The 122,772-nt window shown below is 38.4% G+C and overlaps 4 protein-coding genes and 1 pseudogene across 9 annotated transcripts in view; 1 reads left to right on the forward strand and 4 right to left on the reverse strand.

Annotated features, from left to right (window-relative positions):
• LOC311171250 (UDP-glucuronosyltransferase 3A1-like) overlaps positions 1-10,643 on the reverse strand; it is a gene marked incomplete at both ends in the record, with an annotated part of 17,441 nt that extends 6,798 nt beyond the window's left edge. The window contains 4 exons of the mRNA XM_084233901.1: positions 1,759-2,290; positions 5,517-5,604; positions 8,196-8,294; positions 10,550-10,643. Coding sequence (XP_084090027.1) covers positions 1,759-2,290; positions 5,517-5,604; positions 8,196-8,294; positions 10,550-10,643 — 813 coding nt within the window. The remainder of the gene's footprint in view (positions 1-1,758; positions 2,291-5,516; positions 5,605-8,195; positions 8,295-10,549) is intronic.
• Positions 10,644-22,345: 11,702 nt separating this feature from the next.
• LMBRD2 (LMBR1 domain containing 2) lies at positions 22,346-47,693 on the reverse strand (the record flags this gene model as incomplete). Of its 2 annotated transcripts, none has more annotated exons than XM_084233395.1 (17): positions 22,346-22,406; positions 23,296-23,422; positions 25,830-25,935; positions 32,637-32,683; positions 34,613-34,716; positions 35,538-35,635; positions 36,229-36,334; positions 37,912-38,045; positions 38,533-38,714; positions 39,874-40,057; positions 40,354-40,467; positions 41,478-41,552; positions 42,914-43,124; positions 44,009-44,176; positions 45,786-45,881; positions 47,184-47,278; positions 47,520-47,693. In XM_084233395.1, the coding sequence occupies 17 exons, from the start codon at positions 47,691-47,693 to the stop codon at positions 22,346-22,348; spliced, it is 2,082 nt and encodes a 693-aa protein (XP_084089521.1). The 2 variants fall into 2 exon arrangements, with proteins under 2 accessions (XP_084089521.1, XP_084089520.1); XM_084233394.1 differs by having other exon boundaries at positions 23,296-23,425.
• Positions 47,694-51,726: 4,033 nt separating this feature from the next.
• On the forward strand, positions 51,727-81,012 carry SKP2 (S-phase kinase associated protein 2; the record flags this gene model as incomplete). Its single annotated transcript, XM_084232865.1, has 9 exons — positions 51,727-52,003; positions 60,539-60,650; positions 62,586-62,729; positions 64,203-64,337; positions 65,709-65,807; positions 68,355-68,485; positions 73,349-73,400; positions 73,574-73,681; positions 80,949-81,012. Exons 1-9 carry the CDS (start codon positions 51,829-51,831, stop codon positions 81,010-81,012), a joined length of 1,020 nt encoding a protein of 339 aa, XP_084088991.1. The 5' UTR covers positions 51,727-51,828.
• On the reverse strand, positions 76,813-78,017 carry LOC311171373 (small ribosomal subunit protein uS15-like; annotated as a pseudogene). The gene has a single exon. The product of its transcript is annotated as a small ribosomal subunit protein uS15-like (transcript).
• A 6,114-nt stretch (positions 81,013-87,126) lies between the features above and the next one.
• NADK2 (NAD kinase 2, mitochondrial) lies at positions 87,127-117,154 on the reverse strand (the record flags this gene model as incomplete). Of its 4 annotated transcripts, XM_084233162.1 has the most annotated exons (13): positions 87,127-87,265; positions 87,816-87,939; positions 89,422-89,475; positions 89,607-89,662; positions 94,462-94,557; positions 95,741-95,806; positions 98,243-98,321; positions 100,585-100,721; positions 102,059-102,142; positions 105,263-105,344; positions 106,740-106,828; positions 107,706-107,794; positions 116,849-117,154. In XM_084233162.1, the coding sequence occupies 13 exons, from the start codon at positions 117,152-117,154 to the stop codon at positions 87,127-87,129; spliced, it is 1,401 nt and encodes a 466-aa protein (XP_084089288.1). The 4 variants fall into 4 exon arrangements, with proteins under 4 accessions (XP_084089288.1, XP_084089289.1, XP_084089290.1 ...); XM_084233163.1 differs by lacking the exon at positions 95,741-95,806; XM_084233164.1 differs by lacking the exons at positions 95,741-95,806; positions 102,059-102,142.
• Positions 117,155-122,772: the final 5,618 nt, after the last annotated feature.

Genomic DNA, 122,772 nt, shown 5'->3' on the forward strand with positions numbered 1-122,772 from the left:
CATATGATCCAGCCATCCCCTTTTGGTGTATATACTCAAAAGAATGGAAATCAGAATCTCAAAGAGATAGCTGCACTCCCATGTTCACTGAAGCACTATTCACAATAGCTGAGATGTAGCAATAACATCGGTACAAATGAGAAGATACATGGATAAAGAAAGTACGGTACATATATACAGTAAAATAGTACTTATCCTTAAAAAGATGGAAATTCGGGGCCTCCCTGGTGGCACAAGGGGTTAAGCACCGCACTATGAAGCAATCGGAAGCCTCTGCAGCACAGGGAGCCATCTACATAGCACCATAGACCTCTCCTGTCTCTCCCGCTGCTCCCCTCAGCAGTATATTCCAGTCAGTCTGCCTGTTCTGTTCCCCACTCTGCCTCTGGTGAATCCTCTCTCTCTCTCTCTCTCTCTCTCTCTCTCTCTCTCTCTCTCTCTCTCTCTCTCACACACACACACACACACACACACACACACACACCCCTCATCTCTGGCCTGTACCCCAGCTCTTGAATGCATAAATAAATCAATCTTAAAAAAAAAAAAAAGATGGAAATCCTATGAAAGCTGAAAACATGGATGAACACTGAGACATTATGCTAAGTGAAATGAGCCAATCACAGGGCGGAAAACACTGCATGATTTCATTTACATGAAGTTTCTAAAATAATCAAATTCACAGAATCCAAAAAACTGAAATTGGGTTCTAAGAGTTAGAAGAAGGAGTAAAAGGCAGTCACTATTCAACTAGGAAGAGTTTCAGTTAAACAAGATGAATCAGGTCTTGAGATCTTTGTAAAACACTAAGGTCAACAATAGTGTATCACACTGTTAAGAATTGTTTAGAAATTAGATATCATATTAAGTGTTCTTACCACAATAAAATAAAATAAAAAATAGATTATTTACACTAGTATATAAAATTAAATAAGCATGCTCAATGAAATAAGCCAGAAAGAAAAAGAAAAATACTGGATGGTCTCATTCTTAGCAGGAATTTAGAAAAGCTAAATAAGGGACCAGGAAAAAGACTAATTATAATAAAGTACAAATCAAAATCAATAAGCGGGCCTCCCCGGTGGCGCAGCGGTTGAGCACTGGGTTGCGAAGCTGCCCGCGGCCTCTGGGGCGCCGGTTCGATCCCCGGCTGCTCCCCGGCCACCGGAGGAGGGTCCCACATGGCGCGCAGACCTCTCCTGCCGCCCGCTGCTCCCCTCAGCAGTGTACTTCGGTCCTTCTGCCTGCTCTGCTCCCCGCTCTGGCTCTGGTGAATTCTCTCACCCTCCCGCGCTTCTGACTGTACCCAGTGCATGTATAAACAAAAAACAAAAACAAACAAATAAATAAAAAAACATGCCTCTATTAAAAAAAAAAACAAAAAACAAAAAAAAACAAAATCAATAAGCAACTATAAACCAGAGACACACTATGGGGGGTGCCAGGGGGAGGGAGGGAGTAGGATCAAAACAAGGGGGGTGGGAATTGCGTGGGGAATATAACCAAGATGAAAATGCATACATTGTGCAAAAATGAAAAATGATATAAAAAATATATAAATTAAAAAAAATTTAAATGAAATTGAAATCAACTGAAATGAAATATAAAACAAAACAAAACAAAACACAATGGTATATACCCTGAGGGTTTTCTTGTTTCATTCTACTTCACTCTCAGAAGCCCCCTGGAAGGGGCAGCCACAAACTCTGTACTGAGACTCTGGATGAAGTCCATAGTGAGTGCTAAGGCTTAACTTACCCGAGGTACTGGTTTTGTAGGCCCGGCCATTAAGCCTCCAACATACACAGTGTTGGGGAGTAGGGGCCGAGCAAATTCAAGGGCAAAGTCAGAGTTTATAAACCACAGCTCGGCTTTCTTTAGAAGATGAGACAAAACTGGTCTAGAGCCTTCTGGAAAATTCCTCTTGATAGTGTCGTCAAAAGTAGAGTAGAATTTCCGTTGAAACATGTACGAGTTCAAGAACATCAGAAAATTCTTTACACGGCCCCAGAAGTCCATGTGGTCAGTTAACAAGGAATTGTATACTGGCACATAAGATATGGGACTTGGTAGGCCAATGTCTAAAGTGCCAAAGGAACATGCATTCAAGGCCACAAATGGTTTTCCAAGCTTCTCAGCAACCAGGAAAGAACAGAAGTCAAATCCATCAACAAATACTAAATCAAAGTTCTCATTCTTTAAGTAATTTATGATATTTCTTCTCCTTAGCAGATGGTTACATCGAACGCCATATAGTTCCATTAAACGCATATGGTTTTCAAATGTGTCTCTGTAAGAAAAAAATAATAATGATGATAAATAGTCATTGGAGGTGTGAAATTATTTGCAATAATTAGGATAATCTTGGGCTCAAAAACACTGTTCAAGGTAAGGGACACCCAATCTAGCTCCTGTCCACCAATTGCATCAACTGCTCAACAAATGCTTTCCGCTCTGGTGATGCTGGTCCAGGTGTTTATGCCCCAGAATGTTTTCATTTGCTCCCTGCCCCCCTCTCTGGCTGATGTAGAGAGGCAGGTATTCCTACAATCCAAGGTTCTTCTGTTCTGGGAGCTGTCTGCTGTAGCAGATCTCATAGTTCCATGTCTGCTTGAGACAGACTCATTCTCATCTCTAAATTGTCTCTGTGAGAAACAATCCTATTTCCCAGCCAAACTATGTAAGTAACTCCACATAGTCCATCAATATTCATGATACTGCATTTAAATTAAGAAAAATCTTCTGTGTCCTCCATTTAACCGAATGCCTCACCAAGGGAGCTTTCTAATGATAATTTTAGAATCCATCTTCTAAGCGGACCATGAGATATATGTCCTTTAAGTCTCAGGATTAAGCAATTAAAAACAAAGAAAAATAAAAGCATGTTTGAGGCTAGTGATTAGCCTTGCCAATTCATGCTTGCTGGAGTGCTCAGAGAAGTTAATGCTAAAATTTTACTGATAACCTCATTTAACTCATATTTATGTCACTATACTTGTTTCCCTACCACTGCCTGCAAAGAAAATAAACTTTTGGGGTCTTCCCTGGTGGCGCAAGGGGTTAAGTGTCAGCACTAGGACATTATCAGCAGCTGATGGGCTCCCATTCTGCTGGGACCTGCAAGGTGAAAAGCCCCCAGGTGAAGCGGTGTGGGGAGGGCTGTGGCCAATACAGGGTAAGAGGCTGCCCAGGAATCAAATATTGTCTCTGTGTATTTGAACTGGAAGCCTTTCCGGTGGCCAAATGCTCCCTTTTAGAATGTTCACCTTTCTCTGGGTTAACACCCACATCCTCTTTAAAGTTTAAAGATGCTATAGTGTTGCCTCCTTTTCTTTCCCTCTGTTTCCCTTGTCCTAATTCTTTCCTCAACCTCTCAATAGTCTCTTCATTTCATTTCATTCAACCCCTTCTTTCATGGTGTCCTTGTGATTATGTTTGAGAGACCTCGTTAAACATGTCTCAGGCTCATCAGTGTCCAAGGAACCATAACCCTCTGAGATGAAGTCTGTCTCAAACCAGGATGATGCTGAACCCAGGAGACCACCAATGGGCCTGACAGCCTGATTCTGAGCACAGCATGAGTTCGATCCCGAGCCAGGGAGCTACCCACATGGCACAGCAGACCTCTACTGTCTCACCCGCTGCTCCCCTCAGCAGTGTATTTCAGTCAGTCTGCCCGTTCTGTTCCCCACTCTGTCTCTGGTGAATCCTCTCACTCCCCGCACCTCTGGCCTACACCCCAGTTCTTGCTTGCATAAATATATAAATCTTTTTTAAAAAAGAAAAGAAAAATCAATGTAAGTATTTTTTCATTCTTGAATTTGTGTGACGAGGAGGAAAACAGTATAAAATGTGGACTCTATTTGGGCCTCCCTGGTGGCGCAAGGGATTAAGCACCGCACTATGAAGCAATCCGCAGCCTCTGCAGCATGAGTTCGATCCCCGGCCCACCAGGGAGCAGCCCACATGGCGCAGCAGACCTCTCCTGACTCGCCCACTGCTCCCCTCAGCAGTGCATTTCAGTCAGTCTGCCTGTTCTGTTCCCCACTCTGTCTCTGGTGGATCCTCTCACCCTCCATATCTCTGGCCTGTACCCCAGCTCTTGCATGCATAAATAAATAAATCTAAAAAAAAATGTGGACTCTAATTTGCCTACTGACAGTGAGAAATTGAGTTGTTATGCCTCCTTCTGTGCTGGGGAAATATGGACAAGTATCAGAGCTTGACTTGCTGCCAGAAAGTACTAGGAGTTGCGATCATACTATACAGAAATACATTCAGGCTTACAGTGGGAGAGGGACAGTTTGTAGTGCGATGACCGAGCTTATGAATCTCATCTACTCAATCCTTCCATCCATCACCTCCTCTTAGTCTCTCCCTCCCTCCATCTATCCATGACATCATCTGTTCCTCTTAAAGTCACTCCAAGTGTTCACACTCATTCATTTGTACAATTGAGTCATCCAAAGAATACAAGAAAATTACCTTCCAAGAAAACCTTCTGTCAACATGAAAGCAATAAATTTTCCAAATTCTTTTTCAAAATGTTCAGTTGCAGTCCAGCTGATTTCTTTGTATGATACTTTTCTCTTTTTGAAATCTAAAAAATATCCAGAGAAATATCATAATAATTTTATATCTATTTGAACACTTGCCTTTTGAAGTTTGCTGTCTTTCTCAGTTCTTCAATCAGAGCAGCTGATAATTTTTATTGGAATGTTACAATAATCCAGTCACTTTTACTTAATGTTAAGTACCAGAAGTTTCCACTTAAAGTTTTCTTTAAAAATATGGCTAGTAGACCTCAGTGTTTCTGCCCGTTCTGCTCCCCACTCTGTCTCTGGTGAATCCTCCCACACACACCCCTGCACCTCTGGATTGCACCCTAGCTCTTGTATGCATAAATAAATAAATCTTTAAAAAAATACAGACTTTGCCCCTTCTAGTTCCTCAGTGTTCTCTCTTTTAGGAAAAATTCCATTTCACTACTTCAATTGATACATGCAATTTTTTTTTTACTCAGTTCCAAAGTATTTAAGCCTAAATTTAAAATAATACTCATTCTCTGATACTTGTCCATAAACAAGCCTCGTCTTTTCCCCACAACCTATTTGTAATTAAGAGTCTGACACCAGTTTTGAAGTTTGGCTGCTGACACTTTTGAAACCCCCCATGTCCTTTATTGAGAAAAAACCCCGAACATGTCCTTTTTTGATGTAATCAAAATTTTCTAGACAAGTAAGCCTGACCCAAGTAGGAGAAACTTCCCCTCCTTCACTCAGAAGTTTCAACTGAGAAACAAAAAAAATGGTTTCATTTTTCAGGACCCTGGGTCAGGTCTCACCAAGGTCTCACCTCTCTGGTGGTGTCAGTTTGGGTGGTAGTTCTTGAGTCACAAGATCTACGATTTGACAGACACTCTGAGCAGAACCGTGTGTCCTGAGCTTTTGATTCTCAGTCACCCTGACCTCATTGCAGGCAGCACTCAGTGGTAAGACTGATCCCCGGGTCCACACCTTGATGGTGTGAAGAAGGTGGTCACTAGAGGCACGCATTTAACATTTAGTGCTGTAGCAGCATTTGACTGGCAGAGAAAAGCGGTAGCTGGGAGGGATAGGATGGGAGATTAAGAGGGACATGAGAAATCTGAGGGTGACAATTATGTGTTATCGTGGTTATGTTGATGCAACCACAGGTTTGTGTGTAACTACAAAAATACACATAGCGTATTACATGTCCATATGAAGTTTATAGATACAGCTTTATATTATGCATGCAATAATATATATATATATATGCCCATATCACTTCAATAAAGTGCTTTACAATATGATTGTACTATAAAAAGAAAACAAACAGATGAACTAAAACAAACAAAAATAAACTTTGGGTCTCTGAGATCAATCAGCAGTTAGCAGAAAGGGCGGTGGGGGGTGAGGGTGGAAGCAGGGAACAGTGGGATGGTGAAGAGCAAAGTTGCATTTTTCGTGCAGAGTTTCATGGAGCACATACACATGCCAATTTTCAATCATGCACATCTGGAACTTATACAGTGTTATAATGCAATGTTACCCAACAAGAAAATCAATTAAAAAATTAAAAAAAAAAATAAACCAAGGCAAGTGAGCCACGTAACAACAAAAAAATTAATTAAAAAACAAGTAAGTGTTTTAAATATTGACTGTGAAGAATTTCAGTCTGTGGCCATGAGAAAGTGATAGTTCTATATTTGCCTTCCTTATCTACACGGCAAAAAAAAAAAATGAGACCAAATGTATGTTTCGAATGTGTTTAGAGAGTGGACACCAGACTCTACAGGATACTGATGACACAAAAGCCTACAGAAAATATCCAGGTGATGAAGGCAAGGAACCCAAAGCTGGCCTGGTCATCTCCCTAAATGGAGGAGACCCAGTTTGGAGGGGGGAAGAACATGCAACTGTTATAGAGTAGCCCCGATATTAAACGGGTTTCTGGCTGTGGGTCCTCACCCGCGCGCTTTAAAGAGACTTATGAATACTCTACTACAGACACACACAAAAGGGTTAATAAAAGGTTTATTTACAAGAGAAAAAGAAAATAAGGAAAAGGTACAACTCAGGGAGAAAATAGGGAAATAAAGTCTTTAATGCGTCCTACCCGATCCGACGACCTGGAAACCCAAAGTCACTCTCAGAGCTGACCGGACGCTGCAAGCTGGCCGCGAGCCCAAAATGGAGAGCCCCCCAAAGCCCACGTGTCTGCCTTTTGTATCCACCTGGCTGCTTAACCCCACCCTCAGGTCCCAGCCACCTTCCCTTTGGTGGTGATGGGATTTGGAGTTCCCAGTGTCTTTGGCTTTGACCTGGGGTGGGGGTGGAGTCCACAAAGCCTATATGGAATTTGCTTTGGGACATCCTTTTCCCCCTAACACAACTAGAACTCACAAAGAAGATTGCCAGAGAACAGAGAGCTGCGTAGAATGAAAGTTCTGGAGTTGGAATCTTCCTGCGAACCATGCAACATGAATCTATGAGAAAAATACCGAAAACCAGGGATGACCACTACAAAGGATGAAGCAGAACAGTATCAAAGCTTAATCTAGGCTTATGCAGGGCTCCCTTCCACGCCTCTCCTTGGCATTGATATTTAATGAAGATCTAAAGATAAATCCCCCTGTCAGTTTGATATATGGGGCATTTTGATCATCTTCTGCTAACTCTCGTAACTTTCTTTCACTTGTTTCCAAATTTGAGAAAGAAAGGTAGTTATATTTTCTTAAGTTCTGTAAATCCAATAAGAAATTGACTTCACCTTGGTGACGGCAGACGAAGCTACTTTATATTTCACTGTCAGTGCTAAGGTGAGCCCCACTTGAGTGATAAACAGAGGCGCACCCAAGTTCAATCAAAAGCCTGAATTCCAAGACAGAGCGTTCTCCTATTAACCTATGCTACTGTCCTACCTACATACCCAAAAAGGCAGAACTAGCTAAAAGATGTGGGACTTGTCTGGTCAGAAGTCGATTGCTCTGAACATAAATTGGTTTGTAAGCCAGGCCCTAAGGATACATGATGTAAATGGACTATTTCATCAAAACAAAGAGGACCTGTCACCTGGAGATTGTCTTTCCACCTGATAATTAGAGAGTTAGAGAAGTTGTCCTGGGGAAAGAGAGTCAACACTTCAGACAAATAAATCATCTCTAGGATGGCATCTTATACTTGCGATCTCAGTTCTTGATTGGAACAACACTATATTTAAGCATTACAAGCATTTGCTACCTAGACATACCTGAAGTGATTTATCTATTAGATTTGTAAATAGAACACTATTAATAAAAAGTAACCCTAGGGAATTCTCCAAGCAAATAGTTAATACACAAGTTCAGATAACAGCTGTCCTTACATAAGAGTAGTCTTCAATGTGGCTGAAAATTTCTATACAATACAAATATAACCACATTATAGAGTAGAATTTATCAAAATTACCAATAATGATGGATAGAGGCTGCCTGAATGAAGTAGCAACCAGATGAGGGGATGAAACATGGAGGTATATCATGAGGATGCCAGGTCTACAGAGAGAATAAGTTATCCAGTGTGTGCTTGTGTGTGCACACACACACACACACACAAACACTTTTCCGTTCTTTCAAAAGATATTTTCTCTCTTTGCCTGGAATACAAAAAATCAATAACTATGCAAAAACATACCTGGGATAAAGTGATTTGCAAGATGAAGCATGGTGACATTATGACCATGATCTTGAAGGATCTGAGACGCCCGGTCCATCAGTAGATAATGGCTTCCACCTTGGAACAAAACGCAGATTTGTAAAGAGGAGAATGGAAGGTCTGACACTGACATGCTGGATTAGTGAAATCAGAGTAAGGAAACAGAGTTGCTGGTGGATAGAAAGTTGATGAGGAGCTTCTTCAAGTCCCTCTAGCTCACTTCGTATACCCCAGATCAGGACCAGGACACCCTAGTCGTTGACCTCTGGGAATCCCGGTCAAGGATTCCCTTGGCGACTAGTGGTCTCTGTGACTGTGATGAGCTTCTCTGATCTGTGATGAGCTTCCTCCCTGATCTGAGGGGTGTGCTGCACCTTAGCTGGGGCCTGTTGCTATGCTGTGCCCTGAAGAAGTAACTGCATTGAGGGAAATACTGGCACTGCTGTGCAGTGGAGTGTGAGGGTTTCTGAGGATCCCAGAGCAAAATCTGGGATCCCTCATCTTGAAAATTTATACTAGTATAGAAACCAGAAATATGAAAGCATCAAGTGAGTTCAGAAATGGTCACTGGAGGGGAAGGACATGTGGCCACCACTCAGAGTTAAAATCCTGGGGATTCAAATATATCTGGCAGGCAATTTCTCAGTTGGGGCCTGCAATCTGCAATTAAGACAGTTAAGATAACCTTTGATTCCACAAGGTTGGCCTGTAGGATCCTATATGCATGGCAGATCCAGACATACCCATCCTACAGCCATCCTGGGCTCCTAAGGAAAGAAAAGCTTAATTCTCAGTGGAGGTACAAGTTCCATCATACCAATATGGCATCTTGAGGCATTTTTCTTGTATTCATAGAACACAACAGCACCAAAAGTCAGATGGAGGAGAAAAATAGAATTTACCAAAGTCAGGCAGTAAAGATTTTTGGGGGGATGAAGGTCCACAAGGGTTGGGTCAGAAGAGAGGGAGGTAGAACTACCAAAATAATTTGTACCTGTGGGAATTACTCTAGTTTTTTTTTTAATCTGTACTTGTATTGTCTGGGTGATAGAAATCACAAAATCCGATTCACCAGACTGCCTGCTCTTGCTAACATTTATCTCCTGGAAGGTGCTTGAAGAAGGCATCCCCATGCAAGCAGCAAATCATGGAGGGTCTAGGTGAGCTGAGTTCACTCGGAGACGGAGGGAGAGCTGCAGCACTAACGCACCAGCTCCCTCTGGGGGTCTGAAACAGAATAAGGTACTTTCAAGAAAGGTAGAAATTCTATGGGGACTACACCTGAGAAAAGAAAGCAAACACTGTAAGAATAAAAACTTAATTTAAAAAAAAAAGAAAGGAGGAAGTCTTTCCTGTTGCCTCTATCATCAAAAAAAAGGGGGGGGTTTAAACTGGAGCAAGGTGCTTAGGACACTGCTTGTCAGCAGCCCTCACCATGAAGAGCAGAATGAGTGGACTCTGGAAGATGGTTTTGTGAGAAGACACCAGGTCAGAGAATTTCTGGGGAGTGACAGTAGGGGGGGTCTGGTGCGCTCCTACAAAGGTGGCTCCCTTCCCTGACCCTCACGTCCCCTCTCAAGATTCTTGGAGATGACTTCAGGGGGCTCACCCGCCTTTGGGATGGCTGAATAAACCTCATGAAGAAACTCCAGCCTCAGAGAACTTTGTTCTAATCAATTTTTCCCCTGTTCATCTTCTGTTCCCTTTGGGCAAAAGTGAAGGGAATAAAACTTCGTCAACAATATGCGGATTTAACTGCTTTAATATCCTTCAAAAATTCCACCAGCACACGTGGAAGGAAGGGGGGCTCCCAAGGACTCAGCTGTCCAAGGGTCCTCTCCCTCATCACCTCAGAGTTTCCAATTAATGGCCGCTCCAAATCCGCGCTGCTCCCCCAGGAGTGACTGCCCATGACCTCCTGGAAGGAAGGACCTCAGTCTCCTGAAATGGACTTCACCACCCTCTCTCTAGTGGCAACTACCGTGCACCCTCCAGAATTTTAGGGTGAAAGTCTAACCGTTCCACTAGCACCCTGGAGAAGGAGACTGAGTCTCAAGCTCAGGACTGAACTTCTGGCCACAGCCATGATCTGTGGGAAGCACTTCGAAGGCAGAAAAGGACAGGAAAGGAAATCGCTGTTTTCTCCAGAACCAACTTCTCTACCTCAGCAGTGGAGGCCCCTCTCTGCCCACAGCCCACCCCAAGCACGTCTCCCCACTCCAGCCCTGAACACAAGCCCGGACTGGAATGCCACGCAGAGTGACCCTCCATCCTATAACTGTTTCCTCAGCTCTAGCAAGGTTACCAGGTTATGCCTGCCTGCTGGTACTCACCCAGAATGGACTGAGTCAAGATTTTGGAGGCTTCTGAGAGCAGGAGTCCAGGCAGTAGGAAGCCCACTAGAAGCAGAGCACTCTGCTCCCCCATGTTCACTGCTGTAAAAGCTTCAGAACCCAGTTGTGCTGAGCCCCAGAACCAAGCAGAGGGTCTGGTGAGCCTCCTAGGTGCACAGTGCACAGGCAGTGACGCAAAGCTGCTGGCTGCTGGCCTGCCCCTTCAGAAGAGATAAGAGACACCGCCTATCTCTCCTGCCTTTTTTGACTGTCCCTTTGCACGCTGCTGCCTGCGCCGTGGACAGTCTATACTCACGCTCCCCAACCTTGGGCCACCGGAGGGAGAGGTAGGTGAGTTTTTTTAAACCCCTCTCTGTCCACTCAATCATCACACTATCCACAAAGAAAATACTCCACCGGAAAGGGTCGGCACCAGAGCAAATCTTGTCGAAGAATATTCTACCTCCGAGTGACTTGCATTTAGGGATTGTTCCCAAAGTGATGGGCGCCTGTCTCCTCTGTATTGGCTCTACTGATGGCACGCACCCCCATGACCCATCTCTACAGGTTCCTGCCTAAACCCCTGCTAGTATCCCAAGCTCAAAATCAGAAGCTGATCCTCAAAGGAAAATGACTTGCTCTTAACTCCACTTTTCCCTTATAGTTCTCACGATAAGGAGAGACTAGAGAGAGGCCGGTGATCACATGCACACATACGGACACTTACCACCTTTTTGGATATTATATTTAGAAACAAGGACACAGTTTCTAAAAGTGCAGATCTCTGATGATGGACCATTGTTTATAATCCCATTCGGTGGACAAAGTTGCAAAATACAGCTGTAAGTATGACATGTCATTATCACTCTATATAGTATGGATGTGGTTAGTGAAAAACTTATAAATTCATATCGATACCTTCAATTCCAATAAACCTCCATAGCCACTAATCACTTTTGTACTTGCTGTTTCCAAAGACAAGAAATCTGACCCTCAATGTCTTTGCTGTCATTTACTCATTTGTTCCTTCACACTACGGGCCCAGGAAGGTTCCGATCTAGCTATCCACCAACTCAATAGCAAACCTACTCAATAGATTGCAGTTCTTTTAGATCGATAGTACACAGAATCAACATATTATATTCCAAAGTCAATTTTGTTTATTCCTTTTTTTAATGCAGTGAGGTTAAGTTATATATTTGAAAAAATACTGAGTTCTTATATTTCTGTTTATGTTCCATATTAAGATCCCCCTCCCTTATTTTTGATTCAAATATAAATTTGTTATGCAGAAGACTAAGTTGCTGCCAAAAGTAAAATTAGGTGAAAGGATGAATCCATGGAACTTACACCTACTTTACCAATCATTCTCTGCGCTATTCCAATAACCTGTACACAATCCATCACATTATCCTCTGGTTTAGTCTCTTTTGCCTCAGTTTGCAAAGGAATGCTGGTAGAAATAAATTATTTTGATTCTCCTTTTTTCTTTTTCCTGAAAAATAAAAGAGCATATGATATGTATTCTTACACTTTACTTCTTTATACTTTCAGTATGTGAACACAGTCATTTCAGTTATATTGTCTTGCTCACTGTAGTTCATAGCTGCCTATTGTTCCAAGGTGTGCACGTTTCATAGCTTCATTCTGAGTTTTATTCATTTTTCAAAATATTGGAATAGTAGTCCCTTATATATGATGTACATTATGAATATTTTTCTCCCACTGTTTATTTTGTATTTTGACTCAATTCATGGTGACTTAGCAGTGTGAAAGATTTTTATATTTATATTACAGATTAGTTAAGATGGTTGACACTATCAGTGCTGCACCAGGATTTCAGAGACATATTTGGAAAGCCTTTTCATGCACTTAGGTATTGGAGAAATTCACCTATCTTCATATCCAATATGCATCATGTTTTATGTTAAATATAACATAATTTAGAGTTTAGAGTTTACTTCAGGATACAGTGTGAAGAGTGGATCAATTATTGTCTGTCTCAGCACTGTCTGTTAAAAGCACTAGCTAAGTGCTTTAACATCAAGATAAATAGGACCTGGTTTCTGAATTTGGGGTTTTTAAAGTTTCTGAATAGAGATATACATGTTCAGAAACAATTTCAATTTAGTAAGAAATATGCTTCAAAAGAGGATGCAGTGAACTGTGTTGCAGGTGTGGTGGCCAGGCTCAGCCACACAACCTGGGAAAATAGTAACACAGTATTGAAGGACAAATAGACGCTATTTTATACTAACAAAGTGGAATGGCACTTCTGAGAGCAGAACACAGCATGGGCAAAACGCAGTTGGCCTGTCCTTAACTTACTGATACACTTTCCCAAATAATCCTGCTAACTCCTTTACAAAGAATTCTTCTACCACTCCTTTCTGATGGATCTGGTCTTCCTTTAACAAGAGTCCCCCCACTGATGATCTGATCATGTTCTGGCTAGTATTTTCCCATCGACTTACTCCTAACAAAGATTCTCTCCTTGACCAAATTCTCGTGAGGCTCCTGTGGGCTCTCCTCTGAACCAAGTCCTAATTTGGATCTGCGTTCATCTTTGCATCGTCCAAAATGAAGCAACAATCCTGCTAAGTCGGTTTAGCCACACTCCATCCTCTACATCTGATCACCTTAGGTTCCTTATCCTCTACCATCCCCCAGGTAATCCAATCACCTGGCTGCTCACAGAAAGAATCCTGTTAGATCATTTTAGCCGGATTATGCTTCTGACCCCAAAGGTTTCTGAGTACTAATTTTGCAGCCACTGATGTCCACCCTACTCTCTGGTTACATATTTAACTCCTCCTTAATGTAATCAAGGTTGAGCCAGTCTCTCTCCCACAATGCAAGACCTCACTGGAATAGCTTTGATGACTGGCTTCAGTGTAATCTTTAACAAATGTCACTGGATCGTCTTTTCTTTCATGTTCCCTCATTCTGCTTATTGCTAAATGCTACCGCAGAAATTCTGATAGTCAAGGACTTTGGAGGGAGGGGTCTCCAGTTTGTCTCTGGGGACAAAGAAAACCCACGGGGGTGTAACAAGTATTCTGTGCTACAGAATTCAATGGACCAGAGAACCTGCCATGAAGTGACTCAGCTTCAGCATCATGGGAATCCACTCTGTACAGGACTGATTTGCTCACACAATTTGTGGGGCTAATGTAAGTGGCATTATGCTTTTTTTAAATTTATTTATTTATGCATACAAGAACTGGGGTACAGGTGAGAGGATTCACCAGAGAGACAGTAGGGAATGGAATAGGCAGACTGACTGAAATACACTGACTGAAATACACCGCTGAGGGGAGCAGCAGGCGAGTCAGCAGAGAGGTCTGCTGTACCATGTGGGTAGCTCTCTGGCCGACCGGGGATTGAACTTGTGCTACAGAGGCTGTGGACAGCCCTCACAGTGCTGTGTTCAACCCCTTGTGCCACCAGGGAGGCCCTGCATTATGTTTTTAAATTCATGTTCTTTTTCTTCAGCCACCAGAGAAAGAGAATTGACTTTTGTTGACCAAACGTACATCCGGCCACATTGCTATAAGTGCTTACCTGCTTGTCCCAGCACATTCTATTCAGGGCACTGGCCAGGTGTTTTAAAATCAAGATAAATAGAACCCTGTCTCTCAATTTTGGGTTCTTAAAGTTTCTAAATACAGACATGTATGTTAAAAAATATTTTCAATATAGAAAGAAAAATCCTTCAAAGGGGATGCAGAGCTGTGTTGTAGGCGTGGTGGTCAGGCCCAGCCACACAACCTGGGAACATGATAACACTGGGTATTGAAGGACAAGTGGAAGATGTTTCATTTCACCTTGATAAGAGATTTCTAAGAACACAGCATGGCCTAGACACAAAGCACCCACGCACAATGCAACCAGGATTCCCTCCCTCACTAAATGGAGGTGCCTCTGAGTTCTCTTCTAGACAAGGCCTCCATCTTGTCCTGTTGCCCTGTCTTTGACCTGCTGAGACACGTACCCAAGGAATCTTTCTAAGCCAGCGTATAGAGAAAGCCTCTGGCCTTAATGTCGGATCACTGAACAAGACTCCCTCCACTACTGTTCTACTCAAGTTCCTGTCAGTCGTTTCTCATCAACTTATTCCTGACAAAGATTCTCTCCTTGACCAAACTCTAGTGAGGCTCATGTGAGCTCTCTTCTGAACCAGGTCCTGGTTTGGACTTTGGGTTCATATCTGGTTGTCCAATTTTAGTAAGAATCCTGCTAAGTCAGTTAAGACACATCCCACCCTCCAGATCTGATCACCCTGGAGTGTGGTAACCAGAGAGAAATCTCAGAAGCTTTGTATTCCACATAAAGGAGGACAACACGATTTTCTAAGTGGGTAGTGATGAGATCAGATTTCCATCTCATCTAGCCCACACTGATAAATTGAATTGGATGCTGGAAGGAACAAATAGAGGCATCATCTCATGACTCATCCAATGTTATTTATCAGATTTCAGGGATGGAGGTGGTAAAATAGAGCAAACCCAGGGAACCGGATTGACCTGCTTGGTAGGTACTGACTCATGCCCTTAAGAATGCAAGACAAGGGCCTCCCCGGTGGCGCAGCGGTTGAGTGCTGGGTTGCGAAGCTGCCCGCAGCCTCTGCAGTGCCGGTTCGATGCCCGGCTACTCCTCGGCCACCGGAGGAGGGTCCCACATGGCGCGCAGACCTCTCCTGCCGCCCGCTGCTCCCCTCGGCAGTGTCCTTCGGTCCTTCTGCCTACTCTGCTCCCCGCTCTGGCTCTGGTGAATTCTCTCACCCTCCCGCGCTTCTGACTGTACCCAGTGCTTGTATAAATAAATAAATAAATAAATAAATAAATCTTTAAAAAAAAAAAAAAAGAATGCAAGACAAGACCCAAAAGTAGACTCATGGGGAGAAACAACAATTATAGGACATACTTATTCAGGGAGTAAGGAAAGGAAGAGAGAGAGAAAGACAGAGAGAAGATGGAGGGAGAGCGAGTTTACAGGCTGGCACATGGCCAAATACCATTTGTCCTAGCCCAGATAGCATCTGCTGAGCAGAGACCAAGGTCCAAGCCTAAGTCACAGGTAGTGAGCTGGCAGCTTCTCAGTAGGCAAGCCTCCTCACCAGCAGTTTAATTTGACAGTCTTTCAACTGCCAGACCCAGTGCAAAAACCTCCAGCAGTGATACTGCCAAAATCCCAGCAGTTTTTTTGAGCTGACTGCAATTTTAAGGCAAGAAAGAGAATAATCCAAGAAGTCTTCTTGAATTCAATGATTGAATCAGAATAAATCTCCAACTTATACCTCGGGCAATAGCAGAGTATAAAAGTATAAAAGGCTAGTCAAGAAACACATGACTTAATACTTTGGTCCAGTATTTCAATAAATCTAGATCTTTGTCCTTAGGGAGTTTACATTTTGGCAGGGAGAGCAGATATTGAGCAAATCATTACAAATAATAAATGAAGCAACAATAAGCATGGTAAATGTTTTAAAGGAAAGAGTTAGGCCATATGAAGGTGTAGAAACAATCTAATTTATTTAGCAGTTGGTATAGTGATTCTGTGAGTGCTATTATTGAATTTAGTGGGGGTACTTGTTTTTAAATGAAACTAAAAAATTTTTTAAATAAGATGGGTTTTGAGAATTTCAAGACATGGCATAAATTTTTGAAAATTAACACATGAAAATATAATCAATGACCTTAATATCAGGGAGATAATCCTGACATCTGCACACAAAGACAATTTTATTTCTTCCTTCCAAATCTGTATCTTTCATTTCCTTTCTTTTTACTAATTTATATTTTACAATATATTATATATATTTTATACATAATTTGCATTATATTTTACATCTTTTTTTAACAATATTTGCTTTCTTTTCTCATTTCCTTTTCTTATTGCACTAAGACTAATGTAATGGTGCTGGTTTGGTTTTTTTCATTTTAAATTTCAATTGTTCTTTTTGGCATATAGGAAAGCAACTGAATTTGTTTTCTTCATCAGCCTGGACAGGACTTCATCAATTTTACTATCATTTTAAAGTTCCAGCTTTTGGTTTCATTTTCTTCATTGTTTCCTATTTTCAATTTTGATTTCTGATTTTTCTATTTTGATAAACATCACTTATTTTAATTCTAAGCATAACATAAAAGTAATATGAAACCTAAAATACATATATTTAATTGTTTAGAGCATTTCTTTTGTACTATCAGCTAACATATTTGTAAGAAGAATGCCTCAGCTTACTTAAAAGGATTTAATCTCAAAGGTGTTATGAAGAAAAACACAAATAATCAACAAAATACTTAGTAACTTGTAGAAATGTACTTTATTTCATGCAAAGCTACATCATTTCCCATATTTTAACAACTAATCAAATAAACATTTTGAAAATTTATTACATCACAATAAGTTAAAAAACTACAAAGCAATTGCAAGTCCATGAGTTTGTCAAACCAAATTGAAAAACATTATGCACAGATAAGGCCAAAGATGCTAACTCACTTAATGGTAACACTTTGCAGCTTTTTTCATATACATATTTTAAAATGTAGTGAGAATCTGAAGAGATAAATAATTAAATCTGCAACCCATTGGTCAGGTCAGATAGGAAACATTTGTTGCTACACATCAGGTAGTAATGATTGATTAAAGATAAATTTGGCATCATGCACCAAAAATGAACATTATTAATATTTTGAAAAATTAAGATGAGATGCACATTTGAAAACTTATCTTCTATTTCACCTAATCCACTGAATTAGATAAATAACAAGTACTTTATTAATGCAACACAGAAATTAGGCTTTTGGTATACTTTGGGTACTGGTATATATAAGGAGATACTGAAGAGTTGTAAGTGCATTTCAAATTCACACTGGATTTCAGAACTTTAGAATATTGCCCTGGGCAGAACTTATTTGAAAAAGATCATAAAACTGGTTAAATGCAATACTACAGTCAGTAACTTACAAAAAACATTTTATAAAAATTAAATACCAGAAAGTAACAATATCAACATTAGAGTTCATTTTTCAATGCTATAATTTATAAATATATATGAGATTACTGCAATTTAAAACACAGATCCACATATTCTCTACCTTCTAAAATGAGAAAAATCCTTCAAGTTGTTTTCAAAATATGAACAAACCCAAATCCATTGGATTACTTAAAAAAAAAATAAATACAGTCTCTCCCCTACAACTTGGTATACTAAATAGGGAAGATGCTAGCAAGTATTCTTTTGAGAAATACAGCTCTCAGTGATCAGCTAAGATTTATGTCAATAATAGCAACTCAAAATGGTGCTGTATAGTAAGATTAACAAATTATGACTTTACCCTACATATGTCTGCCATAGTAAACCATTCTTTCTACTCATTTGTACTGAATACAGTAACTTTTTGCAAAATGATTTGAGATAAAATTAACCATGAAAGATTTTCTGAGGAAAAAAATTAATTTCCCCACAGAGTGTGCTAAAAACAAATTATTTTGGGATAGCAAATGAGAAGAGGAACATACCAATATTCTTGCTTTAACAAATTTAAAATTATACCAAGGCTTTGATTAACCTCAATGGACAAATTTCTTTTGAAAATGGAAGTGAAATTTCAGGAAAACCAGGCTGAGCACGGTGAGGGCATGTTCCAATTGTGGTGGGATTGAGGATGGACAGAGGGGTTGGTGCCCACTCTGCTGGGAAAGAGCTCACAGAGCCTCCAGAAGTTGGCCAGAGGCTAACCACTGCCTGGTTTTCTAGGTCTTTGAGCAAAAAGAGTCTCTGTACCGAAGGAACTGGTATTTTAGTACCCAAACAGAAGGAACTGGTATTTTAGGCCTGCTGTGGCCCCCTTAATATTGTTTCAACCTCTCCTAATGAAAACATTGGCCATGATGTATGTAATTTGTGAATTTATTTTCACAAAAAGTGTTCTCAAGGTTCTTAATGTTCTGCTTTTGGAAGTCTATTTTTATGCCAAACATTACATTTGAGAGTAACTCATTAACTGAACTGCCCTCCTGAACAACTTACAACACAACACAATAGGTCAGCATACATCACATTTACATGCAGATATTGTTCAGTTCTCTACCAAAATCTGTTTCAGTATGTTAGTGTTGCAATATTGCTATTCAAGTAGTAGGATTTATAGCCAGACCTAGCTCCTTTTTAGTGTACTGATGCTCAAAAATAACTGTAGACAAAACAAGTAGAAGGAAAATCTGTCAGTACATTGAAAATCACACAATAGAGACCTCAGAAAAGAAGGAAGGTATGAAAGGAGGAAAAAAACAAAGATAAAATTCTAAATCCATTTACTTCTTAACATTTAGAATTTAATACAGTATATGATTCATTATACTTTGGAGATTCAAGTAAGTTAAGATTTTTCAGGGACATATTTTCCTCTTAATGCAAATATACATATCCTTGTAATTTTCAGGCATGGTCCACTCAAATCACAAGTACAAAACTCGTATTAGTGACCAGTGTAAATTATAATTATGGAGAGCATAGTTTTTCTTTAAAATGGTAAGTAACATATCATCAAGAACATCCCCTAAATCTATTAGAGGTATAAAAAAATGAGGTTTTTTTATTGTACAGAAATGAAATTCCTTCCTTAATATGCTAAAATATACTTAAGAAAAAGCACACTGCCTTTCCGATCTGTATTTAATTTCATTTGGATACAGATATGTTTTAGGACTGATTATCTAATCAAATCAATTGCCAGCTCTTTTGAGGTGGGGAGATTTGGACTGTCAGGTTCTCTGATCGATTCTTCGATAAGTGGAAAACTCTTAAATGTTTTGGTTTACTTCTTATCATTCTTGAAAATGAAAAAATTATTCCAAAGCCCTGTATCATTTTTTTTAAGGGAGCAAATTCTAATAATAGCCTTATACCTTATTTCTTACTGTAATTTTTTTTTTTACAAAAATGTACTACAGATTATAACAAATTATTGATGCAGAAAGAAAAGTTAATTAGTAACGTATAGGTGCTTCACAAATTAACATATTTTTATCACTTTCTGCTGTAAATTACTACATCTTGAATTTCTGGCTCACTGAATAGATTTACCTAACAAATATTTAGAAAAATAATTTAGAAAATTTGATCAGATATCTATTATTATGTAAGAAAGACATCAAAAGGTAATTGTCAGAATTAACTCTTCAAGAAATGTGTTCTGCATGCGAAATATATGAATTTAGTAGTAGTGTTCTGTAGTAGATATGATTACATTTTAATAAGTTTCTCAACACAGAAATCTTTCCTCAGACTACAGTTTTTTGACACAAGTGACTTCATCAATATTACCTCAGTTCCCCAGCAATAAACTCTACATATTTAGGGATTAAATTGTTACTTCTGAACTCAAATATTGGATTTTATAAAAAATTCCGTTAAGACATACTCTGCTTAAAAAGTTGAATACTTCAGATAACTTAAATAACCAAAAATTATTTTGGAAATACCTCAAAAGTCACAAATGGATTTATACTCTTTGTGAATTATTATATATACATCAATTACTATAATCATAAAAAATTAATAATAAAAGAAAATAGTACATTCTCTTATACATTTCTATCAATTTATCTGAAGGCGTTATAAAATTAATTGGATAATTTCTTCCTTCTCTGCTTCTATCAACAATAGCATCTGAGTTTCATGGCAAAACTTGATGAGAAACAACATTATACTTAAGGAAAATATTCTAAAGCAAACCTGAAGACTAAGTAAAAAAACAACACTTTTTTCACAGGCCTTTTGATGAATTATTCCAAAAAGAGTTTTTGCTTTGGGGACTTGCAAGCTTCACTATAGTAGTAAAAAACCAGATCCCATTCTGAGGCAATCATTTCCCCATCCAATACCTTTTAAATTTCAGTATATAAACTCAATACCCTCACAATAGCTTTGTGAGGTAGATCAGTAGGTAAATAGAGCATCATCTCTCTTCATTTCACAAATGAAGAATTGAGGCACTGAAAGGTTACAAGATTTGCCTAAGGTATTCAAAGAGTCAATCATGAAATTACCAAAAATAAGTAATTATCTCTGTTCCTGGCCTATTCTCTAACCACAACTCCCAATAAAAGACTGCACATATGTGTTTGCTCTCAAATGGGCACTCTATATGACCTTTGACTGTGAGTAAAATCTATCCATTAACAACTTTTTAAAGGAGAGCCAATCTTAAAGTTATAAAAAGTGAAGAAAATCAGATAATTAGGATGATACACTATTCTTTCAGTACCTGCATAAAACTGTCTTTAAAAAATTTACATGATAACACTTAAGAGGGAAAAAAATTTAAATTATGATTCGGAGGAAAGATTATCTTCAAGAAACATAGTCATATTGTCAGGTACATTCTATAACTCATCTTAAATAGACACCTAAGAATGAAAGTGAGTGCTATTAAAAATTATGCAGGAAAAAGGTGTTAAACTTAGACTGGTATAGTCAGCATTAGGTGAATCCACAGCATGGATTCTGCAAGCTACAAACATTTCAGGGACAAAAAATAATTTGCAAGCACGTTGTACTCAAGCATATTCACTTATGCAATAAAACACTGATGCTTTAGAATATACCACCTTCGGTTCAAATACAAAGGTTAAAAAGTCAATTTAAAATAATAATCATGTTTAACCAACAAGTTTTTATATATAGCCAATCTAGTATCATTTTGCTTTCTATAAACCACAATTTTAAAGTACTAGCAGTAACAGTAAATGGATTAGCTTTTTACCTTTGAATAACCAGATGTTCTTTTTCGAAAAGCATAAACAAGCACCTTTAAAAATTAGATAATTTTGTGGGACCCTTCAGATATTAACAAAAATTTTACTATTTAATATTAATGCTTAGGGTTCACCTTGAATGGAATGATCAACACATAAACACAGTAAAGATAAACATTTCACTCTAAAATGAAAATCCTTTACAAAGCAGTACCAAAAGCACAAAACAACTCCTAGTTACTACTAAAGACTGAAAGAATAATATATCACCTGATTATAGTATAAAGATCCTAGTACTATCAGTAGAGATATAACCTTAATTATGCAGGCAAAAACTAATTTGCATACAATGTTGAAAAAGCGCTTTCTACATTCAGTTGTGTCTGCTAAGTAAGCCTTGTTTTAAGACATGGGTTTTGTAAATATGGTTATTTGAGGTCTCCATCTCTTTGGAAATATTAAAATTTTCTTTAGAAACAACTAAAATGTAAATCATAAATAACGCATGAATAATGAATGTAAGCAATAAATTGTATAATATTTTCCAGTTATGACTATGGCTTTCCTTGAACCTTTAAAGCAACTTTCCTGAAAAAAAAAAAAAAAAAAATCTGAAACAAGCAACTATATGTTCTCAACATATACTGATTTTTAGCATGAATTCTTTGTCATGAATTAAATCCTTCTACTGTAACTGGACTTCTAAGGCAGACACTTCAGTATTGATATGTAATAAATCCTATTAGAAAAGATAGTATTCTTGGGGTCAGAATGGGGGGGGCTGCAATTGTATGGGGAATATAAAAATAAAATTTATAAAAAAAAAATAAAAAAAATGTATTTCATCAGAAAAAAAAAAAAAGAAAAGATAGTATTCTTTCCAATGAACAATAAACTATTACTACTAAGATGTGATTAATTTTCAGTGTTGTTTTTAGCCTAACACTTTTCATTGGGCACAGAAATGTTCTTAATCACTGAACTGATATATTGGGTGTTGGTTAGCTGTTCCATAAATTCTTTCCAAATTTAAACATCATCAAATATTCTGCTGCGAGACATTGAAAGGTATCGTCCACCAGGTTGATATCTGAAAGGTGGATAAAGAAATGATCTAAGGCATCAAAAATAATAAAGGAGAGAAAAACAAGGACACATTAAGAAGAAATGGCTATACAATTTCTAAGCATTGTAAAATCTATTCATCAGCTGAAAGCAGAAACTTATTCTCCAGGAATATTATCCTAAGAAGGAGCTACTTAATTATAAATCATCCAACTGTTTTAAAGCCTAGAATACACATGTGACAGGGCAAGAAATGTAAAAAGAAAGGGGTGAGACAATGTAAAACACATCATGGAACTTAAGAGATTTAATAACACTCCCAAATGTTGAATATATTTTTTTTTTTTTGCTATTTTTAGGCAAAACTATATAGCAAATATATTCATGCATATGATATTTTGCTTTTGTTTAATCATTTCCATATAGCATGGTGGCTAAAAGCACAGATTCTATAGCTGTATTCCTGTGGTCTAAATGCCTGACTTTGCCATTTACAAGATATATGACTCTGGGTAAGTTATCGAGACTGTTTGGATTCAAATCCAATTGTTTTTATAACCATAAAATATATCACTGTTACAATGCTTAGAATACTGTCTGATACCCAGTCATAGCTACACAGCAGTTGCTAAATAATTTTCATAATAGGATTGTCAGAAATAGGCATTTGTTAAGATTCTTATTATTGATTTCAATGCTTTTTTATTTATAATACCACTAGCAGTTTATGACAATACCAATTTTAATTACCAATACCAGCAGATCCTATAATTTTTTTCAATATAAAAGCATTAGAAGGTATAAAATGCATCAAAGCCTCCTTAATATGCTTTTTTCTTATGCTTACATGCCAAGTCAGTAAATTATTAAATTCAGAGGAATGCTGGAGTCAGAACGACATAGCCGGAACTTACCTTCCTGATTCAGATTCAAGAGGATCATCAGTGAATGTTTCTGCATTAAAATCCAAAGGTTCTGCATCTTGGAGAAGTTCTATACGGTCCCTTTCAGTCCTGTTATTAGCTCTGGTATATTTGGATGCTGCTGCAAAGGAAGAAAAAAAAAAGTCGACTTTCCCACTGTCTTTTAATTTATGAGTCACAGTCTATGGATTTATAGGAAGAAAAATCAAGTTTATGAAGGATCTGAATTTTGATTGTTAAGACAATATTAATGGCCCTCTGTGATGGTGCAAGGAGTTGAGATGCAACCTATGAAGCTGTCCACAGCCTCTGTAGCACGAGTTCAATTCCCCGGCCAAGGAGCTACCCACATGGCGCAGCAGACCTCTCCTGACTCACCTGCTGCTCCCCTCAGCAGTGTATTTCAGTCAGTCTGCCTGTTCTGTTCCCCACTCTGTCTTTGGTGAATCCCCTCTGCCCCCACACCTCTGACCTATACCCCAGCTCTTGTATGCATAAATAAATAAATCTTTAAAAAAAAAGACAATATTAAGAAAAGATTACTTTATGGGGTTCTTCAAAATCAGATTAAAATGCTAAACAGTATGACAGAAAATATCAAGGAAGAATTCTCCCTTGTAATTAGTCTACGCTCAAAAGCACACAGTACAAAGACTTAATATGAATCAGAATTAATATTTAACAATGTTATTGTAAAAATGAAATTGTTTATCATCAAATCAAGTTTCAGTTGGTTTCATAGTCAATCCAGCTCCTACACCTCGTTCTTGCCTAAGATTTTCTGTATGATGTAATTAATTCAAGCTCTTCAACAAGTCAAAATCTTTTTCTAATGAAGCAAGAGCTTAGACAGCAACGACCAACAGACATGAAGTGCAAGTCCCATATTTTAAATTGCCTAGTAGATACACTAAAAAAGTAAAAAGACATATTTAAAATTAATTTTAATGTATTTAATTCAACCCAATGTATCCAAAATATTATCACTTCAACATGGGGCACCACCACACTGCAAATGCTCAACAGCCACATGTGGCTAATGGTTACCATACTGGTCGGCACTGATTTAGAGAACTAACTTGCCCTTTTCTACATGGAAGGGCTTTTCTTCACTAACAACCAAAATTTCCATAATGTTGTTTTGAGCTGTGTAGTAGCTTTAAAAGAACTTTATTATATAGTTCTTTCTGAAAATGAGACAAACCAATTCTATCTTACATTTTTGTCATCTTGGACTCTGCCCATCTTCTTTTTTCTTTCAGTCGGCAAATATTGATTGCCTAATACAGGCCATGTTCTTTCTATCTTATCATATTAGGCTTGTCTTTTCTTCTCTGACAATTCTTCCCTAAACTCAGATATTTCCCTTCTGCAAAGATGGAAACTCCTATGTCAGTGTAAGCAAACTTTCAAATCTCTTTATTGAACCCTCCCTCTAGTCCCAGGTCTAATTAAAACTTCAGCTCTCTTCTACTTCTTCTACCCTAAATTTCATTCAAATGCATCACTTCTGCTTCCGCTCTAGGATCACGGCTTATTTTAGGCCCTAGAAGTCATGTTTTATATTGTCACCAAAGTTATCTTTTTATACCTGAACTCAGTCGAGCACAATCCTTTCCAGATTGAAATCTTATTTTGGAAGTAAAATCTAAACTTCTGAGCTCAGTAACTTGTGTTTTCCAACTATCTTTGTAGTCACCTCTTACCAGGAACCTCATACTTTTTAGTTATGGTCACGGAAAAAAAACTTGCATTTCCCCAAGTTTCTCTCATGTCACTCATTCTTTCTTCTGCCAAACACTCATTTTGACTAAGTATAATTCATAGCTACATGCTCAGTTAAGTACTGAAATCCTTTCCCATAAAAGCTGCCTCTTCTAAGCCCTGAGCTGAGTTCCCTCAACATCAGGTGTATACTCCTCTATTCTCTCTCCAAAACAAAAAAACTCTGCCTTCTACTTAGTACAATGGTTTAAGCAAAAACAGGTTTCTTGTCACCTCTCCAGAGGCAGAGGACAGGATTCAAAGATGTGAGGAGGTTCCCTAACCCAACTCACTGGGATTTGTCTACTGTCTGGTATCTGCCCTCACTAAATTTTAAGCATTCCAAGGACAGGAATTTATCTTCTCTGTTTCCCTGGGAAGGCACCTGGCATATGTGGGTTAGTCAGTAAATAATGAAATGACAGAATAGGCTGTATCTACCAATAAAAAAGTAAAAAAAATAAAATAAAATTCTAGGTAATAAGTACCTATCCAGAACATGCCTGGGCTAAGTACTAGCATTATTTAGGGTAGTACAACTACAACTACTCATTTATTGTCTCAGTTTCTCCTTCTACCATAAAGCACATTTGACTTTCCTCTCCTTTCTATATTGAGGGATGAAAAAGGAAAGTCACTGCAGAGTCACATTTCCAAAACTTAAAGGTATTTCTGGGTGATATCCTAGTTCTCAGTCTATGCAAGCAAGCAAATCTAAGGAAAAAATAATTTCTAAAAGAGCTAAAAAATAAACTACTTACAGCGGTTGGTACTAATGTCTGAGAAGTTTAACTCTTTTGGGTCACTATGAACATTTCTGTTTCTAGTGGAATCCTCTCTATTATGTCCATAACGTTCCTTCCATTCCTAGGAAAGCAATACAAATGAATATATAACAAAAGAACTCACAAGCAGAAAATAAATCAACAGTGTAAACAGATTTTAAGCAGATTATAATTTAATTCTTTTCCACTTGAAATTCATCAAATAATATCATTCGCATATTGCCTTCAAAAATCATAGGCCCATAATTTTATTATCTCTGCATGATTTTAATAGACACTCCAAACTTAACTTTTATAAATAAAGACATATATAGACATTTTTCTTTCTGTAATTATTTTGTTACTTTCGTCATCTTTCTAAATATAAGAGAAATATTACAACTACAAGTAGTTGTAAGTTATGAGAATCTTATGAGATGTTAACAAAATTTCTTCAATCCAAATAAACTATAAATACTAAAGACCTGCAAAGTAATTTTTGACAGCAGAGTTAAAGTTGTAAACATAAGATCATGATTCAGATGGCACTGTGTACCACGTGTCAGGTGCAGAAAAACCCTATTAATGGGGATTCTACTCTAAATTCTTAGAGTAGTAGGGGACAATAGAGGTTATCTAATTTAACAGTGCAGGGTTTCTTTCTAAAATAGCCATGTCAGATGATTTTGGTTTCTCTTAGTCAATGACATGGAAATTTCTGTGGGTGAGCAGTCCACTGCAATTTTGGTAAAATGTAGAAGTTAGAAATTTTTAGAGAGGTGAAATCTACCTCCAGTAAATTCCACTCCTTGGTTCTGGTTATATGCAATCTGAAATAAGAACAACTCTCCCTTCACACAATACATTAAAATACATGAAGACAACAATCATCTCTCTTCTGAATCTTCATATCTGCAATGTAAATACACTTAGGTGTTGAAAATTTGCGGTAACTGTGACTAGATTTCTCTCTCTCTCTCTCTCTCTACCTTTTCACTCTCTACAACGGGGGTCATTTGCCTCAGCAAATAGAGGATTAAAAGAAAAATTTGAGAAATACAATAAATGTCATGTTACAGAAAAAAAAAAGAGTAGCAATTTCAAAGCAATCAAATCCACTTCAGTAGCAAGGTTGTACAAATTTATTCATTTATTCCACAAATATTTATTGAACACCTGCCTTAGGCAAGAAACTACTAGACACTATAATTGACAACTTAATGCTAATGACTCCATAAAACAGGTCTGAGGAGACACCTAGGCACATACAACTGAAAAGTATTAAAATTACCTTTCTAGGAAAAATACAGCAAGACACATAATAGTAAAGCTCCCAAGAATCCAGGACAAGGAAAAAATAATGAAGCTAACAAGAGGGAAGAAACAGGTAACATTCAAAGGTAAACCAATCAGGCTGACATCAGACTTCTCCGAAAAAACACTACGGGCAAGAAGAGAGTGGAGGGACATAGTCAACAGACTCCAAGAAAACAGATGCCAACCAAAAATACTCTATCCCGCAAAGCTCTCCTTCCTCTATGAAGAAAGAATAAGGACCTTCCCAGACAAACAGAAACTCTGGAATTTCATTACGACTAAACCCCCACTCCAAAAAATACTACAAGGAATCCTAAAGCCAGAACCTCAGAGGGACGAATAACAACGAAAGAAGGCCAAAAAAAAAAAAAAAAAAAAAAAAGTTATTAAATGAATAAATAAATAAAATCAAAGGAAAGACAAACACAATGGCAAATACAGATGCTAACATATCAATATTAACTCTAAATGTAAATGGACTAAACTCTTCAATAAAAAGACAGTTGCAGCCTGGATTAAGAAACAAAACCCAACCTTTTGCTGTCTCCAGGAAACACATTTAGCTACAAAAGATAAAAATAGACTCAAAGTTAAAGGATGGAAAACAATCCTACAAGCAAATGGACCAAAAAAGAAAGCAGGAACAGCTATACTTATATCAGATAAAACAGGCTTCAAACTCAAAAAGATAAAAAGAGACCCCAATGGTCACTACATTATGATCAAGGGGACAATACTTCAAGAAGAAATAACACTCATTAACATATACTCACCAAACGAAGGAGCACCAAAATATATCAGACAACTGTTGTCATCTCTGAAAACAGACATCAGAGAAAACACATACGTAGTGGGAGACTTCAAAACACCACTATCAACAATGGATAGATCAACAAGACAAAAAATAAGTAAAGAAACTAAAGCTCTAAATAAGGACCTAGAGCATTTGGGCTTAACAGACATCTATAGAACACTAAACCCCAAAAAAACGTAGTACACATTTTTCTCAAGCGCACACGGATCATTCTCCAGGATCAATCACATACTGGGGCACAAGACAAACATCAACAGATACACCAAGATTGAAATCATACCAACCATCTTTTCTGACCATGAAGGCATCAAACTAGAAATAAACCATAAAAAGAAGGCAAGGAACTCTCCTACCTCATGGAGATTAAAAACCACACTACTGGAAAACCACTGGACTAATGAGGACATCAAAGAAGAAATTAAAAAATTCTTTGAATTGAATGACAAGGAAGACACCAATATCCTAAATGTATGGAATGCAGCAAAAGCAGTAGTAAGAGGAAAAAATATAGCAATAGAAGCTCACATCAAGAAACAAGAAAGAACTCAAAGAAACAACCTAATCTCGAAGCTCAAAGATCTAAAAAAAGAACAACAAAAAAAACCCAAAACCAGTAGAAGAAAAGAAATTATAAAAACCAAAGCAGAAATAAATGAAATTGAAACTAAAAAAACAATCCAAAAGATCAATGAAACCAAGAGCTGGTTCTTTGAAAAAATCAATAAAATAGACAAACCCCTAGCCAGGCTCACAAAGGAAAAAAGGGAGAAAGCACAAATAAACAGGATCATCAATGAAAGAGGAGAAATCACAAAGGAGACAGCAGAAATCAAAAGAATAATCCGTAACTACTATGAACAGTTATATGGAAACAAGTTCAACAATCTAGAGGAGATGGACAAATTCCTACAACTCTACAATCACCCAAAGCTAGATAAAGAAGAAATAGAACACCTAAACAGACCAATTACAAGCAGTGAAATTGAAATGGTAATCAAAAGCCTCCCCAAAAACAAAAGCCCAGGACCTGATGGATTTACAAATGAATTCTACCAAACATTCAGAGATGAATTAGTGCCTATCCTTCACAAACTCTTCCAAAAAATTGAGAAGGAAGGGACAATACCAAACACGTTCTATGAAGCCAACATTACACTAATACCAAAACAGAACAAGGACAACACAAAAAAGGAAAACTACAGGCCAATCTCCCTAATGAACACTGATGCAAAAATCCTCAATAAAATTTTAGCTATCAGAATCCAACAATGTATCCATAAGATAATTCACCACGACCAAGTAGGATTCATTCCAGGGACACAAGGATGGTTTAACATCCGAAAATCAATCAACGTTATCCAACACATCAACAAAAAGAAATATAAAAACCATATGATAATATCAATAGATGCTGAGAAAGCTTTCGACAAAGTGCAACACCCATTCATGATAAAAGCCCTTGAAATTGTTGGGATACAAGGAACATACCTCAACATCACAAAGGCCATCTATGACAAGCCAACAGCCAGTATCATTCCCAATGGTGAAAAGCTGAAAGCAATTCCATTAAGATCTGGAACAAGACAAGGATATCCACTCTCACCACTGCTTTTCAATATAATACTGGAAGTCCTAGCCAGAGCAATTAGACAAGAGAAAGACATCCAAGGAATCCAAATAGGAAAAGAAGAAGTCAAACTATCACTATTTGCAGATGATATGATAATATACATAGAGAACCCCAAAAACTCCACAGAAAAACTAATTCAATTAATCAATCAGTTCAGCAAAGTGGCAGGATACAAAATCAACACGCAAAAGTCAGTAGCCTTCCTATACACAAACAATAAATCTGAAGAAGAAGAAATCAAAAAAACCATCCCTTTTATTATTGAAACAAAAAAAATTAAATATTTGGGAATAAATCTAACAAAAGAGGTAAAGGACCAATACAAAGAAAACTATAAAACACTGTTAAAAGAAATAGAAGAAGACACAAAGAAATGGAAAGACATCCCCTGCTCATGGATTTGAGGAATAAACATTATTAAAATGGCCATCCTCACATATTAAAAAAACTAGCAACAACAAATGTTGGCGAGGGTGTGGAGAAAAAGGAACTCTTCTGCACTGTTGGTGGGAGTGCAAACTGGTCCAACCACTATGGAGAGCTGTGTGGAGATTTCTGGACCTACTAAACATAGAGCTTCCATATGATCCAGCAATTCCACTCCTAGGTATTTACCCAAAGGACACAGAAATATCAATTCCAAAGAACACCTGCACCCCTATGTTTATAGCAGCACTATTTACAATAGCTAAGCTTTGGAAACAGCCCAAATGCCCAAAAACAGATGACTGGATCAAAAAGATGTGGTACATATATACCATGGAATATTACTCAGCATTCAAAAAAGATAAACACATGCAATTTGCAGCAACATGGATGGCGCTGGAAGGGATCATGCTCAGCGAAATAAGCCAGAAAGAAAAAGAAAAATACCAGATGGTCTTACTCATAGCAGGAATCTAGAAAACTTAAATAAGGGACCAGGAAAATGAATAACTATAAGAAAGTGAAAATCAAAATCAACAAAAATCTATGAACCAGAGACACTTTTGGGGGGTGGGTGGAGAGAGGGGAGGGATTGGGGTCAAAATGGGGGGGTTGAAATTGTATGGGGAATATAAAAATAAAATTTATTATAAAAAAAAAAATGGCCATCCTACCAAAAGCAATATACAGATTCAATGCTATTCCAATCAAAATTTCAATGTCATTCTTCAAAGAAATAGAATAATTATTGATGAAATTCATATGGAATCACAAAAAACCCCGAACAGCCAAAGCTCTCCTGAAAAAAAAAAAAAGAAGGGAATGGAGGCATCACACTCCCAGACTTCAAACTATACTACAAAGCCATAATCATCAAAACCGCATGGTATTGGAACAAGAACAGACATACAGACCAATGGAATCGAATAGAAAATCCAGAAATAAACCCACAGATTTATGGTCAACTAATCTTTGACAAAGGAGCAAAGACTATGCATTGGAGCAAAGAAAGTTTGTTCAATAAATGGTGCTGGGAAAACTGGGTCGCTACATGCAAAAGAATGAAACTTGACCACTACCTCACACCATACACAAAAATCAACTCAAAATGGATTAAAGAACTAGACATAAGACCTGAAACCATAAAATACATAGAAGGAAATATAGGCGAAACACTACGTGATATTCACATCAAAGACATCTTTACAGACACATCACCCAAAGCAGTGATAGTGAAAGCAAAGATAAACAGCTGGGACTACATCAAATTAAAGAGCTTCTGCACAGCAAAAGAGACAATATCAAAAACAAAGAGAAACCCCACCAACTGGGAGAACATTTTTGCACCCAACACTAATGATAAAGGACTGATCACAAAAATCTGCAAAGAGCTGATGAGTCTCAACAACAACAAAGAAAATAATCCAGTCAAAAAATGGGCAGAAGAGCTAAAAAGAAACTTCTCTGAAGAGGAAATGCAAATGGCCAACAGGCATATGAAAAAATGTTCAACATCACTTGTAATCAGAGAAATGCAAATAAAAACTACCATGAGATACCATCTTACACCAGTGAGAATGGCACATATTAAAAAAACTAGCAACAACAAATGTTGGCGAGGGTGTGGAGAAAAAGGAACTCTTCTGCACTGTTGGTGGGAGAGCAAACTGGTCCAACCACTATGGAGAGCTGTGTGGAGATTTCTGGACCTACTAAACATAGAGCTTCCATATGATCCAGCAATTCCACTCCTAGGTATTTACCCAAAGGACACAGAAACATCAATTCCAAAGAACACCTGCACCCCTATGTTTATAGCAGCACTATTTACAATAGCTAAGCTTTGGAAACAGCCCAAATGCCCAAAAACAGATGACTGGATCAAAAAGATGTGGTACATATATACCATGGAATATTACTCAGCATTCAAAAAAGATAAACACATGCAATTTGCAGCAACATGGATGGCGCTGGAAGGGATCATGCTCAGCGAAATAAGCCAGAAAGAAAAAGAAAAATACCGGATGGTCTCACTCATAGCAGGAATCTAGAAAACTTAAATAAGGGACCAGGAAAATGAATAACTATAAGAAAGTGAAAATCAAAATCAACAAACAACTATGAACCAGAGACACTCTATGGGGGGTAGGGGGCGGGAGGGGAGGGACTGGGGTCAAAATGGGGGGGTTGCAATTGTATGGGGAATATAAAAATAAAATTTATTATTAAAAAAATAAATAAATAAAAATAAAGACAGATATACACCAAAAAAAAAAAAAAAAGAATGACAGGACATTAAAAAAAAATGATGGAATGATGGGGAGTGGGTGCAAGCATTTGGCATGATACAAATAATTCTTCAACAAAGCATGCTTCAAAATTAGTCAGGGTGAGGTAATAGTGGGCACTTGAAGATGCCAATGTTATCTGAGAATGGACTTCATAAATGACAAAGCACCATGCAAAAAAAAATAAAATAAAATTACCTTTCTGTAAAAATATGTCCTATGTAATTTCCCACTATTTTTCAGTTTTTAATCATTACTCTAGATCCGTAAGATTCTTATATTTAATATTAGCCTTTAGGTGATAACAATTTAATAAGTTCTGTACTTACTCTTCTTCGATTTTCACCTTCTTCTTGCCTTTGCCTTTTTCTCTTCTCTAAAGACAGAAAAGTTGTCTCAAATTTGGTATTACATTGTTTCATCAGATACAGATTCACTGAAGTAAAGGGATCAGGTCTGGCCAATTTTCTTTAAATTACCACAAAGTCAAAGGTAACAAACAATTGTTGGAAAGGACCTTAGAGGCCACCGAGGTCCTTAGAGAAAACCTTCTTATTGTAGATAGCTTTTAGGCTTTGTCTAAATGATTTTAGTGAGGCGAAAGTTCTCCTTTAGTGTGACTTGAAATTTGCTTTTCTGTAACTTTTCTTTATCATGTAAATTAAGTATCTTATAAATTCTTTGTCTCTTCATATATACTGAGTGACTTTTTTCCAAAAGATTCATGACTGTAGCTGGCCAGATTCATAATTTGGCTGTCCTCTAAATACCTTCTGGCTTATCAATCTCACTCTCGGAAATCTTACACAGGACTGGATATGATTCTTCTAGATGAGGTCTAATTAATGCTAAAAATAGCAGAATTACTACATCAACTAGACACTACTGCTGCACCTCCCCCTGCAGTGACCTTCAGGGCTAATGGCTGTTGCCATGGTCCCTGAGGTCCGGCGTGGGCAAGGAACCATGCGCGCAGGGGGAGAACAGCAAACTCCCTAAGATGCAGAGAAGCCGAATGCCTGCCAAGAGATAACAACTACCAGAAGCCGCCACAAAGATGGTTAAAAGAAATGCTGACCACCTGGAACCTTATCTCGCTTTCTCAAGGCCCACAAACTTTATTCTACTACAACTGTCTTTCTAAAATCTTTCCTTTTTCTGGTCATTGGTTGCTAATTAAAAAACATACGTAATTTAATAATTAGGCTAATCCAAATGAAACATTACTAAACACTGTGTTACAACAGAATTGTTGGTTTAATAATCTTTCTATTATGTGCTTGACTTTAGTACCTTTGATATTAACTGCATTATAAAAAATATTCACCCATGACAATTAATTATGAGTAAAAATGAGTAGGTAGTAGTAGTAGTTAGTACAACAAGAATATAATTATATAGAACAAAAGAAAGAGTTAATAGCCTGTCTACTTAGGAATGCGGCTAGGTCCAGATGTATTTCGGACATAGATCACTGCCCTGTCAATGATAAGCTAAACCTATGAGCAAGCTGATTTCATTGATGTTCACTGCCTATGCTTTTAGAAAACATATATATACTGGTCACAAACTCAAATTAAATTACACTGATTTACACTCTCTCTTGAAGTGTGTCTGTTTGTCATTTCTTTCACCGAATCCCTGACCACCCTGCGCAGTCTCTCAACCCTGAGACGGCCTCATCGTTCACTGCTGTGCTGGTATGCAGCACACTACCTTGCTATGAGGGCATTTAAAGGTCACATCATCTTATTTTGGAGTTTTACCACATTTTGGCTTACATTTAATTAACGATCACAAAAAGCCCCAGACCCACAGTAGGGAGACTATGTCCAAGAAACAATGTCTCCAAGTTCAAATTCTGTTTTTCTTTTTTGCTATCCTACCACCTGACCATTAGGAAATTTGATACATTTAGTTATAAGATTAGATTTGAATAGAGTGCCATGTATTCTAACAGCTGTTAAATGATCATCTTATTCCTATATACTGTTACAGTGTTATTTCTTACTTAAATGAGTTTTTTATAGTTGAATTGAACTTGGCAAATCTGTTTGACTCCAATACCATACAAGGGCATTATTTAGTTATAGATATACTAATACTTTCTGCTGCAGAATTTCTTAAAGATAGATGAAACATTTTATTTTCAGATTATTTTTGCTATGAAGACTGCATAGAGATTTTTAGCTAAAACCATTAATTTATAATTTAAGATAGATTAGAATTTACAAATTATAGGCAGTAACTTTACATTTTGAGTCCTAGCCCTATTCCTTCATTTATTTTAAAAGACAAACCTTACCTTGTCTGATTAATTCTTTTCCTTCATCAACTAAATCTGATGTCATATCATCATCTCCCATGAACTGTTGGAAACCAAGTAGATTCAAACATCGAGTTCCCAAACTAATAAAAGCAGATTTACAAAAAGACAACCATTACTTCACATAACATAAATGTTTACACTGTTCTAATTGCTCTTTAGCATGGTCACTTCCTAAAACACATACGTTTGACTAGTAGTGATCGTGGCAACTTACATAGAGCTACATTTTTCTTCAAGAAGTATTTACTTTTCTAAATTTATATGCTGAATACTCTACTGCCCAAAGTATGCACCATATTCTTACAGAAATAAATTAAGTCAGGCTATTAGCATACCTTCAAAAAACTTTTACATAAGGATGCTATAATCCAAAAGCAGTTTTAATCTTTTCTTATATTTGAACAGTAATTTTAATATTGACAATATACACACACAACCAAAATTTCCAAGTACAAAATGTTCAGATTAGTGTATTTTCCAGTTTACAGGTACTGCCTGATTACAGCTGTCCATCATCAACCCTTTGTGCTGACTACAGTCTGAAACACCTAAAAACTCCACAATGATGGGTGGGGAAAGTCCATACAGCAATTTCAGTTGCTGGATAAAAGCAACATTGGCTGGCAATGTCAAAAGGACTTAAGAGTTAACACTGTAATTAATCCTATCACTCTGCAGCCTAAATATTTATGACAAATAAATCTTCCTTTCCTTTCTTGAAAATAATCTCAGCGGATGAACCTGACATGATCACTCTGTTTAAACTATATCCCCAGGCCCCCAAATTCACAATGAGCAACCAGGGAATATTTAAAAGAACTTTCAGGAGATATCTAGAACATTAACAATATATAGATCAGGTAACAATATGGGTAAAAATGTTTAATGTTAAGTTTCTTACCTAAAATAAGTGGCAATACAGAGGATTACCACCAACATAGGATAATATATATAGAATCCATCTGCAATAAAGGATAAAACTTTCATGGAACCCATAATCTGAAGAGCAAGAAAAAAAGTTAAATCAATATAATGCTATGTTTTTTATTCTTTTCCATCATACAAAAATTCATCCATAATCAGTTACATCGATAAACTTGGACTTTCAAAAAGTTGAAATAAAATACTTTAAGAATGAGGAAAAAATTATAGAAAAAAATTCTAAGTATATGAGGTGATGGATGTTAAACTTACTGTGGAAACCATTTTGCAATTTATACACATACATCAAACATAAAGTACACTTTAAACTAATACAAATTAGCTTAGTAAGGCTGTCTCTTACAAAAATTAAAATTGTATAAATACTACTGAAAATTAAGTAAGACTAAATGTAAAAGCTATTACAGGTCAAATCTACTGATACTACTTAGCTAGATAATCTATGTGAACCAAAAACCATTTTTTTAAAAGATAGTAAAGTTACTTTTATTCAGAAATTAGTATATGCACATAAAATTTTTAAAGTTTTAGTTATTAAAAAAGATCCTAATAATGTTATAAAACTTTTCTGCCAGCATTAAAAGAAATTTCACAATAACATCTTATATAAATAGTGAATGTAAAAATCTCTGTTTTCTGGCCATACTTACAGATGTATAAGCAGTCGGTTGTGTATTTTGGTGAGAGATAGATGAATCCATATGGGTCAAACCCAAGAAATTGAGACATAAAGGAGGAGTCAAACGGCAAAATAACCTGTAATCAGGATTATGAAGAGAATGTATAAAAAAATAAAGCAGCAAATACATTTCATAATGTATTAAAAGGAATCAAAAACATTTTTTGTATCATTGCAACTATTATTTTCATCTATTTGTGTCACATATATCTCACATTATTTTTTTAAAGACATTATTCAGGTTCATGATGAGACTATTACCACATAGTCTGTCAGTGTTCTCCATTGCTCAAAATGGCTTCTCAGATTCTCACTGGTTGTTTCAAAGCTTAAACCTCCAATGAAGAGCTTCCACAGCTGTTCTGACTCCTTAGGAGACTCAAGATATGATGGCAGTGGAAGGGGAGACTTTAATGACACTTACTTGGTGGCATCCCTGGGCAGAAAGGATATTTTGAATTCTTAATGTCAACTGCCCTTACTTGGGAGACTTCTGAATATCCTATTAATCATATTCCCCTAAAATATAACACCACATGGCAGAACCCCAGCCACAAACTGCCTGTTTTGGCGGTTGCCACTGCTTTACCCCAGGAATTTGTGGAATGTCTTCACATGTTCCTCTTCAAGTCTACAATCTGTGCAATCTATCTCAGCAGAGTGACATGGGTGGAAATATCCTCAAGGTGAACTGTACTTAGTATACAAAGGATCTGAAGATGTCTTAGGAATGTCACTCTGATAAATACAGGTATATTAAAGCTCAGTTTGTCCAGAAAAAATGAGAAACTTGCAGAACTACAGAATTGGGGGAGAGGAAAATTAATGGAGGGTATAAATACAAAGGGTAATAAGAGGTGCTCATTTGTGGTGATAGAACAGTTCTTTCTATTGTGGTGGCTAAATTGAAAATGAGAAATAAATACGTTCTGTAGTAGCTGTAGTAGTTAACAATAATGTGTCCATGTCAATTTCCTGGTTTTCATATTATACAATAGCTGTATAAATCATCTCCACCGGCCGAGGCTGGGTAAAGGTAAATGGACTCTCTGTACCACTATATTTGCAGTTTCTTGAGTCTATAATCATTTGCAGGGGAAAAGGTTTAAAAAATAGTTTTGGAGATGCTTCTCTCTGAACTTCTCTAAGTCCAGCCTTTATGAATACCTCTATGACTGATTTAACAATAAGGACAAATAATAAGATTGTGCAATCTAGCCCATGCTGCAGTCACCACTATAAACTCTTGCTAAATTTCTTAGCAAAAATGACTTTTTTTGGTTTTTCCAAGTCCTACACAATTCAGTTCAAGGCCACTGAGTCTCAGAACATGCTCTATGTCTGACTTGGTCCCTAAACTTCCAAATATTTCAATTATTTTATTAATCTATTTACTGAATCTCTAATTGTGAAATCTAGCTCACTATGTCTTGACCTTCCTAACCTAGAATACTTATTTTAACCTTTAACTTCAAGCAGGACTTAGGAAGCAATCAACAAACACCTACTTAATGCTTAAACATAATAATTAGCTCATAGAAATTAGTGTTATCAGGACACCCATCAACAACAAAAAATAAGAGGTTAAGAGGGAGATTCATAAGAATACCCGCAATGGAGACATTCCCTTGCTTCTAAATACAACCCTACTTACATGCCACTGAAAAGAAGGCTGTAAGCATCAGTCTGGTGATGTGAAGCCAAGTAATAATAGTTAAATACACGAATCCTGAACACAGTAGAATAAACACAGATACTCAGGAAGAAGATGGAAAGGAAGCAAGCAATCTGGGGGGAAAAAAAAAGTTTAATAGACTTTACCACTTTGTACACTATCATAAACATTATCCTTTCTTTCCAGCTAAAATTTAAACATAGTGTCTTTTTAACTACCTAAGAAAATGAAATTATAACAAGAATCTACCTCTTATCCAGCAGCTCCACTTCCTAGCCATAAGTTTCAAATCTACCCCCAGCAAGCCTGTCCTCCTGTTCCTTTTGCATTCTCCACATGAAGACTGATATAAACAGGATCAAAGCTCATTATAGAATTTTGCACTATTTTGCACCTTTTCATCTCTCTTCAAATAAAGTTCTTAGTTTTTATAGACTGTATAAGTTGATGAGACTCATTTTTGGGTGTCTGGATAACAACACTGTGGAAAACTTCACTGCTTTCATTATTACTAGAAGAAATGTATGGAGAAGAGTTATGAAAGTTAAAGATTACACTAAGAACTGAAATATGTTCATGACAGATATAAAATAAACTGACCTCGATATAAATATAATTGTACGTTTTTTCAGCCAGCTGTATAAAGACTGCAAAGAGGGATAAGACAGGTGTAGTGCTAAAGAAAGTGCACTCTGACCACACAACAATCACAGAGAAGATGGACAACACCACAGCAAGTATCCTATAAAACCATGGTCGCAAAAGACATTCCCAGTACCACTCTGGAAAATAAAAGAAAAAAAAAATTAGGAAAATGACAAGAGTAATAGGGTATTTACAATGTTTCAAAATATCTCTATGTAGCATATATCATTGTAAAGAAAAAAATAGTAATTTTACAGTGGAGGAACCAGGAGACACCATCCTAACCAAATGTTCACCATCAATGGCACAAACTGGCATTATGTGTGCGCTGCTATGAAGCACTAACAAGAACATGACATCACTTGCTGCAGTATCCTTGCCCAAAATGCAAAACCTAAGTTCATCACAAAGAAGTATCACTTCAGGGATGCTCAATAAACAACTGCCCCATGTTCTTCAAAAACACTGATGTCAGGCCTCCCCGGTGGCGCAGCAGTTGAGCACTGGGTTGCAAAGCTGCCCGCAGCCTCTGCAGCACCAGTTCCATCCCTGGCCACCGGGCGAGGGTCCCACAAGGCGTGTAGACCTCTCCTGCCGCCTGCTGCTCCCCTCAGCAGTGTACTTCGTCAGTCTGCCTGCTCTGCTCTCCCCTCTGGCTCTGGTGAATTCTCTCACCCTCCTGCGTTTCTGACTGTACCCAGTGCTTGTATAATAAATAAATAAATCTTTAAAAAAAACACTGATGTCATAAAACAAAAACTGACACTGAGAAACTGTTCCAGATGAAGGGAGACAGGACAATGAAAGCAAAGCATGAGCTGAGATTTCTTACAAAGAATATATTGTGGTACTTGTGATACTTGTATTTCATTAAGTTCTTCACACTAAATTGATAGCATTTAAAGAGTGTCATAAGTAATTATAAAGGAGAATAAAATAATCAATACTATTGGTTTTAGGGAAATATTGTAGTATTATGTCAAGACTGAAGAAAAGACCCAATCTTGTTATATAAATTCCAAATATTATAAGTATGTATTATGTACATAAAATATGCTGGATATATTGCATATTTTTTGCATAGAATTTTGGTTAACTGTGAAATATTGGCAACAGTAGAAACATTATATGCTGTACAAAACATAAAACACTTTTAGGGGGAAGTTTATCAGATACATAATATTATTACAAGTAAATGTCAAACAGCACAAATATAATTAACTCTGCATTAGTAAAAATATACTTTTTCCTTCAGAAAAATTATCATTATCTTTGAAATCTGTATCAAATACATACCAACTGTAGGATTATAAAAATACTGGGTAAATCTATTATCTGGTTCTGGTGATTGAAAGGTGTGGACAAACTGATGAGTAGCACTAGTTTCATTTTTTGCTACATCTTCTAGATAAAATGCTTGTTCCAAAAGAACTTGCCATTGTACTTGAGTTCGACGGTGCCTCTGAACTGCATAAATCACCTAAAAAAAGAAAAGAGAGGGAATATTTGTCAGTGTTCCAACAGTCGTGTAAAGGTGCTAGTGTAGGTATATTAATATTCTATAATATATATAACAGTTATACATAGTGAATAATTCTCTCTCCCCAAATGCCAATAGTACTGTTGTAAAGAAATATTTGTTTGATGAAGTCAAAACACTTCCAAGAATAAGGATGAGATAAAATTTCAGACACACATTCACTCAAAATTCCCTTCTGTGTGCAGTAATTATAAATCTATATCAGTAAGTAAAATAGCCATAATTAATAAAATTACCTGTTTATGGAGTTTTACTAGACTTTTTTCACTTGGGTAAGTAGTATGCTTTTCATCAAAATCTTCATAATCATCCATGTTCCTACCCATTTTTTCCTGATACTCTGTAGGGCACTAAAAGGAATCAGTAAATTTTAAAAATCTTATATGCAATAAGATAAAAATTTTACTTTTATTAAGAATCTTTCATTCCTGGATATTCCTAATTTTCAAATCAAAAACATCTTCATTTTTGACATCTCTAAATAGTTGGATTTTTAGTTACTGACATTTTCTTGAAAATATTTTCAAAACTGAATTGAGATTTTTTATCTCTATTAATATGAATATTTATGCTCAAATATACTAGCCGAGGATGGATAGAGACAGGGAGCTTATTTACATGAAGCTACAGTATTTGAGAGGATCATTCTAGGGAGGCATGTGACAAAACTGTCAACTACTTTCCTAGTAAAATAATGAAGAATCACAACAAATCCAAGATGTTGAACTTTTTAAAACTATAGTACAGTGAAATAAATACACGATTTGAAGTTATTTACCCTACTATTAATCATTTATTACCTATATGAAACTGGGCAAGTTAGTTAACCTCCCTGAATAGGTCTTGAAATGTAGTAAAATTGAGGGTTATGATTATTCTTATGACTATCATCTTACCAAAAGAAATACTAACAATCTGTAAATACTTCTAAAATATGGCAAATAAATAGTTTAGTGGTTGCACAGAAGACAACTGGGGAACTCATTTTTGGAATAATTATTTTTCAGAAGCATGAATACCCTGAATTCAATACCCAAAGCATCAAAATCCTAATTGCATCGCTTATTAAATATCTGCGTTAAATATTCCATAATGTCATTCCTTTTATGATTTATAATATATGACATATTATAAGATAACATGTAAGAAACTGATTGAAGGAGATTATTAATGCCCACTTTATTTTCGTACAGGAGATCTGCCTTTACTAACCATATTCAGTGAGATTTCTACAAACCATAAAGGTCCAGTTCCATTGTTATGTCAAACAATTATTACACATTTCTTAATATAACCTCTATACCCACATTTCAACAGAAAAATACTACCAAGAAAACAGATAAGAATATGCTATCTTTACCTTTTTAAGTATTGTGTCAACACATTTTCTCAGTGGGTGGTTATACTTGATATTTTCATTCACTTTACGAACCTCCTGTAAGAACATTAAAAATAAAAATATTTCCATTTTCTAGATCAGATATTTAAAATGAGAATGCTCTATGTACTATATATATTCTTGCTAGTTTAATTTCAACCCAAATTATTTAGCATATTCGCGAAGTTCTTTTTACCAAAAAAAGTTTTTAAGAGAACAAGTTAAAAACACAAAGTTATTGAATTGTTACATCTTTATTTGCTTTCCAGATAACATTCCCAGTCATTTCCTACTTGATACACAGAGGTATAAGCATTATTAAAAAATCATGGTGGATCCGACAAATATTGCAATCCTAAAAGCAAAGGACTGTATTCCTCTTCATCAACCTCAATTTTCTCATTAGCTAAAATACAGTGAAGAAACCAGAAGAAGAACAGGCTTCATTCAATGGGGAGTCATAAAAACCACAACCTCAACAGTCTCAACTAATGATTCATTCCACATTTGCTGATTAAGAGCACTGTTTAGATGTAAGGTCACCACAATTCATATTAAGAAACTTCTCTGAAGAAAACATAGATGCCCAACAGGCTCATGAAAAAGTGCTCATCATTGTTTATCATCAGGGATGCAAATCAAAACCACAAAGTGAAGTCATCTCACACCTGTGAGACTGGCCCATATCAAAAAGACCAGAAACAACAGATGTTGGTAAGGCTATGGAATCCTTGTATACTGGTGATGGGAAAATAGTCTAATTCAGTCCTTATGCAAAACAGTATGGAGGTTTTCCAAAAGACTGAAAACAGATCTACCATAGGATGCAGCAAGTCCACTCATACGTATCTACCCAACAAATTCAAAAACACTGATTTGAAGGGATATATGCACTCCTATGTTCACTGCATATTTATAACAGTCAGGTTATAGAAGCAACCTAAATCCCCAAGGGCAGATGAGTAGATTAAGAAAATATGGTATACACACACAATGGAATACTACTCAGCTATTAAAAAAAAAAAAAAGATGAACTCTTGCCATTTGTGACAACATGAATGGTACTGGACGGAATAATGATAAGTGACAAAAGTAGAAGAAGAAAGACAAATACCAAATGGTTTACTTACATGTGAAATGTAGAAACAAAACAAAGGGTCAGACAATATCAAACCAATTAACCCTAGAAATCTGAGTGTAGAATTGAGGTCAACAGAGGGGGAGAGGGAAGAGAAGAGAGCAAGGTATGGAGGGTGTTCAATGGACTATGACGAAGTATTATGGGTGCCTCAGTTGTAGTGATGTGTTAACACACTCTTAAGGGGGTGATCCTATACCTCTCAATCATACAGTGTTGTAAACCAATGTTACCTTTATTAAAACCATTGATAAAAGGTTTAAGGCTTAAGCTTGCTTACCTCCATGACATCTTCTAAAGTCTCCTCTGCATCTGCTTTCTCTGTTATCAGTTTGGCTGCCTTAAAATAAGTTTTCATAAGTAGATAACCTCTTTTTGCTCCATTCCAGTATGACCGAGGAATCTCTACTAAGCCATACCCCAACAACAGCACAAGAAGAAACAGACCCCATGTATTTGCAGCAGCTATACCAATTGTCTGAAGCTGATTCCTAATAAAGAGAGAATATAATCAGATAGCTGTGACAGGTAAAATTTCCAACACAATGTAAAAGGTAACTAATGTTAACTGATTTTTCAGAAAACTGCTCTGAAAAGATGGTAGGATTTTTATATGAAAAATTACACCTTCAAATTCTCAGCTCTTCTTTGAGTCAAGGCAGATAATATGTGTTTTAATGGAAACTTAAGAGTGTGACTGCACAAATGGGTTTTAACACAGGAAACATTGCTTCAATTTAAGAGTAAAATCTAACTCATGGCAAAAATATATACATATTTTGCTAAAGAAAACATACTTTTCATTAGGTGATTTCTTATTCACTATTAACCAGGAAAAGTCTCATAAATTTTCAAAGCCTGAAAAAAATTACATCTTTTGTTTAAACAGACCTACACAAATTTAAGTAATGCAACAATAAGTTTCATTACTATTCTATTCCTAAATTTTTCATATCTAGCTCTTCATGTTTATGATAAAATAAAAGATTTTTAATTTTAAAGCACTATCTAAACATAATATTAAAGAGAAACATGCCTTAAAAATACAATCAGAACATAAGAAAAAACATTCACTAGTTCCAGTGAAGCAGAAACTTAGACATTTTTCATATACAAAATATGAAAGCCTATCAAATATCATAAGGATTAACAATTTTAACATATAACTACCTATTAGTAAAGCATTAGTTCTCTGCCTAATAACTGAATTTAAAGATGCAATTACCTTCCTAGCAATATAGATTATTCAGATATTCTTTTTGGAGAATCTTTAAAATATACTTTTCTCAATGGAATGTTTACCCACATATATGAGATAAAAATTAATTTTAAAAAGTGGAAACATACACTAAAACCATGTTATGAATTTTCTTACCATTCTAAGTGCAAACGTGGGTTCACAGCTACATAAATTAAAAATGCTCCAAAAATCAGCAAATAGGTACCATAGTAGATTGCATTCTCAATCAGTGCAGTTTTGATCTTTCCGGTAATGGAAAATCCTCCTGATCTTGCATATGATTGCATAAAAGGTAAAAGAATCCTAGTTGGAGAAAACATGATTAAAAAATGCTTGCTATGTTTGTATCATCTCAAGATACTAGAAATACATAAATCCTAATTTTAACGTATAATTCTTTTTATAAATAAATGATTTTGAGTAACTAAGGTAAAATATAATAAATCATTAAGATTTTTTATAATACTAAATTTTGCAGAGAGCAAAGTCTTTAAGGCAGAAGGAAGCACATACTTAGAAGTAAAGGCAGTCACAATGACCAGCAAGCAGTATAAAAGTGTAACTGACTGAAGATGAGTCAACAAAAGGCCTTTAAAGTTTGAAAATAGACAAAATTAACCCATGGTGATGGAAGTCAAAATCATAATTTTACCTTTGTGGAGAGTAAGAATGGGAGAAGAGTATGAGGGAAACTTTACAGATATCTAAAGATCTGAAATGCATCACAGGTCAATGAAACCATGTCTTTAATTAAAGCTGTACAGGCAGAGTCAGATAACAAGATAACCAGAGATGGAACCCTCGGGAAAAATAGTATTTAGGAAATGAGTCCCAAATGGAAGTCAAGAAGTAAATTCAGGGCCTCCCCGGTGGTGCAGCGGTTGAGTGCTGGGTTGCGAAGCTGCCCGCAGCCTCTGCAGCACCGGTTCGATCCCAGGCTGCTCTCCGGCCACCGGGAGAGGGTCCCACATGGCGCGCAGACCTCTCCTGCCGCCCGCTGCTCCCCTCAGCAGTATACTTCGTCAGTCTGCCTGCTCTGCTCTGCTCTGCTCTGCTCTCCGCTCTGCCTCTGGTGACCCATGCTTCTGACTGTACTCAGTGTTTGTATAAATAAATAAATATTTAAAAAAAAAAAAGGAAGTAAATTCAAAATGCTGGGTTGAGCAGATGCAAAGAAATGAATAACAAAAGCAGTTTCATGTAATAATGGGGCCTGGAAGAAGACCAAATTGAAGAGGGTTAATTAGCTAATTAATTACTGGTTAAGAGAAAAAGCAATAAATGAAGGTTAATTGTGACAAGAACATTTTTGCTTATGTTTTCTATTCTTGTCTATTTTTTCTATTTTTTTCTTTTTTTTTTTTTAAAGATTTATTTTTTATTTATACAATAGCTGGGGTACAGGCCAGAGGTACAGGAGGGTGAGAAGACTCACCAGAGACAGAGTGGGGAGCAGAACAGGCAGACAGACCAAAAGCACTGCTAAGAGGAGCAGCGGGCGAGACAGGAGAGGTCTGCCACACCATGTGGCAATCTCCCTGGCCAGCCAGGAATTGAACCCATGCTGCAGAGGCTGAAGACAGCCTCACAGCGCTGCGCTTAACCTGCTGTGCCACCAGGGAGGCCCTATTTTTTCTTATTTCAAAGTGGGAGAGACTTGACACAAGAGAAAGGAGAAGATTAATAGATTTAAGGCAGAACTCTGTCTCTGGTAAGCCCTCTCACCCCCCACATCTCTGGCCTACACCCCAGTTCTTCTATGCAAAAAATAAATAAATGTTTTAAAAAGTAGATTTAAGAGGGGAGAAAGTGAAATTTGAATAAATTCTAACATATGAAGATTTACTAAGAAACAGTGAGTTTTTTTAACTTTAGCCAAAGTTTAAAAAACTTATTCTTCATTACCACTTACCAAGTTAAAAATTGTGATGTCCAATATACTACCCTCCAGAAAATTGGCATGATTCCATCAGGAATGTAACTCCATGGTTTGAAACAAGAATGTTGGCTGTTTAATAGCAATTTAAAATCAATTAATCATAAATTATGACAACTTAAATGAGTTATACAATTAATTTGTGTGTTGTAAAGTTCATTTACAGATAAGCTGCAAATTATTGAATCAAACTTTAAAAATCCATAAAACACTTAAAAGCCAAACACTTGAAACTCAAAGCTGACTGTCAAACTAAAAACCACATATAGAAACGAAAGTTTGTTCTAAAAAGGAATGCAATTTAAATGTTCAATGTCAGTATATTTTTAGTCAATGAATAAAGAGGATGGGATGCTCACCCAATAAATAACGCAACAAATTTTCAAAGCAAATGTGTCTTTATCATCATATCTCTGATTTGATTACCTTTAAAACTGACAATTAACTTAAAAATTCACACTCACCTTATTTGTGAGGTTTTGTGTTTGGTTCTTTTTTTGGAGGGAGTGAAGACATTAGCTAATTAATTCCTGGAAATTGGAACACTACCTAAACCAGTCAGTATAGCATAGTCCCTAAGGAGATATATGCCAGCATCTATATATCATTCTGCTTCAATTTTCTAAAGATATGCTGTGTCTCTGACCATAGCTTCTTCCATTAGTAGTTTTCCTAGATTGTAAGGCTATCCTTTAGGCAGGACTTTAGCCAATCCACAATTGCTGCTGATCGATAATAGCCAATCTTTAATAGCACTTTAAAGGGGATAATATATACATCTTAAATATACCCTTAATTCAAATTATATATTTTAAATAAAAGCTGCATACAGAAACATTAAATCATTGATTATAGCTATAGCTAACATTTTCTCACTTAGAAGTTTAATATGCATCAAATATCTTTTGATAATTTGAACTTTATTCATTCTTGGTCTAAAAGGATGTGAAATATGAAAGGAATATGCCACATACACGTTAACCTTGTCCTTTAGTACAACCTTGTAAATCAGACAAAAGAGAAAATGCATGCCCTGTTTTTTTTTTTCAAATTGGAGACAGGATGAAGCGGAAAAGAGCTTTTAGAAGTCATATAACTAGTAAGGGATAGAACCAAAACTAAAACATCAGGTGTTCCTCAAGTTTCCTATTCCTATCTACTGAAAAGCCTGTGCACAATAAATATTTAACATTTATACTATTTAAATTAAACAGAATACAAAGTAATTAGTAATCTACTAGCAAAGGAGTGGGAGGGGTATAGGAGGGTTGTGGGAGGGGTGAGGAGAGAACGAATATAAACTTCTGAAAATATAAAAATCAAATGGTAAACACTAAAAAATAATTTGCCTTTCACAGTATTAAAAGAAAGTACCTTGGAGCTGGAGTAGCAGTTGCATACACTCCTGTAATGTTGTTGTCAGCGGGGCTTGAGTTTGCAGCAGCATGCTTACACCGGTTGTATATTGTCTAAAGCAAAGAATGCATGGTTTAAAGCTGGAAATCATAAGGCTGCCAAGTACTTAAGGGATCCTGGGATGAATCAACTGAGCTATTTCAAACAATCTTTCTCACTATGCCTTTTAAATGATCAAATTCATATAGTAATATTTAAATTCAATCTTCAAGTCTAACCTTATTTAGCCATCTCAAGACTCATATTTTAAACATATATGATGACAATTGCCTTTTAAACTGTTTTACTTCTTACCGTGCTAACATCCAGAGGCAGTATGAAGACAATAAGAAAGCAGAGATACCAAGCTAGCAGTGTTCCAATAATTACAAGTCTATGCTGTTTCTTAAAGTCTCCATATCGGTGAAGTAAAAATAATGCCAAAAAAAAGACAAAAACAATCTCGAGTCCCAAAGCTGCACCACTCATTATCGGATGTTCACTCTGACTAACCAAAGTAATTCACGTACAGGTATGGATCATATCTGAAAAACTGAAAAAAGAAAAAAAAATGTGGGATTAACACAGGAAATGATCATTTGGAAATTTCTTAAGTATTTGTTTATTGATGCATAGATAGAGTTGGAAAACTGTCACCCATATCTTATAGCTTTACAATAAACTATGAAAAGAGGAAAAGACTAATTTCTACTCTCAAGTATTCACATCTTATTATTTAAAGTATATCTTAATAATTTCACATATGCTTTATCTTTAGGAAAAAGTAATTTTAACAAAAATTAAACTAGCTCTAAAAATATTATAAAATAAAAACACTAGCTGTGAACATTTTCAATACAGTGTCATTTGATGTTTGCGCCTTAATTTTATGTCCTAACAGAATATGTTATACAAATACATTATTAACTAGATCCTAGGAAAATAGATATTTTGTAAAACAAACTTCTCTAAGTCATCCATAGCCCATTATTTAAGATTTTCAAAAAGAGACAGAGCATTTGAAAGTAACCTCTCCTTTGTTTCAAACAGCTAATCTTGTCTAGGAACTTTCAAGACTTGAAATTCTCATTCATTTACAGCTTTACAAAGTATTTACAGCTATACAAGATGATTTCCACTTATCTATATAAATCTTATCTTCTTTAAGGAAAATTACTATTTTATATGCAGAAAAACTTATCACTGATATTTAATAAAGTTATATATTTAAAAATACTTTTGATTATACATACTGCTATAGTTATCAGCAAATGATTTGATATCTCTTTACTTTCCCCACCCTCAGCACAGTAGTCTCCTATTGCTGTAAACAATTGCTATAAACTTCAAGGCATTATAACACTCATACCTTATAGTTTATTTAGGTCATGTATCAGTTTCTGTGGGTCCAGGCACAATATGGCTCAAATGAGTTCTCTACTTAGAACCTCACAAAATCAAAATCAAGGTGTGAGCAAGTTTGTTCTTCTCTGAAGCCTCTCGAGAAGAATCCATTGCTAACTTCATTCAGGGTATTCACAAAATTCATTTTTGGAGAATATCTGGCTATAGGACTGAGTGCCCCTTCTCCTTGCTGGCTTTCAGTAGGCATTTATTTGCCCTCCCCTCTCTCTAAGGCCTCTCTCCAGTCTTTTGATGTGATATCTCAGAGCTAGCAAAGCTTGTCAAGCCCTCTCCAAGTCCATGCTTGAATCTTTCTGACCTCCTCTTCCAGTCTCAGCTAGTAAGGGTTCATCTTATCTTATGGGTCCTTAGACAATCTAGTCATATTCACGGGTTCTAGGGATGAAGGCATAGATATCCATGGGGTCTACTATTCTGTTTACCACACAGAAATAGTATATCTATTTCTGCTCAAGCTGAGCTCCTGTAGTTCTGTTATGACACAAGACTATTATGCCTGTGAGTCCCATACAACTGAAAAATAATAAACTGAAATTTTCCTAACCTGATATGAGAAAATACTTTTAAGGTCCTCACCATTAACCTTATATTTAAACTCAAGTGAGGAAATGTCTTTTTAAAGTCCAGAATGACATAGTCATTTCCAAGTTTCCTTATAAACTCCAATAGCCTGATTTGGTTATTTCAACTAAATAATTTTCTGTCTAAACTGTGGGTGCCTTATTCTCCATTTAATACAGTTACTTGTATATTAAATGTATAGAGTAATTAACAGTTACTCTCTGGTAAAAATAAGCAATTTGGGGCAACTCGAATTCAGCTTATGGCAAAAACTTCATTGCCAGCAACCTGACAATATTTATCAAAATTCTTAAATAAAGGTACATACCCTTCGTCCTAGCAAGTCCTCTTCAAATAACTTAATCTAAAGAAAGACCAAAACGGGAACATAGATTTATCTACAATATCATAATTCACTGCAGCATTATTGAAACATTTATTTCCTCTGTCTGCCCCAGGAGGAAATCAAGGTGTAGTCTGGGTGGACTTTTTTCTGGAGACTCTGGGGTAGAAGCTGCTTCCAAATTCATCCAGGATCGGTTGAATTCAGTTCCTTGCACTTGTGGAAATAAGGAGGTGGTTACTTTTTAATCAAAGCACCAAACCTGAATCAAGCATATGCCTCAGCAAAGCTTCCATGCCAATGTAAAGTCAATCATTTCTCAAAAAAAAAAAAAAAAAAAAAGGTATGTCAAAAAGCTTTCTGAACTAATACTCTACAGTTTTTGTGATGACGCTGGCCTGCTGGCTTCTGGACTTTATGACTCCCCTCCACTTCCCCTTCCTTCTTCCACCATTCTCCCAGGTTACACGCTTAGAGAGTAGAGTTTGCACAATGCATTTCGCACGGTCATCCTCTCCGGAATGTGCCATGCTCCCTCCTCTAGCCGCCCCCAAACTCTTCTCAGCAGAGACAGGCTACGAGCAGCTCGAGCTTGCTTTTAGGGAGCGACACAAGCGGACGCAGCCAGCAGCGAGAGCAACCTAATGGCTTTGCTGGTTGCCCCTGGAGCAGCACCGTGCAGCTCTCTGCAAACACAGTCACCTTATCTATTCCCCTGGGCTCCTCCGTGAGCGTCACCGAGGCTGCAGGGGACGCCCAGGCGCACAGGCACCACTGTGGCCTCCTGCTCTTCTAACACCCAACCACCGTCTCTCCTTCCAACTGCGCTAGAATTTACAAAAGCGCGTCCCCACCCGCATCAGACCTGAGCCTCGCGGCGAGCTGGCGACGGGCGTCGCGCGGGCAGCGCCTTCCCACAGGCGGGGAACCTTTCTGGGACCAGCCCCAAGGGCCGCCCTTCCGGCAGGCGCAGGGCAGGTGAGACCCCGCGGCTCGCAGCCTCTCACCTGGCGGGCGCGCGGCCTCCAGCCTCCTCCGGGGGCGCCGGGAGTGGGCCCCGCGGCGGCGGCCGCCCGCGCTCTCCCGGGCCCCTTCGCTCCGCCCGCGCCCGGCCCCAGACCCCGCACCCCAAAACGCCTCGCGCCGCCCCCCTCCGCCTCACCGCGCGCTCGCGCCAGCGACAGCGTCTGGAAGGGCCGGGAAACGCTGCGTCCGCCACAGCTGTCCGGCGGCGGGGGCGCGCGCTCCACGGCGCCAGCGGCGGCGGCCACCAGAAGGCCTGCGGGCTCCGGGAAGGGACGGCCCGTCCCCCGTCAGGCGGCTGACATTTCCCCGTCAGCCGCAGCGCCGCCCGCTTCCGCTTCCCCGCCCCCTCCGCGGGCGGCCCCGCCCGGCCCCCGCGGAGGGTTGTGGGTATCCCGGAGGCGGGCCAAGCTGCAGAGGCCGGAAGTGTTGGAGGCCCAGCCGCATTACGAGGCGCGCAGAAACTACATTTCCCAGCAGGCAGCGGGGCAGGAGAGCCGGCCGCGGGGGAGGGCCGGGAGCAGAGGCTTGCGCGCGCGGCGGGCATGGAACGTTGGTAGAGTTCGCGGGTCTCGGGGGTCGGAGCAGCACGCCGGGAGCCGCCCTGCGCCGAAGTGGGGATCCGGGAGGCGGGCAGCTCTGAGATTAATGCACGCATTTAAAACTCCCCGAACCCGTGGACAGCATGCATAGGTAAAGCGATTGCAAAAATGGGGCAGAATATGAATAATTGCCTTAATTCTTTTAGGCCGCGATTAGTGCTGCTTGCTAATATTGTTACTAATGCAGTAATATCAGTGGTTGCTTAGCCCCTTTTGGGAAGGCGTGGGTGGATGGATGCGTTAGTGCAGCGATCAGCGTGCGGTTTTATTGGGTTTCCTTCCTTGGGCTTTGCTGCTACTGTTTTCCGTCATTGTATGATCGCTTCCCCCCCTCCCCGGTCTGTTCCCTCCACTTCAAGAAATTCTTGAGGCCTCCTGCATGATCGTAAATCAAAAAGCTTTCCGACTTGTTTTTATCTTTCATACTGGTCACAGGCACGTAAAAATGCAATCAGTTGGCTGCTGTGAAGCTTTCTACAATACATAACTTGCAGTTTTGCTTTGGCCTATTTTGGGATTTTTTTACGGATGTGTTTTGTAAAGCAAGGAGAACTGTTTTGTGCATTTCTGCAGGAAACACCTCCAGGAGATTCCAGACCAAAGTAGCAACGTTTCCACTAGTTTCACCTGGGGATGGGATTCTAGCAAGACTTCGGAACTTCTCTCAGGCATGGGCGTCTCCGCCCTGGAGAAGGAGGACGTGGACAGTGAGAACATCCCTCAGGAACTGCTCTCAAACCTCAGCCACTCGCAGAGCCCCCCACGGAAACGGCTCAAGAGCAAAGGGAATGACAAAGACTTTGTGATCGTCCGCAGACCCAAGCTGAATAAAGAGATCTCTCCAGGTAATGTATGAGGATAAAAATGTCGGTCACATAGAGGGTGAATTTTGTTGTGCAAAATGAGGATACGTTCAGGGATCTTTAGGATAGGGACCTTTTAAAATTGCCTAGTTAAGAAATTATTTTCCAAAGAAATCGGACAATTCTTTGTCTTTGAAGTCTGTAGGAACCTCAGTAGGTATTATCTTCTGGTGCCCAGGTGACTTGTAACCTATGTGAAATTCAACCCAAAAGAAGACATTCCTGCCTTTTTCCTTGGAAGGGAAACTTCCAGCTGCTCAAAGGGCAGCCTGGTTCCCTTTCCACTGATAAATGGAAATGTAAACAGTGATCCTGTGGGATTCTGTTTATATTCTGCTGCCTAGCCCTGGTTGAGCTTTTTTTGTCCTCATAATCACTCTAGTTATTTGTCAAAGAACTACTAAAGTGAATGCTTAGCCAAGTGGAAGAGGCTTACCTGCCCAGATACACTCCCAAATGGAATTCTTCTGGTATGCTCTGTCTCCATTACTACTGATATCTCATAAGTTGCACAACCCAAAATTCTGATGGCCACTCAGATTCCCACCAGCCCCCAACATCCAGTCACTGAGCTGTTCATTCTTGTTTCCTAAATATTTCTCAAACTCTACTATCTCTTGCTTGAACTATTGGAATAGACTCATCATTTCAGCCTTATCCTCCTCATATCTCCTCATAACCCAGAGCTAGAGTAGACTGGCTGAAAATGTAGAGCTCATAATATCATTCCCCTCTTAGAAGCTCCCCATTGCCAGGCTTCTCCAATACGTGAATAAGTGCCTGCCAGAGTAGATCAGAACCAGCAGCACTCAGAACTACAGGGTAAACATAGTGCATTGACCTGGGATTATCAGTTTTTCTCACTAATCACTTAAACATTAATTCATAATAAACAACCTGAGGGCACTGAGGGTTAAGGCGTGGGAGGAGGGGTGGAGAAGGACAAGGGACACAGAATGGTGATAAGAAAACAAGTCACTGCATAGTGCTCTGAGCAGAAATTGCACTTGAATTGTTTCAGGGATGTTATTTGGATGGCATATCAAGCATGTAATGATGTGTGTAATGATGCATTTAAAATTTTTAAAGCATTATTCGGGAAATACTTGCTTGAGCACAGACTATGTGCTAGGCATTTTTCTAGGTGTGGAGCTTACAGCAGTGAGCAAAATACAAACATTGCTACCATCCGGAGTGTCTATACCAAAGACTAGATGCAATAAGCATAATATATCTGCAGTATGTTAGAAGATGATAAATGCCATGGCGAACAACAAAACTACAGCAAGCCAAGAAGGTTTGGAAATCTTGGGGTGGGAAGATGGGTTGCAGTTTTAAATAGTAATTTGAGAGAAAGCCTCACTCGGACAGTAAGCTTTAAATAAGAAGCTAAAGGTGAGGGATTATGCCATAATTATCCAGAAAAGAGTATGCTGAGCAGAGGGAACCGCCAGTACAAAGACCTAAGGGCAGAAGCATTTTCATATTCAGTCAAAGAACAAGGAAGTTATATTCCATGAGTGGAATGAACAAAGGGGAGAGCAGTAGCTAATCATGCTAGAGGTGATATTATCGAGAGTTGTGATATGTAACCTTTAATAAGGACACACTGATGTGTTGAGATTAACTGTTGGGGTTGAGGATAGAAGCTTAGAGATTTGTGAAGAGGTGTAGGAGTGGCGATAACAGAGGTCAGATTTAAATGGTTTCTGACATTACATTCAGCAGAATTAGGATACAGAAATTGTAGAAGAGTGATCATAGTCTAACCTAAGTTAGGTGGGTGGTAGTGCAGAAGAACAGGCAGATGAAAGAAAGATGACATCGTACAAGGCCAAGGTAAATAAGTATATTCCTAAATCTCCCCATCTGACTCTTTTTGCAGTAGTTTTGATTGGTTGGTTGCATGCATTCCTTCAAGAGAATCTGGGTTTTTTTTTTGTTTGTTTTTTTGTTTGTTTTTTTCATTTTTAATCCTTTCTTTAGGAAAAATAACTTTCAAGTTATGGTCTGGAAATCTACATCAAGAGTTGGATTAATTAGAAAGTCAGTGAAGGATTGATAGTAAAATCACACAATTTGGCTTTGAATCCCAATTTTGCTGTTTACCAACCTTGGGAAGTTATTTAAGCTTTCTGTTTTACTTTCTACGTGAAGTGGTAATAACCCTCTAGGTGGGTAACTGTGACGATTAAATAAATTAAAGAGTATACAAAAAGCTCTTAGAAAGCTGACTGGCATACCGTACTCAGTAAGTCCACCCAGTTATTTGGTCAACAAGATGTCTGACCCCTATTTAGGAGACTACTTCACTTTTCTTTTTGTTCTTACTGTGACAGTATGATCCTTTCAGTGTACTTTTTTTCTCCTTTCATCAGAATTTAGTGTCACTGCTATATTTAGTGTCTGGAATGCAACGCTAGCAATTTGGTGATTGGCCAACCAAATCTGGTAAAAAACACTTCCTGCTGAGATGAACAGATTTGGATTTATTTTTCCAGTGAAAATAACTTCTAGCATGACACGTAGTTGCTGTATCTCCTTCCACATCCACACACAAATGTAAAGAAAAAAAGTTATTTTTTAAAGCAAAGTTTAGTGGAAGTAAGATAAGAAATACAGGGGTAGTTGGTGTCTTTGAGGAAATTGCAAGGCGAGTTGAGTTGAGAGGACCAATGACTGTGCATTAAGAGGCACTCACAACAAGATGGCGGCCAACACTAGCAGCTGCTGAGTTCAGGCCAGGGGAGGGAGCCCCTTTGTGCCAAAGTGACCCTAAGCTTTCCACATGCAGAAGGGCTTCCAAGGTGAGAGCCACCACTAAGCAAAAGTGAAAGCTCTGAGAAGCATCTGGAAATTGTCCATTCAACAAGTCTACATTGTTAAAATTAACTTAAAAAATACTTACAAAGTGAGAGAAAAAAATGGTGACTTTTTAATGTTTGTTATTACCCAAGAGAGCAGCGCAGAAGGACACTAATGGTGGAGTTTGTACGTGTGTGGGGTTACATGCAGTGTAGCTTGGGGGGAGATACAGTAACTCAGGGGAGGGACAGCTGGTATAGAGGACTCCCAGTGGGCTCTAGGAGTCTGAGCTCCAGGGTAGTCAGGCCATCATTCCAAAGAGTCTTGCCTGCAGTTGTCAGGACAGGTGGTGAGTAGCTCTGCCAGGATTAGGGAAGGAGGGCCACGCCTGCTGTACACAGCTATCTGATCACAGTGGCCCTGGACTGGGAGGTTTTTTTGGTTATTTACTCAGCAGTCTCCCTGCAGGCCCCCAGCTTGGCATACATCTGGCGACTAAATCTTATTCATCTATTTACCTTGGAAGATAAAGACTCTGTGGCCAACTCACGCCACTACAGGTCTGACTGGCCTTAGGGGTGAGTGTGCAAGGAGTTGGGAGGAAATGGTCCAGTGGTGAGCTCAGTGATGGGCAGAAAGACCATCACTGCCTTTTTAGTCACGGTCATTAAATGCCTCAACTCCCCCCTTTAAACTGGGGTTGACCATGGGAATATCGTTGAACTAATTTGTTGATCAGCTCTTCTGATTGTTAAAGACCTGAAATCAGATATTACAGTGGTTCTCAGACTGGCAACTCCATAGTTTTGGACCACAGAGATGTCCCCAAGGGAACTTGTTTAAAGTATACAATTCCTGAGATTTTGATTCCACAAGTCCTACCTTCAGCCCCCAAATCTGCTTTTTACCACCAGCAGGCAAATGTTTTTCCTCCATTTTTTTTTTAACATTTTGTTATATGATTTTGCCACTAAGATGTATATTTTACATTATCCTGGGTGTATATCTGAAACTGAGATTTCATGAAACTATGAGATTTTCTATTCTGTTCTTTTTCTAGTCTTTCAAAGCAGTGCTTATCAAACTAAATTGATTTCATGACTCACCAATGAATCTCAGCCTGCAGCTCTCAAAAGTCAGCTCCCTAAGAGCCTTTAGGATACCCTCACCACACGCCTTTGCCCATTTGCTCCCTTTCATTCATTCTTTCACCAAACATTTACTGATTACCACTCTAGAGATTGGGAAAGAATGTAACTGCCAAAGATCCTGCTCTCAGACAGCTTATATGTGGCTGTGCCTTAGTCTCCAAACCCCAGTTTCTATGGTTTCTTTGTTATTCTCTGCATACTTCAGGACTGAGCAAGTCTCAGAAATCAGTGGGGTCAGGTTCTCTACTTCTGTTTTACTTTTCTCAGTTTTACCCACCTACCCAAACTCCCCTCCCCCTGGCACACCAAGACCTAGCCTGGCCTGCTGTTTTCTCTTAATCATTTGTGGGAAGAGGACCCCACAAATGGGGTCAGAATCTATAGTTTCCCAGAATGGGAGTTTGGATTATTACTAAAAGCAAACTACCAAAGAGCAAGCATGAGATGAATGCCTCCCCCCTTAAAGAAATAAAACCCCAGTGCCAGTCAGTTGTGGGCACCAAAGCCTGCTCTTTCTCAGGTAGAATTCATCTATGCTTAGAGAGCAGCATATTTAAAAGTCAATTTTTTTTTTTATGATTAAGATTATTTTGGAGCTTTAATTTTAATCTGAGCGCAGGTGATCCAAGAAAAGGATGTGTCAAAGAAGATGAGTTAGCTAGACTGCAAGTCTTACGCATCGAAAACTCATCAGCAGGGGAGTTTAAGAGGGATGGATGGCGATGAGGTTACAGAAGGGGAAAGAGCTGGCTTGGATCGTGACGAACATGGACATGGTGATTGACAGGGGATGACAAGCAGGCTTATGAATCTGGCCAAATCTTACCTTTCTGGCCACTGAAGTTTCTCTTTCCATCCAGGGGGCTGTGTGCAGCCCCAAAGGAGTTAAAAAAGGCTAATGGAAAGAAAAGACCCGCTTTGGACTTTTCCACCCACTGTAGGCAAGCAGAGCAGGCAGCAGTGGAGTCAGGAAACAGATGGTTGATGTTTTGAAAATTAAAAATGGCAAGTAAAATTAGATTAAGCATATCCCAAGCCTGGATACCAGCCGTGCAAGCGGCTATGTGCAGCTAGACTTCTGCCTATTCTGCTTGGCTAGCAGCCCGTCTCAGGCTGTGGCATCCCCCGAAAGTACACACCTGCCCACTCAGGGGCCCTAGAAACAGCCATGTCCTGGGGTCAGTTGCTGGAAACCCAGATGCCTGCTGCTGAAGCTGTGCATTTTCTTGAGCATTGCTCCCTCCATGGGGTAGCTAACACACTGATAGCTCTCGGGCAGCTTTTAGTCCCCCTTTCTTCCTCTCCTCCCTCCTAACGCTGGTTGTTTTCTTCTTTTCGCATAGCAAGTCATTTAATTCTCACCTTTCTTAAACTTGCAGATCATTAAGACTCTTCTGGGAGAATCAACAAAAAACTATGAAACAGAGACACTTTTAGGGGGGTGGGGGGCGGGAGGGGAGGGATTGGGATCAGAATGGGGGGGTTGCAATTGTATGGGGAATATAAAAATAAAATTTATTATTAAAAAAAAAAGATGCATCTGGGAGAACACAGACTCTTAGAGCACATTTGGGAGAGAGCGTGATTTGGAGTCAGACCTGGGTTTGAATTCCTACTGTGCCACTTACGAGTTGCGTGACCTTGTGTCTTTTGTCGTAGTTACATCTTCTCCTGAGCCCCTGCCACCTCAGAGACTGTTACCTTTGTTCTGGGTTTTGTCTTTAGCTTCATCTCAGCTTCTCCAGAAGGTGCTGTCCGCCCCCTTTTCAGCCTCTGTTCCCCACCTGCAGTGCCCCCTGGTGACTCTGCCTTCACCTTGGGACAGAGGGTTTGGAAAAAGCCAACCCAAGTTTTCCTCTTGGCTCTTCTCCCTAATAGTTGATATCTCCTTGGTGAAGTTAATTGACTCACTAAGTTTCCTTATCTATAAACTGGATAATATCAACACAAGCTTGCTGCCAGGATTAGCACCAATATGCTAATTTATTTTTTATTAAAAATGCCTAAGACTTTTTAGGGCTTTTGGTAAATAGTCTTGTTTTGTATTTGTTTAAATTTGCCTCACACCCAGCTCCAAGCACTAGTGCACTAATTAGGCACCCAGGAATGTTTATTACATCGAAGCCATAGGCCAACCTGTCATTTCACAATTGAGGAAGCTGGCCTTGAGAAGCCAAAAAGGCAGAGGCAGCATTCTTCTCTCGGGTGCCAGTCATTCCTTTGTGATCTATCAGTGGAGCACTTTTATCACAGTCGTTGCCAGACTCTGTCCTAGCAAGGACATGTAGTTAATTGGTAAAGATAGATAGAGAATTAGCACCTTCCCATTTTGCATAAGGGGGTGAGTAAACAATATATGCATTTAGCAAAGATTAGTCAAAGGCCTGTTTTGTCCTAAGTGCATATATCTGGATGTGAGGGCGGTGGTGGTGACCCTGCAGGGCTCTGAAGAAGTGACATTGAATCTGAGAGCTGAAGGATGAGTAGGAGTTGAACAGGCAAAGATGGGAGTCGCCAAGCAAAGCCTTTTGGGTCCTCTGCTTAGCTTACTTGCCTGGCTTGAGTGCCCTCTGCAAACCTCTGTATTTACTGCTGAGCCAAATTCTCCTAAGCATTTAAATGACATCTCTCATATTGCTCTTGTGTTTTTGAGTTATGTCTTCCCGGCATGTTTGTTTTGAGGAACAGCAAAGTGTCAGTGCAGAACAGTGTAGAGATGGAAGGAAAAGAGGCATGGTCACAGGGCAAAATAGAAAGTTTGTTCATTTGTTTCTTTCATCTTGCACTTCACAACAAGCCTCCCTAATTTCCTTTTTCTTCCTTCCTAATTGCCATAAACACTTTGATGCCCCAGACACAATCCCTTGAAATGCATCATGCCCTTATGTGCCAAAGATTTTCTCCTGCATGCCGCTTTGACTCTGTTTGAAGGCTTTCAGTGGACAATCATGCTAGGGAGTTAACATTCCTGCCCCCCCTCCCAAGAGCCCCCAACTAGTGACTACCAGTAGTTGAGGTACGCCAGCAACCATCCCTTGTCTGGGACAGGTGCTATATGGGACATTGCTTATTAACATACTCAAATTTGCTTTCCTTCCTTTTTGTATCTCTTCACTCTTTCTCCTGCTTCCTGGAATCACTTCCCAAATAAATGACTTTCAATCAGAGCCTGTGGATCCCAAATTTAAGTAGAGGACGTGAGGTCCTCACAGGGCTGACTTCCTCTCTTTGCTCAGCAATCACTTCTCTGTTTAGACTTGATCACCTGCCCTGGACCCCTCATCCTCTCCTCACCTGCTTTTTCTGCATAGCATTAATCAATTTTCATATCATACAAGTGGCTTATTTTTTGTGGGTGTGATCATTTCTTCCCACTGGAATATGAACTCCATGAAGGTATGTTATCTGCTCTTTCCCCGACCCTAAAGCAATTCCAGGCACTCTGAGGGTGCTTAGCAAATATTATATTAAAAGATGGATAGAGGGCCTCCCCGGTGGCACAGCAGTTGAGCGCTGGGTTGCGAAGCTACTTGCAACCTCTGTAGCACTGGTTCCATCCGTGGCCGCCAGGCGAGGGTCCCACATGGCGCCCAGACCTCTCCTGCTGCCCGCTGCTTCACTCAGCAGTGTATTTCTTCAGTCTGCCTGTTCTGTTCCCTGCTCTGGCTCTGGTGAATCCTCTCACCCTCCCGCGCTTCTGACTGTACCCAGTGCTTGAATAAATAGGTAAATAAATCTTTAAAAAAAAAAAAAAAAAAGATGGGGCCTCCCCGGTGGTGCAGCGGTTGAGCGCTGGGTTGCGAAGCTGCCCACAGCCTCTGCAGCGCTGGTTCGATCCCCGGCTGCTCCCCAGCCACCAGAGGAGGGTCCCACATGGTGTGCAGACCTCTCCTGCCGCCCACTGCTCCCCTCAGCAGTGTGCTTCGGTCCTTCTGCCTGCTCTGCTCCCCGCTCTGGCTCTGGTGAATTCTCTCACCCTCCCGCGCTTCTGACTGTACCCAGTGCTTGTATAAATAAATAAATAAATAAATAAATAATAAATTGAAATATATGTTGTCTTTAAAAAAAAAAAAAAGATGGAGAGTACCTTTTTGATACTGCTTCTTCGGGTAAATTGATTTCTGGGTACTTTCTGTAAACCTAAAAGAAGTGGGAAGAAGGGTCATTTGTCTTTTCTAGAAGATCACTACCTGGTAAATCCACTACTGAATCCCCCTCAGAGAAAAAGGTGGCATCCTTAGTGATCACAAGTACCTCAGTATCTCAGACATTGATGTAGATGCCAAGGTGGGTGGGAATTTGATCTAAACCAGTAAGAGTCTCCTCACCTAAGATTGGCTGGCAGGCGCTGAAGGAGAGAGTATGGTGAAAAGTATTCTTGGGTTTCTCAATTCTTATTATGGACAAAGTGGGGTGCTCACCTCAGGGTACACAGATAGTGGACGAGCAGAAAAACAATTGCAAGGATGAGTAATTGGATGAGTGCTGCAGGTCTTCTTACCCTCTAGACCCGATGAGATGAAAAACGGTCATGGAAAACACTTATTTTTTTCCTTCAAAGGTGTTTCATGGGACTCCCTTCCAGATGAACTGCTTTTGGGAATCTTTTCCTGTCTCTGCCTCCCCGAACTCCTGAAAGTCTCCAGTGTTTGTAAGAGGTGGTATCACCTAGCGTAAGTATTCTCAAACCCCTTGGATATATGTGGAGAAGGAAGTGGTGTGAGGGTTATTCCTTCATACCTTTGGGTATGGTGAAGCTAAAAGCCAAGAAAAAATACAGCAGCACAGGTAAACCAGGTTATCTTTGTATTTCTTGTGTCTTGATTTTCCAGTGAAAGGTGGGAGTCTCCTTGCGCCACTTCTGGAAGTTCTTTTCCTTGTATTCAGTGGTGCATACACATGCCCATTGGATGCTGACCCCACTGGCTCATGTGGTGTTCCATTTGCGAAGGGAGTTCTAGGGGTGCCTAGGGGCACAGCCATGCTCACATGGGGTGAGCTAGGCAGTGTCTGCAATGGGGAGAGAGAACTCGGGGCTCTGGCATTTGAGCCCAGCCTCTGTGCCACTTTACCTCTGTGACCTGATCAAGTTACCTAACGCTCTGATTCTCACACCCCCATGTATAAAATGGGGTGCAATGGTACCCACAGGGCAGTTATGAAGTTGCAAACTAGAGCTGCTGGTGCTCCACCTGACTCCTGGAAGCATCTAGCATATGTCAGCCAACAGTTACTGGTATTTTCGTTGGTTTGGGGGGATACTTCAGGTGTGGACAGAGAGCTTCACCTGGAAAGTCTCGGTGAGCTGGGAAAGCAGTAATGGGCCATAGGATTGGAAGCAGCAGAGGAAAAAAAGGATTTGGTTTCCAGTTTGAACTTTTTCCATCTTCACCCTTTCCCATCACTACCCAACCCCAGGCCACCCTTGGCTTTGTGCTAAAGGCACCTCTTCTCCCTCCAGGGATCTAGGACTGTCATTATGAGCCAGCAGGGGCCTCTTGCCTCCCGTCCAGGGGAGTGCTGGCAATTAGATGTGTAAGTACTTACAGGAATGGGCCCTTTGCTTAGAAGAGTCAACAAGGTTTACACACATGGCCAATTTCTCACTTATTCTCACCCAAGAGACCCCATTTTGCGTCTTTTTCTGCCAAACATCTTTTTCATGCAGTCTATTAATTTTCATCTCAGTTGTCACAAAAGTACTGATATTTATTAAGCACTTAGATACCAGACATTACAGTTCTGCCTTTTTAATAAATAGAGGTCAGATAACATTGACAGCTGTATGCAGAATTATGCTGGGAAGGTCAAAGCCCTAAACACCAGTCTGCTTATTTCAAGCAGTAGTAAAAAAATAAGACTCTAGTTAGGCACTGAAATTATTCCTTCTCATGCTCAATTTTGTGTTTTTTTTTTTTTGTTGAATTGATTTAGTCTGCAAGTGGTAAAACTTCCGTTGTATGCCGTTTAGTGCTTTTGGTGCTTCCTTATTGCTTTAGAAACGCTATCCAAATCTAGTGATAATTTTCCCTTTTCCTTTCATTTGCATGTAAATATATATTGTTAAGCTTACAGGGTTTTCTCAGACAGAATTGCACGTGACTTCTTTTTCCAGTAGATGCTCAATAGCCACATCTCATCATAAAGAAGTGTAGCTTTGCTTCTTGTAGCTATATATTACTTGTTATTTAGGATAGTGGTTGGACACTATTCATGCTTAATAAAAATGGTTAGTGGAATTACTTAGGCCATTTTGAACTCTACCAATTTAATTGATAATCAATTAAAAAATTTAACAATCATTTTTAAAGTTATAAAGTTGAATTGAATGCTGGAATTTTACTCTCTGGTTCTAGATGATGGCCTTGCTAATGAAAGCATCAGGCTATCTAAACCGACAGTATGTAAAACCAGGAAGATGGAGGCTTATCCATGATATGACCCAGAAATATACATTTGTGTCTTAAAAGCATCATAGCTAATTGTAGAGTCAAATATAAGGTTCCCACAGAATTTGCTTCGAGGCAATTTAAAGGCACATCCTGGTGTTTAGGGCCCTTCTATGTCCAGTGTACCCACTTATCAATAGAGCACCTCCTCTTTCCCAGGTTTGATGAATCTCTCTGGCAGACCTTAGACCTCACAGGTAAAAACCTGCACCCAGACGTGACTGGTCGCTTGCTGTCTCGAGGGGTGATCGCCTTCCGCTGCCCACGATCATTTATGGACCAACCATTAGTTGAACATTTCAGGTAAAAAAGAGAAATCCCCTATTTCTAAATCTCGAGGTGGGAAACAGATCAAAGACTTCTTTTGAGACCCAGCCTTGTGACAGTTCACTGGTGTGAAATGCTGATTGCATGTTTTGCCGCATGGCCCTGGTGTTGACACTGGTCCAGCTCAGCAGCAGCATTCCCATTTCACTCAGGCCTATGGCAGCATTCTCAGAGTCAGGAGCACATTTAGCTTCTCTCGTCGGGCTCTCTGGAGAAGGGTTTCTTGAATCAGATGAGGCAGGGACCACGCAAACACTGACAGCCCAGGCCGCCAGCCACCTCCCTACTTTCCACCTCTGATAAAGAATCAAGTATGAGTCATCACCCGGATTTTGTAACTTGGAGTTTCTGATCTTATCCTGGACAAATTGCAACCTCAGAAGTAGGCCCTCTTCATTTGTGTTGTAGAAAAATATTTCCCTGTAACTGGTAATTCTGCAATGTGATTTTGTGCCTCATACTTGAGGAAACTGATACAGAACAGAAAAATGCACTGGGACAACAAAGCTAAGGACAAAATGTATCTCCGGCTCTAGTCCTTTTCTCCTCCTTCTCTTCCCACCGGCCTCTTTCACACATGCGCCGTACTCTGTTCACACCAGGCTGGATGTGCCTGGCTACCCTGCCTTCTCGATCCATGCACTGACCTTGGACAAGCTGGGTCTGCTCTCCACTTCCATGATGCCAGTTCTCTCAAGTCCTCGTTTCTAGCCTAGTTCAATCGAACTCCTATTTTTTTTTTTCAATTTGAACTTTTTTATTTCCTTACATTGTTGTTTATATTTATACAATATTTGATTTATCCCCTCAGGTGTGGTCTCCGTAAATTTCTTCCCACCACATCACCCGTGAACCGTCACCATAGTCCCTTATGCCCTTCTCTTCCTCCCCTCCCCCCATGCATCAGATCTATAGTTTGCCTGCTAGTTTTATCTTTTTTTTTTTTACTTTGTTCTGTCCCTTTATTCTTCCTATAAGTGAAGCCATCCAATGTTTTTCTTTTTCCTCAAACTCCTATTTCTAACACCTACAAACTTCCACACCTGAATTTCCTCCAGGTACCCCAGTGTTAGCATATCTAAGTTTAGACAGCCAACCTTTGCCCCTTGCTTAACCAGGTCTTCCCTGTTTTAGTAAATGCCCTGCACTTGACCCAGTCACCCTCACGAGGTGTCACCTCATCAGCCTCATCCAGCTCATTCTCAGGTGCCCACTAATTAACTTTGTAAGTGGAACTGCCTTGGCAGTAACCTCTTCACTTGGTAAAAATCCTCTTGAATTTGAAAATGAATGAGGATGGAAATAGCGGCTATTTGTTTTATGACCAGATCTTAGCCGATACTTGCATTGTGTCCGGAGGGCTTTGTTTGTGATTGGCTGCACATTTAGGGAGGAGGGGGGGCTGGATTTGATGTGATCTCCATGGGTGAGCCCCTCTTTCTGTGTTAGTCCTTTTCGTGTACAGCACATGGACCTGTCGAACTCAGTGATCAACGTGTCTGCCCTCCTCGGCATTCTGTCTCCCTGCTCCAAGCTCCAGAATCTGAGCCTGGAAGGTCTGCAGCTCTCGGACCCCATTGTCAAGTGAGTGCAGCCAGGAGTGGTCACAAAGGCAGCTGTTTTCACATGTGTCCTGAGTGCACCTGGGGTGCCCTTCTGTCCACAGCCAGGCGGACTCTGAACATATCACATGCTTCTTCCAGCTTATGCAGAACTTCCCTGGACTCACTGAGGCCTGCAGCCTCCGTGCCTCATGCTGGACACTAGGCAGACGGGGATGACAGGCATGGCCCCTGCCTCACACTGGGTGGGACCATAAGGACAGCGCACTGTCTTGTTAATTGCATTGGTGACTATGTGGCAACACAGGGAACCCTAATTACGGCTGGGGAGGGCAACCACCTCAGAGGAAGTGACTTTTAAGCTAAGTATTAAAGATATTCAGGTAGGAGATCTCCAAGTGCTGGGCGAAGGAAGCGTCTGGTTAGAGCTGCCTGTGTGGCTCGAAGCTCTGCAGCAGTTGGGGGGGAGCAGGGTCACAGGGCTCAGTGACAGGGTGTGTTGGGGTCAGAGCTTAGTGGACCTCTGCTGTGGGGTAAGAAGTCTATTGACTCCATGGTGAAAAGAGTGGTTCTGAGAATGGAAGGAACATCTCAGAACTGAAATTTAGACATTTTGTTCCCTTTGGCACCTTTGGGGGACAATCTGATGTGGAAGAAGCTAGACTAGTTCAGATGTCCTTGGGTTCATTCAGGTGAGAAATGATGACACCAGATGTGAAAAATACAATAACGGTAGCTATCATCTGTCGAACACTTAGTGTGGGCCGAATACCAGTTCTTTCAAAGGTGATTGCTCATTTAATTCTCACAGCAACCCCGCGAAAGAGTTCTTACTATTCCCTTATTTATCTGTGTGGCAGCCGAGGCACAGGGAGACTGAGTGACTTGTCTGAGGTCACACAGTTAGCGGGAGGAACCAAGATTTGTGACTCTTGCTCTTACTAAGTTTCTCTAACATGAGCAGTTGGGAGCGTCGAGGACCCCGGCAGGCAGGAGAGGTCTTCAAGGGCAAGAACCCAGTGACTTTCCCTGTAGAAGGTTGCCTGTCATCTAATTCTAATTATGGGTAAAATGGAAGTGTTTATTCCATTGCTTCATTATTTTTTTTAATTTCAAGAGTACCTAGATCAGTGTTTCTAGTGCACTCCTCTGTGCCAGCCACTCCATTCTTTCTTAAATTAGATCATTTCATGTTATCAGCCCTACCAAGAGGCACTGATTTTACCATTTCCTAGATCAGCAAAGCGTCCTGCTTGGTTTCACGCAGATAGTGAGATGTGTGTTTGAACTCACTTCTAACTCAAAGGCCTATATGACTTACCACTTCACTAACCTGCTTCCTCGAGTGCTCGCTGTATCCTAATGGTATTCTGACGTTTTTCTCTCTTCCCAGTCATCTTGCGCAGAATTCAAATTTAGTGCGCCTCAACCTTTCTGGGTGTTCCGGATTTTCCGATTCTGCCCTGAAGACTTTGCTGAGCAGCTGTTGCAGGTGGGTAAGATTTGAGACTTGATTGTAGAGCTGTTATTTCAAATAGACAATTATTCCTCACATCTGAACAGAATTGGGTGATTTTTGAAAGCTAGTTTTAACTTTACCAGCTCCTGATTTGGATAATGCAATATTCTTTTTTCCTCTAAACCCTGTCCAAATCCAGGAGCCAAACTGGTTAGGTTTGCAAAGGATACTTTACTTTGCAAAATGACCACTATTTTTTAAAATTACTAAAATAAGGAAAATGAAATATGTGTATCACTAGTAAAACAGTGCTCTGGAGGGGCCATGGGGACCCAACAAATTGTACCCAGTAGAGGACAGGTCACTAGGTTTTTCACCCTCATGCACAATTGCAAGACCACTCAGACTCAGGGAACAACAACAATGGGGCTTATTTAGCAAACGGGAAGAGTTTCAAAGGCCACATGTGGTCGGCTCTCTCACCCCAGATAGTGTCCACAGTGTTCAGGATATGCCAGCAAAAGGTTGCTCATTCAAGATTGCGCTGCCCCACCAGCAGAGGCCTGGAGCTCTGCATTGCTGGCAAGCAGGGGGCCAGTATCCAACTCACCACAACTGAGGTGCTCACGCGCAGGGCCACTGAGATGACACTGCAGAAGCCTACTGGACAGCACCGGACACTGGACCAGTCAGCAGTGGAGGCAGCAGCACCAGAAGGTGCTGCTCGATAATCAGAAGAAGCTAACAGTTCTCAGGTGACCTGGACAAGGAGTGCCGGTCACCCATCAACAGCACTGACCAGTAGTGCTGGTCACCAGTGGTCACTAAGAAGCAGCACTGTCAAAATCACTGTGTCAATAGCTCTTTGGAGTTGTCCCACACCAACAACAAACAGCTCTTTGGGACACCAGTCCTGGCCCCTGGGGCTCCTTTGTGGCGGTGTCAGAGGCAGGGCCTGAGGGTGGTGGCCCAGGCCTCTGGGAAGCTGTTTTCGGCTTCTCTTCTTTCTTCAGAGGTCGGCTGCTAGTCCTTCTTTCTTCTTCGGAGGTCAGGAACAGAGCCTTTTTAAGGAAGAGTACATCAGAGCCTGCCTTCCAAGCAGGCCGTTTTCAATCCTATGGCGGGTTGGACCACAGCACTAACCAGCTCACAGTGCGCACCTGATCTGTCCCTCCACGATCCAGGCACCAAATCCATGGCTCTCTACTGCCTGCAGCTGGAGGACCCACAGTGTTGGAGCTGCCCCGAGGGGCCCCGTGCTCCTCCCTGCATCCCTGAACCAAGGGCTGCTTGCCCAGGAATGGCGTGGTAGAAGAACCACTACCATCTGCCATCTCTGCTGACCTCCGCCTGCAGCCCAAGCCCCAGTGGGGCCACTGGGGCAAAATGCCCATCAGCCACTGCCGCTTGCACTGTCCGCAAGCAACTTCTGGGATCAAGCACAGAGGGAGGGGCTGCCCGCATGCAGCAACTCCTGGAGCTAGAGGAAAAGAACCAGTCTTCTCACACAACTTGTGCTATGAGGTTTCACTAGTAGCATTGAAATTAATCTGTTTGCACCTGACTGTACACAAGGTCCGGTTTTCTCCCTATAATATCTACAGACCTAGCTTAGAGGTTTTGGTTAAATTTGGTACATAGCAAACATACTCCATAAATTTGGGTGCTAGGATTAAAACCATCATAAATAAAGGATATAGTTATGGGTGTTACTAAGTGAGGGGAGACATAGTTCACAAAATACTATCAGTGAAGTAAGCGGTACAGTCCACATTACTCAGTAATGCCAGGAGGGGTATGTGGCTTAAGGACTAGACATTGTTTTTAGGCCCCTCATTTGCTGAATTAGCTCAGGCCAAATCAGATGAAGTTGCTTTTTTGCAGTGTCAGCATCTTTTATTTAGTCAAGTCCATCAACTTTTTATTTTTTAAAAGATTTGTTTGTTTGTTTATGCATGCACTGGGTACAGTCAGAAGTGCGGGAGGGTGAGAGAATTCACCAGAGCCAGAGCGGGGAGCAGAGCAGGCAGAAGGACCGAAGTACACTGCTGAGGGGAGCAGCGGGCGGCAGGAGGGGTCTGCGCGCCATGCGGGACCCTCCTCCTCCTCCGGTGGCCGGGGAGCAACCTGGGATTGAACCAGCGTCGCAGAGGCTGCAGGCAGCTTAGCAACCCAGCGCTCAACCGCTGCATCACCGGGGAGGCCCCCATCAACTTTTAAAACATCTCAAGTGATTGCTCAGTTCTGTGGTGGTTTGCTCCCAACTTGAGTTGGGAAAGAAAACAGGAAGGCTGGAATATCTACCTCTAGTTCTGGAACCAATTTTGAAGGTTGAGGCACGTGCTCCTTTCTGTTCCCACAAGGGGGCAGCATTCACTAAGGCCGTCACTCAGATCCCCTGACAACTTTCTGGGGCAAAGTTGGAGCAAAGGTAGCCGCTTAGAGAAGCAGGAGCCCTGTGAATAAAATAGTTAGGAGTCTGTGGCTTGTGTTTTCTTTTGTTTCTGCTTGAGCCAGTGCTGCTTAGAGAGCTCATTCCTATGCGAAGATTTCATGCTTTCCTTGTTGCTTTGTGTGCAGATTGGAGGAGCTGAACCTCTCCTGGTGTTTTGACTTCACTGAAAAGCATGTGCAAGTGGCTGTTGCGCATGTGTCAAATACCATCACCCAGATCAATCTTAGCGGTTACAGAAAGAATCTCCAGAGATCAGGTAAGACCTCTTGTGGTCTCTTAACCACAACAGCAGCAATAGCAGGTGCTGTTGTACATCACCTCTCTCTTGAGCCAGGAAGTGTAGTGTTGTTCCTCGTTTTTCTCAGCAGAGGGCAGCAGCTGATTAGACGGATTAGATTAAGGCCAGCAGCTAGTGGGGTAGCGTCAGAATTTGAATCCAGAGTCTAAAAGTGGAAACCTTTATCCTTTCAAATAATGTATTTCAAGCAGAAGGACTTCCTGCACAAAGTCGAATTAGTTAAGCACAGACAGCACTTCAGTCCTATTTGGTGATCTGATGTTGGCGTTAGAGCACCTGAGTGGGTTTTATTATAGTTTGGATTCCTTTTGAAAAGATTGGAATCAATCATTTGCTGAATATATCTTTAACATTTAAGTAGTAGTTGGAAACCACTTCTCAAGGACATGGGGTGGTTCTTCGCTAAGTAAGATGGGTCAGAATACAGAAAATGAACTAGTGTCTCCTCAGCAGCCAGGGGTTTGAGTCCTTTGCTCAAACTTGGGTCTATACGCCTCTGTCTTAGACAAGGGGGACATTTTTCTATAGATCTGTATAAGCAACAGTTGTGTGTCTTTTTTTTTTAAAAAAAAAAAAAGGCTTATTTTTACTTATATATGCATACAAGAACTGGGGTATAGGCCAGAGGTGGGGAGGGTTGGGGGTTGAGAGGACTCACCAAAGACAGAGTGGGGAGCAGAACAGGTGAATCTACTGAAATACACTGCTGAGGGGAGCAGCGGGTGAGACAGTAGAGGTCTGCTGCACCATGTGGGTCAGCTCCCTGGCAGGGGATTGAATTCATGCCGCAGGGACTGGCAATAGCTTGATAGCGCTGAGACTTTAACCCCGGCACCACCAGGGAGGCCCCTGTGTGTCTTTCTTAATTCCTCCCCTCCACACATAGTAATCTACTTTTTTTCCCCTTTAAGCACTAATTTATTTTAGATCTGTGTACAGTATTATATAGTCATTCTCTAGAATATGTAATATTCTTGGGGGAAAAACACAAGGGGGACAAACACAAGGATAAATTATCAGTGATCTCATTAGCACCATGCCAACTTTTTCCTGTACAAAAGTGTTTTTTCAAATGGAACATAGTGTGTGGCATACTTTCTAATAGGCTTTTTCTCAGATAACCCTGTTTCCTGTGATTGTGTGATATTCATTTATGTAGATATGGAATAATTGGTATCGACTCAACCATAATTCACTCAGTTGATCTCCTGGTAGTGGACATTTAGAATCTTTCCAGCCTTTCCCTTTATTAAAGGACAGACAAAGCTATGTGTGTACTCGCAAGGTTTCTCAAGTGGAATCGCGAGTCAAGTCTTAGGCCTCATTCTCAAGCTTTGGGCAGCTCCTGCCAAATTTCTTCTGGGCCTGTTGAATTCCCCACAGTAAGCAGCCTCTTCATGGTGAATCCCTTTGTCACTTTTTGCCTTCTTTATCTTCGGGAGACGAGAAGGGAAGAATCTCCAAAATTCCCACTTTACTGAGAATTCTCCTGAAATGAATGGAGGTTCTGGGTACAAGGTCAAGAAACTCTGCTGTAGGCAAACAGCTATTAATTTTGTCCAAGTTTGGCTTATAACACTTCTCTTTGTTCCTCTGCAAAAGAACAGATCGCCTGTTTACCGAGTTTTGGCAAAAATATTAGGTAATAAAATACCAGCTGCCATCGGGGCAAGGATAAGGATGCAGAAGAAAGGGAACATGTTCGTGTTCTCGATTATACATAAGTGGGAATCAGTGATTTAAATCGATGTCTTTCACAGTGGCACACATTATCACTACCCAGATGCTAATTGGGACTTTGTTTTAGCTCCTAGACCTGGGGCCAACTGCCTGGGTTCAAGTTCCCATTCTGCCATTTACTAGGTTGCATTCAGCAATTTATTTAACCTCCCTATTGTGCAGTTTCCTCATTAATAAAGTGAAGACTGTACTAGAACCCACTTCTATAGTAGTATTAAGGAGTAAATGGGTTGATAAAGCAATGCCAGGCTGGACCATTCTTGGCACAAAGGGGGAGTCATTGATTCCAAGCTGTGATTGCTGCTCCCTGTGGGCGATTGGTAAGCCCTGAGTGAAATCTTTAGGCCTCAGAGTTGACTTCTCTAGCTGAAGTTGCTTGTCCTCTAAAATGGTAGGTTAGATTAGGTGTGGGCATAAGTGGATCTCTAGTTTGTGATGAAATGAAGAAGGAACCTGGAGGGGGTGCTGTTTGCTAACCTCACTGAGGACCAGCTGGGCTTCAGTGAGGACTGGAGAAGAAAACTGATTGTTTTTGCCCCCAAGACTTTGTTCTTGGGAGGGTGGAGAGCAAAGTGTAGAGGGGACCCAGTGGACCGTGGTGGGTGTGGTGCCGGAACACAGGCCTGAGGGCATGTGAACCTGCACCTCTCAATCATATACAGTGTTGTAGACCAATGTTAGCACATCAAAATTTTAAAAAATTAAAATAGAATAAAAGCTGTCTTTTAAATATTAAAAAAGTAATAAAACGAGGGTGGGGCGGTGGTTTTGTTCATTCCCACTTGGTGTCTACATAAAGTCATGTCTGGTTTGGGGTTTGCTGCTGGCTCGCTGGGCGTCACTCGGGATGGCGGTGCGCTCTTGTTCACTGCGTGGCCATGCGGCAGACAGTCATCGCCTCCTGTAATGCACACAGCCCCGCACTGGGCTCAGGAGATGTGAACAAAACAGATGAAGTCACTCTTGTGATGCTGACCTTCTAGTGGGGGCACCAGACCATCAACAAGTAACTAAATGTAATGAAAGCAGGGAAATCTGAGGGAGAAAAAGAAAGCAAGCAGGCGGAGTGTGACTGCAAGGGGCTGGATGAGGCCCCTCTGAGGAAGCGACATTTGGGCAGAGACCTGAATGAGTGAAGGAGCAGCTGTATAGACATATGAGCAGAGAAGGTTCTAGAACTAGGGGCCAGCAAGAAGAAGGAAGGAGGACTGCAGTAGATGGGATAGCCAAGGGCTCTGTAATCCAAAACAAAAGCTTGATTTGGGTTTTTCTGAGATGGGAGGCCCTGGGCGTATTCTGAGCAAGGAATAATATGATCTGACTTGCTTTATTAAAAGTCTTATCCTCGTGCCTTGTTGAGGAAAGGCTGTAGCAAAGCAGGGTGGTTACATTCAAGGTGGTGACAAATGATCGCATTTGGGATCTATTTTGAAAACAGGCTCAGCAGGATTTAGGAGCAGATTGAATGTGGGATGTGAGAAAAAAACAGTCAAGTGTGACTCCCAGGGTTTTACCCAACTGGTTGGATCAGTGAAGTCACCACTTACTGAGATGGCAGAGACTTTAAGGAAGGAGCAGATTTAGGGGAGAAATCAAGTATTTGTTTTTAGGCATAAATTTGAGATGCCAGTCACATTGAAAATGCAAACCTGGGATTCAAGGAGGGCATGGGACTAAAGATACAGGAGAGAAACCTCAAACATTAATGGAGTTTGTTTTTTTTTTTTTAAATAAATGACATTGGTTGATTGATTTGCTGATTACAAAGTAGCTCATGTGACTTTGTTCCAAATTCTGAAAAATTATATAATCCCACCGAGCCTGACAACTGCAGTTAACATCAGGATATATTTCCTCCCCCATCTCCCTTTCTTTCTTTGGATGAATGGGAGTTTTTATGTGTTTGAAATACTTCATCCTCAAAAAAAAACAGAAAACAGCATGCCATCCTGAAAAACCTATCTAAAATTAAGTACCTACTTATGGACCTACCTGGGGGTGCAAGGGGTTAAGTCTCAGCATTATCGAGATATCACCAGCCATTGCCAAGAGTTCGATCCCTGGGGAAGTGACCCACATGGCCCAGCAGACCTCTCCTGTCTGCCCACTGCTCCCCTCCGGTGTATTTGAATAGATCCACCTGTTCTGCTCCCCACTTTGTCTCTGGTGAATCCCCCACACCTCTGGCCTACACCCCAGTTCTTGTATGCATAAATAAATAAAAATAAATCTTTGCAAATAAATATCTACTTATATACTAGAGGCACTTGCTTTATTACATTTTACTAATTTTGAGTATTATAATGGAATTTTTTTCATTCACTGGCTGAAAAGCAATATTTTATTTTATATTTCTTCCTCTATTTTTGCAAAGTATCTGTCATGTTCACTGCTTATCTTTATTACTCTTTATATATGACAACTGTCTGTACTTTCCAACTTTTGTGATACTTTAATTCTATTTATGTTTCATTTTGCTTTAACATGGTAAAGTTTTAAGATTTTACGTAGTGAATTATCAGTGTTTCCTTTGTTTTCTTCCATGTACAGAAACCCTTTGTCTCAAGATCCAGTCAGTAATTACCAATATTTTTGTATGTAGAACTGTTTAATATATGTGGACTTTATTTGAATATATTGCTTGAATTGAGAAATGTATTTTTCAGGTTGTGGTAGCAGTATTATCTTTTAATAATCCATGAGTGCCCCCTTTGACTTTAAATGCTATCTTTGTGGGTTTTTTTATATATAGTGGTGTTTGCTTTTGCCTTTTTTTTCTACTGTGAATGGGATTTGTTTTATTTTTATTTTTCCAGGTAGATATTGCTGATACATAATCTGTGGATTATTTGTCATTTTTATGTTTTCTTACGATGTCCAATAGTTCCTCAGGTGATTCTCTTGAATTTTCTGTATAGAAAATCTTAAATGCTAAGGTGATAATTTTGTTTTTTCTTTCTAAAGATGTTTGTCTCTAATTGCATTGTTCTAAACTTCTAGCATGATGTTAAGTAACGATACTGCTAGCAGATGCCCTTGTCTTGTTCATTATTTCATGATGACCATCATTTTTTTTTCTAGATGTCTCTACCTTAGTTGGAAGATGTCCCAATCTTGTCCACCTAGACTTAAGGTATTTTTTTAATTGATTTCAAAAATAAAAATTGGAAAGTATAATAGCTCATTGAATGAAGAAAGAATCTTCATATGTTGAATTAAAGGAACTAAGTAGTAGACTATTTCTATAGTTTTTTCCCTCTAGGGTGGATGGGTAGGTTTTGAATCTCTTCTTCTGCTCTGTTACAGTGATAGTGCTATGTTAACAAATGATTGCTTTGAGGAATTTTACCAGCTCAGCTACCTCCAACACCTGTCTCTCAGTCGGTGCTATGATATAATACCTGAGACTTTACTGTAAGTATTTTTGTTTTCTAAAAGTAGCTGAAGGCAGGGTCCAGAAGAGATGTCATGTAGTATTAAAATTATTAATAGTAGATTAAGAGTGAATATTAGTGTAAGAAAAACTGATTAGTAAAGACCAGCAAAATAGGAAATCCAAGGCAGAATTTTTTGCTTGATGTGTCTGGTAAAGTTGACTGTTATGTTCGCTAAAGATTTATTATTTAGTTGCGAATGGGTTTATGTCTTAGAACACCATATCTGTCAAGGACTTGACAAAGGTAGTAGCATATATAGCCTTTATCTCCACCCAGGGAGCTCAGAATATAATTAGGGAGACAGACCCATAGTGTATTTTTTACCCCAAATTTTTCTAATCAATTCCAGTTGATTCCAAAAGCCATCATCTTAGCATGGAGGGGAAGTTCTGATGTATTCTAGTGATGTCTGTCCTGGACAGCCAAGGGAGGAGATTAATAGGGACTTATAAGTGCTGAGTATCACAACAGTCTGATACTCTCTTTGAATAGTGGGGAGGTTGAGGTCCAAAATGTAAAGTAACTTACCCAAAACTATATATAGTGAGTTAATGACTGAGCTGAGTCTACATCCTAAGTCACCTGGACAGATATAAAATAGTCTGTATCTAATTTAGGTTTATTTTTTAGCTGATGAGCAGCTGCACAAAATAACAGAATTCAAAGAAACAAGGAATCTGGTCCACCTTTGTTATTAGGACCATGCTGTACCCAAGTCATCTAGTATCATCTTTTTACAAAATCTACCTTTCAAAGGGCTAGAAAATTCTTCATGTTAAGTATAAATGTTTATAGTAATTTTTGAAAACCCCCAAAAGTCAGTATCTCAGATATATAGTCACATGCCCTTCTTTCTTATTCCAACCAATATCGCCCAAATGAGACCATGTAGCTCACTATCCCAGCGATGGTAACTTCCCTCTGGTTCCCAGCAAAGAAGGTGAATTTGAAGGAAGAATTGATGTAGTCCTCAAATTATTGGCTTGGCTCTTAGAAGTTAGTCTCAAAATGAATGAATAAATCAGATGCTTCAGCTACACAGGGATAATTAGTAGAATTAGAAATCCAGCAATTATATTTTTAATTAATCACTTTCTGAATTAATCTTGGAGCTCAGAGCTTCTCGTTTGGAGAAGCACTGACTAAAAGGGATGCCAAAATTTACTTTCCAGGCTCTCATATGTTAAATTTACATTCACTGATGTGGAACTCTTACTAAAATTTCCAGCCCTTCTATTTTCTAGCTTCCAGAAATCCAAGGGGCCTGTACCCCACCTACCCAAAAAGGTCTCTCTGCCATTTGCTCTTGCCTGTCCTTGCCATAGTGCTGCTTTGGCTGTATAGACCCTGGGGAATACAGTGATTGTTCTATTTTGGTTGATTGTCTCAAGAGAATCTGCCCGTGTGTCATATTTTTGTTCTTTTTTGCCAGAGAGAAAGAAGCTAAGCAAGTAATCTCCAAATGTTTTTTTTGAGCAGAGACTAGGGAAAGCCTGTGAGCCTTCACATTTTGATATTTTTATCCATGAAGATAAAAGTATCATAATCCCTGCAGGGGTGTGACTTGTTCATGGGCGTAGCTAAATCACAGCCCTATCTGTGAATCCTCCCTGCATTATTATGACTTGTCAAAACCTCATCTCGAAGTAAGAGAAACGGGCATTAAGAGTTTAGTTACAAATCAGGGGCCTCCCTGGTGGCTCAAGGAGTTAAGCACTGCACTATGAAGCAATCTGCAGCCTCTGCAGAATGAGTTCAATCCCTGGCCAGCCAGGAAGCACCCACATGACGAGGCAGACCTCTCCTGTCTCACCTGCTGCTCCCCTCAGCAGTGTATTTCAGTCAGTCTGCCTGTTCTGTTCCCCAGTCTATTTCTGGTGAATCCTCTCACCCCCCTCCCCATCTCTGGCCTGTACCCCAGCTCTTATATGCATAAATAAATAAATCTTTAAAAAAAAGAGTTTAGTTACAAATCAGATCACCCAGAATAGAGTGAAAAACAGAGAAGATAGATGCGGTCTTTGCACTTTAAGGTAAAAAAAACATTATGTTGTGTTGGACATAATGTAATTATGCATTTATCTTTTCTCAAGGTAAAATGACTTACCCTCTTATTTCAGTCATTCTGGTAACTGATATATTTGACATTCATGGTTAAAATTCTAGAATCCTCAACAATAATTTCTTTTTTTTTTTTAAAGATTTATTGATTTATGCATAGAAGAGCTGGGGTACAGGCCAGAGGTGTGGGTGGTGAGAGGATTCACCAGAAACAGTGGGGAACAGAACAGGCAGATTGACCGAAATACACTGTGGAGGGGCACAGCAGGCGAGTCAGGGGAGGTCTGCTGCTCCATGTGGGCTGCTTCCCAGTCGGGGATAGAACTCATGTTGCAGGGCTGCAGACAGCCTCATAGGTTGCGCCTCAACCCCCTATACCACCAGGGAGGCCCTCAACAGTAATTTCCAGAGAGCTATATAAGAAATTTTTCTTTCTTATCTCAGAAGCGGAAAAGAAAATTTGAGAAGCTTCTGTAGTATTAATGCTTTACTTAAGAAAGTAGGTTTCTCTTGCTAAGCATATATCCTCATTATATTTACTCCCTTACTCCTTGATTGGTCTCATTTCCTACATTTAAACTGACTTCTAATTACTCTGTATTTCTCATTCAAGTAAGAAACCTAAACTGGAGATAGTAGTAACCCAATCTAAGATTAAGAGAGACTAAATAAAGACTCCTTTGGTAGATTTTATAGTAGAGGAATCTGAGACTTTATAAGGAAGACGGGGTTATGTAGATGAGGGAAATCATGAACCTGTGAAAGGGTTTAGAGATATCTTTTGTTGACTAAACAGATCTTTAAAGCATTATTTTCTTTAAAAAAAAATAAATAAATAAAGCATTATTTTCTTTTTATACTTAAATTTGAAATAATGGCTCTTAAATGATTCATTTCTATTTACTGTCTTACTTTGCTTTTCCAGTTCTCTTAGAGTTTGAAAGAGATTTATTTTTCAAGATGAGATCAAAACATTTTTTTTTGGTTGTTGTTACAAAAGTAAAATAATACAAGGAGGTAATGTAGTAAACATTTTTTTTTTATGCTTTTAGTTATTAAACAATGATTTTATTGCTTGAATACACAAATTTATGCAACAAGGGCAGAGGCTGTGGATGACTCGTATTTCCAATTGGGAGGGAGGACCCATTTGGTCTTGTAATAGCGAGCCAACCGGTGAATACGACTCTCAATCAGAATGAGACGGAATTTAGCATCCTTATCCTTCCTGTTCCTCTCAAGATGCTTCCGAACAGCAACAGCTTTCTTAAATGATACAGATCCTCAGGAAGATCAGGAGCAAGTCCCTTGGACTTGCCTGTCACAAAACGCACTTGTGCAACGCCATGTGAGTCTCTCAGGATCACACCGATCTGTGAGGGAGTCAGGCCCTTCTTGGCCAGCTTGTAGATCTGCTCCTTCACGTCGTCAGAAGTCAATTTCAGCCAGGTGGGGACGCTGCGGCGATAGGGCAGAGCCGACTGGGACAGGCCCTTCCCGGGAGCATGCATGCGACCCATGATGGCGGCGGGCAGGTGGCGAAAGAGTGTAGTAAACATTTTTTAAAGTAATCATCTTTTAAAGTATTCTGTCTGGATTCACTGTCCTAGAACATAAGGTTAAGTTCCTTCAAAACTTCTCAATGTTATGTGGTTAGCATCTTATAGATTTGCTCTGCTCTGTTATAGGGGATACACCTACTAAAAGACTGTTTTTTTTGTTTGTTTGTTTTTTGGTTTATTTGATCTCCTTAAAACTTTAAAGACTTTCTTGTTTTTTGACTTGGGAATGGTCCTTCATTCATAATCCCATTTTGTGCAGCTCACTCCCTTTTGCCTGGGGAATGTATTCCAAGTACATGATGCACCTTCCTTTCTCACCAGAGCTCTTTCCATATTGTTGCAAGGACATTTGGTCTCTTGCTATACCTCCGTTTTTTAATCCTACCTACAGTTTTTTCTTATAATACCTTTGACTGCAGAGTCCCTTACAATTTAGCTAATTTATATATCCCAGAACTAAAATCACCATGATTATTATCAGGTTTTTGTGTACTCTTAATTTTTACATAAGGGGGATTTAAGGTTGAGGCAGGATTTCCTCTTAAGTGGAAACGTAAACACCTATGTATTATGACCTTTCTTTGTTTTCCTGTTTCTATATTCCAGAAATTAGGTAACTGAAAGATCAATGGCAATTTGTTCTTCCTGATATTCTTGCAGGCTCTTGTGACTTCCAAAGCCTATCGGTTCCTTTTGAGTGCAAGTGTGTTTATTCTGTTTGGACAAAATTTTCTAAATTACCCTTCATCTTGTATTCAGCTGACATATATACTAAACATCTATGGTGTTTCAGACACTAATTGAATGCCAAATAAATAATTTAGTGGGGGAATGGGGAGGCAGACAGCAGGTTAGGCATGGGTGGTCTTAAGGCCAGCTGAAAACAGTTTGAGTTCTGTAAACACCAAGGGAACACAAAAGGTATGGAGCAGGAGAGAAACACAAGCTGAGGTAGGCTTGAGGAAAATGCATTGGCTATTGGTATATAGAATAGTTGTGATAAGGGAAGTTTGTTTTTCAAGGAATTACTGGCAGTATAAAAATACAAAGAATGTTTCTAGTTCTAGGTCACCGATGTGTTCATTGATCTGCAGTGGAATTTTGTTGAAATTCCGAAGTAAATATTCCCTTTCCTGAGACTTTGTACTGTATGTCCCAACCTGGAGCAAATACAGATCAAAGAGATGAAATTCTAAACACACAGAGCTGGGTTAAGAAGAAAGAATCACTACCAAGAAGTGCTTACTTTGGGGAAGTGGTCCTTTTTTTTTCCTGTGTACCAGAATTTCCTGTTGACAGAGATGTATTTCATCTACTGTGAGATTCCAAAGGCGATGAGAAAATGAGGCTTATCTGTGACAGAAGAAAAATGATACTGTTCAGAGAGGTTAGATGACTACTGCTTCACATAAAGGTGTGGTTGGGCATCCTTTTCTTCATCTACATAACCCAGCCTAAAACACACTGGTTGAATTCACTGCTAGGTTTTACCACTTACTATTAAAGAGTATTAAGTTGTCAACCCTCTGACATCTCCTTTTAAGAGGGGGAACCTAGTTCAAATAAAGAATAAATCCATATCCTTTAAAGACATGTAATTTGTGGTGATTCCAGGTAATGGCACAGTAAAACGTTTACTATCCCTACTTTGCTTACTTCTCACAACACAGTAAAAATTAAAAATGGAGAAAGTATAAATTAAAAATGGAGAAAGGAAGCAAATATTGTTGGATTCTAGTGATAAATGGACCTTGGAGTTTTTATGCAACAACAATGCTCACTGCTGCTGTGTTTCCTTGGGACTCATTGTCCAAGCTGTGGCCTCTGCCTTCTGGTTTGAGTCCCCCTAGTGTGTTTCAATGTTGATTACAAATTATGCTGTCACTTTGCATTTTATAAAACTATGATACAAATTGTAACAATTGGGTTGTGTAACTCTAATAGAAAAGTTTCCATAGATACCATGACTCTTAAGTTTCTCTCTCTCTTTCCAGTGAACTTGGAGAAATTCCCACACTAAAAACACTGCAAGTTTTTGGAATCGTGCCAGAGAATACCCTTCAGTTGTTAAAGGAAGCCCTTCCTCATCTACAGATTAATTGTTCCCATTTCACCACCATTGCCAGGCCGACCATTAGTAACATAAAGAACCAGGAGATATGGGGCATCAAATGCCGACTGACACTTCAAAAGCCAAGTTGTGTATGAAGTATTTATTGTCGGATGGTGTCTCCTTTGGAACAGGGAAGTAGGCAGGAAGCCCAAATGCACGCGTGCTCAGCTATTTTTATTCTTGGTTTTCCCTTTGCCTTCCTTCTGCAAGTGTATTAGAGAAATCATTTGAGAGAAAACTGTGAAGAGTTGCCGTGAGCTGTCACTGCTATACCTTTAGAGCCTAATCTGTAGGCCTTTTAATATTTTAGAAGAAACCTCTCATTTCAAGGCTCCTTAAACAGTAAAATCTGACCCACCTCTTCCAAGTATCCTTCTTATTATATCTATTTAAAATCAGGCTTATAAATCATCAGAAATCATCTACAGACTATATGGTAACTTCTCTTTTTCAGTATTGCTTTTATGACATATATTGGAAGAATAATAAGCTATTTGTGTTGAGGCAAACAAAAAGAATCATAGGACTGTAGCATTTGAAGCAGTCTCTTCTGGGGCTAGGAAAAGAAAAACATACCATTTCAACTTTGCCTAGAGATTTGAAATAAGATTCTTGGAAACAAATAGCCCTGCCTGGGTAATTCACCTTAAAACCTAATTACAAAGCAGCCAGAGGTATAGAATTGGTGGAGAATTTGAAGGCTCAAAAGGCAGTTTTGTATGACAGGTTGATGTGAAGTATCCTCTAATGCACATGAACATCCTTCAGTGTACTATGTTGCTGGAATTCTGTGGTAGCTGAGGAAATATAAGCATGGTCTTCTAACTTCATGATCAAATTATGTTAACATGGACTCTTTTAACTTTTAAAATGACTTGCTTTGTTTTAGAAAGGTGGCAGTAACCAGGCAGTCTCTATTGTTAAATGTTGGATGGAATGTTGAACTGAAGTTGCCTTTTTCCTTTACCACTGAGTTCTTGAAGCTATTTTTATATTACTCTGAAATCAGGTATTTTAAATTACCTTTTTTTAATGTCTTCTGTAATAATTTGTTTGAAACTCATTTTGTAAGGTTACTGGATCTGAAGTTCCCTAAGAAGAAATGCATGTTCCTTTCAATCAGAATGATGCTCAGTAAACATGTGTTGCACCTACATAAAAGTTCAAACTCAGGTGTTAACCTTTGAATAGAAATATTTTTTTAATGGTACAGAGAAGCAAAAGGATTAAGTTCTATTTTAAAAAAATAAAACCACAAAACACTAGCTTCATATTTAAATTGATGAGGTCCCCCTATGTTCAAAGTGGGGGAAAAAAAGCCAAATCCATCACTTCTATTAACATTCATTTTTTTAAAATCAGACCATCAAATGTTAGAAATGATGGTGCGAAGTGCCCTTACCTGCTGAGACCTAAGGAAAATACTGTAGTGTTATACAGGAAATGATAATGTTTCAATTTCATAGTAGTTAAAAGTGCTAAATACTACTTGAAATTATTGTTTACAGATTAGTGACAAGGGCTGGCGATAGAATCGGTTGGACTCTGACTTCTGGATACCCTCAAATATGACATACTTCCGAATTCAAGTACAGCCATAAGCTATTTTGCTAACATGTCAGAGTAATCTGTATTTTTGTATGTGATTTCTTTTATAGACTTTTTATAGACTTGTTTTAAAATAAAATACATTTTTATAAAAATGAGCGTGCTACTAATTTACGTTCCTTTTTTTCTCTTCTTCTTAAGTACTAGGGTTGAAATTAGAAAGCATTCGGCGTGGTATGCCATTTGTCTCGGCCCTCTAAATAAGACCCTTCAAAACAAGCCCTAAAATGCTCCTTTTTGCCCTATCTATTTCATGTTTGTTGTCAAATTTAAATGATTGTTTATAATACTTTTTGACAGGGTGCTAAAATACAGGCTTATTATCTTTAAAGTGCTTCCAAAACTAGCATATTTATAAAACATTTGAAATTCAAGTGATTAGTGTGTGACAGTCAAGTACTATCAGGAAAAGTCAGGTAGTAGCATTTTTTAAATACAGACTTGATCAGCTTATCCTGTGTATTTTACTCATTAGGAAATTATTTGAATATTTCACCCTATATTTCATCCTACCCAGAGGTGTTCAGAAATTCAGTTCTTTTTGAACCCCTCCATTCAAATGGTAGAATGATTCTTCTTAAATATTACCCAGGTTTTTTGCTCCTTTTTTAAAATAATTGCTCATATGCTTCCTTTTTCCCTTAAAATTTTGAAAAATGTTAGATATATGCAAAATGTAGTGATTATGGTAAATCTCATCTATCTACCCTCCCCCACAGTGTCACAGACTATTTGGAAGCCAAACCTAGACCTATGATTTCCTAAATATTTCAGTATCTCTCTCTAAAAGATAAGTCTCCTGAATTAATTTTGAAACATTGAACATCAAAATGGTGTTGAAACTTCCTCAGTTGTCTCAAGTGTTAACATGGTTTTTTTTTTTGGTTTTTGCTTAAAATGGGTTTGTTTTGATCAGGCTCTAAACATGGTCTGTTGTTTGTACCTGAGTGACATTCTCACATCTTAGTTTTGTCTGCAGTTTATAAATTGAAAAAATTGTTATTTGCCCCATGTGTCACATTCTGGGTTTTGCTAATGAGATCCTTATTCTGGCCTTTATTTCTCTAAACTGGTAAATCAAATAGCAAAAAGCTTAGGTCAGAGGTGGTTCCACCCCACACTGGCCCAGCCCCAGACATCTGAAGACATTTTTGGTTGTCATAAGTGGAGCAGTGCTATTGGCATCTAACAGGCAGAGGCTAAGGACCCTGCTAACTACCTTTTTAATAGGTAGGGCAGTGCCCCACAATAAAATTATCTGTTCTAAAATTTCAGTAATGTTGGTGCTGCAAAACCCTAATCTGGGGCTTCCTTTCCTTAGCAAGGAGATATTTGATAGGTAGTGAGTTATGTTCTATCAAGAAGCATGTAACACCTGGTTGTCATTTTTATGATGTAACTGTGGCCCGATTCTTCCCTCTTTTATACCCTAGTCACATGTTCCAGATATGAGGGCACTCTAACCAAGTACAGAATTTTTAGTTCTGGATAAAGTAATCTTTTTCCCTTCTACCCTGGTGAACTCAATTTCAACCCAGTATTTACTGAAGACCTACAATGAGGATACCGTGAACAGTAGCATAGGGGAGTAAAGAGACTTGGAAGCACTAAGTAGTCCAGGGGATAGGTAAGCTAGAAAGAAACGCTTTCCACTGGATACCCTAATCCTGGAACAAACAAAAAGACAATATCCTTTCATTACCACGCCTTTCCCCCTCCTTGCCTACCCAAATAATACCAAGAAGTCAGCAAATTCTCTATATCAAGAAACTATCATACAAATTGAAGCTCTAAAGCCTGTATTAACTTCATTTTACAGATTTGCTTTGCTTTAATATTTGAGTTATTTTTGATGAATTTAAATATTAAAATACTTTGGTACTTCTCAAACCAAATTCCAAAATATTTAACTTGTAATTTATAGCATTAAAATCACTGAGGTCTTAAAATAGCTGGGACTATGGTAATTTTAGAAAAGACTATAAAGCCAACTTATTCCCACACCCACTTACATTTAGTAGGCACATCAGACTGTATTATATCTCAACAGTGACCTTGCATTTATATCTTTTAAATAAACACTTGCTGAACACATGGTCATTTATACTGACTTGTAAAGTGCCTTTTTCACTCAAAACTAGTAGATTATAATGTTATTAAATTTACAATGGCATTGCTGCAAGAGCCAGGAAGTATACAGAGGAGTATTGCTTAGGCAATATTTTAATCTGCAACTACATGTAAAGTGAATAATCCACTACAATGCATCTAACAAGCATATCTGAAAAGTTAATAGAGTCATTTTGTGAAGAATCATTTCACAAAAGCCTTTAAAGGGAAGACCTGAGGGCCTTCCCGGCGCAGCAGTTGGGCGCTGGGTTGCGAAGCTGCCCGCGGCCTCTGCAGCGCTGGTTCAATCCCTGGCTGCTCCCCGGCCACCGGAGGAGGGTCCCACATGGCGCGCAGACCTCTCCTGCCGCCCGCTGCTCCCCTCAGCAGTGTACTTCGGTCCTTCTGCCTGCTCTGCTCCCTGCTCTGGCTCTGGTGAATTCTCTCACCCTCCCGCGCTTCTGACTGTACCCAGTGCTTGTATAAACAAACCATCAAACAAACAAATAAAACATGTCTCTATAAAAAAAATAAAATTAAAAAATTAAAAAAAAAAAAAAGGGAAGACCTGAGGCAGGGGGAAATAACTATATAACAAAGCTTAATTATGAAAAATATTTTAATTATCTTGTGAAAGCCAAGAAAAACTAAAGTGTGCTGATATTCAATCAAAGAAAACAAGTATGGGAGATAAAATAGTTGCAGTTGAGGGAACATTTTGTTAAAAACCTGGTTATTGAATCCTGTCCTTATTTCAGCTATCCATACATCAAATCCCCTCTCACAAGCTCCTTAAGAAATGTTAAGTTTCAATATCATGAAACCATTATTAATAGGCAAGTTCTTCTCAGCTATGCCAGTTTTAAGTATTCACTGTGAAAGTACAAGTCCAAATCATATTCCCCACTCCCAAGAAACTTACATTCTGGTATAGAAAGCTGTGTATTATTCAGAGGTCTCCTCGAACAGTCTTTTCAGCATCCCAAGTTAAAGTCAAGAATAAGCTGCATTTGAAATAAACAATTAGAAATTGTTACTTGAAATAAACGATTCCTCTTATAGCTCACAGTACCTTTATTCTAATGCCCCCATATATATTTTTCATAATGTCATTTGCATGTCATGTTGTCCCTGGGGTCTTTTTTATACAGTTGTCCTGGTGGCTTCTATCCTAGTCTAATGATGCAGATATTATGGCATACTGGCACAATGCAATGAATATTTCAGTGATTTACATTTAAAATTTAGATTATTTTCACAGCAGAGCAATAGACAATATGTTCTTAAATTTATATTTGAGTCTTTTCAACTCAAGTGACTATCTTTCCATGAATTTGTTAGCTGGCTCTTACAAATTTTACTCATTATTTTGGTATTTAAAAGAGATGGAAATCTTCATACTTGGAGGCTATACATTTATTTTTTAATTATTTTTATATATATTTTACATCATTGTTCATTTCTAAACAATGTTTGCTTCCCTCCCTCCCCAGTTGTAGTCCCCATAGAATATCCTTCATCAATGCACCCGTGCTCCATCACAGTCCCCTGTGCTCCTGCCTCCCTCCCTCCCTGTGATCCCGCTCCCTCCTCCTCCCCTACAGGACGTCTCTGGTTTATAATTGTGTTTGTTTTTGTTTCATTGTATTGTGTTTTGTATTGTTATTTTTTTCCCCTAATGTCTTATTTGGTTCCCCTATATTCTTCCCTATGAGTGAAACCATCCAATATTTTTCTTTTTCTGAAGGCTACACATTCAGTAAAATATGTAACGTGATTTGATTTACTGGGATCATAATATAAATGCAAATGGAACATAAAAAGTAGTAAGTCAAAACTATCTGAAGAGTCTACATATATCAGGTGAGCCCTTGATCCTGATTATATAACATCATGATTTTGTTCCAAATATTAGCAATTAGTAAAGTCAACAGGTCAGAGAGTAATACTTAGCAGTGGGGAACAGAGAACAAGACTTTTGAAGCATTTTGGTAAAATCTGACCCCATAAGAGTTAAGGCAGTAAATGAAGTAAAAAAGACAACATAACAGTGTTTTCATTTTATTCACATTTAGTTGCCATTAAAAGGGTAACTCATTCATAAAAGCATTTTCACTATTCTAACATCTTTTGCTTCTCATCATTCCTTACATATGAATCCCCACCACATAGCAGAAATGTTAGAAATTATCACACATGGAACACATTAGGCATTTTCAAAACCTTTAAAAATATGGCTTATGAACAATTTTACACAGTAGGTTACCTATTAATATGTTACACAATAGATCTATGGTGCCATTTTGGACAATTAGATTTCCTTGATATTAAAGATAGAGTAGGCATTTTTGTCAAGAAGGTATTTTAAACCTATTAGGGAAGTTTCTATAGTGTGGAATTCCACTTTATAAAAATGGTATCTAAGTAGATCATTTGTAAATCAAACCAGAAACTAGATCCAGCTCTGGGAAAATACTAGTCTTTATTTAATGCATCATTTAAACTCTTTGCTATGCATGTCTATGCAAATACTCAACTAAAAAAAAAAAAATTCTGGATATACATCAAAACCTAGATACCTTTATATAGAAACATTCACATAAATTGGACAAGAACATGTAAAATGTTGGCAAAACTAAGAGAACTCAATTTCATTATGCATACTTTCACAGAATTTACTTCTAATCTCAAGTTCTATCAGGATAGTCTGTTTCATTCATCAACATATATCCAGCACCAGACACAGTATATGGCACAGAATGGGTATTCAATGAAAATGATTAAACAAAAAATTCTTTGAGTGAAAAACAGGCTCAACTTTGAATAAATGACATGAGAATACCATCTGTCTCATGAGGCAGCAAAAGGTTCTAGGATTACATATAAGTAGAGCAGGAATTAGGTAAGAATAATTTCCTCCAAAAATAAACTCTCATAATGGGGGAAAAAGAAAAACCATTACATTTTATCCTCCAAAGCTAATGTGTGAAACCTGAATTAAGAGCTAGGTGAAAACTAGTAAGGCAGTTCCAAAACTAATGTGTTTTGCATATTAAAGAATATTTTCTTTCTGACAAAACTCCTAACATTAGATGAAAATATTTTTTAAAGGTTTTACCAAACTCATAATAGAATATGTCTAATCAGTTCATCCTTTTAGTCTTTTAATCCACAGTAGAGAGTTTAAAATGTGGAAGAAATCTATCTGACACAATCATTTTTTTAAAATCATCTATGACCTAAAACAACTATTGAATAATTAACATATTTATAAAAGCATCATGATTTGTCCAGTTATATTTTACCCAGCATTGTCAAAATTAACCTGAAAGTCAATTAAATGAAAAATCTACAAATAATTTCATAAAAATGTCTGCTTTAACTTTAAATCAATAAAGACTCATAATATCATTGTGTTCTGTAATTAGAAAATCCTTGGCACATATAAAATATATTTACCTACTGCAATAAAGTCAATGTCAGGATTTATCAAAGTTCCCCATCATCATCAAAATTCGTTAAAAATCTTGATTCTTAAGTACTATAAAAAATATGCATCAATCAAATGATATGTGTCTGATCTAATTCCACAAAGTAAGAAGGCAGGGAAGGAAAAAAAAAAAAAAAACTTGTACAGTTAAACGTCAATTCCTAAACATTTAATCCTTTATTTGAGCCTACCTCTAAATTTAAAGATATCAGTACTCTTGCATACCAATTGTAAACAATACAAAAATTTCACTGGTATCAATGCTAATCAGTTTAGTCCATCCATTTTCTTACATAGTGAACATATTCTTCATTAGGATCCAACAGAAGAATAATGACAATCTTGCTTTTTTGGTCACTTTTGAGTCCAGGGCTAACCAGTCTCAACTATAACCAAAAATAAGTAGCTTTATGACTTGTAGTTTGTTTCCACAGTGGAAGTTACTATTCAGTAATAAACTTATCATCTGAGGAAATCCTTCACTGTTCCAGAAGCACAGTTTGAAGTTCATCTTCTTTATTGATCATCATGGAAGCAATTGCCCCATCATTAAACTCGAAAGACGTTCCTCCATCCACAACCATACAGGCATCCCAACAACGAGAACGAACACAAACCCTATGCAGTAAGAAATATCTCATTAAATATTAACAGTTTTCCTAACTGGAAGTTTAGTTTCTTTAAAACCCTTGATATTAATCAAAACTGGCAGATTTTAAAAATCAAGTTGCTCTCAGGAATGACATAAGTAGTGACTATACCAATGAATTAGTAACTTACCAAAATGTAAATATTCGGGGTAGCTCATTCATCTAGACATTCATCAGTGGACAAAGGTACTCTTTTTCTAAAAGTTTCTTTTACAGTGATAATTTGGTCTCACTGTGTCTTATTACAAAAAGAAAAAAGCCAACGAATTCACATCCCCCACTTAAGTATGATTTGTCTATTCACTTAAATTTTAGTTTCTCTAAGATGGCACATTAAGTCTGAAAGAAAATCATTTTGTCCACGTTAGTATGATACCTCACTTATTCCTTTGGACCTTCTTTCCTGCTAGATTAAGTATGATTGAGTGAATTTAACAAAATCGAATACTTTTAAAACCAAAAATGCTTTATAATTACATGGGATAAAGACAATCGTAAGTCAAACTTGGGGACCTTACTTTGAGGTGAAACAACGCTGACGACTGCTTGAGAAAACTCTGTTTGCTATTGGTTCTCGAATACTAAAAAGTATTTTTGGTTCTTCTGGACTGTAGAGCAGCGATTCATTATATTCATTAGTAACTAGAAAGGGAAAAATATTAGCACATTCAATAAATGGTGGTTACTTCTGAAAAGTGAAAAATGGACGCTATTTCCAACTTAAATGCTATTCTTTTTTTTTTTTAAAGATTTATTTTATTTATTTATATAAGCACTGGGTACAGTCAGAAGTGCGTGAGGGTGAAAGAATTCACCAGAGCCAGAGCAGGGAACAGAACAGGCAGACTGATGAAGTACACTGCTGAGGGGAGCAGCAGGCGGCAGGAGAGGTCTGCGCACCATGTGGGACCCTCGCCCAGTGGCCAGGATAGAACCAGCACTGCAGAGGCTGCGGGCAGCTTTGCAACCCAGCGCTCAACTGCTGCTCCACCAGGGAGGCCCTTAAATGCTATTCTTTCTAAAGGTCTGTTTGATAGCAAAGATTCTTGGAACTCAAAACACATTCCATTAAAAAATATTTTAAATCTTAGTAATAAGAATTAATTCAGTAGCCCACAGAAGCCCACATAATCCACAATATAGCAGAAATGGTACATTTGGGAAAAACTACAAAGTTAGCAATTAAACAAAAATAGAGAAACTCATTTGAATAGCCCTCAAAAATGGAATTTAAGTTGCCATATTCCCCTTTGGGTCAAGTTCTTTTCCAAAATACCATGTCAAAAATTCGTAAGTTAAGAGCATTGATAAAAGTCTTCAAATAATGCAGACAACATGCTTTCTCTAATGAAGCTGTCATTATTCAGAATATTTGTAGAACTCTTTCATCAGATTCATTTTCTCTGTGACCAACAGACCGCAAGAAAAGCTTTAGTTTGAGGTGGTTCAAAAATGTTTCAAAATTTTGTATGCAAAGCAAATGAATGTGATTTTTAAGAATTTAAATTTTTTAAAAAGATAAATTTTAAGGAGTAAATCTGAAGAATTCCTGTGTACCAGCGATCTATATCCATTCCCTATTTCAGCTGAGGAAGTAGAGGCATGGAAAAATCAGCCTGATCCAGTTTCAGGGAATGGTTAGTCTGGGCTTAGAAACCACATCTTCAAATTCTTTGTTTAGCATCCTTTCTTCAACAGTTCTAGTTTCTTAAACAAACCTTGAATTAAGTGCATAGAAGTAGACAAGATTAAAGGGAACATTTTAGTGACTGTGATGGTAAGTATTCACAACTAAGAGAATTCCTTCTCTTTCAGAGGATATTAAATGGCACACTGAGGGTTAGGTATATACTTCCATTTGCCAGGTCTGTATTTTTCTATATTATGCTATCTCCCAGAGGACATGTTTGAAGTTATGTTTTCACACAGAGGTGGTATTTTCATGATTGACAAAAATTATAATAAAAAAGTTCCACTTTAAAATACTTTTTTCTAGTAAGAGTATATTTTACTTTAAAAAATACTTGCTCTTGCTAATTAGGCAAGTACACTTCTCAGTAACATCCTGAAAAGCAACACAGAACTTAATGAAACTATTAGTAATTATGATCATCTGTCACTCACCTTTCTCTACCAATTCTCTGTTTAATGGAAGATTTAAATTTCCTTGTCGTTTTGCTATTGAAAGGGGAAAGGGAGAAAATATCTTGATTAAACAAAATACTGTGTCTAATGAGTAAGATGCAATAAAAGATATACATTATATTGCTTATTACAATTATAATATAAATAGTTATTTCGGTACTTACCAATATTTAAAACATCTTCCACAGCCTGAGTTGCAACCCTGTTAATATTGAATGACCTAGAAACAAACACCACATAAATTCTTTCTTGTTTTAATTCTAAAAACATGCTAAAGATGAAAAAGGAATAATTTATTTAGTATACAAAAGTACTCTTAGAAATTTATCAGGAAAAAAACAAGTAAAAGACAGTAAATACTTCACCCAGTTTTAAAAAGTGGGCAAAGTACATGGACAAACAGTTCACAGGCCTGTATGAAAAAATGTTCAATCTTACTCATACTTAAAAAAATACAAATTAAAATGATTTTTCTCAGGGTTGCAAGAATTTAAAACTAATAATGTATTGGCATGAATATGGAAAAACAAATATTCCCATACACTGATGGAATTATAGAAATTAGAGTTGGAGGATAATTCTGCACTATTAACATTTTAAATGGACATCCAAAACATTTAGCCAAAAATCTAGTAATTTAGCCTAACTATACTTGCACATATAATATACAAAGAAGGTATAGAGGTATTTACTGAAGCATTGTTTATAAGAGCAAAGCAATTGAAATATGTTAATATCCATAGAAAGCTGGTTAAATAAATCATAGCTACTCAGATTACTACACAGATATTAAAGGAATGAACTAAATGTGCTGATATGGAAAGATAACCAATATGTTAAGTTTAAAATCCAAACATATTACAATGTGTATGTGTGTACTGTTACCCTGTTTTATTTGTATATAAAAAACTATACATAGGAGCCTCCCTGGTGGCACAAGGGGTTAAGTCTCAGCACTACAAAGCTATTCATAGCCATTGCAGCAAAGTTCTCTCTCTGGCCAGGGAGCTGACCCACATGGCACAACAGACCTCCCCTGTCTCGCCGGCTGCTCCCCACAGCAGTGTATTTCAGTAGATCTGCTTTTTCTGCAACCCACTCTGTCTCTGGTGAATCCTCTCACCTTCCACACACACACACACAGACCCCGCACCCCCACCACGCACCCCTCCTCACCTCTGGCCTGCATCCTAGTTCTTGTATGCATAAATAAATAAATCTTTAAAAAAATCAAAAAACTATACATATGTATGATTGTTCTGTCTGGAGATCAGTACTAGCAATAGGAAATGAAAGAGATTAGCGCTCATTGTATACGCTTTTGTACTATTTAACCTATTTTTAAACATGTTTAAGTTTTTCTTTAAATAACTAAAAAAGTAGTAAAAAGTAACAAATTATAAAATAATTTCCTTGATGATGAGAAATCTTTAACCAGTATGAATCCTTGTTTAACCATTTAAAATCAAATGTTAACACAAATACATGAGTAACTTTTAAAAGTAGTACTGTCCTGGGGTCTAAATGGTTATGGAAAGGGTGTTTTTTTTTTTTTAATTCTTCTAATCAACTTAGAATAATTCTACTATGTCATGGTCATAACAGATAGTATCAGTGAATAGGAATAATATAATGAGTCACACAACGCAACCTAATTCAGTGGCTCAGCTTTTTTTCTGGAGGGGAAGTAAGGGATACTCCCTTTCCCATATAAGAGTATCCTTTACATTTTGAGAAATGGGATATTTTTACATTTTATGAAAACATTTTGAATATTATCTTAAAAAATGCAGATACACATATTTTTACATTAGAATTTTAGGGTTATTCATACTAATTCCTATGCTTAAAAAATCTAAAATTGGTGCTTGCTTATTCTAAATTTTCACGATTATCTTCCCTCCAATTTCATATTCAAAGCACACCAAATGTATTCTTTGCTCATACGTACTATGTTACTATGTGGTATAAAGTAAAATACTTGAAGTGTTCTGACTTTATTGTTTTATTTTTTTTTTTAAAGATTTATTTATTTATTTATACATGCACTGGGTACAGTCAGAAGCACGGGAGGGTGAGAGAATTCACCAGAGCCAGAGCAGGGAGCAGAGCAGGCAGAAGGACTGAAGTACACTGCTGAGGGGAGCAGCGGGCGGCAGGAGAGGTCTGCGCGCCATGCGAGACCCTCCTCCAGTGGCCGGGGAGCAGCCGGGGATCGAACCAGCATCGCAGAGGCTGCAGGCAGCTTCGCAACCCAGCGCTCAACCGCTGCGCCACTGGGGAGGCCCCTGACTTTATTGTTTTAATGTAAGGTTCAAAATACCCATCTCATCAGTATTATTGTTACACACTCTAAGACATAAAGCACAGAAGGCACTGCCTGGCTACTGCAGGAACTCAACAATGAATGACAATGTCAAATGCAGGGACATGTGTGAATTACAGTCTAATTCCTATGATTATCCACATCATCACTGTTTGGGAATTCTCTCTATTTTAAATGTAAAAGTCACATGAAAATGAGCTATGTTCCTCAGGGTTTCATTAAAATATATAATGGGCAAAAAAAAATTTACCCTTTTGTGTAAGACTTCATTTAACAGGATTAAAGTCTTACAGACCTGCTCTAATCATCTTAGAACTATGACTTATTGAGAATACCACTACCAAATCCAAAAAATTAATTCCTCTGAAGTGTTAAGTGAAGACTAACTTCCTATGTTGTAACCTGTATTTCAGTCAAATAACTTTACCTTTATGAGTGGCTTACATTCTACACTAAAGACAAACTGTGTGCCTAAGCAGGTGTTGGCCAGCTTATGGTAACTATCTTGTCAGGCCTATAACCTTCACCATTCTAAACATTACCATAACTTGAACTTGGACATAACTTCTACTAAAGACAACCAATAGAAAAGCAACTTAAGTCACAGCTCTTCATCACCTAGTAACTTTGTCACTATGAACACTTCACCTCTAGAGTTAAGTCTGAAAGCACAGAATCACATGAGGAGGAGGAAAAGGAATTGTCTTAAAACTTAAAATCACAGTTCAGTAAAGACTTTTAGTTTTATTTGTAAGTATAGGGTCAAAAATATTTGAGTGAATACATATTAGGTACTATGCTGTGCATGTAAAAATTTAAACAACAAAAAGACAATCACTGGTCACCATCCCAAACATCTCAATTTACTCAAACTAACTAAAAAATTAACTTTTTAGATAACTAATAATGTGGTAAGTGCTATCATAGTGCTTTAAGGACAAAGTGCTAGGGAAGGACACAAAGGGACTATGTTCACAAAAGGATCTAGGTCCTAAGAAAAATATTCATCAGAGAATGACACTTAAGACCAAATTTTCCAGCTAGTGGATAGAAAGTGAGAGTGCTCAGGCATTCAAAGGAGGAATAAAGTGCACTGAGCAAAAACAAAAAGCTGAGAGAGAACATGGCTTGTGCTGAGAATTGCAAATAGCTTGCAGTGTCTCAAGTGAGCTGATGGGTATAGAAAGGGCAGGAATACATTGGTAAGGTATTTAGGTCATATTTAAAGGGATTTATGACAGATGAAGTAATCTGAGCACAGTCAGTAGTCAATAAAAGTATTAAAGCACAAAGGGATATAGTCAGATTAATCTATATTTTAGAAATATCACTCTATTAGTAGTATAGATGACAGCCTGAAGCATAAAGAATACAGCACAAAGATGGGGACATGGGAGTTGAACCAAAAAACAGCAGTGGAAGCAGAAAAAGAGAAGCAAGGATTCAGAGTATACATGACAGGCTTTACAGACCGATAAATGTAGAAGGGAATAGGAAGACTCAAAGGTAAGAGCAAAGTTTTGAGGAATAATGCTTTTTCTCTATAGCATGAAGTTAGGATAAACAGTGATATCATTAATAACACAGGGAGCAGAGGAAGAAAAGTTGAAGGCAGTAAATTCAGTTTTGAAAGTGCTAAATTTAAGTGCTACTAACATTTTATCTAGTAGGTCACTTTAGAATAGAAAATTGTACTGAGGTGAGAAGATAGGTACAGAGAGAAGTTTGGGAAACACCTGCATGAATATGGAAAAACAACTGTTCTTATACACTGATGGAATTACAGAAATTGAAGTTGGAGGACAATTCTGCACTACTGACATTTCAAATGGACATCCAGTCACTTAGCAAAAAAATCTAGTGGGGCCTCCCCGGTGGCGCAGCGGTTGAACGCTGGGTTGCGAAGCTGCCCGCAGCCTCTGAGGCGCCGGTTCGATCCCCGGCTGCTCCCCGGCCACCAGATGAGGGTCCCACATGGTGCGCAGACCTCTCCTGCCGCCCGCTGCTCCCCTCAGCAGTGTACTTCGGTCCTTCTACCTGCTCTGCTCCCCGCTCTGGCTCTGGTGAATTCTCTCACCCTCCTGCACTTCTGACTGTACCCAGTGCATGTATAAACAAAACAAACGAATAAATAAATAAAAACACATGCCTCTTTATAAAAAAAAAAAAAAAAAAAAAAATCTAGTAATTTAAACTAACTATTCTTGCACATATATGAAGATGCACATATAATATCCATATAATATCCATACATATGTGCAAAGGTGATAGGGTAGACAGAGAATGCCTCAGGTTATCTCCAATTAGGCCTTCAATACACAAACCTCCAGCATATTTTTTGTATTATACTTTTTTCCTTTCTTCACTATAGTTTGAAAAGGTTTTAATTAAAAAATATATAATTCCATAAAATATTTATCATTTTCTTTTTTTCTCTTTACAAATCTAATGCAGTAGGCTAAATGATGATCAAATAATGACAAAATATTGACTGCAGTTGTAATCTATGAAGTCATGGCAGGACTCTTGGACCCAGCTGATGAGTGAAGCAGAGACTAAGCCAAGCAACATAACACCATCAGGCTACTTCTTACATGTTAGAGACCTTAGACACACCAATATGAGCTCTTGAGTAAATTATATTACTTAAAATATTTCACAAAAATTGATAAGCGAGATCCCAAGTTACTCACCAGGCCTTTGATCCTGTTCCAGTACACAAATTGAGCCCTGAACTCTTCTGTTTTTCCCACGGACCATCATCAACTGAAATCTCATAGTAGGAAGCCCTATGAATTGAGAATTCGAAAACTTAATTTGCTGAACTTATAAATAAATAGTATTTTTCAGAACTAATAAAGTCTAAGTAGGCCAGCTTGACTTGACACATATTGTGGGCTAATTCCAATACTGATTAAGTGAAAAAAATTTTTTTAGTTCTACATACCTACATCCTTCTCCAATCTATCTGTTCTTTTCTATCACTACTAGTATTTCAAACAAAGGCTTCTTAAAAACTTTGACCTAACATTGTTACTACTGCTTTTATCCAATCTAACACATCCAGCACCTTACTTCAGAATTCAAAAAGAAAATACCTTCTTAGGTACGTTTCATTCTTGGTAGACTTGATATATCTAAGTCTGTGTCTAATTCTTTGAATCACCAATAGTTTCTACTAACTTCTTATTTACTTAAGAGTTTCATAAATCCACAAAAACATACTACTTAGTGTATTTCACAGATATGAAATCAAGTGGGTATTCTGACACTATTAAAAGTGATACTATTCTTTAAGTGCATAATATATAAGCATGACTTGCAACTATTAAAAGAACTCTGGAAACATGTGGAAGCCTATTCTGTAAACTACATCTTAAAAATAATGGTGTTACTGATCAACACTGGTTCTTTTTCTCCAAAAATTAAAAAAAGTTAAAACAATGACAATTATTAAACAAAGCTTACAAGCACTAACACTGTATGGATAATTTCTCTCTTAGTCTACCAATTTAAATTTCTCCTGCCAATTTCCTAATCTGTGAAAGTTTTACATGACATAATTCTTTTCATTTTTTCTCTTAAGTTAGAGAGCATTCTTCATAAAAATAAAAGAAAGCTAGCCTAATAGTCACATTTAATCTATTTTGTAGTTTTGTTATGTCTTCTAGAAAATCAGGAATTTAGGTACATTAGGAGACTAATACATACAGACAAGCTGGCCAAATCTATAGAAATGACTGCTATTATGCTAGAATCACATAGAAACAAAGGAGCAAAGAAGTTAAGTAGAGGTGTAAAAGAAGCAGTGGTGGAGAGGAAGAAAATATATTCAGGTGAAAGATGCTGAAGCCCAAAATAAAATGAGTAAATTTAGTGTCATTCTCACATGCAAGTTTATCAAGATTAGTCAACTCATAGCAGGATTTTTTTTCAGGGAAATTATTTTTTTAAGGCAGCAATAAAACTCACAGTCCCTTTAGAGTGGGTATACTTCTTCTTAAATTGTCCACTGCTACAGCCCAAGAATAAGACATTCTAGGTTAGAATAGGAGAAAAGAAAAAAAAAATTGGGCTTTTAAATGTTCTTAAATCTAAGAACATTATAAGTGAGGCAGGAATAATATTGCTGCACTTCACATTTTCCAAGCAAAGTATTCAAGTTTCCAGGCGTAGTGAAGCCTCAACAGAGGATCTGGATTCAGGGTTTACATAGATCTTGGTTTACATAATACTTCTGATGCTCACAAATTATACAACATAGGACAAGATATTTGAATCTCCAAATCTCAATTTTTTCACTGACAAAACAGAGCTACCTTTCTTACAGGGTTGCTTTGAATATTAAATGTGACAACATGCAAAATACACACAGTGCTCCATACACACCAGGCCTCCAATTAATGTTCATTGCTTTTCTGCCCAAGTGTCTATGTCACATAATCTTTTAAAATAAGTTCTAATACTTCCAGCAGTTAGACCTTTTGCAATTGCATCAGAAGCTAACCCATTGCCATCATTATCTTAGTAAACATACAAGATGAGACATCAAAGAATACAAAAAGCAGCAGCAGCAGATATTATATAAGAGATAAAACAACCAAATCAATTTTGCCACAGAAAATAAAAGCATCTGATGTGACATCTCCTAGTGGGGCTTCACTGAATTCTCGAAAGTTGATAATCCTAGTTTTCCTCCCCTGACAAATTATTTAACTTTTTAGTAAGTACAAATTATTAAGCAACACTAGTAGAAGCTCTCAGAAATGTCAACCTCGAGAAATCATAAACTCAAGAGATTGTTGCCTTTGTCATCTATTTATTTTAATGTAGACTTTCTCCAATCCCATTTAAAGTTGCTCTCTTTTGTCTCATGTCTTTAGCAATAATAACTAAATTATATCACTAGAGTTACATTTTCCTCGTTTTCTATTCTATTATATAAAATACCCATTGTTCATTTCCATAATGTTTCAACCTCGATATGTAGCAAGACTGTATATATAGCATAAGTTTTACTATGTTAAAATAAATATATTTTATACTTTACTATATCTTTAAGTTTCTTAAAGATTATATTCTTACTTGATTTCTTAGAAGAATAAATTTTATTTTAGTAATTTTTTAGTTATGTATTTTGCCACACTCCAAGGTGATAAACCTTCAACCTATGTATCCCTAGTACACATAACAGATATACAATGTATTTCTAGTGATCAAATTTACATTACATTAATCAAAACAATTACAACTCAAAAAGATTGGTAAAATCATTCTGCTGAATCAGGCCTGTTCTTTTCTGTCCTACCTCAGTAAAGTCATTGCCTAAAACACAGCTACCTTAAGGCTTTTCTCACCATAAACTTCTTATGAAAGGATATGATTTACGACAAACAGAATTTCAGAATATAAGGAACGCTCAATAAACTAGGGTATCAATATTAGATGGCCTTCGAAGTGTCACATAGTTTGGCAGCAGAAGAGTGGGACACAGACTCATCTCTACTCTTCCACCCCGATTTAGTGTACAGCTAATAAAAATGAGGAGGCAGGTTCTAAAGTACTGCCAACAGTTAAATTAACTTTACATTATAGAAGTCATTTTATGACTAATAGCTAATGTCACACAAACACAATTTTGCAAAAAACAATTTGATGCTAATTTAAGTCTTAGTTACATTCAACATCACAAAACAGATTTCACCAGCAATAAAATACATAAATATTTTATACTCCTAATGAAGAATTTTATTACCTGTATTTTTGCCAAAATGGTTATAAATTTTAAACTCTCACTATGCTTGCCTTATGATATTGACTAAAAGGTCACAATACCACCTATGTATTAGTCCTGTCAAAAATGTTGAATGTGAATCTTATCACAGAGGAAAAAATAAGTGATACAAATAAAAATTAAGGGCAAACCAATTTGCTTGAACATTCAAATATATTACTATCATGAATGAAAGCAGGGGTGGGCTAACAAGACAGTTCCTAATTCTAAGAAGGTCATTATGGCCAAATGCTATGCTAATACATGATCCTTAATTGGATCCTAGATAAAAATAAGCAAATTGATCAGCTTTAAAGGACATCATTAAAACAATTGGTAGGGAAGTTTCAATATGAACTGTCTACAAGAAACAGTTTTATCAAGTGCAAAACCTATGTTTAGTCTATCATTCTCCTAAACATTTATAAAGCATCTATATGATAGATAAAGGCTCTGGGAAACACTGCAATAAAGAAAACTAAGTACTTCTGTTTAATCTAGGATTTCACCAACTTTTTTGATCAGAGCTTCTTTCCTCTTAACATGTATTAACATGTATGAAGGTTTTGGAAATACTTCATTAAATAATTCCTTTTTATATCAACATAACACATACTCACAAATCTCAGCCTATAGAAATTGAATATCAAAAAATATTAAAATACTAAATCCCAAACTCAATATCACACATTTAAAAGTACCTGGATGATAGACTTTCTCCAATGAAGACTTCATTTAGGGCTCTCACTGGCAAAAGCTGTGGTCCTGAAGCCTCAGACCCTGCATGTAATGAACATAAAATCCAAGATAGCTCCTTAAATTTAAAAAATACTACTTTAGAGTATTTATGTTTGTTTGTTTTTAAAAGAATCATGTATTTTAACATTAACATACAATCAAATACCTCTCATTTAAAGTAACCTAATATAAACCTTAGCCACCTAATAAGATACCTGCAGTGAAACCCGTCTCTCTCAAATAAACCTTTTTTAAATATAGGTTTACTACATACAAATGTTTCTTTACACAACAGATTAGTTATGTCAGTGATCTGTATGACAATGGTATCATACTTCATATAAACTCTGACTTGCTATTTTCACTCAACAGCTTCTTTCTTCATAAGCTAACCAAATGAGGAAAAAAATCTCTATTCTCTGATAAGGCAATTAATTGGTGTAAAGCATATCCATATGCCTATAAAATTAACTGCTATAGCATTAGTTAACAGTTTTTCCTCCCACCACCTAATTCTATTGGCTCTTTCTCCCTCCTCAGCCTTAGAAACCTTACTTCAGTAGGCATAGTCTGATAGTTTATAATTATTTTGCTTTATAAGTTCATTGGTTTTGATTCCTTATTTTATGCATCTATATGAAATCATCCAAGATTTGTCTTTATCTTCCTGGCTTGTTTTGTTGCACATAAAACCCTCAAGCTCTTTCCATTTAGTTAAAAATGGTGACATTTTAACTTTCCATAGAGCTTAACAGTATTCAATTGTGTGGATATAGCATAATCTTCTTTATCCAATTCTGTATTAGAGGGCACATTGTGTGTTTCCAAACCTTCACTGTTGTAAACAATGTTGCAATAGACATTGTGGAGCATATGATTTTTGAGTTCATGTTTGGACACCCAAAGAAGGACTGCTAAATCATATGGCATATCCATTTTCAGTTTTTTTAAGGTAGGACCTGACTGCTTTTTGAAACAATTCTTAGAGATTGATGAAATACATTTATCCAGCTCATAAGATTCTTACTGTCACTAAGTAAGTTTCACACTGAAGCTTCAGAGGTAGAACCCGATCTAGTACTTCCAAAGGACAGCAATTTTGAATTTAACCTGTAAAATATACCCATGGTTCATGCTGGAAACCAAATCAGTTATGTTAGAAGTCAGACCTTTTTCTTCAAACATAAAATCTCAGGAGTGTTTTCAGCAACAGCAGCACTGGCGGAAAACAGGCACACATCCTTTCACGCTCCACTTTAAATTTTTTTTTTTTTACTCTATAAAGTTGTATGCACAACTTACATAGATCACACAAGTGGATTCCCACTTCTAGATCAAACTTGTGATTATCACCTTCAAATAATTTCTTTTACTTTTTAAGTTTTACCGGCCTCCAACAGAAATGCCAATCCTCTACTCTCATTTTCCCATCACCCTGTTTTCCTTTCCATACTGCACTTTTATTATTTGTGCTTACTGAATATAACATGAACTCTTTTGTCAAAGAGTAAAACAATAAGTAAAACTGCTTCAAGTCTTGATCATTTTAATTTTGCTTTTATTTTTTTCCATGCTGACTTCCAAATGTTACCTAATCACAAAATTGTTTTATAGCTTGATTTAATAGAACATGAAAAGATGGACTCAGTATCAGTTTACAACTGTCTACCCAAGAGAATGGATTACAAAAGTATAATTTGTATTTTTAAGAAAAGATGTCGCCAGTGACAAGAACTGCTACACTGTTCAATTCCCTTACACTGTCATTTTCTTTAAAGATTTTTATTTATTTATGCATACAAGAACTGGGGTGCAGGCCAGAGGTGCAGGGGGTAAAAAGATTTACCAGAGACAGTGTGGGGAGCAGAACAGGTGGATATACTGAAATACACTGCTGAAGGGAGCAACGGGCAAGACAGGAGAGGTCTGCTGTGCCATGTGGGTCAGCTCCCTGGTGAGGGCTCGAACTCATGCTGCAGTAGCTGGTGATAGCCTAATAGTGCTAAGACTAAACCCCTTTCGGACCAGGAGGCCCCCTCTCACACTATCATTATGCTAGACTCTGTTTCCAAGCCGAGTAATGGTACATGGAATAAGGGAGAAGATAGTGAGAAGGACTGGTCCCTTAAAATTTCCCTTAAAATCCCCCCATTGTCTCTTCTTCCCTGGTGTTGTTAGTGGCACTAAAATCCCAGAATAAATTAATGGTAAAGTATTACTTCTAAAAATAGAAATCAAAATAACTACAAGTTTTACCAAATATGGTATGACTGCCCGAAACACCTCTAACTCCCAATCCACTTACTTTCATCATGGACTCTTTCAATATTGAAGGCTCTACTATGTTGATTCAGACTTAGTTGCTGCTCATGAAGGTCCACAGGAACGGGATTTATGCCTGTCCCTTCAAGGTATAACCTGATACGCTGTCTCCATAACCATCTTAGAAAAGCGAAGGAAAAGCAAATTATGTTAAAAAAGGATATATTAAACTAAGAATTAGACATTCCTAGAATTTTACCAAATTCAAAAATTCATTATTAAAAAACAAGAAATTCCATGAACAAATTATACCAGGAATACCAAGACCAAAAGACTACAGGTTCTTCTTACTTAAGACAAATTTAAATGTTTCTTATTTCCCTTATAACACAGATATCTAATTTAAACAAAAGCTCCCAAGTTATTTGAATTAAAGTTAAACTTTTTATCATGTATCCATTGAACCAAGATAATGAGGTAGATATTAGTTGTACTTTGTTCATCAAAAAATATATACAAAAAAAGCATTTTTAAATTAAAATAATATTGTGTTAAAGTGGTCATAGATTAAAAAAAAAAAACCCTCACCCAAGTGTGCAATTTTCTTTACAATAACAGAAAAAAGAGATTAATAACAAATATTATGACATTTAAGATTATACCTAAAAAATTTAATGGCATTTTTGGTAAAAAGGGAAAAAACAGGTTTAATTCATTTCAAAATGAAAACTAATGTATCAAAAAGCCTATGGGACAGAGTCTGCTAGATATGTACATAAATATGTACTGCCACTTAATGGTGATAATGTAGCCATTTCTGGAGGTACCAAACTTCTTTAAATGACTAGAAACTAGAATCACTATTAACAAAATGATTCCAGAAGTCAAGATTTAATATAATTTCACAAATATCCTGGGACAAAGCTTTCTGCAAACTATGAAATCTAGTCCAAGTCAGGAAATATTAAGTTCAACTTGGTTTTCTCATCATCTCAGCTCCTCTCTTCCTTCCTGTTCCTGACAGACTAACCACTGAACATATTATGTGAAAAGAATATGAAAAACCCACTGTGCTTAAGAAACACTTAACATGCAAGGAAGAGAGAGCAGTATCTAAGTGTGGCTGGAATAAATCTAAACATCAATCATTCTAGATCAGAGGAGATGAGGATTAAAAATATAAAATCTCAAAGAATTTGAACATTCCATTTCAGGTAACAGTTTTAACTATTTTCTACTAAACTTTTAAAACCTGTAACAAGATTAAGACAGTAGAGATATGGGCCCTATCTCACCAAAGAAGAAAAACCTCTATTTGCAATTCAGTTACGGGTCAAGTGGCATGCTGTGCTTCTCCACAGTTCCGAACGGACTAGAAAAAAGTAAGTTATTCTTTTTTTGTGACATAACTAATGTTTTACCTTTTATGGCTAAACTTACTAATCCAAATGTTATCTTAATTTATTCTGACACATACTTATTAACATATTTATATAATTACAGTAAGAAATTCCTACCTGAACTCACCACGATAGAACTTCTGTAAGGCTTCTGGGAAGGAATGTGTATATCGAACCGGAAGACATAAATGACCTTCAGACCTTTATTTTCAAAGGGATTTTGGGTGGTATAAAAGGAAGAAGAAAACAAAGAACACTTACTTTTTAAAATATCACTAAACTACAAAAAACAGGTATTTTTTGAAATTTCTATTCTTTACTCCATGTTTTGCCACAAAATTGTTTGTATTTCCAACAAGAACAAAAAAGATCACACAGAAATAACAGTTTATATCCAACTCAATGTCAGAAAATACAATAGTGTTTCCACAATACAGTGAAACTAAAAATAAAAACAAATCCACTGATTGAATCCCTTGTAAAATTATCTAATGGTATGATGGTGCTTCATCTTACTTAATTATTAACTCTGGTTAAGTCACTTTAACATAATCTTCATCATCTCTAAAAGGGCGTGAAAACTACCATTTTCCAAAGGTTACCCTGAGAAGTTAAGCTGTTTATATGAAATTGTTTAGAACCATAAATACCTTTAAAATGTCATTTAAGAAATTCCAAGTAACTGAAAGAGAATCCTGAAAGTGTACTCAAAAAATATGAGAATGAATTCTCTCAAGGAGTTAATAGTTTAACATGAAAGACAGAAATTAAGACAAATGATTATAAATTGCAAAGTGGTAAGTTGTATATAGGTTGCTATCAAACAACATGGCATCTAACATGAAGGAAGTTGTCCACCTATTATTATAAAAGTGTGAAGAGCAGAGGCAAAGATTTTTACAAAGTATGACTAGTTAATAATTTCTTTATCTGAAAGGATCAACGCCAAGGTTAAGAAACTTAGGTAAGGTCTAAGTTTTTAATTTTTATATTCACTACAATACTTCTCACATTGCTAAATATATAAAATATATCAACAGTCACTTGATAGGACAATACCTGCTGAAGTCTACTACAGTTTTGAAATATTCTAGATAAAAGATCTTCTTGTGAGGTTATAGTCAGATATCAGGTAGGGTTAACAGCAGTTTAAGGTTTGACTTGGCAAGACAATTTACTTTCTACATGGCTCACTGACATGGCTAACAAACTGGTGATGGCCGTTGGCTCCTCATGTGAGCCTTTCCATTGGGCTACTTAAGTGTCCTCACATCATGGTCGCTGACTTACCCCAGAACAAACAGTGCAAAAGACCAATACAGAAGCTAAAATACCATTAATAACCTAGTCTTGGAATCTATACAGTCACACCATATTTTATTGTTCACATCATCCACCCCTGATTGTATATGAGGATTCCGGAACCACATAAAACTGAAAATTCCAAGAGGTTACCTTGGAAGCTAGCTACCACATGCCTTCTAGTCCATCTTACTACTAAACATTCAACTACTTACTAGTGTAGAATAAAGAAGAGACATACAGAAACTACATATTTAATTTAGATGAGTTCATGTGCGTAAGCCATCCCGGAAGTGGATTCTCCAGCACAAGTCTTCAGATGTCTGCAGTCCAGCTGCATCTGACCATAACCTCTTGAGAGATTCCAAGCCAAAACCACCCAGCCAACCTGCTCCTGAATTCTGACATACAGAAACCATGAGAGATTAATTAATAAATGACTATTACTGTTTAAGCCTCTAAGTTTGGCGATGATTTGTTATGCAGCATTTGATAATATAGAAAAGAAACTTAAGCTGAACATTAACTTCTGAGACAGGCAATTTGGATGAAAGTGATGAAAAAGCACAAATTTCCAGTTATAAAATAAGTACTAGTGATGTAATGCAGAACATGATGACTGCATAGTTGATCCTTGGAACAATGTGGAGGCTGGAGGTGCCAACAACATGCAGTTGAAAATCTACATGACCAAAACATAAGGTCTTTCAAAAGACAGAGACCAAGAGATAAAGAGACAGGAAGAAAGGGGTGTCGTAAATGCCACAATGGTACAGATGCAAAAATTGAAGAAGTTCCAATCCAGTGAGTTCCAATTCCTCTATAAGATAAGGGAGGGTTTGTTCAAAAAGAAGGAGAAACAAGGAGAACATACTCTTGAAGTAGCTACCACAGGGAATAGGGAAGAGAGATGACTTGTACCACAAAGAAAGTTTTTAAGCAACTCTGGTGGTCCAATTCTATATGCTAGAAACTAAAATTTGGAAGTAAATTTGGGTTATCAAAGACCAAAGAGGGCCATCAAACCTAAGCTTCTATGATTTTTTTTTTTTTAACCATAGCAGTCTCAATAGTGCTGATGTAAGAACAGAATGAATGATAGAGTGAGTAGAAAGAAAGGACTGAGTGAGCAGATAATGGTACAAAATATTTTTCTTTTAAATTGTCAAGAAAGAATAAAGTGAGGGAGAATTAAGGGAAGAAGATAAAGGAGTTCAATGTACAGAAAGTCAATGGGAAGATTTAGTAGGACTGAGGAAATAAGATTACTGTTAAGGGAGAAGGCTATAGTCAGAGTAGAATTATATGATCTGTGATTAGAAGGGAAATTCCAGATTAATTCTGGGTATGGTTATGGCTGTGGGTAGCAAGAATTTAATGAGAATAAATGTCAGTGAAGGTGAGGAAGGGGGGGGGGGGAAGAACAGGATTTGGATTGGCCTTCATTAAATCACTGAGGTTACCCAGAAGAACAACAAAGGCATAACCAGGAATGTAGATGAGAATCATAGGAATGATAAAGATGGAACGTTATTAATTCATCCTTCTCAGCAATACCAATGGTTATCAATACACATCTGGATCAATGACTCGGGTCTCTTCAAATAATACTTCGAACCACCTGGGAAGTCAAATGTAAGAACTGGTCCATCCCATATCATAATTTTCTAATAACCAACTAAATGCATATTCTCATGCTTGAGCTAAAAAAATGAGCTACATCCCTGAAAACAGGTGGGGATGAATTCTACATAACTAAGTTTTATCATAGAAATGTTTTTGGTACATGGTTCTAATATTCATTATAGTCAAGAGCAATGATAACTTGCACTTAAACATCATGTACCACAGTCAACTGTTTTAGCAAGAGCCCAGCAAAGTGACTCCAGTAAAGAAAATAAAGAGAAGCTTCCAAATTTTAAGATTAGTCATAGATGTTATGCAAAGCAAAGCATAAATGTTTATATATATAAAACATGCAAAAAAAATGAAAAACCAAAATAATACATTTTTCTTTACCGTTCTGGATCAGTGTTTACTCCAATAACTGGTTTAAGTCTGTCCAAGACTTTACTTGCTGCTAGAAGCATTGTGCCATCACCTGAAGGGAAAATATATAACCAGACTTCTATTACAGAACCAATTTTTAAAAACATTTCAACACTGGTACTTTCGTTTAAACATTCACTTCCCTCTCCTGCTGTTTGCCACAGTCTTCCCCACTTCCTCTCTACTAACTATCCCTTTGTATTCTCTCCCACTCTAATCCAGGACCTCTCAATAATGGCATTTTAGGCCAGATAAATCTCTGCTGTGCGGGCCGTCCTGTGCACTCTACGGTGTTTAGCAGTGCCCTGGACTCTACCCAGTAAATGCCCCAGCTGGAAGCACCGCTCTAATCCCATTCTTCTATTAGCCAATCTTCTTTCCTTCTCTCATACTACTACTCCAAATTCATAAATTATTTTAGTGAGAATGTATCCAACAAAGTGTCGAACTTTGATTTTTCTCTACAACTGCTGTCTAGTTAAAGCTTTAGAAAGAATGGTCACTAATTTAAGCTTAATAAAGCTCTTGAGGGGCCTTCCTGGTGGTGCAAGGGGTTAAGATGAAGCACTATGAAGCTATCCGCAGCCACTGCAGCAGGAGTTCGATGTCATGCCAGGGACGTGACCCATTTGGCGCAGGAGACTTCTCCAGTCTCGCCTGCTGCTCCCCTCAACAGTGTATTTCAGTCAATCTGCGTGTTCTGTTCCCCCCTCTGTCTCTGATGAATCCTCTTACCCCCTACACCTTTGGCCTGTATCCCAGTTCTTGTATGCATAAATTAATAAATCTTTAAGTATATTGAGGCCAAAGGGATGGAATTTATCTAATCTCAATCTCTTAAACAGCTTCAATTTTTTTTTAAGACTGGCATTATAAGGCCTCCCCTGGTGGCGCAGGTGGTTGAGCACAGCACTGTGAAGCTGTCCGCAGCCTCTGCAGCGTAGGTTCAATCCCAGCCGGCTGGTGAAAAACCCACATGGTGTGGCAGACCTCTCTTGTCTTGCCTGCTGCTCCCCTCAGCAGTGTATTTCAGCCAGTCTGCCTATTCTGCTCCCCACTCTCTCTGGTGAATCCTCTCACCCTCCCACACGTCTGACCTGTATGCCGGTTCTTGTATGATGAATAACTAAATCTTAAAAAAATTATAAAAAAAGACTGGCATTATAAACCAAATTATAGCTGCAAGCAGTCCTTTGAACCACATTTGAAGTAAAATGCATACCTTCGTATACACATAAGGAACCTCACAGTAATATCATTTGCTAAAAAAAAAAAAACACATTGTATAAAACAGATTAGATCTAAACCTGATGCCAAAAATCCAAAAATTTGTCTTATATTAGGAAACTGTAAATCTCATTATAGCTAGATCACAGGGTATTTGGATATACGTGTGTTCAAGAGCAATGTCCATATTCCAACATCTTTACCTCTGTAAAACTATTACCTCCTGCAGCTATGACAGCATCTGCCCATCGAACAGTCTCTTCATCATATTCTCTCCTCTTTACTAGACGAAACTCAATCCCCTCATTCCTAACAATAAAAAGTAAAACTTAGATAAATTTTCCATTAACATAAAGGGGTATGTTTTCTAAGAGGCAGATTATTACAACAAAACAAAGAAATCTGTTGTATATATAACATATAGGTTTGTAAGGTTTTTTCATTTAATTACAACAGCCATTCAAGTATGTCAAGAAGCATATGAATAAACAAAGCTAGTGAATGACTGGCTTTAATGACTATCCTAAATCTCCATATGCTTTAAAAACACCTTTTATAGTCCTTAACAAATAGCCACGTTCACTGAATTTCATTTTACATTCTATAGTCCTTCTGATGCTAAAATTCATTAACACAAAAATGACCTAGTAGATTGAGATCCAGACATGTTTTTTTGTTATGAAACTGAACAGCTATTATTTTAAATCCAACAAATGTTCACTAATGGCAGACAGTGAACACTAATACACCCTAATTTGCATGTTCTCATACTGATTCTCTTATCTAACCTTATTCACTGGCTTCATTTAGTCCCAAATAACTGAAGTTTCTATAATAATTTTTAGTCATTCAAGGACTATTTTAATGAATACCCACTATAAACTATTTAAGAGATAAAACAGCTATACATACAAGTTGAAGCCTGCTGTGTACAAAATTAACTCTTTTAGAAAAGGCACTTCTCAGGCAGACCAAATAACTGAAAATCTATAAAATTTGCAGTGTATGATAAAAATTTCTTTGGAAACACTATGACATAAGGTCCATTAACCAATGATCTAATTTTCTGAAAATGACTTTATAATGGCAATCTTTATACTAACCACCTAAAGATTAGCTGTTAAAAAAAAAAAAATTGGAATTTCTGAATACAAAAGCCCATCCAATCCCTATCCCACAGACTTACCGTAAACTATCTAGAATATGCTCTACATTTTTGGTATGAATACGATGTCGTTCAAGCAGTCCACTGTAGCTAGAACCTTTCAAGGCAAGCTATATCAAAATAAAACAAAATTTGTCTCATTACATGCTATTATATTTCTAAAACCAACAAGTTTTTCTTCTTCTTTTCTTTTTTTTTTTTTTTTTGCATGAGACATCCAGGATGGGGGCCAGTAATCATAAATCCCCCTGCCCTCCTAGATCACATAGGTGTTAAGTCACAGGAATTTTTTTTACCCCCCCCACCATACCACCTGTGCCCAAATCCCGTCTGCCTCCTCCCCCAACCCCCTCTACCCTTTCCCTATTCCTTCTGGTAACCATTTTCTTCTTTTTTGCTGAGTTCAAATTTTTATTTCTTCTACTGTATATAATTATTTAGGTATTTATATTCTGCAGATGAGTGAAACCATCTGAAATTTGTCTTTCACTTTTGACAGATTTCACTCAACATAATCACCTCAAGATCTATCCATTTTGAGCCAATGTTACCACTTCATCTTTATTCACAGCTGTATAATATTCCAACGAGTATGTACAGTGTCTCTACTCATTCATCTATTGAAGGGTGCTTGGGTTGGTTCCAGGACTTGGCAATTGCAAACAGTACTGTTATGTACATATATATAGATAAATCTTTTCATGTCAATTTTTTCATGTTATTTGGCTAAATACCCAATAGCAGTATTGCCTGGTCAAATGGGATTTCCATTTTTATCTTGAGACATCTCCATACCATTTTCCACCGGACTGTACTAGCTTGCATTCCCACCAACAGTCAGTGAGAGTTCCTTTTCACTGTAACCAAGCCAACATTTGTTCTGTTGTTTTGTATATGGGCCATTCTTACTGGGCTGAGATGGTATCTCAGTATGGTTTGCATTTCTCTTATAATAAATGATGTTCAACCTTTTTTCATATGTCTATAGAGAAGCCTATTAAGGTCTTCTGCCCATTTTTTAATTGGGTCATTTGATTCACTGTTGTTGGATTAAGTACTTTGTAAACTTTGGAGATTAACCCCTGTGTGGTATACAAATAATTACTCCCATTCTGTAGGATGCCTTTTTGGTTTGTTTGATTCTTTCTTTTAAAGTATAAAAGCTTTTAAGTTTGATATATTCCCACTTGTTTATTTTTCCTTTTGTTTCCCTCAGTGCTTTTTTTCCCCAAAATATCAATATATCTTTGCAGTAGATGTTTCTAGCCCTCTATATTTTCTTTCAAGTACTTTATGGTTTCTGTTCTTATGTGCACATCTTTAACCCATTTTCAGTGATTTTTCATGTATGATGTTAAATATGGGTCTTGCTTTATTTTTTTTGCATGTAGTTACCCATGTTTCCCAGCATCATTTATTAAAAAAGCTCTCTTTTCTCCACCTTATGGCTGTAATTCCTTTGTTAAAAATTAGCCATCCATATTAATGTAGATTTATCTCTGGGGTTTCAATTCTGTTCCATTGGTCTGAGTTTCTGTTTTTGTTCCTGTACCATACTGTTTTATTGTTGCTGTGTAATACTGTTTGATGTCAGAAAACGTGATGCCTCCATTTTTCTTTTCTCTCTCAAGATTGTTTACACTATCTGGGGCTTATACTTTAAACCTACAAGTTTAAACTGAAGTAGAAAGTCTGATTTCATAAAACCATGATTTCATTTTTATACCAAATACAGCATTATGTTTCCTAAATCATGTCAACAACATGATTTCAAATTTTGCATGTTTTACAGCTTGAGTGTTTTTCCTTATTTTTTGAAATGGATGTTTAATATACTGCATATGGCTACTTGAAAAACAAAGATAAATGGCTATTTTAGAAGGCAGTTAGAGGGCCTTTGTTCCACTTGGATTTGAAACTCTTTTGTGTTCAGATATGAATTCTGTTCAGGATATGCTACCCAAAGGGCTGGTTAGCACTCTGAAAACGGGTAACTTTCAGATATAAAGACATATATACTTCAAGAGCTGTCTTTTCCTAATTGATTATAGTGACACGTTATTAGTTTACCATTAATAGTCTCCTTTCAAAAGTATATATCCAAAGTAATATGCTGAGAGAAGTTTTGAAATACACTCAATGAACATCTATTTAATCAATTAGTAGGAAATGTGTCTACTAGACTAAATGATAGAATTCAAAAGTATGTTGTTTTCTTTCTGTCTCTAAATTCCTTTACACCAAGCCTCTCTATGATACAAAAACAGTTTTCAAGTATGTGTCCAATATTTAGTCCTCAGTACAGTCTTCAGTTTTAAGTCACTATACTTACTGAATTTTAAAGAAAAGCCAATTTCTAGATAGCATTTTAAAAACAGGTATTTTACTTTAAAAAAAAAGTATAAAAATCATATAAAAAGAAAATTTAAATTTTATTACTCCAGGATAATTACTATCAATATTTTGATAGCTACATTTCCACTCTTTGGTCTATAAATATCAAGCTAAGGGTTTTAAAATGATTTTGTCCTCTATAATCTGAAGGGAAATGCAAGCTCTTCAAAAGAGAAGCTTAGGATTCATTTGGCTATTTGAAAATTAGCACACAGATGTTAACTCACAATGATATACTAGACAGATACGTAGATACATCTCATTTTATTTAGACAAAACAAACCAACAGCAGGATTACTATTTTAAGGAAAGCAATAACCTAGATAATAATTAGATAATTCTTCATTTCAATCAACAAACCAGTTTTGAAAAATCTATTCTAAGAGTGAAATTCCTGAATATACCAATAACATCCAGATTGTTACTATCATTATCCAACTGTGACTTTACTAAAAATGCAACAATATTTTTCAATGAATATGGATTAAAACACTTTTTGTTTCTAGTCTCTCCCTGGAGATGTCCTTTGAAGGCTTTAAAAGAGATTTGTATGCTGAGGCTAGTGATTCCCAATTGATTTCGCCAAACCAATGTATACTCGCAACTCTGTTTTGATCTGTCTCTGGGTATCTAAATGGCATCTGAAACAAACATGCTCAAAATGAAGTCCCTGGTTTTCTAGCAGATTAGTAACCATGGTGTATTACTTTGTTACAGCAATTACTTCTGATGAGCCCATTTTAAGCCCATTTTAAATGTTTTTTTACACAGCTAGAAATTAAGTTGTAAAAAATTAAATTTATATAAATATTTGAGTGCCTACTATATACTCATTTAAGCATTATTTGAGCTCAATCAAATGTATTAATGTAACACTGAAAACTGTTAAGGACAATGAGAACAAATTCAAATGTATAGTAAATATAATAGCTTCATTAATTTTTCTTCTTCTAACCTGCTATATATAAAACTTAAGGAAAGTTGGCTATCAGACCAATTCCCTGCCCAGATTTCAATGTTTCAGTTTTGGGGAATAAAGTAGAAATAAAGTCCTACTGTGTGAGTACTATAAATCTAGTCTGGTGATTCACTAATTTCCTGGCCTTCAACAAACTCCAGAAAATTAATACTACTCAATAGTTGAGTGTTAGCAAACTCATTTGAGATGATAAAGAGGGTTTGAATTTGTGGGGAAAATAATTTTGGAAAACCAACAAAAAACCCTTAAGTTTTCCATGATTTAGTAAGTTTTGCTACCAACACTAAACTTCCAAATTTAATTACAAAGCTCATCCAGCATCACAATACTTAATATTGGAACAAAACTGTCTCTTCGTAAATTCTTGTTCCCACTCAAATTTCTTCTTGTCAATTAATTATCTAATAACTCATGCTTGATATGTATGTAAGTTTCTATAGTAATTATTTTCTTTAAAGACACAGCTTGTTGGGCTAGTAAGGTTCATTAACATGGACTAACTCAACCTGGCAAAGAAAAGGTAAAATAGATAAGAAGCCACAAGGAGAAATGGACTAAAAATGATTTTTAAAAACATCAGAAACATTTCACCACCTTTTCTTTTTTTTTGGGGGGGGGGTTGGTGTATAAAAGGAAGGAAGTAGAAAGTGGAGACAGTGCAGTTCTTACCCTCAAAAAGTTTAAAGTCTAGAGAAGAAAATAATCACCAATTATACTCTAAGATAGAAAGTTCAAAAACATTAAGAATTGTGATGACTGCCTAATGCAACCTTGGTGGCTAGAGAAAGGCACAGCAAGGTTACCAAGGATAGTAGGTGAGAGCAGTGACTCAGCTTGACTTCAAAGTAAGAATAGCACTTGGCTAGATAATGCAAAAGCATTTCAAAGCAAAGAGGGCTGAAAAAGTAAAGATGCTGAGGGATATAAACCAAACCACCCTAAAATACCATGTTTCAACTACCAGTCGGCAAGGATCAAAATTTGATAAATTGTTTATGAAAAAATGAGCACCTTCATAAGTTGCTGGCAAAGATATCCACTGGTTCAGCATCCAAGGGAAGCAATGTGGCAATACCTATTAAATTTTCAACTGCATGTGCCTTTTATCTCAGCAATTCTACTTTTAGGTATTTACCTTTGGGTTTGATTAGCACATGAATAAATTAACACAAGCATTATTCATTACCTGGTGTTATTTTCATAAAGGCTTAAGCATACAACAGAGTATTATATGTGCTACTAAAAAAGAAGGAACAAGGTGCAGAAAAACTTAAATAGTATGTTGTCTTTGAGCAAAAAGGCACAGGAACATATAAGAGAAATATAAGGAAGTCATAACTCTAGCCATCGGAGGCAAAAACTGAGTAACAAGTGTAAGACAGATGATTGACTGTATACTCTTCTGTATCTTTTACATTTTAATATGCTACTAATGCATAAATTTTTTTTAAAAGTCCGCACATCTAATGGAAAGTAAAAGTTTGAAATTAATGGTAAATGAAGTTCAAGGTAAGAATTGATCAGAAATAAAGCTCAAGAGGTAGAGAGGAGGCAGTTCATGAAGTCTTATTTGATATACTAAAAAGTCTTGATGGTTGGTTAGCTTATAGCAGTGTTTCTCAAAGTATGATCTGGAGCCCATTTGAACAACTGAAGAGCTTATTAAAAATGTGTAATGCATTTGGGTTGTTTCCATAGCTTAGTTATTGTAAACAGTGCTGCTATAAACATAGGGGTGCAGGTGCCCTTTGGAATTAATGTTTCTGTGTCCTTTGGGTAAATACCAAGGAGTGGAATTGCTAGATCAGATGGAAGCTCTATGTTTAGTAGGTCAAGAAATCTCCACACAGCTCTCCATAGTGGCTGGAATTGTATGGGGACTATAACCAAGATGAAAATGCATACATTGTGCAAAAATGAAAATGATGTAAAAAATGTATAAAATAAAAAATAAATAATTGAAATTTAAAAAAAAAAAAAAGAAAATGGGTAATGCTAGACAAAGAGTAGCAACCTTAAGGTAATGTCTCAGAAAAGCAGAGTTTGGGAGCTCTCCATGACTGAATGAGACTCTCACTGGGCGGGCTGTGGGGGGTTGTGGGTTGTAATATTCAGGCATCTTCATTTTAATAAATTCCCTAGATTCTGACTCTACAGGTTTTGGGGTGCTTTTGAACAGCTCAAAGCAGAGGCATAACGAGGCACCAAGATGTTCACTTCTGATAGAGCCCGGTGGCGCCTGTGTCTGCGAGATTTGAGAGGAAGGCACTGGCAGCACTCCAGATCATCTTCTTCAATTTGATATTCACACTGCATGCACAACACTCAACTGCATATCAAGTGGCAAAACTATTATCTCCCAAGAACTACAACTTATATTACAACATCTTTTTCAGGAATGAGTACGGAAACACAATCCAAAGCACTACAGTTTGCAAATCTGCTAAGGCAGCAATAACTAAGAATAAATTAATCCAAAACAGAGAGATTGCTAAATGAAATTATTCTAATCTGATTATGAAGACAAATTAAAAAAAATAATTAAAAACAGAAACTATGAAGGGGGACTACCTCCTGGGTTGTGTGAGGGAGAATAGGAGGGTGTAAAAGTTGCTCTTTTCTTATTTGGCATACATTAAAATATTTTAAAATAAAATTTTTTCTTTGGCAATAAGGCATTTTTTGCTATTTATAATATTTACAATTTACTTATTTACAATAAGGCAGTATTTACTATTTCAAAACCCTCTCCAGTCAGCTTTGAGTCATCTAAAGGTCCAAATTGTGAGTGTCATGGATCCTGTTAAGAAAAGTCACATTTACCAACAGCTGCATCTCTTATTATACAAGTAAACTGCAATAATATTTTAACCCTTGCAAAGTTCTGAGCCCACAAAGGTAAAATCCTTGACTAGAAATCCTCTACTCACCAAAAAAAACCAAAAAAAAAATTATAGTCAGGGGAAGGAAAAACAAGATTTAAAAATAAATCTCTGGGGCCTCCCCAGTGGCGCAGCGGTTGAGCGCTGGGTTGCGAAGCGGCCCGCAGCCTCTGCGGCGCTGGTTCGATCCCCGGCTGCTCCCCGGCCACCGCAGGAGGGACCCACATGGCTCGCAGACCTCTCCTGCCGCCCGCTGCTCCCCTAAGCAGTGTACTTCGGTCCTTCTGCCTGCTCTGATCCCCCGCTCTGGCTCTGGTGAATTCTCTCACCCTCCCGCACTTCTGACTGTACCCAGTGCTTGCATAAATAAATAAAGCTTTAAAAAATAAAAATAAAAAAAATAAAGCTCTGTAACTATTATAGTATGAAAGAATATAATCTGGTTTCTCTCCATATCCCACAAATCTTTCACATTTTGTAACTGAAAGTCAAACTCAGGTCCAGTTTGATAAAAGTGGAGAATGTAAATGTATTCTGTACATTATCAACTAAGAGGGATTTCCTCTAAGTTTCTACAAAGCTAGAAAATCACTAGGCTTAAGAATATAAAATTGTACTGGCATGTAATCCTTCCTCTTTCATTTGCATTTTCACAAGTAACCTAAATAGAGACCAACTTTGTAACATTTACCACCAACACAACAAAAAGATACAAAACTTCAAGTTACCATGACACAGCAGACAAAGCAGCCATAGTGACAGAAGGCTCAAGCAAGCACTTGAGTTTCTTTTATACCCAACTCACATGATTAGTACTACCTTACTATCTTTTATATGAACAGTCTTAATACACACCCACCAAAATTCTTTGGCCTGTCCCTGATCTCTGCTCTGGGCTCTGCTTAATGCCATTCCGTTCTGAATACTGGACTTAATATAAATGATAAAACAGACTCAAGTAAGGAAATAATCCAATAAGATTTAATTGAAATGACAACAACTATTTCACTGCCTGCCTGACATTTAAAGAACTGTGCTCTATAGTTCAGAAGTTTTACTCCCAAGTTTTCTTATGCTGGACTGCATTACGTAGCAGCAAATATTTACCTAGTTGAGCTTTCTCCTTAGATACTCAGAGTGGGTACACTGGATATTTCAAGTATTTTAAAGACTCACTTAAAAAGTTTTCATTAGTGGCAATCCAGCTTAGCAGTCTAAGAATGTATCAATAATTCAGATGTCATCAATTTTCTTGAAAGCTTGAAAAAGACAGCCAGTCTCAAAAATGTCAACACTACAAAGGGTCAAGATGGTTATCTAGGCCAAACCTAACATTGCATTGATGTAGCTGAAAGCACTTTGAAAACTGACAGTATGACAGAAAAAGTATCATTTTCACCTTTCAGACTCACAGGAAGTTAACCACACAGTACTTGGGCCTACAACTCCAGGCCCAACCCTGGATCCCCAACCCCACACTCTGAACATGCCAACCAAGTGCACAGTTTCTCATTGTTTGGGGAGACTTCCATAACATTATAGGAAGGATTTATTTAAAGATGTGGCATTTGACAATTATAAAAGGTAGATAATGCAAAATTAAGAGCATAACCCAAGTAGAAACAATGTACTTGCTTCTGAATTTACTGTTCCCTGCCTCACCCCAATTTCACTCCCTAACAAAACTTAACTACTCCATCTCCTGTTCAAACTGTTGATTTACTCTTCAAATGATGCAATGTTTTCTATAAAGTGCTACCTTCAAGTCCTTAAGGCAAAAGAAAAAACAAATGCACACCTACCTATCATATGAATGCAGGGCCCTCTTACTTAACTGATCAAAGAATCAAGACGTTTAGGCTGAAAATAAAGTCAGTACTTAAGTAAATAATTTACCACTTCATTTTCATGCCTCTACAAATGTTACAAAAAATCAGAAGATTACAAACCATACCAGCAGTTTAGAACAGGCTCCCTTGTTGTATACAGAATCCTACAAGATTATGGCTATAGGCAATTAATTCCAAAACCTTCTGGTGCAGTGTCAACAATTAGAGATTTCCAGTGATTTTCCTGGGCATATTGTTTCTGACAGTATCCTCACTGTCCTTTTCCTGCTGTAAGGAGGAGCATGAGATCAGAAGTTTCAAAATGGAGAGGTAGGAAAGATAATATTCTGGGGTTTCTCCTTCTAATTATAGAAGCAGCCTCCTTATTTCACACAATACTGTTTTCTGCCCTCTGTCTTGACCTTTCTACTAAAAAAACATATTCAAAGTCAAATGTTTTCACTATTCCAGCACCAAAGGCGCGGGAGCTTCACAAGCTGCTAGAAGAACCCTGCATGCTCACCGTGTTCCAGCATGGAACAGGCTCACCCAGAAGGGCTCTCCAGAGTCCCAGGCCTCCAAGTCCCGCAGAGTAAAAGGGGGTGTGTCCGCGGTACCTTCGCCCTCTTTTTCTCTACCCGCGGCGTCGCCGTCCCTGGACCCCATTCTGCAGGCGATGTGGAGCTCCCCAGAGTCCAGACCTCTGCCTGGACCTCCGCCCACCTTTCCCAGGGCTGGAATTTTACTCAACAAGGGGGTGGTGGCGAGGACACCAGCGGATCCCAAACCCCTCCCACTGGAGTCCTCACCCAGGGCTCCCTCAAGGTGCCCCAGCCTGGGGGTGGGAATGTTTCTGCAGCCACCGTGACCCTCTCCCCGGCCCCCCGACTCCCCGCGCTCGGGCAGAGGGTGTGGGGGGACAGCGAGCGGGGCGGGCGTGCGCTCCGCGACGCGCCACGAAGAAGGGTCGTCCGGAGGGGTCTTGCCCGAGGGGGCGCGGCCACCCCCCAAAGCCAGGGGCCGCCGGGCTGCCCGGTGGAGCCGGGAGGGGCCCCTGAGGCGGGAGACGCCGGGACCCACCAGCTGCTTCAGGTCCTCCTCCGAGAGCTCCGCGTAACGGTACCGCTGCTGCTCGAACTCGTACCGGGTGGTTTTGGCCACCACGACCACCCGGGCCGGGCGGAAGCCGCCGTCGGGGCGGCTGCCACAGCCCGCCAGCTCGCGCGCCTGCGGCCGCCCCTGCGCCAGGTGCCGCCGGCCGCCGCCGTCCCCGCCGAGCCGCGGTCGCGCGCCGGGGCCTCCCGCGCCCGGGCCGCCCAGCGCCGCCGCCCGGCCGCCCGCCACGCGCCGACAGCCGCCCAGCAGGAAGCCTCGGTAGCAGGTCATCGTCGCGCGGCTGGGTGGCAGGCCCGGCTCCCGCCCGCGCCCGCGCCCGCGCCCCGCGCCCCGCCGCCTGCCGCCCCAGCTGGACGCGCGCGCCGGGCGGGCAGAGGTTAAGTGCGCGGCGGAGCGCGCCCCGCGCCGCCAGGGGGCCGGGCCCGGACGCCGCCGGGGGCGGGGAAAGCGGGGCGCGGGGGGCGGGGGCGCCCCGGCGAGGGGAGGGCGCGCGCCGGGGACCGGGCGGCCCCGGGTGAGGCGTTGTGTTTGTTTGTGTGTCCGTTTCCCTCCACGCCTGCGCCGAGGCCTGCGCGCCCCGCCCGCCCGCCAGGCGCGGGCCCCCGCCGTTCCGGAGCCGGGGCGCCCCGGGGATTGGCTGCCGCGAGGGGAGTGCTGGAATCCGATTTGGCGCTCCCGCGAACCTAGGAATCCAGCTGGAACCGGCCTGAGCGCGCGCGGGGGCTGCGGGGGAGTCGGGGGGCGGGTCGAGCTCCTGGCGGCCGGGCAGGTGCGGCGCGTCTCCCCCTTGGGGTGCTTTGTCGCTGCTGCACCGAGAACTCGAGCTCGTCGCGCTCGGCCTCGTGCTACACACCCGTAACACCAGACCCTTTTATTGAAACTGACAGGAAACTGGATGCTTTGTTGGTTCATCCGTTGACTGGGAAGCCCAGTGCCGGGCTAGGGATGGAAGCCCCTGGCCCAGGAGCGTTGTGCGGAGTTGAGAGGCCCGGTGCAAAGGGAAGATGAGCTGGCTGTTCACCAGAAATTCTCGGGAACTGCAAGGGGGAGAGAGCGAGCTGTAAAGCAAATGCTGGCACCAGCCTGACTTGAGTTGTGGGAGTAAACGGGTCCTTCCTCCTGCCCATCACCAAAGGACTGTTAGTGTGGAAGGAGAGACAGGGGGAACCTTTGGTCAAGTCACAGGATACTGGGTAGGAGTCTGGCCAATGACCTATTAAAGGTAGACATCCGACAGAGGCCTTTGTGTGCTCTGGCCAAGTGGCGCACTTCCAGATGGGCAGAGAAGGTTGAAAAGGGATATAGGACAAACTGGATGAAGGGTTAAGACAATTGGTAAATTGGACTTTATCCTATAGGCAGTAGTTAGCCTTTGAAGGCTCTTTTAACTGGAAACATGAGTCGTGGAAGCAATGTTTGATGACTATTGATCTGGCTTTGGAATGTTGAGCAGGTGGGAGGCAAGAGGAGGGAGGGAAACTCGGGGGCTGATAGGAGAACCACCCATGGCCTGGGCTAGGGCGGTGGGACTGGAAGCAAAGAAAACACTAATGAAAGAATCAAATGGTAATCATCTCCTAGTGTTTATCCCTCCTGCCCCTCAGATTCACTGGCCTTGGCACCCTTTTTTTGCTTCTTTGTGGTCCCAGACTATGAGTAACTATCTTTTGGACTTTGGGCAGGTTACTTCATCTTTCTGGGCCTCAGATTCCTCATCTATAAAAGGAGGGAGCTGAAACCAAGTTTAATTTTTCAGCCAGCCACCACCACTGACATTCATTCATGGATTCACTAAATATTTGTCCTGTCCCTACTCTGTCCCAGGTGGTATATTAGACTAGTAAATACACGAGGGGTTCTGACAGAAGTCTACTTTTAATAGGTCATTGACCCCCTTCTGGCTGGGAAGTTTGCCACACAGCAGTTACTGATAGTGACTTGTAGTGGAAACTTATGCATGCCTCTTAACTTCTTTGGGAGGTGAGTCACTCATTTATAACTAGAATACCCTCAAAGTCCTTCTTGTTATTCTAATACTTTATAATTCATTTAGTATTAAGGAAAAGGGAGAAGTCACAATTGAGGCTTGAAGCATGGATGAAAAAGACAATGTCAGTTGATCCATTGACTGAAAAAGGTAAATTTTTAAAACCTGTTTTGAATCAAACTCTGATTTCAGTTGTGCATATGTGCGTTACAAATATACAGACTTCTTCCATTTCACAGAGGAGAAATCAGTGTTTTGATTCTCTCCCATTTGGATCTCAGTACACTGACATCTCAGTTGGAATATCCTTTGTTCATTGTTATTTTGGGTTCCCATTCCCTTCTACCGTCTGGAAAATATTACTCCATCAATATATATTTAATTATATTTAATAATATAATATATTTAATCTTTAATATATATTTAATTCTTTACTGGATTTTATTCTTCAGAATTTAAACGTGCTCATATCTGTGATATCTTTATTTAAAAAAAAATTTTTTTTGAAGATTTATTTACTTATATATTTATACAAGCACTGGGCACAGTCAGAAGCACGGGAGGGTGAGAGAATTCACCAGAGCCAGAGCAGGAAACAGAACAGGCAGACTGACGAAGTACACTGCTGAGGGGAGCAGCGGGCAGCAGCAGAGGTCTGCGCGCCATGTGGGACCCTCCTCCTCCAGTGGCATGGGAGCAACCGGGGATCGAACCAGCGCTGCAGAGGCTGCGGGCAGCTTCGCAACCCACCACTCAACCGCTGCGCCACCGGGGAGGCCCTAAAAAAATATTTTTTAAGGCCTAGCTTTTTATGTATTACCTATCTTTCTCTTGACACCTAAGAGTATAGAAAGAATTCATCATATCCCTGCCTTCTATTCATTTCTCAACCTGTTGGAATCTCATTTATTCCCACTACTTCACTAATTACTGCTATTTCCAAGGTTAACAAAAGATCTGACTGTAAACTCAATAGACATTTTTCAGCCCTGAGATGTTGATATTTCTGCAGTATTTGAAATGCTTATCATTTCCTCTTGAAAGTTTTTATTCTGACTCCCAACAATCCAGGACCTAATCATGTTCCTCTCTCTCTGTGACCTTCTGGATTCTTCTTAAACTCATCTTTGCAGATCATTCAGAATATATCCTCTTCCCTTTCCTTCCTAGCCCGCCTCTTTCCTCCCCTCCCCTCCTCTCAGCAGTTTTCTGCAAGAGTTTATCCACTATTGTGTAATGAAAAGAGCTTGGGCTTTAGATTTAAAAAGACCTTGGTTCAAATCCCAGCTTTTCCATTTATTACCTTTGTCAGTTTTGGACTAGGCACTTAACCTTTCTCAGGCTACTTCTTCATTTATAAAATATAATCGTTATCTTGTAAAATGACAAACATGTACAAGTGCCTAGTCTTATGCCTCTTACAAAGTATATATAATGGCAAACATTAACCCCTTTTCTTGAGTTTAACTATTATCAGTCTCTTTAGACTGTCTCCCAAGCAACAAAGCCTTATTTCTGGATGGATAATATTTCTATTGGATAATAATTCGAGTCTGTCTTATACATACAACACATGTCGATGGAGATTATTTTAAATTCGAGTGGCTTCTATGGATCAGCCACCCTATTAGGTGCTGGAGATAAAAATGATAAATATGTAGAGAAGTACAAGAAAAATCATAGAAGGTCAAGAAGGAATTCAAATTATATTAAAATGTTTGAGGCACTGGAAAATATTGTTTCATCTCCACCCTAATGTGAGGGCAAGAATGAACAAGTCAGAAGGATAAAGATCTCTCTATTTATTCATTTAACCATTTAGTGATTCACAGTGTCCCCATATCAGCTAAAATCTTATAAGAGAATCAATTTTTCAATATCCTCTTCAAATGTCTCTCTATTTAATGTTATCTTCTCTTTTTCTTTTAAAGATTTATTTTATTTATACAAGAACAGGGGTACAGGCCAGAGTTGTGGGAGGTGAGAGGATTCACCAGAGACAGAGTGGGGAACAGAACAGGCAGATTGACTGAAATACACTGCTGAGGGGAGCAGTGAGCGAGACAAGAGAGGTCTGCTGTGCCATGTGGGTTTCTCCCTGGACAGCCAGGATCGAATCCACACTGCAGAGGCTGCGGACAGCTTCACGGTGTGGTGCTCAACCGCCTGTGCTACCAGGGAGGCCCTAATGTTATCTTCTAATGAACATTTTCCACTGAGTATATTCTGCATCAGAGTTAATCTTGGGATTAAAAAAAACAACGACAACAACCAAAAACCTAACTAAGCTTCTGTTCTTCCATTCTTTTTATTCTTCCTTTCATACCCCAACTCACATTTTCTGTTTTTCCCTTCTGTGTTTTTTGTCTTTCTTTTTCACATTAGCTTTTCTCTCTATATCCTGAGTTGTTTCTTAATTTAGAAGCAAATCTATTTTACTACATTTATTCTATAGTCACCAGAATAATGATTGGGCCCCTCTTAGTAGCTACAAAGTTATAATTACTCAGTTATAGGGAAAGAGGAAAACTTTGAACAATTAACATAATGATTAAATTATAATCTAAAAGATTTAATTCAACTTTCATACACTAAACTTTCAGGTATTAGCTCAGATCTGGCAACAAGTACAAATATATAATTTTTTATTACTATAAAAGGTACTATAATAATGTAACTTAAAAATGAATATTCACATGTATACATGTAAATGAACATTGTTCTTCAAAGTAGCATTTTGTGAAGTTATACCATTATTCCAAATATGTTGTTCAAAACACTTTCAGAATCATTTTGAAATTGTAGATCCTATCTCATCCTTAGAATTATAGACTGGATGTTTATTTTCCCCCCAAAATTCATATGCTGAACCTCTAACCCCACCCTCCCATGTGATGGTATTTGGAGATGACAGGTTGGGAGGTAACTAGGGTTAGATGAGATTATGAGGGGACAGGTCCTGGTCTAATAGCATTAATGCTCTTAGAAGAGAAGACAGTGGAGAATTTCTCTCTCTCCCCTTACCCCCACAAAGTAGAGGTCATGAGAGCATAGAGCCAAGAGAAGAGACCACAAAATAAAACATCCCTGCCAGCACCTTGCTTTTAGAGTTGCCAACCCTCCAGAACTATGAGAATAAATTTCTGTTGTTTAATCCACCTAGTCTGTCATATCTGATTATGGCAGCCACCCTAAAGATGCCTCTAACAGGGAAGTTATTTAGGGATTGCAGTCAAAATTAAAAATGAAATATGTCTGTAAGTGCTGACACTAATTTTGTGTGTGTGTTACTCATGAAGTATCTCTAAAACAAATCTCAAAAGAGGAGCATCAAAACTCTGTTGCTTTATTGTTGACATTACTATAGTTTACCATAATGGCACTGATGAAAAAAATTTGCTTGGCTATATATATTTGTTTTAAAATAGGTCACCATATATTTAAGCCTACTAGAATAAATATTAATGACAATTTAATTCCATAAGTAAGGCAAAGAACAAGTTAGCACATTTTATTTTTTGTGTACTCACTGTTTTAATACATAGGTGATATATTTTGCTTATTCCTTCAACAACTTTTGGGTGCTGACCACAAGTCAGATATATATAAGTTGCAATGGATACAAGTCCAAGAACAAATACTCTCTTTAAAGGAATTCATTGACATGAATATAGAATCTTAAAGTTTTAGGTAATCCAAGACTAAATGAAAATATACATTTCTAAGAAGAGAAACATGATTTAATGAAATGTCACACAATTATAGCATTTTTTAAAGAAATGACTATGGAAATTCTGGAAAATATTTGTTCATGGCCAGACAACATATGACTGAAAAAATAAACATTTTAGATATTTATCAAATCTAACAATTTATAATTTTAACTATTGTATCCATCAAT

The sequence above is a fragment of the Talpa europaea genome (assembly GCF_964194135.1).
Source record: "Talpa europaea genome assembly, chromosome: 5".
NCBI lineage: Eukaryota > Metazoa > Chordata > Mammalia > Eulipotyphla > Talpidae > Talpa > Talpa europaea.